The 115,606-nt window shown below is 39.2% G+C and overlaps 1 protein-coding gene across 2 annotated transcripts; it reads right to left on the bottom strand.

Moving 5' to 3' along the window:
- Positions 1-3,280: 3,280 nt before the first annotated feature.
- Positions 3,281-91,607, bottom strand: slc24a3 (solute carrier family 24 member 3). Of its 2 annotated transcripts, XM_038278552.1 has the most exons (18): positions 91,433-91,607; positions 91,101-91,310; positions 77,802-77,924; positions 37,966-38,042; positions 33,898-33,972; positions 31,643-31,727; positions 23,355-23,458; positions 15,820-15,894; positions 14,925-14,950; positions 14,793-14,846; positions 14,314-14,447; positions 12,174-12,334; positions 10,736-10,988; positions 7,688-7,854; positions 6,797-6,911; positions 6,607-6,719; positions 6,425-6,490; positions 3,281-5,083 (listed from the first exon to the last, which is right to left on the bottom strand). In XM_038278552.1, exons 2-18 carry the CDS (start codon positions 91,285-91,287, stop codon positions 4,931-4,933), a joined length of 1,968 nt encoding a protein of 655 aa, XP_038134480.1. In that variant the 5' UTR covers positions 91,288-91,310; positions 91,433-91,607; the 3' UTR covers positions 3,281-4,930. The 2 variants fall into 2 exon arrangements, with proteins under 2 accessions (XP_038134480.1, XP_038134479.1); XM_038278551.1 differs by lacking the exon at positions 91,433-91,607 and having other exon boundaries at positions 91,101-91,373.
- Positions 91,608-115,606: the final 23,999 nt, after the last annotated feature.

Here is a 115,606-nt window from a genome sequence, read left to right as displayed (position 1 = left end):
ATTAGCATTTCAAAATTGTAATCATTTTACATTTTCAATTACAATTTTTGACATTTCTGTTTTAAAATATAGTTTTTTGAATTGAATTTCCATTTTCTAAATCCCTTTCTGAGGTAAATTCTGATGTAAAACTCAATTTGGAAAAGAGACATCTAAGAAAATCTTACCAAACCTAAGAAAATAACTTTTTGACTAAGTTTTTACTTAGTAAAATGTTCTTTGCTTGCATCAATAATGGGATACATTTCACCCCATAGATTTCAAAATAAAGAAAAACCAGGAAGACAATAGTGACAAAAGAAGGGATCCTGATTCTTTAACCACTTAACAGAGCACTTTGCTGTCAATCTGCAGGTTTGCTAGTGCTTCCTAGAATTTTTAAAAGTAAAATGGGAGGCAGATTTAGTCCGTGAGGCAGACACCCTGTCTACTTTTAAGGCTAGGCTTAAAAATTTCCTTGTTGATAAAGCTTATAGTTAGAGTGGCTCAGGTTATCCTGAGCTATCACTATAGTTATGCTGCTATAGGCTTAGACTGCTGGAAGACATAGGGACCCCTATTTCATCATTCTGCTTCATTCTATTTATATATCTCTCCTATTCTGTAGAATCTGTTAGTTCAATCTCTAATGTTCTGCCCTCTCTGCTTTTTTTTCATAGTAGCTTCAACAGTTATGTTCCTGTTTGGCTGTGACTCCATCCTGGAGAGAAATATCAGCTGTGCTGCTTCCATCAACACCTTTGTTTTTAGATGCTGGAGATCGGCCTGTTTTTCAGTGTAGACCTGTTTCTCTGACTGACAGGCTGGAAGTGCTCTTTTCATCCTCTGACTTGGAGTTTGTCTGCCTGGCTGTGTGTTTCCTGGACGGGCTGCCTTTTACAGCTGCTTTTTGTGTCTCTGCTTCTGTCTCCTTGAATCCCAGTCGGCCTCAGCAGATGGCCGCTCACACTGAGCCTGGTTCTGCTGGAGGTTTCTTCCTGTTAAAAGGGAGTTTTTCCTCTCCACAGTCGTCACAAGCATGCTTAGTGTGAGGGATTCTATTTGAGTCAATGCAATCAACTGATTTTCCTTAAATAGAAAACTATGAATCAATCTGACTGGTTGATCTGGTGAACTGGAAAGTGCCTTGAGATGGCGTGTGTTTTGAATTGGCACAATATAAATAAACTGAATTGAACTGCTTGTAGTTCAAACTTCACATTTAGATTATATGTAATGATACAAACTCAAAGAGCATCAATCTTTATGTAGGGCGTCTAAGTCTGGTTTACAAAGACACAAACTGGACACTTTTTATTTATGCAAGTCAGTTTATTGTGAGAACATTTTTCATCTCCTTCTGGTTCTTCCCAGAGGTCCACTATCAACATAGATGGAGCTTCTTACAAACAATTCATAAGACATTGACAGCGACAATAAACTGAGAACTAACTGCTGTGGATCTACATCCTAAAGAATCTGTTAACAACTCATCATGAAATACTGCAGAGTTTAAAGTAGCATGGTCCCGCTGATATGTACAGCATAATCCAAGCAGCCAGAGCCTTCTTGGAGCTAAAAGTGCATTGAAATTACACAAAAACATTTTAATAGTTATACAGGCATGCAAACGAATCTGGATCTTTATCTTGTGTGAAAATAGACCCAATCTGCTGTTTCACTGAATGAGTAAAATTGCTAAATAGCACCCTCTGGTGGCTGCTAGGAGAACAACAGCGCATCCAACAGACATTCTCAGTTCTAATATTTTATTAAAAAAAGAAAATAAATAACATATAAATTCCATATTCAGTCTAAACACATGCCAAAACAGAAGTGATACTGTGAAGAAGGATGTTTATTTTCAGACCTTTTTATTTTACGATGACCAATTTAAACTGCTCGTCTTTCCAGGGTATAATATCTATACAAGAAAACTGTTTTGGAGACAGCATACAGAAATTCACAGGTTTTCTAATTCACTCAGGCTCAAATGTATACATACACTCCCCGAAAAAGCCAAAGGTTCTAGAAAGTAACTTGATTAGAACAAGGCTTGACTTCTGATGAGGGCTGACTGACTGCGGCTGGTACCTTCTCTTTGGCAGCATAAAAAAAAAACGTCTTCAGAACAATAATTAAAAACAAAAGTCAAAGTAGGTTAGTGAAGATTTTAGGGAAAGTTCGCACTGCACACTGAAAGGATCAAACTGTTTTGCAGAAATATAAAAGTTATCCTGCTTACTGGCTCATATAATGTTAGTATTAAAGGTATAGAGGACGATCATTAAATTCCAGGTGGATCATCTAAATAAATGGTCCTCCTAACTGTCAATCATCCTGGTGATATGTTTACATAAGGCCGTCCTATGTGCTCGCCCCATTAGCTATCCTTTTCTGAGCATGCGCACTTTCAGGCGTATATCTATGGTGAGCTACGGTTTCAGACAGTCATTGAAGCTCACCTTTCTCACCGCGGTTCTTTGAAAATGGCCACGGGTAGTAAGAGAACAAGTTCCTACGAAGTGTATGAGAAGAAGAGAAAGGCCTCAGAAGAGGCAGATATATCCCAGAATGCTTTGCGGGGAGAACTCTCCTCTCAAAACACTATGGGATTTGCTGTCACAGCGGCCTACTGTCTCCATAGGCTGTCGCTGTCCGACAGCGGCGGGCACCGCGTGGTAGAGGAGGAGTTACGTAACCAACTGGGAGCAAAAAGCAGTGATCATCTGTCCAAACGGTCAGTTAACAGAGTTTGCTATAAAGTCCACTATATATTCCCCGCTGTATGTGGACACATTAAGCTTGTATGAGCTATGAGAACAGCACATTTTAAACAGGGCGTGCACAAAGGAGAATGGGCTCGTGCACGCTCTTGCACAAGCATTTTTTTTTTTTAAGTGGAGAGGTCTTTTAAAAAATCCTGATACGTTTAAGTTCATTGTATATTTAATAAAAAAACATCAAAACTAGTCATTCTTGCCTCCTCGATTATTAAATACTGAATAAAAACAGTGAAACAGGCGAAAAACAAAAATATGAGGGTCAAAATATAAAACACCATCGCTGCAGCAGTCTGCTGGTTCCGTTTGCGTTATGCACTGGAAAAAAATCGAAGTCTAGATAATTTTTCCTTAAAAAAAGTGGATTTGTTCTCTGATTGAGGAGGTAAAAGAGACACTTTGCCAATGGAACAAGAAAATTTGCACTTAAAATGAGAAAACACAATTGCATTGTCTTATTTCAGGTGCATATTATCTAATTATCTTAATTTAATAGTAAAAATACAAACTATCTCATTTACTAAAATTAAGGGTAAATACACTTAACTTAAGACATTTTTACTTATTTCTAGATCATTTTTCCAGTGTAGCAGAAAGTTTCTGCAGAAGGTCTGAGGAATCTGACTACGTTCCAGAAGCAGAGCAATGGAACTGACTCCGATTATCTTCTCAGCTCCCCTCACTGATCACTGCAGGGCTTTCTTGTTTGAAGCAAAACCTTTGCAGCCAAACATCATTAGTGCTGTATTTATATATTTGAGATTTAATGGGGAAAAAAGGATATCTGTAGTTTAATGCTATCGTCATTCCACCCTGAAGAAACAGTTTAAATAATGAGTAAAATGAATATAACATTGATGCCAGAAAAGGTTTTTAACTTCTGTCTAAAACGACCCTGGAAGAAACATAACTCCTCTAGCATTAAAGCCTGAAATACAGGAGACGGCAGAGGAATAATACGTTGTAAAAGCTGGCATGCCATCACTTCCTGTTCTTCTTAAAATGAATCTTTTGCAGCCCTGATGCATCGCTAATTTAACGTCTCGTGTGTTTGAACTAAACTGTACAAAACTTATAAATTATAAACATCTATACAAACAACATCAACTCGGTCCTCAGTAGTTTGACTAAATAATGAGGTGCAGTGCAGCGTCGCTGCAGAGAGCGAGCCTTAGGTTTCACTGTACAGAGCACTGGCACTGCTGTTCAGACATGATCTTTGAATAAGTTAATTCATAAATAAATCACGATGATGTCTTCCCAGTAACAGCGGCATCCACACGCACGCATCCACAATCAGACGATCTCACTCTAATCCACCCTGCATCTAAAATCTAAAAATACTTTTTGGTTTTAAACGACTTCAGCTAAAAGCCTAACATGATGTCTACAGGGAGCTTTGCCTTCAGCAGGTACACATTTCTAGAAAACTGTACACGACTCTTTGATAGAATGACAAATATATATATCTCTACATTAAAGTGACAGTGCTGGAGAGGATCTCGTTCATTCGTCAGTTTGTTAAAACAGCATCTACTTAGTTAAGGAAGAAAACTGCCTATTTATTAATAGTTTTAAATATGTAGATTCTTTCTGTCAGTGCGAAGCGACATCTATGGCAAACAGCATGCAACGTTAGTGTGTACTGAGCATGGAGATGTTGTTTAAATATTTCAGGGGGTCCTTTGATTGTCCAGATAAAGCTCCATATCATCAGCTAAAAGAATTACCTATTTAATCCTCAAATCTATACAGAGAAATTTCTATTTTACTTAAAAATACCTTAATCTTGTGCTTATATCCAAACTTGTACAAAGAGTAACAAACAAAGTAGCTAAAAATTGCGATTCCCGTTTCTCCTCCCGGTAATAGTAGCTGTTAACCCACCAGCAGAAGTCTAACTGTCCGCGCTGATGTGGTCATATCAGCCAAAAGTGACTGGCAACAATCTCTGCCTCTAGGACGCCATCTTCGTGTCTCCAAACGGTTCCAGAAACACATCCCAAGCCTTCTGCGTTTGTACCCGAGAGAGCTGTGGTTCCCTAAACAAAGAAAAGGTCTGACTCGTTTCCGAGGTGCCGACAGCCCAGAAGCCGGGTGAGTTTCTCTGCCTCCGCAAGCCAAGAGTACGAGGATGAAGGAGAAGAGGCGGCAGAGGAGGTTGGAGGTCAGTGGATGTCTCTGCACATGGGGAGGTTGACAAAAATGAAGACGTTGAACTCGATGAGGACGGAGAAGCACAGGAAGATGGCGTACATGATGAGGCAGGCCAAGCCCAGTCGCCAGTCAAGAATCCATTTATTCAGATGGACTCCGAGGACCTGCGAGAGAAACAAAAAGGATTGTAGAAAAATCAGGAGATTTTCTCACAATCTATCCAGACCAAGAATCAGAATTCAAAATTGGAAAAAGGAGATCTTATAGGCAATGATAACAACTGGAAGCTAAAAACGTACAAACATTTGGGGAATTATCTGCCAGTGTTACACCTCTTGCAGCAACAGTTGGACGTTTTGTTCTTTTTTGCTTTATGGAAAGCAGTAGCTAATTTTTTCGGAGCTACTTACCTGGACAGCTATGTTTTCGTTACCATTGAGCCTGTGCGTTGTTATAAGAACTGCCCTGACATTAGCAATTTGCTTGTTGAGGGACATCAATTCACAAGGCTTGTGAAAGGCTCCTCCACATATTGACAGAGATGGCAAAAGTACTCACTTTCCGTACTTGAGTAAAAGTACAGATACTTGTGTTAAAAAATACTCTGGTAAAAGTGGAAGTACTGATTAAACTTCTTTACTCAAGTAAAAGTAACAAAGTACAGGCTTGTAAATCTACTTAAAGTATAAAAGTAAAAGTAGAAACCACTTTTTTCATGCCGTTGCCTACATTTTAACACTAGAACTACTACGGAGGGGTCAATTGTCCTTTTTACCTAAAAGCCCTACAAGAGGGTCATTTGACCTTTGGACCTCCTGCGGAACACTCCTTTTGTTGTGGAAATGTAGCTGTTAGCAGCTCATAGCTGTCACAGAGGCGCTTGAGCCTGTGTGGGGAAGGGAACCCTAAGGCAAGCTTTTAGTATAGTTTTTAGTGGATTTTTCCGGGTCAATTGACCCCTCTCTGGTAGTTCAAGGTAGGCAGAAAAATCCTGGTAGTTCTAGTGAATGTCTGCCAATAGGACTAGATCTCCGTTGTGTTCATTTTCAATCATCTCGTCGTCCATACTACTATGCTAACGCCACCGCCACCAAGCTGCAATGATTTGCCGCGAATGAATACCGCCGAATCTGTCGATTCATCTTGTAGTGGTGCGTCAAATGCAACGTAGATTCCCATCCAATTAGATTGAATTTGGTATTGATGACGTGAAAAATAATAACGGTAACTCCATTGAAATGATTCAAAACTAAAGAAACGAGTCAATTTTTAAAAATGTAAGGAGTAGAAGTAAAAAGTCGCCATAAAAATAAGTAGTACAGTAAAGTAAAAATATCAGAAAAATCTACTTGAGTACAGTAACGAAGTATTTGTACTTCGTTACTTCCCATCTCTGCATATTGAAGTCTGCTGGTTGCATGTCTTGTGAATTGGCACTATGTTAATAAACTAAAGTGGACTTTTTAGCCTAGTCAGTAAGAACGGAAAAAGAATTGCAAACTCACCGTGAAGAATACTGATGCGAGTAGAATTCCTACAGAAAATATGAGTCCTCTGCTGTTAAGATGGATCTGAGAAGACAGATGTTATACAAAATGGGTCCAAATGTCTAAGAAAACTCTCTCTGGTCTGATATTGCCCTTATAAAAATACATTTTGGTTTAATTCTGCGCTGATAAAGACTCACATTGGAGCCATAGTCGATGCAGAGGGTTTGGAGCGCCCATGGCAGACCCAGACCAACCAGGATGTCAAACACGTTGCTGCCAATGGAGTTGGAGATGGCCATGTCTCCCATACCTGAGACAAGTAGAGAAACACCATGAAGCTGTCTGATGAGCCACAGCTCCTGTTATCCTTACAGCAGGTGTCTGTACCTTGCCGGGCCACGATCACGCTGGCCATGCAGTCTGGGACGCTTGTGCCCGCCGCCAAGAAGGTGATTCCCATGATGACATCAGGAATGCCGAGGGTGAAGCCAATCACAGTCACCTAAAACCAGAATTAAGTGAGGAGGACTTTAAGCGAGCCAGCGTGGAATAGAGTAGAAAGAGCTGATTGGCTGATATACCAACAACACTATTATGAACAAGCGGCCAGTTTAAGTAAGCAAGTTGGCAAATTTCAGGAAACAAGATGCTTGATGCCACCTCCTTTATGGCTTTGTTCTCTGCACAAAGTGCTTCTTACTTTCCAGGATGGTGTGGAATCATAATTCCAGGACCAGTTTAGTTTTCAGCACCTCATTGCTTGCTGCCCACTCTACTGGCCATCTTGGTTCTTCACTTTTTTCTCCATTTATGTTGTGTTTTTGCCAAATCAAACCGCTTTATGCAATCAGTGAAACAAAGTAAGTCTACAGGTGAGTCCCAACAGCAATAATAAGCAGAGGAAGTAGTAAAATAACCAACATAACATGAGGAAAATCAAAAATAAGAGAAATGTATTTACGGTGCCCTCAAACATTTAGATGCTTGTTTGAATTACATTAATTATTTACTGTTGCTCAATTTCTGTTTCTTAATATAAGCCATATAAATGCTTCGTCTTCACCTGAAATCAAAGACTAGATGGTTGAAACTTGGACAAAACTGGATGTTTCATTGGACAATGAACTAAAACATGGGGGCGACACTAAATGGAAGTATGTGAGACCTGCAGCTGTGAGGAAACATCGTCCTCCATTATATATCTGAACCTGTGTTGTAATGATTAACCAGTGTGGAGTAAATAATGTTCATCTTTCAGTGTATTAAGACTGAACTCACCATCCAGACCATGATGTACGAGAGGCCAGCGATCCAGATGGTGGCAGTGAAGAAGGAAAACATGAACCACCGTTCCCAGCGCTGCTTGGCACAGTTGGGTATGGTGAAGAAGAAGAGCAGGGACAGTGGCCACATGATCAACCACTTCAGCTTGTTGCAGACCCCCGCTGGAGGAAAACGGAGTTACTCACTATTTTCAATATCTACCCTACGAAAGGGACAGTTTTCTGTTGCATAAAACCTACTGAATGTTTAACTTCAGGGACCTTAAAGAAAAGCTAAGACTATGTAAATCAGATTTATTTAAACTAGCAAATAAAGATAAAAAAAATGAAAATGTAGTATGCTGATTGATTGAAAAGCACTATATGTTTTGGCTCAAAAACAAGCATGTGTTTATTTGAGCATAGAAAAATTAACAAATCTTTCCTCATTTCTCATGTAGACATGAGAGATTTCATTTTTTACATTTTATGAACTGGATTCCCTTTTCTTCAGAGGATAGACACATTGGCTGAATATGTTTTAGAGCTGATTATTTGAAGCTTATATTTCATATATATAATTAAAACAACTTTGAACAAAGCAGGGCAATGGTTCATAATTTGATATACCAAAAGCCACCTTCAGCTGTGAACTAAAAGAGAAGAAATTTCAATGTTACTTTAATTCAAGCGTTATGTTGTTCAAATTGACAATTACACTCACCGGCCACTTTATTAGGTACCCCATGCTAGTAACGGGTTGGACCCCCTTTTGCCTTCAGAACTGCCTCAATTCTTGGTGGCATAGATTCAACAAGGTGCTGGAAGCATTCCTCAGGGAGTTTGGTCCATATTGACATGATGGCATCACACAGTTGCCGCAGATTTGTCGGCTGCACATCCATGATGCAAATCTCCTGTTCCACCACATCCCAAAGATGCTCTATTGGATTGAGATCTGGTGACTGTGGAGGCCATTTGAGTACAGTGAACTCATTGTCATGTTCAAGAAACCAGTCTGAGATGATTCCAGCTTTATGACATGGCGCATTATCCTGCTGAAAGTAGCCATCAGAAGTTGGGTACATTGTGGTCATAAAGGGATGGACATGGTCAGCAACAATACTCAAGTAGGCTGTGGCGTTGCAACGATGCTCAATTGGTACCAAGGGGCCCAAAGAGTGCCAAGAAAATATTCCCCACACCATGACACCACCACCACCAGCCTGAACCGTTGATACAAGGCAGGATGGATCCATGCTTTCATGTTGTTGATGCCAAATTCTGACCCTACCATCCGAATGTCGCAGCAGAAATCGAGACTCATCAGACCAGGCAACGTTTTTCCAATCTTCTATTGTCCAATATCGATGAGCTTGTGCAAATTGTAGCCTCAGTTTCCTGTTATTAGCTGAAAGGAGTGGCACCCGGTGTGGTCTTCTGCTGCTGTAGCCCATCTGCCTCAAAGTTCGATGTACTGTGCGTTCAGAGATGCTCTTCTGCCCACCTTGGTTGTAACGGGTGGTTATTTGAGTCACTGTTGCCCTTCTATCAGCTCCAACCAGTCTGGCCATTCTCCTCTGACCTCTGGCATCAACAAGGCATTTCCGCCCACAGAACTGCCGCTCACTGGATGTTTTTTCTTTTTCGGACCATTCTCCGTAAACGCTAGAGATGGTTGTGCGTGAAAATCCCAGTAGATCAGCAGTTTCTGAAATACTCAGACCAGCCCTTCTGGCACCAACAATCATGCCACGTTCAAAGTCACTCAAATCACCTTTCTTCCCCATACTGATGCTCGCTTTTAACTGCAGGAGATTGTCTTGACCATGTCTACATGCCTAAATGCACGGAGTTGCCGCCATGTGATTGGCTGCTTAGAAATTAAGTGTTAACGAGCAGTTGGACAGGTGTACCTAATAAAGTGGCTGGTGAGTGTATGTTTCCTGTTTGAAACTGTTACCGTAATTTTCGGACTATAAGCGGCAACTTTTTCCCCATTTTTCGACCTTGCGGTTTACATAACAGTGCGGCTTATCCATGGACCTTTACAGCTAACGGCCACTAGGGTAATACCTAAATCTATGGATTTTACCATGTTGACCTCACATTTGCTTCAACAAACAAGTACGGTAGCCGCACGCGCGGGAATGCGGAGGTCCTCCGGAAGCAGACTTCTCGACGGTGAGAAAGACGGACATTAAACATAAAAAACCTGCGGCTTATAGTCCGGTGCAGCTTGTATACAAATCATGCAATTTAGCTTCTGCGGCTTATATTCAGGTGCGGCTAATAGTTGGAAAATTATGGTAGTTTCATTTGACCTAAAATCTAAAAATATCTTATCATGAAAAAATAACTGTAAGAACAGTTTTTAAATAAATATCTAACTGAAGTCAAAGGTGATTGTGTTGGATGACATCAGGAGTGACTGGCTGATCATTTATTGGCTGATGAAATTATTTATTTTACAAAAAGCAACGTGGCCTACCAGCTTCAGAAGAAAATAAACAGCCAAAGCATTTAATGGGAATGTGGGGGGTGTACTTCCCCATTATAGTAAGGGCAAATATTGAGAGTATCATAATATGTAAGGATTTCACTTTAAGAGGAGTTCACATTAAGTTCGGTCTTTGAACCAAAGGTTCAGTGTAAAAAAGCAACAACAAAAAACTTAAAAGTTTTTAATTTCTTTCACAATTTACAAAACAAACCTTGACTTTCTTTTTTTGCCAGTCATGAGATTCTTCCTTCAGGATCTGAACCCAACTAGTAGCTTGACGGGTTAAATTGTCCTTAGGTGTTGGTATGGATGCATGGCTGTTTATCGTGTAATGTTTCCATTCTTGGCTGGGTTTAAAAATCATTGTTTGAGTTTGACAGTCAGCACCCAGAAGCCTTTGCTTCCCCCATTTTTTGACTGGATTTAATGTGTTGAGATTTATCAATGTCATTTATTTATTTATTTGTTTGTTTAAAGAGACAGCAGATGGGTCAAGAAAAGAACAAACAACTTAACTACTTGCCATAATTAGTATCTGTCCAGGATAGATGTGTGCGCTACCTGGGACTTTAAAAGGCACCAGAGGGCCTTCGCTGTCCTCTTCTTCTCCTTCCTCATCATTCTGGTTGTTCTGGTTGTCCTCATTTTCCATCTCGTCACAGGACTCCAGCCGGCAACGCCCAACGAATCCCTGCTCAGCTGCATTCATCCCGTTCTCTAAGCCCCGCCTCCCCAGTGCTCGGGCGGCGGAGTCTGAGTCCCCGTTGGTGATGCAGTTGACCCGGGTCTCTGTGGTATTAATAAGCCGCTGTCTCTAAATAAATCACAACAGGAAAAACAAAATGTTGCTGATGCTCAGAAATAACCAGTTTTTCATCCTGTAAATAAAATAAAAAACTCTGATAACATTAAGACGCTCAGCTCCGATTTGTTTAGACTAGCTGGAAATATGGAGTGAATTTTGTTTAATAATTTTTGAAAATAAAAATACATTATGTAAATGGTAATATGAAAAACTCCAATCCAAAAATCAAACTTTAAAAAACTTATTTTAAACTCAACTTTAAAGTCCTCTTCGATTTTTTCTTTATTGTTGTTGTTTTTTTTATTCAATTATTGTTTAACAGATTCTTTTCAGAGTGCATTTTACAGATAACATTCTATTCACTTCTGGAGGTGGGCTTTCCTATGGACTGAGGAGCAAAGACACATTTCTATTGGTCTGCAGGACTTTAGCAACAACATTTTATAATCTATAAAACACAATTTGTAAAGAACAAACTTCCTAAAACACAATCTGAAAAAGAGAGATAAAAATATACGATTTGAAAATCCTAAATCTAAAAATCATTGAAAAAATTAAAGCTTGATGAAATACAATTTTAAAACATAAAAGGAAAAAAAATGTGAAAAAATGTAATAATAGGAAGAAAATTGTTTTAAAAAACTAAAATTTGAGAAAACAGAAAAGTTCCTCTCAAAACCTTTATTTGATTAAACCGTTTTTTCTAAGTTTCTTTTCTGGATTGCATTTCTTTTGAATTTCCATTTGCAAAATAAGTTCTATGCTTGCAGCAATAATGGGACAAAATTCACACCATATTTTAGCTACAACATTTTGTGATCTATAAAATGGCAAATGCAGTTCATGAAGACCAAAGACAAAAAAAAAACAATGTCCAAAATTTAACATCTGTAAAAAAAAAAAAAAAAATCCAAAAAGATCTATTATATTTGAACAAAGAAAATATTAAAAATGAATAATACAAACGATAAAATCTAAGACAGCAGCAAAGAAAAAAGTAAACCTTATTTGGATTAGGATGTTTTTGAAGTTTGATTTCTGAGCTGAATTTTGTCATTCTTACATTTACAGAATATTTTCTTAGCTCACAATGATAATGTGTCAAAATTCACTCCATAAACTAGTAAACACACGGTGGAAGGATTTCTATATTTGAATAGATTCTGTTTGCATGATTAGTCAAAATGGCCGTACCTCATTGATAAGCATACGGGAGGCCATGGTGAGGCGAGTTCTGGGGGAGAAATGACTGGTGATCATGATCCTCATGCCGGCCTCAGAGAAAGACAGCTGGTGTGGGTATGCAGAGAGCAGCTCATCCACCATCAGCACCGACGGTGTACAGTGGAAGTTAGCTGGAGAGGAAAAGGTTTGTCAGAGCAATAATCAATAATCCCTGAAGTCCATTTTGTCTGTTTTCTATAACCTGGAGTCGTTTGTTTTTCTCACACATTTAATCTCTGATGCCTGTCAAATCTAAGAGGAATGTTTTTTTGGAATGTTTAGCCACTTAAATCTTATCTTTGAATCAGTCCATCACAATTATGCTTGTAAGGAATGGACGTGAAGTTTTTAATGCATAATGTACTATATTACAAAGTTGACCCAACCCATATCATGACCCCTCCTCCATCATGCTTCAAGTTAATGCGAGGTATTTCAGAAAAAGTAGTTTTTTCTTTGCATTGGATGCTTTGGGATAAAATTGTGGTTGTCCATTAGAGATTGACCGATCAGGTATCAATATCTGTCCTGATATCGAATAAAGGCTAGATGGAGTGTCCCCGATCAAAGGAGGCAAATTGTGTCCATTTCTATGAAAAATTAGGTTAGTTTAAAAATCTCTGAGACAGCAGGGACTGTATCCCTTTATAGGCACCCAGGTTTGATTAAAAGGTTATTATTAGCATTATATGCCTACACAGAAAGATCAAAATTCAGTCTATTATAATAAAATAAGTCTGTATGTTCCAAGTGTCTGTCCTCATTGTGTTTAGATGAACCTGTTTGAGCCTAAATAGAACCTCAGCATCAGGTGCAGAGCTGACATCAGACATGCAGCCATCTGCTGGCAGTACTGCTGAACTACCAGAAGCCAGGTTGGGGCTATAGATAGGGCTACTAAATAAGTCCAGACCGTGCTGGAACGCCTGGAACAACAGCTCTGAGGATAGGGTTTAAAGCATTGCTAACACCAGTAGCACTGTTAGCAAGGGCCGTTTCTCAATATGTGTACTTGTGCGCTCTCATGTGCTCGTAAAACGTCATCAGCCTCCCCTAGTACTGTTCTAATTCACTAGAAAAGTAGGCCGAGAATGGATGAAGTCCCAGGATTTTGTTCTCACCCCTCCCTCATGTTTGAGCCCTTGCCTCGCAACGCTGCCAGTTCTGTTAGCTCTACGCCTGCTGAAGACACAGACGTCCATCCCCGTGAACAACTGACAGATGACTGTTGATGTGATTGGCCGAATTTAGGTGTTCAGCCTGACGTATAACTAACTGGCCTGCATAAAATAATGAAATAAACCCTACAGATTAAGACAGGATTTTTTTTTTTTTAAAGAAATTTTCAAACTTTCGGGACAATATGGTCTGATAAAGAGTACATTTATATACATGTTTAAGCCAGAATGATTTGACATTTAAATATGACTTCCCTATGACTTTAAGCATCACTATATGGCCCATTTACTGATTTAATGCATATTTCAAAATGTTTTTCTGAAGTTGAGAGGATTGCGGCAACCAGCGGAGCTCTGAGGCTAACCTCAGCCAGGTCTAACGTTTGCTCGTCTGCAGCAGCCCTCTCTCTGCATAGATTATTTTCTGCGTCACCCAGAGGTCAACTATCCCCCCATTAAGCTCTGAATGGAACCAAATGATCTAGCAGACTTTTTCAGTGCTACTTCAGATTTGGTTTTTAAGAAAGAATGATTTTTATTCACGGCCGATGACATCATAATCCCAATAGTAGCATACAATAAGCTCATTCAACCTTGTCCTTCTCTTTTGTTAAACACTATAAAAAGAGAAATAAAATATTTATATTTAAAACATCCTCATTAAGAACAAGTGGAATCAAATTAACATTGTTTGCTTGTATACACAAACTTTGCAAATAGAGCAGCTTGTTTCTGATTCATAAATCTTTAAAATAAAGGTTAAATTATACTTATGCACTCAAATCAGATGTATTATTTGTCTTTTCAACAAGCTCCTCCCACATACTAGCAGGACACTACTAGTTAAAGCAGTACAAAACTGCATCCTTAGCCCCCAGCATTAGCATTATGATTCACTCCAACTTCAGCGAAGATTTAAGGACCTCTGGTACCTTTCTTGAGGAGAACTGCAGTCGCATCATATGAGACATTATCATCCAGATCCGTGCTTCCCGTCAGCCCGTTCGCCAGGTTCCCAGAGCCCTTCTTTCTTTGGCTGAAGTACCGATGAGCCTTTCCGTTGAACCTGAGAACAACATGATCAGTTAAAAACAGAAAACAACTTGGAGAGACTTTGTGTTGTTCTAATGTGACTTATGATGGTGAAGGTTCTTAGTCATCACGGACATAGTCTGGGTTAATCATTTGGGTCCACCCAATCCAAATAGGTGGACCCCTTCATCTGCTCCAATTTGCATGTTTTACGAAACAAAAACAAGGCTTTATTGGGCTACTGAATAAAACCTTGAACTGAACACTATTTCTGACATCTTGAACTGAAAAGCTTCCCTGATGGGAAGCAAAATGTCTTCAAACTTGGAAGCAAAGTCCAGTGGATTGTTTTTAATTTTATTTTTCTAATGTGACTCACTTCATGATGAGGATGTAGACAGCGTACATGAGGATCAGTACCAGCGATTCCCACCTGCAACCACAACAGTTATTTAGAGCTTTACAAACCCTCCTTATATGTACTTCTGGTTGCAGTGTAAATCATACGCACCAGCACACTTTCTCATCATAGATGAACTAAGCAGGGAAGACAAGGGGACAACAATGGGACATCTTAGCATCTGAATTATAGTCATGGTCATAGAAACCATATAGTATTGTTTAAAGGTATAATACTTATAAATACATTTCTGTAAGAGACAAAGGATCCAAGTTATATTTAAAATGATCTTATTTTAGTTTTTATCAGTTTGGAAAAGATGAATCCCTCTTTTATTGAATTATTTTCCAGTCAAAGGACTATGGAATGAATATTATTCCATTATTGGTAATAGCAAAAAGAGAGAAACAGGCTTGGAGAGAAACTTTCTTGTTTACTCAGTTTTAATTTTTTTTTATTTGTCAGATTTTAATATTTAATTAATCTTATATTTTATTGTTTGTTTTTTTTTTTTACAGATTATGTTTTTCAAAGTTTTCTATTTCAGATCGATTTTTACAAATTGTATTCTTTTACATACAGACCAATAGAAATTAGTCTTTACTACACACTCCAGAGGAAAGCAAACCCCTTCCCAGTAGCGAATAGAATGTGATATAAAACAAACCAGTTAAAAAAGGAAATTTGAAAAACTCAATCTGGATCTCAACTCAATCTCTTTGTTTAAATATATAATCTGCAAAAAAAAAGAAATACATTTAAAATAAAATCATGGGGAAAAAAATTGGAAAATGACTCAAAAACACACCAAAGTTACTCTAAAAATATTTTCAGAACAAGAAATTTGTCAACATTCCATTTTCAAATCGCTTTTTTAAAATTTTCATTCAAACAACTTGTTCTTTGCTTTCAACAATAATGGAATAAAACTCCCTCCGTACATAGGGGACAGACAGTAAAGAAACAGTTTCCTCCATGATGCTTCCATAATAATAAAACCTCTCACCACAATCAGCGCTATGATGGAAAAAGTGTAATAGATGGAATCTCTGAGCAGAGCCCAATGAGACAGTTTCACCGCCTGCAAAATAAAAAAAAAACATAAAGTAGCATTTAACACACAGAAAGGCTCTTTAAACCTTGTGTTATTCATCCTCTGGGTATTTCAATCACAGCTCATGGTTCAGGTTTGACACTTTTATTCTTAAATTAGAACTTTAAACCAACTTTTAAAGTCAACATAGAGATATTTACTGTATATTTTCAATAAACATATAAAAATGGATGATTTTTTTGTGCTGTGGGAAAAAAAAAAAAAAAAAAAACAGACAATAAATGCAATCTCTAAGTTTCTGGGAAACTAACCAGTACTTTTGTAGGAGAACCTGCATGATCTGGAAAAAAGAAGAAGGAAGGATCGATGCAGACGGATGAACTAAGGAACGAACGGATGGATCTTTGTTACCTAAAGCACTTTAATTTTGAAGGGGGGTTAAAATCAGTGCTGTTCTGTGATATCTTGATACCTATTGTAGACTCTGTGCATCTAGAGACGTTCTTTCATGTGGTTTTTACTGTCATTACTGCTGCAAGCAACAACAAAAAAATTAAAAATGATTTCTAGAAATAAAACTTTGAAAAACATTTTCATGAAAATAGGTTTTGGAAGAACTTTGCTGTTTTCTCTGATTCTTTTTTTTTTTTTCAAATTTCTCTGTTTTCGATTTGAGTTTTACAAATAGCAATCTTTTTTAAGCGGCTTATTACAGATGATGTAAATGTCATTGCAAACGTCCATGCAGACCAATAGAAATGCATCTTTACTGCTCACTACAGAGGAAAGCCCTCCCAAAGAAGTGAATACTGTAGATCTAGAAGTTATGGAAAATGTCATTTTAAAAGAACGCAATTCGTAAATCTTAAAAAGAGAAATCAGAAGGTTTAACATTTGAAAAGATATTTTTTAATAATTTGAAAAAAAAAAAGGAAAATTTTCTATCAAAACCATTTTGATTCAGAAGTTTTTCAAAGATTAATATCTTGGTTGTAGTTTTTTATTTCCATTTTAAAAACATGCTCTTTGCTTGCAGCACTAATGGAAGAACAGGTGTAGAAACATACTGGAACAGAGCGTGTTTAAGGATCGCCTCCTCACCTGATGGCTCTCTGCACACAGTTTGTAGTGAAAATAGGCTGGGTATGAAATCCCAGCAAGCAGGTGAGGCGTTCTTAGAAAGCCTCCTGCAAGCACAGCAGTGATGTTCTGGGTTTGTTTGGGGAGTTGTCTGTTTTCTGTTCAGGAACTGCTGTTTGAAGCTGAGCTGGGAATATTTCTCCTTTTTAAATGGTTTCCATGAAACAATAGAATAAAAAGGAACAAAATTATTGTTGGACTCAGACATAGATGTTTTTCTTATTATATATTGTCTGTTTGAAACTAATGTTTATGTGAAAAAAGTATTCTGTTTATGAATGTTTTAGAAATAAAACTTTTATTTAAATCAGAACCAGCTCAAAACCTGCAGGTTCTAAAGAACAACCAGTTTAAACTGCAGGCTCTGTGAACCCAACTGGAAAAACTTGCAACGAACTCGTAAATTCTGGTTTTGAACCCGTAAATTACAGGAAAAAAAGCAATATCTGTGAATAAAACTGGGGAAAGCAACCTGAAAGGTACATTAATTTGAATATAAGCCCCAATGTTCCATAACGAGCTCCTTCAGTTGGAGAAAAAAATGCAGCTTTTGACTATAACTTTATTTCTAAAGTAACATATTAGATCAGGAGTAACCAGTTAAAAATCAGCGGGGTCCGAGTAAAGAAAATCATCAACCACTAAAGGTCTGGAGACATTTTTAATTATAATCTGTTACTTTAAACATAATTTAAAACTGAAATAATTTGCAGGTGTTTATGCATCTTTTTAAATAAAAAAAAGTTTAAAAAAAAAATTTAAAATTTTTCAACTTTAAAATCTAAATTGTTTTTGAAGTAGAGAACAACAATTGTTCAGTTTGGTATATAGACAATTTCCTGACTCACTTTTTTATAAAAACACCTGAACTGACATTTTGTTATTTTATTTTTTTCTGTCTTAATGAGAGCAGTGGGCTTTAGGCTGCCCTGCAAGGCTTTAAACCTGGGTTTGAATGAAGACAAAGCCGTTCTGAAGCACATATCAAGGAGCTGATTTTGAGTCTGGATCCATATTTATTTTTGATTCTGTTCATGGTGGAGAATCCTGCTTCACAGCAGCAGGTTGATAGCCTGGGTGCCATTCCGAACTTAGTCCCGCCCACAACATTTGAGGTCAGGAAGTTCAGTCTGGCATTGCTCAACAGTAGCGCGAGTATGCTCGCACAATATCTGACGGGCCAATCAAATTTTTAGGGCGGGCTTTATACGATGATGGACAGATGATCAACAGTAACGTAATCAACCACGTCACCAAAGCGCGCTTGGGTGACAACAACAATGGCTGCCGCTGGAGAGTTGAGGTGTGTAGATTCTGCTATTAGGTCTGTTCTAGAAGATATCGACAGCAAATTAATTTTAAAAGAGGAACAGAGAAACGCGATCAAGGCTCATCTTCTTATTTTAGGCGTGCAACTGCACGCTTTGATTTTTGTTGACAACAACTATGCATCGTTTAACATACGTCACGCACTCCGTTGCTCTTATTGGTTGTAGGTCTATCCAATTGAGTGCAGAGGCATTTTTTTTCCTGGTTCTTTCGAAACACGCCCCATAATCACAGCTCTATGGAGCAGTATCAGACTCATTTTCTGACTAGAACTGAGTAGGACTACGTCAGGCTAGCAGGTTGAGCCAAACATCCTCTAAATGTTCAGGGTCATCTTTGAGCACCATTTCACTTTTCTTTAACCAGTTCACCACAGTTCTTCCAGCAGTCCACACTTTCTCTGCTCTCTTTTTCTCATCATGTTCCCCTTCTTTCCCATTGCCCGGCTTGCCACAGGTTTGTCTGCTGTGTCTAAAAGTAGCAGCAGCAGCAACCCAGACTGACAGCAGCTCATTGGATCATTTGGATCACGTGCAGCCCAGTGCCGGAGGCTCAGGAGGGCTTTACCGTATTAACAGGAGAAGCGGCGCAAGTCAAGTTACAACATGTGGTAATTTCTGAATGTTTTAAATCAGGTTGGGTCCGGATCCGGTCTGCTAATTTGTGACCTCTGCTCTAGACAATCTGTAAATTTAGATGGAAGGTGATCTGAATGCCATCTTAGGACAGTAAGTCATAACTTTAGAGTTCTGGTGGTTAATCATATCGCAAGAAATCATACATCAATTGATTATAAAGATTGATCTTTTTTAATAACGTTGGATGGATTTTTTTTTTTGCATACTGATTTATTGAGATGATTACAAGTAAATCTTCAGTATCCAAACATTTTTTTACACAAGAAATGAAAATAAAGAGCAGGTATAAAATGTGTTATGTTTTCTCTAAATGATAAGGTAACAGAGGGGACTTTGTTACTCTTGTTATATCTGCTGGGGTAATCCATACAACACACTATTAAAGCACTTTAACATGCAGGCACCAGCTTTGCACTTCAAGCATAGATTTGCACATTAGTAACCATTTGCAGAGAATATGTTTTAATTATTTATTGATTATCTATTGAGCGTCTTATTGGGCAGCATGTAGCCTTTTGTTTTACACTGCAAAAAACAATCCTAAAATGAGAAAAACATTCTTAAAATAAGTCTATTTACCCTTAATCTGAGGGGGTAAATGGTACGATCTGCAAATGGAATGAGTGTATTTAGCCTTAATCAGATATTATGCACTTGAAATAAGAGACTGCTGTTGTTTTTTCTTATTTTAAATGTCTAATTCCATTGGCAAAGTGTCTCACTTACTTGCTCAATTCAAGACAAATGCACTTAAATTAAGAGAGATTTACTTATTTAGATTAGCATTTTTTGTAGTGTAGCCACTGCACAGCTGCTCCTAAAAGTCAGGTGGCTGCTTGAGAAGAAAAATTGTAGTTAAAACGTTAAGGTCTACTGAAAATGGGATCACTTATCTGTGTCCTTTCCAGAGTGTTTGGTCTAAATATCCCCTGCACTGCAAAAGCTGATCTAAATGTGCATTTGGCCTCAATTTGGGCAGGAAGACAAGATAATCTGCGATTAGAATGAGCATTTCTGGCCTTAAAATAATATCAATTGATATTAAGCCCATGAAATATGATAATGGAGGTCTTTGTTTTGTTTTTTTGTTTTTTTCTGGAGTTTAAAATAGAGCTGCAACTAATTATTTTGTTAACTGATTAATCTATCAATTATGTTTTTGAAGAATCGATTAATAATCGGAGGCAAAGAAGATTTTTTTTTTTATGAAATGAAACCAGGTGAAACTAAAACTTTTCCACTTAAGAAGTTCTGGATAGAGCATATTGGCAGATAAAAAGGTTTTTTATCTTAAATGCAAAATATTTACATTTTTTTTTTACAATTTTGATATATTGCTGCTCAAAAAGGGACATTCTGTCAGCTAAAGGCATTATTTAGAGTCTCTATACTCCTGTTAACAATTAATCAATTAGTAAATCAGTTAACAATAGTTTTAATCATAGATTAATCCAATTAATTGTTTCAGCCCTAGTTTAAACATAAATGTTTAAACATAAACTCTCTTAAAATAAGTGTATTTACCCTTAATCTAAGCAGGAAAATAAGATTATCTCCCAATGGAATGAGCATTTTTACCCTTAGAATTAAAATAATTACATAGATATTGTGCACTGGAAATAAGAGACTGTAGTTGTTTTTCTGTTACTTCAAATGTAAATTGTCTTATTCCATATGCAACATGTCTCCCTTATCTGCTCAATTTAAGAATAAATTATAAAATGGATAAAAATTGACTTATTTAGAGTAAAATCTTTTGTTGAGGGTAACATCCACCTGCTACTGAATCACGGGTGTGTCGATGTATTTATTGACCCTATGCTCCACCAGAACACGGGAGCACACGATGAAGAGAATAAATCTCCCACATGCAGCTTCAGAGGATTGAACAGTAACATTTTGAACCCACCACTCCCAGGTGGGGAAATGGGAGGTTGAAGAAGAACATAATAATAAAGCCTGTTTGTGCTTCTTTAGCACTTTATTGCACAGTAGAGTCCCTGAAGAGGAACTAGAAACATTTATCCAAGGCCAGCAAACAGCAGGGAAGAACACGGCCTGGATCTGAAGTGGATTTTTCACACCCCATCATTCCCAGCTTCACTAGATGTTCATTATAACCTCAGCACAACTACAAATAAAGGGTTAAACCACCATTTGAAGTTCATCATACATACTTTTTAAAAGCAGGAACTTATCCTTTTTTCATAAATAGATCGCCCTTATTATGTCTTATGATTACATAAATAAAACCTTAGATGAGCAAAATCATGCAGATTTACAGGGTCTGTGTTGATATGATCAAAACTGTGCTGAAATGCAGAAACAGTTGAAAACAAAACTGGTTCTTTATAGAGATTTTCGGAACAAAAGACAACCTGCTGCTAATCAAATGACCAGCAGAGCGTTTGTACGTTTTAGGAGCTCAAAGGATGCAGTTTTCTGCTCTGGAATATTCTGGAAAATATTATTTTAATGAAATGGGAAGATGCGGGATGGATGGAGCGTGAGATTGACAGATGGATCGGTGCAGCGTCGGCAGTTATGCGGTCGATGTATAGGACCGTCGCAGTGAAGTGGGAGCTGAGTTGGGGGAAAAGCTCTCGATTTACCAATCGATCTACATTTCCACCCTCACCTTTGGTCATGAGATCTGTGTAATGACCGAAAGGACAAGATTTCGAATACACCCTTCAACATCGAATGAGGAGCTCAGTTATCCGGGAGGAGCTCGGAGTAGAGCCCTTGCTCCTTCATGTCGAAAGGACCAAGCTGAGGTGGCTTAGGTGTTTTTTCCAGAGGCCTCCGGATCGCCTCCCTCGGGATGTGTTCCAGGCATGTCCCTTTGGGAGGAGGCCTCATGGAAAAACACTCTGAAGGGCTGGCCTGTAACCTCTGGGTCCCCTCAGAGCAGCTGGAGGAAGTGTGCGTGGATCGGGAAGTCTGGCCATCTTTGCTTAGACTGCTGCCTCCCCGACCCAGCCCCAGATAAAGTGGTGTAAGATGGATGGATGGATGGATGGATTGGAAAATGGAAAGAAATCTGATGAAGAAACTGTTATATCTTTTTAATCTGCCAATAATAGTAGGGTGTTTTGTAAATATATTCAGATATCAAACAAGTCTCTCTTGAAAAGTTGTTGGATCTCAGTGAGATTCCCTGAATAAATAAAGGTTCAACAAAATCTTAAAAACATAAATTGACCTTTTCATTCAATATGGCAGCCTGTCTTCCCACAACTGCATATTTTATTACGTTCTCCACTGGGTGCTGAAAGCCGTAGCCTTATATGGAATAATTGGGGCGGTAATTATGCAGATATGCAATTCTCACAAATGCACGCTCACAAACCCACAGGTGGACTGTATCAGTTTTATTAGGATCATTTACTAAAGTTGAGCATGTTAATCTGATATGGCCAATTGTGGGAGAAAAAGTAAGAAAAGTTTACGCAAGAATACAAAAATGTTGTCGCATGAGGCCCAACGAACCCCAAAACAACTTTAGTCCAGTTAAAGTTCAGACCTCAGCCTGATTGAAACTTTCAAAGATTTTTCCAAGGACAAAAGTCTGTAAACATCAATAAAATGAAACCACAGTAAAAAGAAGATTGGTTTAAAATGTCCCCCCAGCTGATAAAAGTCATACAGAGAAAACCACCTGAGAGTTACTAGTGTCACAGTCTTGGTTTTCCATTTGTTGTCCTCTGCTGCCCTCTTGTGTCCTCTTTCCCTAGCTCTGTTTTCTGCTCTGTCCTCACCTGTTTTCAATCCTCTTGTTAGCCCTCTCTTTGTCTCTGTCCCCTTTAAAGGCCCTCCCTCTTCAGTTCCTGTTTGCTGGATCCTCGTCTAACGTCTGTCTGCTTACCTTGTCTCTCCCTGGCTCCTAGAGTTTGGTTTTCCCCTGATGTCTCCTTGGTTCTGGTTCGTTGTTATTTCTGTTGGATTTTTTGATTCCTGCCTCAGTTCCTGTGAACCTCATTAAACCCACCTAAATTCACCTCTGCCTACTTGCCTCTGCATTTGGGTCCTCAAACCAACACCAAATCCTGACAACCAGAGAAGAAAGTTACCCGATATACACAGAGAAAATAGAAACAGCAATTTGAAGAAAAAAAAAAAAGGGGTGATTCTATGTTTATTTTTTTTTTTATTGAAAATGATGAAACACTTTTTTCTGCATTGAAAATGCCTCTTTCAAACCATCCCATAAGAAACTCTGTTAACCTAACACTTCCTGCTTTAACATGTCTGACCACCTGCAGAGGCACATGGATGAAGACTGCAACATTTTGTGTTTGCATGGCTCAGTGTTTAAATGTGAGATCAGGCCAGCAGACACACTGTGTAAATGCCACCAGGTCATCTATGAGATCATACCTGGCCAGCGAAGAAGCCACACACACCGATGATGCAGAGAATGTTGAAGACGGCCGAGCCTACGATTGTCCCAACACCCACGTCACCTTTGGTGATGAACACGCCTGGGGAAGAAACAAACAAAAAATCATGGAAGGAGAAAAAAATCTTCACAGGCTGGAGTCCTCTATTTCATATTACCGACACAGCAAGTAAAGAAGTTCAACAAATTCTTGTTAATTTTTGTTATAGTGTCTAGAAATAGATATTGGTGGTTTCTTGCAAAAAGAAAGTTCTAACAAGAATTTAGGGTTATAGTGAGTAGAAATATTCAATAATAAGAACCAGTATGCTTACACAGAGGAAGCAGGAAATTAAGCATAGACAGAGGACCAGGGAAAGAAATGGGAATGAAAAGCAAGGAAATCAGTAATAAGGAAAATGACAACTATGAAACTTGCTTATCTGTGTGTTCAGCACTTTATCACTAAAATAAAAAAAAAGCAATTAATTCTGATTGTGCACCATGGGCACCATGGAAGATGAGGAACAGCAGAGACCAATGTCGACATCTCAAGTCTCCCTGAAGTTCTGGGAGTCTCCTCGATATAGATAATTGATAAATCATCCCGGATTTTATGTTAGGTGGTGTTTCTTTAATGCGATTGAGAGTGTGCAGGCAATACAATAATTCGTGCACCATGTGCGGATTAGAACTACTTCGATTGCGTAAGAGTAATATAGGGAGGGAACCTAACAGAAAATATTTTAAGATACAGAAAAAACTGAGAAGAAATTTGACAATGAGATGACCTAAAATACATAACATAAATAGGGAGAGAAAATGAAGACATTTGCAGAAACCCAAAAACTTAAACACCCAAAGCTGACAAGAATAACGATAAAGATGTTATAGTTAGAGGGACTTATATTTGGGTATTGCTTTTCTTCTGTGCTTCAATTGCCTTGTTTTTTGTTTCATATTTTTGTTTTTTGTGTATTTTAATATAAAGGAAATAATGGAGTGACAACATGTGCAGAGGATTCAGCGGATTCTGGACTACAGGTGCTGGTCATAAAATTAGAATATCATGAAAAAGTAGATTGATTTCAGTAATTCCATTTAAAAAGTGAAACTTGTATATTATATTCATACATTACATACAAACTCATATATTTCAGATGTTTATTTTGTTTAATTTTGATGATTACAAATGACAACAAATGAAAATCTCAAATTCATCATATCAGAAAATTAGAATATTACTGAAGACCAATAAAAACAAAGGATTTATAGAAATGTTGGCCAACTGAAAAGTATGAACATGAAAAGTATGAGCATGTACAGCACTCAGTATTTAGTTGGGCCTCCTTTGGCCTGTATTACTGCAGCAATGCGGCGTGGCATGGAGTCGATCAGTCTGTGGCACTGCTCAGGTGTTATGATAGCCCAGGTTGCTCTAATAGTGGCTTTTAGCTCTTCTGAATTGTTGGGTCTGGTGTATTGCATCTTCTTCTTCACAATACCCCATAGATTTTCTATGGGGTTAAGGTCAGGAGAGTTTGCTGGCCAATTAAGAACAGGGATACCATGGTCCTTCAACCAGGTACTGGTAGCTTTGGCACTGTGCAGGTGCCAAGTCCTGTTGGAAAATGAAATCTGCATCTCCAAAAAGTTGGTCAGCTGCAGGAAGCATGAAGTGCTCTAAAACTTCCTGGTATGTGGCTGCGTTGACCCTGGACCTCAGAAAACACAATGGACCAACACCAGCAGATGACATGGCACCCCAAACCATCACTGACTGTGGAAACTTTACACTGGACTTCAAGCAACGTGGATGAAGTGCCTCTCTTCTTTTCCTCCAGACTCTGGGACCTTGATTTCCAAAGGAAATGCAAAATTTACTTTCATCAGAGAACATGACTTTGGACCACTCACCAGCAGTCCAGTCCTGTTTCTCTTTAGCCCAGGCAAGACGCTTCTGACGCTGTCTGTGGTTCAAGAGTGGCTTGACACAAGGAATGCGACAGCAGAAACCCATGTCTTTCATACGTCTGTGTGTGGTGGTTCTTGAAGCACTCACTCCAGCTGCAGTCCACTCTTTGTGAATCTCCCCCACATTTTTGAATGGGTTTTGTTTCACAATCCTCTCCAGGGTGCGGTTATCTCTCTTGCTTGTACACTTTTTTCGACCACATCTTTTCCTTCCCTTCGCCTCTCTATTAATGTGCTTGGACACTGAGCTCTGTGAACAGCCAGCCTCTTTAGCGATGACCTTTTGTGTCTTGCCCTCCTTGTGCAAGGTGTCGATGGTCGTCTTTTGGACAACTGTCAAGTCAGCAGTCTTCCCCATGATTGTGTAGCCTATAGAACTAGACTGAAAGACCATTTAAAGGCTTTTGCAGGTGGTTTGAGTTAATTAGCTGATTAGAGTGTGGCACCAGGGGCCATCAATTTTGAACCTTTTCACAATATTCTAATTTTCTGATATGATGAATTTGAGATTTTCATTTGTTGTCATTTGTAATCATCAAAATTAAACAAAATAAACATCTGAAATATATGAGTTTGTATGTAATGTATGAATATAATATACAAGTTTCACTTTTTAAATGGAATTACTGAAATCAATCTACTTTTTCATGATATTCTAATTTTATGACCAGCACCTGTATATTACTATATTATAATTAAAAAACACAGAAGAACAGTTCTTCCTAATCCCTTAAACAGCTTATTTGTACACTTTTATATGTAGACAGCATTCTACCAAATGTCCACACAAGCAATAAATACTTCTACGAGCAGCTTTCCATCATAGACGTTCATAAACTGCTCCTCATACGCATGTTTCACATGTTACATCCGCAAACGGATTACAACGGGGCCCCTTTTGTCACTTTTAAGAAGTTACCCACTGGACAAAGCACGCCGCCTGTGATTGGCTACTTTCAGGATTCTTGAGGCTTCTCACATAGAGTTGGAAGTTGATAAGCAAAGTCATCATTTTATATAACATTGTCTGAATGAATACTAGATTAGCCACTCGTACTTCTCCACATTAAGGAAAATAAAACACCAACAGGGATGCGCCGTTAAATAATGTGCTGTCATGGCAAGGCATATAATAGGAAAACACCAGACTAAATTAAACAGACCTTAAGTCAGTCTGGGAAGACTCAGACTCTCTGGTCTTAAACAGACTGGACCAATCACATAGAAGGAGTTGGGAGTTCATGTTTGGACCAGATTTACACGTGGTGCAAAAACACTTCTCTTTAACCATAACAGTTAAGATCAAAGCTGCAAAAAAGGGTTTTAATGAGCTTATTTTTTGATGCGTCAAATGAGCTGGATATATCTTCAGAACTCAACTGCCTGCTTTAAGAGCTTTCCATTCTAAAGCCCAACATTTTTGCATCTGATCCATATTTATCTGATTGGTTCTAACATGTTTTCACTGACTGTTGATCCCGCCACTCCTTTCCAGACTGAGGCAGCATGTTTTCGTTCTATCAGTCTTGCTGGTCAGGCTCGTCTTAATGTGTCTCTGAAGATTCAGGTGTGAGTCCGACACTACGCCCAGATTTACAGCCTGACTGGTGATTCCTAAATGGATTAATGCTAACTTTTGAACAATATTCTTTGGTCCAAAACGTATTACTTTTGTTTTTATTCAGCTAAAGACAAATTTGTCCAATCCATGTGTGGATTTCTTTTATTTATTTATTTATTGTACATTGTAATATACACCTCTGTGTCATCTGCATAGGTATGGTAACATATCTTGTTGTTTATTACAGTCTCCGTTACGCGGTTAGATATTGGAGATGTAGATAGTGAATAGGAGGGGACCTAAGATTGACACTTGGGGTATGCCATATATGATTATTTTGGTCTCTGATTTAAAATTCCCTGACACAAAAAAGTCCCCGTCCCTCAAGTAGGATTTAAACCAGTCTAGTGCTGGAGCAGAAAGGCTGAGTTTTTGAGGTGCTTAAAGGAGAAGTTCGGTTTTTTACACTTTAAGCCCATTTTCTGTAGTGTCCAGGATGAAATCGAATGATCGACACCAAAATTTTGACAATTGCTCCTGTCTCTGCTTTTTGGCTCATTTAGAATCACCCCCTGGATGCTTTAGAATGGCTAGCATAGAGCATGTCCGATAATGTCCTTAAAACAACCTTAAACGTTCTTTTTTTAAAATATGCTACTCACCGGGTCGTCAGCGCTGTTCAATGACGTTCCAAAAAAAGTTTCGTAAAGAAAAAACGTTCCTGTAGTGTTTTATTTAGCATTTTGTAAATCCCATTGAGTTCTGTAGGAATAGTCAATATTCCGCTGCCACCGGAAACGGAAATGGGGCCTGTTTACACAGTTGTAGTCTTTTCGCTTCACTCTGTGTACTCCGACGTCGAGGTGCTAACGTCTCTGTTAAACACTTTAAAAAACTCTGAAAATGGAATACGAAAGGTGGATTCTTGATTCTCGACGTCAGAGTACACAGAGTGAAGCGAAAAGACTACAACTGTGTAAACAGGCCCCATTTCCGTTTCCGGTGGCAGCGGAATATTGACTATTCCTACAGAACTCAATGGGATTTACAAAATGCTAAATAAAACACTACAGGAACGTTTTTTCTTCACGAAACTTTTTTTGGAACGTCATTGAACAGCGCTGACGCCACGGTGAGTAGCATATTTTTAAAAAAGAACGTTTAAGGTTGTTTTAAGGACATTATCGGACATGCTCTATGCTAGCCATTCTAAAGCAGCCAGGGGTTGATTCTAAATGAGCCAAAAAGCAGAGACAGGAGCAATTGTCAAACTTTTGGTGTCGATCATTCGATTTCATCCTGGACACTACAGAAAATGGGCTTAAAGTGTAAAAAACCGAACTTCTCCTTTAAGGGTGGTTTCTGTACTGTGATAAACAGAAGTCTAAAATACATCTAAGTAGCTGATCATTAAGGAAAGCGTTTAACAGCTGAAACAGCTTGTTTTAATAATCTCACAGATAGAGGAGAGGTCTGAGCCGTAGTTCTGCGGTAGCAGCTCGTGCTAAATGCTTTTTTTAACAGCATTTTACTAATCGCCATTTTTCAGACATTCGGGAAAGAGGTATATTGAGTATTTGAGTTGAATTAGACGTTTATGACAGGCAGAACATTTGCTAAGGTAAGTTAGGGGTAAAACATCCAGAAGGCAGTGGCAAGAGGTGAGCTGATTTATGATTTTTTTTCTATGACTTTGACATTTATATGGTGAAACAGGAAAAACTTCTGAAAATCAGTTTGAGTTTAAAACAACATTAGAACTTGACTTGATATGAATGTTCAGACTGTCCCTGGTCCCTGCCTGACCCTAACCCTCCATCATTGTATCTGTGGAAATCCATCACTTCCTTCACTGATCACCACATTACGCTGTAACCACAGTCATCACAAAGATACACTGAGAGACAATCATTAATAACACAAATGTTATATTGATATATTTATAGCACTGCAGGTGATGAGTGGTGACAAAGGTTTTCCAGAGCAATCCAGCAGGTTCTGCTGTAATAACACTGTTTCTGAGTGTGACGCATCAGGCTTAGAAACTTCACACCATCAGTAACACTCCAGAGCTAATTATATAATTACGTCAATAAAGATTTCAAGTGTTGATGACACAATATTGACATTTTCTGGTATTTTATGTAGACCACGTTAATGCTGATGATCAATGTAATGACCATTCAAAGGATTCTAGCGTCAGGAATCAATGTTAGGGTCTCTGGGGTTTTATAAGGAGGAGAAAGATCGCCTATCTTCACTTGATTACCCCAATGATATTCCTGGGGTTCAGTTTGCAAAGCCTGCTGAGTCAAACCCCTACAGATCCATGCTAGCTTCCCTTCATCTCTCAAACCAACCAGAAAGTTCAACTGACTTTCTGCAGGGCTCTTCCTTGTTTCCAGATTCTTGTTGCTTTTGGAAATAAAACATTCAAATTCACTGGTTCTCCATATGGGTCAACACTAGGGGTGGAACGGTTCACAAAATCCACGGTTCGGTTCGGTTCAGTTCACGGTTTCGTGGTCACGGTTTTCGGTTCGGTATATGTTGATTGTTAGGAAAATCTATTATGTCTTGTATAGTCAGGACAAAACTGAAAGAAAAAAGCAGTCTGACATTTGATACATCACTGTGACAGTCTTAGGTTAAAAGTAGGTGAGATTTTGGCATTGCAAGAGAGGAGACAGTGCTGGTACAACATGTGCTTAATTTATTTGGCAAACAATTTGCCAACGGTCCCACTGGGATGATGTCTCCGCAGGTGAGCTGACATGTTGGTCATGTTGCTGTTAGCATAAACAAAACGTGTTGCACAATGCTTGCACACTGTTGCACTTTTATCCACAACTTTCTTTCCGCCGTCATCATAGGTCACTCTAAATGCAAAGCGCTCCCATACAGCAGACCTATAAAGTGCTGCTGGCGCGTCTTCCAACTCCTGTTCTTTCCTACTCGCCATACCCACACAATTCTCCACAACAACTGATTTTTTTCTGCTACACCTGGCTAAGCTGCGTCGCTTCTTCTTCTTCTTGTTTACTACTGGTGGTTGGCTTTGGTCGCAGTACCGCCACCTTCTGCTCTGGAGTGTACACGCTTCGCCTATGAGAAAATGGAGCAGCGCATGAACCGAACGCAACACACGCGAATCGTGTGTTTTAAACGTTTGTGGTTTAAAGTCGTAGGGAAACGGCTGTTCCAAACGTTGCATTTCCGAATTCTCCCACTATGAACAGCGGTAACATGCAAGATGAGGAGAGTTTTGTGTCGGAGGTCGTGGAAGTGTTTCCTCCGTCATACATTTTTTATTTAAAGGAGTAAAGCGGTGACGAAGATGTTGTGGAAGAGGACGCCAGGGCGGCAGAAGCTTGGTTTGGTGTAGAAGGCTTACAGCCGTACATGTTTGAGCCCTTGCCTCGCAACGCTGCCAGTTCTGTTAGCTCTACGCCTGCCAAAGACACAGACGTCCATCCCCGTGAACACTGGGAAAGGAAATTATTCTTATTTCAACCATTGCGTATATCAGCTGCGACATATGAATCAAGATCAATGACAAATTTGATTGACAGATGACCGTTGATATAATATTGGCCGAATTTCGGTGTTCAGGCTGACCTAAAACTAACTGGCCTGCATAAGAGAATAAAAAAAACAACACAGATTTTAAGACAGGATTTTTTTACTTTTTTAAATAGAAATTTTCAAAATTTTGGGACAATATGGTCTGATAAAGAGCACATTTATATACATGTTTAAGCAAGAATGATTTCAATATGATGGAGATATCCCTACGACTTTAAACAGAAGGTACAAAGGAGTTGATGCTGTTTTTTTTTGGGGGGGGGGGGGGGGGGTTTATCGAGTTTGGGGGGTTTCACATTGCTTTTAGACTACCTGAGCTTAAACTGGCTGATGGTTCAACCACACAAACCAATTCCAAACTAGATGTTCTGGTGCAAACATCAATGTTTACATCCATTTCTGTTACAGCATGTTGAGCTAGCACCAACAGTGTTCTCCCTCTGAAGTCAACAAACAGAGATGGGTTTTTACTAGCTATAAATGAGAGTGCTGCTATGGAGCTACTAAATATGTCATGGTTTTGGTTTTGTTCACGTTTTATTTTGAGTTTTCATTGGTGTTATTTTGATCTTTGTGTTCTAGGTATTTTGATTGTATTTGAGTTCTTGGATATTTCCTTTCTGCCCTCTTGTGTCATTCTCCTTTTCCCTAGCTCCCTTCTTGCCTCCACTGTTCACACCTGCTCCCATTCTGCTAATTAGCCTGGTCTATGTTTCTCTCTCCCATATATTCTCCTCTCTTTTTCACTCTTTGCTGGTTTGTCATCATGACTTTGTCCCCTTCTTGTTGTGAGTATTCATGGTTTTGAGCATTTTTGTGGATTTATATTTTTTTATTTTTGCTTCTATTACCCTTTTTATTATTAAACATTCAACTAACCACCTCAAGCTTGTGTCTGCATTTGAATCCTGTCAAACCTCCACCCCCACTGTGACAGTGCAAACCAGCCAGAAATGGACCCAGCAGACTTGGACTTAGTTTTCGTGACAAAATGTAGGATATTTGTCCCTGTTAAATTCACAATAATAACTCTGAATAACTTGTTATGTCCTGCTGCATAATTTTAATGCAAAATTGTATGAAATTAATATCACGTCATCAACACTATAAAGTAATGTGTATTGTGGAGTGTGTTTGCAGTCCATGAAGGTTTGGATCTGTCGTTACCGATAATGGAGGTGAAGAGCTCTGGAGCCGAGCTGCCAGCTGCCATGAAGGTAGCTCCTGCCACATCCTCACTCAGATCGAGCCGCTGAGGGAAAACAGAGCAAATAAGAGACTTTAGGAAGCAGTAGCTACAGCTGAGCACCTAACTCCAACTGAAACATAATCACATGTCATCAGTTTTCATTATGGGTTTTTTTTTCAATCACGCTGGAAGCTGAACAAAGCTAGGTGGTGGGACTTCAACTCTTCTGCATTTAAACCATCAAGAATTTGTTGATAAATTTCTCCTTATTAAACAGGTGTAAGGCAAATGTTCTGTCACCTCTATAATGGGTTTTTTCTAAATGAGTTGTGATATAATAGTAAGTTGTATCAGGTGCAGGTGAGAAACCAGCATCCACACTATTTAGCAGTACAGTGACTTAGACTACCCAAAAGGCAATGTGGGATTTACAGGGATTAAAGCAAAAGAAAGTCCTGAGTGTGAACTTTTTCGACACAGGCAAAGGCCATGTCAGGAGGGTGTGGGATCAGAGATTGCATGAATGATTGAAGACTAAATTTGACTTTTGAAAATCCAATACCAAAACAAAAAAGAGTACATTTGGTCCCACTTTGAATTAGTTGTGGGACCAAATGAACTCTCAAAGTGTTACTTTACCACTGCAACATTTACTGCACAAAAGATGGCAAAAGTGCATCTATATCTAGTATGAATGAGAGTTTGTGTTCGGCGAGGAAAGCACACACCCTAATTTTAACTTGCATACATTGTCAGTTATCGATGCTGGTATATCAGCTGTTGCCGTAGCTACCGGCAAATGTGTAGTGTGTGCGGCCACACGAACAGCAGCTTAATGGGTCTAATTCCTGTTTGCTTAGCACCTTTTTGGTGCTGGATGCGTAAATAAGCTTCCTTGAGCACAGCGTGCTGGACTTTATGAACTGCATTGTACCCACTCCATGCAATTTCGTCCTTCTGTCCAAACACAGAGTTTAATTTATCTATTTTTTTACTTTTAAAACGTCTCTCCGTTGAATGGAGCCATAAATGGCTCAAGGTGTAGAACTTCAGCAATGTACCACAAAATATCTGGTGACTCGAACAAGAAACGAGAAGATGAAGTACAAGCTTTCCTAAGACCCGCCCCCTTCTTCTTCTGATTAGTTAATACTGTTTGTTTCAGAGGTCTCCTTTGCTACCATTGGCTGACAAAGGCAAGAGGGTTTTCGATTGTCTTTTTAAAATTTATTCACCATCAATTTATTTTCGAGTGATTCACTACAAGACGGAAGTCCACCCTGGGGTCAGAATACTTTAATCCCTGGATTTAACTGAGCCTTCAGTTTCAAACGAAGAGCAGACGTACTTATCTCCAAGGCTCTACTTTATTTGTATAAAAAATTATGTAAAACTGAATTCATATGATGGGATTTAGAGGATATATATCAAGCCAATCATGATACACCATATACCCAACATGAGAAAATTGTTTGTGGGGTATTTTAGAGAGAGTTCCTTCAGTTATTTCTGTCATGAATAATGATGAATGTAATTGTGGTGAAACAATGTCATATGACGATATTGAAAATTAAGGAATGTTTAACTTTGGTTTTGCACCGTATTACTGCACCATTGCCGCCCCATCCATTGTCAGCTACTGATGTGCTGAGAAGTTTAGAGCCTTTTAAACAAATAAATATTTCATGTTCAATAATTTAACAGTGAACACACTCATAGATCCCAGCAGGAATATCAACTCTGAACACTTTGCACAAATATACAGTTGCCCTGGAAACAAAGTCCCACTGACTTCCGTTCAGATGTGTCATTCAACTGGTTATTAGATGATGTGTAATTACAAAAGTTGTGAAAATAATTTATGAAGGTTGAAAACATACTTAGTGTTAGTTTAAAAAACATAGATCATAGGTCTGAGCTTTAATGTTAAGCAAAAACAAAACTCAGATCATTGAGACGAGATCAGTAATTTCTTTTGAACACTAAGGTGCAATTTTCAAAAACATTCAAAAGATCTTTCACAGTTTTCCTTTAAGAAATTGTTTTTATGTTTTCATAGCTCTTAAAAAACAAAACATAAGAAAACAGTCTCTTAAGATCCCCCTTAAAAATTCTGGCAGCAATAAGATTTGGCCAAAATTCTAATTAGTTTTTCAGTTTCTCAGCATTTTAAACACATGATCACCTTGTTCAGCTTATTGCAGAGAAATGACAAGGTGTTGATGTTTCATACCTCACAGATCTTCTCCAGGGAAGGGACGAAGTAGTCATCACAGACCAGCGCCAGAGCGCAGAACATGTAGACAGTCTGTGAAAAGAGATAAATATTACAGGAAGAAGTGAGGCGTGAGGATCCAGTGAGATGGAAGGCATCCACGTGAAGCAGGGGTGATAACTCTCATCGAAGACATGCCTCAATTGCACTGATTACAATCCATCTGTGAAACCCTCTGATTCATTATGCACACCCTTTATAATTACCCACAACCTTTACTTCCCTGAATGCCATGTTAAAGTAGACCTCTCACTGTTACAGTGAGAACACGGTTAGTTAGAATTGTTGATCTGATCTCATATCGGTTAAAACAACTTAATAAAGCTTTCAAACTTAAGGAGATAAATAATACACAATGTTTATGTTTTCAATTGATATAGCGCCAAATTACAACACGTCATCGCAAGGCACTTTACAGTTCACCAGATCATCCAGTCAAACTGATTCAGAGTTTTCTGTCTAAGGAAAACCAGTGTTTGAAACGACTCATTGACTAGAAGGCAATCCCTCAAACTAAGCATGATTGTAGCGACAGTGGAGAGAAAAAAGAGGTTTAAGGATCCATCCATCCATCCATCCTTCCATCCATCCATCCATCCATCCATCCATCTATCCATCTATCCATCCATCCATCTATCCATCCATCTATTCATCCATCCATCCATCCATCCATCATCCATCCACCCATCCATCCATCCATACATCCATCATCCATCATCCATCCACCCATCATCCATCCATCCATCCATCCATCCATCCATCCATCATCCATTTAAGTGTCCTTCCATCCTGTGCCTCCGTCCGTAAATCCATCTAGGCATCCAGCTATCATCCAGTTATCCATCCTTCCATCCTCTCATTCATCCATCCGCCCGTCCGTCCATCCATCCATCCATCCATCCATCCATCCATCCATCCATCATCCATCCACCCATCCATCCATCCATCCATCCATCATCCATCCACCCATCATCCATCCATCCATCCATTCATGCATCCATCATCCATCCATCCATCCATCATCCATTTAAGTGTCCATCCATCCATCCATCCGTCCATCGATCCATCCATCCATCCATCCATCCATCCATCGATCCATCCATCCATCATCCATTTAAGTGTCCATCCATCCATCCATCCATCGATCCATCCATCCATCCATCCATCATCCATTTAAGGGTCCATCCATCCATCCATCCGTCCATCGATCCATCCATCCATCCATCCATCCATCATCCATTTAAGTGTCCATCCATCCATCCATCCATCGATCCATCCATCCATCCATCCATCCATCCATCCATCCATCATCCATTTAAGGGTCCATCCATCCTGTGCCTCCGTCCGTAAATCCATCTAGGCATCCAGCTATCATCCAGTTATCCATCCTTCCATCCTCTCATTCATCCATCCGCCCGTCCGTCCATCCATCCATCCATCCATCATCCATCCACCCATCCATCCATCCATCCATCCATCCATCATCCATCCACCCATCATCCATCCATCCATCCATTCATGCATCCATCATCCATCCACCCATCCATCCATCCATCCATCCATCCATCCATCCATCCATCCATCTGTCCATCCATCCATCCGTCCATCCAGCAAGAAATATGAACAACCAAGAAGTCTCAGTAAGTTTCCATAAACATTGAACTAATAAATGTTTTCAAAGTCTTGCTTGTTGAAAGCCTGAGAACAGAAGGGAACGTTTCTAATTGTGTTTAGTAATGAGTCACGACTCAGTGAGAAATGAAGAGTCATCTGTTTTTGAAAACACATCTGAATCTCTCACCAACTGGGGAAAAGCATATCTGAGCCAAACAGATGGAAAACAACTAAAGGAGTGTGCCACAACATCGAGGAAAAGGGGCCATTCAGGTGGAGATCTGTCAGTTTATGCAGCTAAATATGGAGTTTGTTACAAGCAAATAACACTGTTTCTTTAAATCAGCATATTATCAAAAATAGTTAGCCCTTCATCTGATGAAAAGATCCACTTGATACAAGAGAAAACTCAGGTTTTTAACCTGAGTTTTCTCCTTTTAAATTATTCACCAAATATAGAAAGCCCAACTGAGAAGCCTCTTTCTTTTTATCTTCAAACCCTATTATAAAAAACAAATTTTAACTGTAACAAGGACACTGGTGTCCTTCCAGAATACATCTCTCACTTCTAAGCGTTGTAGTTGTTACTTTAAGTTTAAATCCCTTTTTTTCCCAGTGTATATCATGCGGCGCAAGGTTGCATTTCTGGACTTAATAAAAATTTTGTCTGACAGGATCCCCTGCATGATGTGGCTCCCTCAAGGTGGATGTCCTGCGTTAAAAACAGACTGCAGGACACGTGTTAAAGCAGCATAACCAAAACCTAACCAATCTTGTACCAAACAAAAGAGTCTATTTGCCTCCTAAAACTCAGATAAAAAACTTCTAACCTCCCTGACGGACCAATCACTGCATAAATCACCCTCTATGTCTGCTATGGTTCCCACTGGACAAAATTTAAATGACGCCCTTAGATTACATTAGAAAAAATATTATGCTTTATATTTGATTCATGTCTTTTTCACAGCCAATGGTTTAAACATGTTACCTCAGTCTGTTATACATTCATACACAATTAAACATGCCTTTAATAAAGTTCTGTATGGTAACAGTGGGACTTTTAGATTAAGCTGCATTTTCTATTTTTAGGTATATGTAAAAACTATATGATGATCGGAGTATTTTAATACGCAAATAATAGCACAGGGCTTTTTTATCCACCAATGAAGGTTTAAAGAACAGCATTTTATTAAGTTTCTGTGTGACATTTTCGTGTGAGAGAGCTACTGGAGAAAGCTGAGAATCAGAAGTTTTTATTCCACACTTTGCCCACAAAATATGACAGAGAACCAGGTGGTTTAACCTCTTTACTGTCTTCAAAATACTTAATTATATAATTTTTAGTCTTAATTGACTAATAACAAATCGATAACCAGCTTTAGTGATGTACACGTGATTTTTCCCTACTAAGTTTGGAGTGAAAAAGCACATAGATAAAACTGCTTTAGCTCTGTATTTATATATAAATCTATTTATATATTTCTTAAAAACTGCTCCATTCTACTAGCCTGAGTGCCATTCCGAACTTAGTCCCGCCCACAACGTTTGAGGTCGGGAAGTTCGGACTGGCATTGCTCAGTAGTAGCACGAGTATGCTCGCACAATATCTGGCGGGCCAATCAAATTGTCAGGGCGGGCTTTATACAATGATGGACAGATGATCAACAGTAATGTAATCAACCACGTGACCTAAGCGCGCTTGGGTGACAACAACAATGGCTGCCGCTGGAGAGTTGAGGTGTGTAGATTCTGCTATTAGGTCTGTTCTAGAAGATATCGACAGCAAATTAATTTTAAAAGAGGAACAGAGAAACGCGATCAAGGCTCATCTTCTTATTCTAGGCGTGCAACTGCACGCTTTGATTTTTGTTGACAACAACTATGCGTCGCTTAACATACGTCACGCTCTCCGTTGCTCTTATTGGTTGTAGGTCTATCCAATTGAGTGCAGAGGCATTTTTTTTCCTGGTTCGTTCGAAACACGCCCCATAATCACAGCTCTATGGAGCAGTATCAGACTCATATTCTGACTAGAATTGAGTAGGACTACGTTAGGCTACCATTCTACATGATCTGTAACTAAAATTTTTAAGAGGATCTGTGATTGGCTCGATGAGCCAAATGCAGGTTTGGAGGTTGCTGATCCGTAAAAATACTTACATCATGCACACTTTACATTTTGCACTTAATGTCCCATACTCTGTTCATTGAGTAACTGAATGTTTGGTGAGAAGATGCTAGAAGAAATGTCATTCGTACGATCGTTCATCAGCTAACATAAAATAAAGCAACAATTATATATACATATATTACATAAATAGGGAGAGAGATACATTTGTTTCCTGCAGGTTTTGTGAAAACAATGACTTCTTCTATCATTCGGTCTTAAGTGGTTATCATTAGTGGACTTACACAGAGCACATGTAGGGCCACAGCTCCCTCAGTTCTCGCTTTGTTTGTGAACAAGTCGGTTGGAAACTCATGGAGAGCTGTAAGAGAGAGAAACCTGCCGTTAGAACAGATCAGCGTTCGCTAGCACAGAGGTAAGCCCTGGGAGGAGAAGAACCCACTGAACTCATGGGCAATGACAGAAAGCCCCGCCAGGATAAAAGCTCTGGGAGCGGTCATCTATGGAGCAAGCTCCCTAACAGGTTGGGTGGTGAGGAAGAAAGGAATGGTTGGAGAATACAGAATAATTGTGGTTATTTTGAGTGAGCATGATAGGAGAGGGAAAAACTAAAATACTGAGTGACATAAAGGAGGGTCTGTTGCAGGGCAGCCTCAGTCCTAAGGACAATTTAACACACCAATAACCCAACAGTTATTCTTAAAAACTCGATCTGATTCCAACTCTAAAAATTTATAATCAATTCTTTTCAATCTAGTAAGATCTAACATTTGATTGCTGGCATTAAAAACACTGTAGTTATGTAACATGTTGATGCTTTTATTATATTAAGATTCATCAGCAAATCAATGGTGGTTATTAGCGGCTGTAAAGACATTGGAACATTGCAGGTTTCTCACCAGGATTTGTTCTGAGTGGATTATGCAAAAATACCCTATTTGGATCAATCTTTAGGTATTTATACGACAAATCAAATAAGAATTGGAAAAGGTAAAAGACCCAGAGAGGACCTATATATGCACATGCAAACTGTATCCAAGGACCTCTTTGCTGCAAGGCAACAGCCTTTCTGTAACATATAAAAGGTAAGGCAGCACTTTGGGCATGAAAAAAAGTTTCTAACAGATTAATATTGCAGGAGAGAAAGTTGGAAGTACTTCTCCCTGCGAAAACCGTTTCACAAGGATCCAAACATTATCAAGGCATCTAGATCATGTATGTTCATGTATTCTGTTTCTTTTTTTCATACATATCCTCCACCTTCTCTGAGTGCCAATGAACATGTGGCTCTTTCTGAATCATTTAAGTTTATCTTTGGACACACCTTCTCTGTCAACAATGGGTGGTGAGGTTGCTCAAGGACCCAGATGCAGAGATGAGGGAAGCAGAGATGAGTTCTGAGAGGTTTAATTGCAGACAATAGGTAGCAGAGGCAGAAGTCCAACTTAAAATATTAAACAAACCAAAACCATGGAAACATCAGGAGAAAAAACGAGTCTGAGGAGCCAGGGAGAGACGAGCTGAGTAGACAATAAAGCAACAAGAAGGAACCAGCATTGAGTGTCTGCAAGGTGGAGTATTTAAGGAGAACCAAACAAAAGGTTGGACTAACGAGCTGAATGTAGAGCAGGTGTGGTTGGAACTGGCAAGAGGGAATCCAAGGGGAAAGAAAACACAAGGGGGCAACAGAGAGTAACTAAAGAATGCTAGAATATCATGGAAAATAAAAACAAAACAACTGATAACAGAAAACTGAAAACTCAGAGTCACAACAAATAAGAACCATAACATTCTCATTCAAAGAGTTTTGCCAATTTTTCGGACTGACTGACCTTCATTTCTTAAAGTAATGATGGCCACTCGTTTTTCTTTACTTAGCTGCTTTTTTCTTGCCATAAAACAAATGAACAGTCTATTCAGTAGGACTATCAGCTGTTTATCAACCTGACTTTTGCACATCATAACTCATGGTCCCAACCCCATTTATAAGGCAAGAAATCCCACTTATTAAACTTGACAGGGGGCACATGTGAAGTGAAAATCATTTCAGGTGACGACCTCTGGAAGCTCATCTAGAGAACGCCAAGAGTTTTCAAAGCAGTGATCAAAGCAAAAGGTTGCCACTTTGAAGAACCTAGAATATAAGACATATTTTCAATTGTTTCACACTTTTTGTTTGAGTATATAATTTTGCGTGTTAATTCATAGTTTTGATGCCTTCGGTGTGAATCTACAATTTTCATAGACGTGAAAATAAAGAAAACTCTCTGAATTCTTTGAAGGTGTGTCCAAACTTTTGTTCTATACTGTATATATTTACAGTGAGTTTTGTTCTATTATTATTTGCAAGCAAAGAACATGTTTTGTAAATGGAAATCTGAAAAATATGCAATGCAGAAATTAAACTTTGAGCTTTTTAATAAATAAAAAGGTTTGAGAGTAACCTTGCTGTTCCTTTCATATTTTGTTTTTTTATTTTTAAATGTATTTTCTTGTTTTATTGTTGACTTATTTTTCAGATATCTCTTTTTCAGATCGAGTTCCATGAACTGTAATCTTTTAAAACTGTGCTTTAAAGCTTCCATTCTCTTCACTTAAAGCCTGATAGAAATGTTGCTGCTAACGTCTGCAGACCAATAAAAAAGCATCACCTGAGGATATCCCTCTCCAGAAGGGAGGAAATGTGATCTGTAAAATGTGTAGAATGCAATTTGTAAAATTCGCTCTGGAAAAAAATAAGTTGAAAAAATAAAATCTGAAAATTAATTACATTTTTATAAAAGAAAAAATATAATTTCAAAAACAAAGTAAAGGAAAAATAAATAAAAAAAATCTGAGAAAACAGCTAAGTTTACTTTTAATAGTTTGTAAAACTCAATTTATAAAATATCAATTTAGAGATATACATTTAAACATTAACATTTGTTAAACAAATGTGAAAAAATAGAATTTGAACAAATTAAATATTTAAATCAAATAAACACATTTAAAAAAAAATATTTTTCCTGGAAAATGGAAAAACTGAACTTTGAAGAAGACAGTAAACCATATTTCAATTAGAATGTTTTTAAAATTTTATTTCTGAACAATTTTGAACATTTCCTTTTGTAAAACATATTCATGCTTGCAGCAAAAATACAACAAAATTCTCTCCATATAAGTGGATGTGAAGAAAATAAAGAAGCATTCTCCTTCATTTCACCTCCATTTTCATGTTTTTTTTTATTTCAACATAAACACAGAAAGAAATGCCAACAGCTTCCAAAATATATCGTCCCCGTCCTGCACCTTTATCTACTCTATTGACGTGTTTGTATCTCCACAATCTCTCTGCAGCATTCCTCTACTTTATTCTCTACTGCCATGACTAAACAACAGAGCAGCTTTTCAAAAAGCTGCACAGCAAACAGTTGTCTCAAGGTGACAGCTGCATGTGTTTAATATTTACTGCTAGGAGCCGGAGTGAGCTGGTTTAGTCTCCATCCGGCCAAGATACCAGGCTGGGAAACAAACAAACAACAAAGATTTAGGCTCAACCAGAAGCAAGGTTCAGCTTGAAAATCTGGGAAATTAACCTAAAACATTAATAAAAACACAGAAAAAACAGCTGATTAAGAGTTTAATCCCAAGGAGTTCATTATGTCTCCAAAAAGTGTGAAACCCAGAGTCCCAGCAGAGATTATAAACACTTTGAGGGAGAAGAGCCTCACAGGAAAACCAGCAAACCGTCACAAAAAGAAGGTTTCTTTATGCACTGACAGCTTCTACTTCCAGATACCTGCTGTCCTTACAGCTGAATCAGAGGCGCCGCCACTTTATATGCTCCTACATACACTCAATCAAACTGTAGCGCTTGGTCACAGCCTGGAGTTCTCTAAAACTGAGCTGACATGAGAGATTAGTGAGGTTAGATGGACTTATTTAGTTTCTCATTCAATTCTAAGAAGAATTTAAAAGCAAAAATTAAAAAAAAAATAAATAAAAGTTGGTGAAATCAGATTAGGGTGAAAAAATATCCACCCGCTGTTTTTGTTCTTTATTTCAGAGGCTCAGAATGTGGTGACGTATGCGCCATTAAACGGCCACCTCAAACATCCCGTTGCCTTAATTAGGTGATAAAAGTTTGCAGATTATGTTATCTAACAGCAACATGAAATCAGTGTTGCTTTTGAAAGCCATCTTAGATTTAGTCTTTAGGACGAAAACTATTATTAGTTTTAGTCGCATTGTAGTCATTACGATATGTGATACTCATTTTTAGTCAACTAAAACTTAAAATCCTTTAGTCTAGTTTTAGTCAGTTTTATGCTGCAAAAGAAAGTTAACCTTTACAATTTCGAATAACAGCCAGATCCTTTACCACACTCACAGCTCTAGCCTAGATGCTACAGTCGCTGGGTATAGAATGCTGCCGTGCAGTTCATCATTGCTGTTGACAGAAAACTTTCATTTTTATAATTCAAATCAACTTTTTTTAATGAATTAATGCCCTACTTTACAAAAAAGTGTCTCACAAAAGCTTTGAAAATAGTAGATCTAGTTCAAAACATCATATTGGTTAATATAGCAGAGAGACAAGCTAACAAAATGTACAATAAAGGAATGGTTTTAGACCTACAAGGTTTCCATCCCAAAGCAAACATTTCCTGATCTACTATGAATAATGCATTACACACAGATCAATAAAATCTTTATTGCTCCAAAAAGCAAAGAACTAAAACATTCTTCTTTCTACTTTGGCAATTTTGGATTTATTTCTGAGAATTTGCACCTTAGTTATCGATGCTAAGGGGTCAAATATTTAAATTCAAATGGGTCTGATATAAAAAAAAATGAAAACCTACATAATTGCCTTGTACTGCCATGGCAATCCAGACCTAAAATGTTGAAATATTCAAAGGAAACATATAAAATGTTTTAATGACAATACAAGGAAACAATTACATTATATTTAAATAAATAGAAACGAGAACAACTCTGTACGTCAGTTGGTCGGCAGGATCAATGAAGACGTAGCTGCATGGCTGATACTGCTTAGCTGATTAAAGCACAATGATGCAGTTTAAACGTCTGACCGAATATTTTTTAGTCTCGTGTTGTTGACTAAATCTTAAACCTATGACTAGTCATGTTTTATTCATTAAAGGTCCTGGTTTAGCTTGTCAGAGTTTGTTATCGTCAAAAATGAGGGGTAAAGGAAATTATTCTTCATTGTCATCGTTGACTAAAACAACACTGCATGAAATGCAAACATCCTTTGCAGTCCTAAGACACATGATTAAACATGAAAATAAGAGGAACAGGATAAAAAAAAATATTTTTATTTATCAGCAAAGCTACTCTAAATGTTTTCAAGGATTAACATTTAAAATAGGATCAAAGTTACATGTTGGTAACAGATCCAGGACAACGCAGGTATCCTCGTCTCCTCAGGGAAGGTCTCCAATTCCTAACCCTGAAGAATCAGAGGCGTTCCATAACCCAGAAAAGACATGTTGTGTGAAGTTCCTGGTCTATCCTGCGATCTCAGAATAATGAGATGTTCACAGAAGCCCCCCCTGACATCACATGTCTACCCTGCTTCAGCTCCTTTCTCAGCAAGAGAAGCAGCAGCTGAACTCACTGAACTAAATAACTGCAGTTTCTACCACAATCTACCTGCTCCGTTCAACCCTGATTGGTGACAAAGATCCAGACAACATGGCAAACCAGCATCTTCAGGAGGAGGTGAAGACTGTCTGAACTGTCAGAGAGCTGGGCGGTTCCTAAAAATGATTTATTGTGCAAAGAAACACTAAAAATGCAGGACAACTACTTAGCTGAGATAGCAGCATGCAGGTATGCCGTTACTTTAGCTTTTAATTCAGTTTTTTTGTTTTTAATTATGTGCATTAGCTGAGAGAATTGGGTTCTAATTTGAAAAAACTACCAGCCTCAAATTGTATCAACAAAGAGACCAGGAAAAAAGGTCCTGAAGCCTCCCTCACTGCTAGATGTTAAAAATAATGAAATAATAGTGTATTTCTTACTGAAGTATTTAATCCAGAAATTGTTAGAAAGTAAAATTATTTTACATTGTAGTTTACACATATTTGAAACGCTATCAAATTAACAGAACAAATTAATTGATTGCATAAATTTGGAAACGCATATTAAGGAAGGTCTTAAGTAAAAGATATTTAAGTAAAAATGGATTTTCTGTTTAATAATTTGTAGTTTGTCAGTAAAAAAATGTTTTACTTCCAGTTTCTAATTATGCATCTCTTTGTACTGTTTATAACCTTAAATCTGAATAAACAGACCAAAGTCAGCGGTCATAAGCCTAATAAAAAATCAAATAGTATAAATACATTTATCAAAAACGTTTATCAAGGGGGCGGGATTGTTGTGGCGGAAGGTTTGCAAGCAAGTTTGATTGTTGCCGTTTTCTCAGAGGCATCTTGCGAACCAGTTAGCAACTTAGTGCTAGTAGCGTCCCATTGGGAAATTCCATTGGGACCAGGTAGCACTAAATTGGTGACTTAGAAACGACACTGTCAAGGAACGCTATGGACAGCGGAAACATGGAAGAGGAGGAGAGTTTAGTGTGGGAGGTCGTGGATGAGTCTCCTCCGTCATCCATTTTTTATTTAGAGGAAGAAAGCGGGGATGAAGATGTTGTGGAAGAGGACTAACCTGACTCCGCCTGACGCCCGAAACCTTCGGTTGAAGTAATTTTCGGAAGGGGCGGAAATACTGGTTGGCTGATTGGCCTATGTTGGTGATAGACGGGCCAAATAAACCAATCAGATCAACGAAGCATATGACTTACTAACAGCCAGGCTACTCTTGCCGAAACCAGTCGGGAGAAGAGCAAAAACATCTTTTCCTCTGAGAAAAGCCTCCAGAGCAGTGTTTTGCTCTTCTTTCAGTGAAGAAATACTCTGTAATTCCGATAAAATTTGCTCGATAGCCATGCTAACGCTAGTTTCATTGGCTGAAGCCGCTATGTTCTTTAGACTGAACTGTCGCGCTTCTCGTTGCGTCACACCTCAACCCTCGTTCGTTTGGTGAACGGCTCCAAATTTTCTTCAACGGAGTCTCCAGACTGATTAGCGAGTGAAATTTTGAAAGCTCGCGAGATCAGGATGGTCTCACGAGGCTAGAAGAGGACGCCAGGGCGGCAGAAGCTTGGTTTGGTGTAGAAGGCTTACAGCCGTACATGTTTGAGCCCTTGCCTCGCAACGCTGCCAGTTCTGTTAGCTCTACGTCTGCTGAAGACACAGACGTCCATCCCCGTGAACACTGGGACGGAACTCAATGGTGCTTATTTCAACCGTTGCGTATATTAGCTGCGAAATATGAATCAAGAGGCTATGACCGAAAAAAACTGATTGACAGATGATCGTTGATAAATGATTGGCCGAATTTAGGTGTACAAGCTGACTATAACCAACTGGCCTGCATTAGATAACGCAAAAAAACACAGATTTTAAAATAGGATTTTTTTTTCTTTATTGAAATTTTCAAAATTTTGGGATAGTACATCTGATAAAGAGTACATGTACATGAATGATTTGACATTTATATATAGGGTTGGGAATTGAAAAGATTTTCACGATTCCGATTCCCTTTTCGATTCTATGAAACGATTCGATTCTTTATCGATTCTTTTTTCGATTCCAATTTGGGGAAAAAAGGAGAACAAACTGTTTGATTATCAGCATCAACTTTGTTTACTTAACTATTGCACAATCTTACAAAATCAACAAGATCAAGATGTCCACAGGAAATGTGAAACTGGAGTAACATCCGTGTTTAAATGAAAAATGAATACAAGAACAAACTTAATAACCAACAATGTCTAATAACAAATGATGGGATAATAACCTATTTTAAATAACAAAAAATACTAATTATAAAACAGTAGTAGGGAAAATTAACAGTTATTTTGCAGAAAGATGAGCATATCTGCTTTTTCTGGAAGGATACGGGATCTTTCAGGGCTTATGGTGTCTCCAGCTGTGGAGAACACCCTCTCAGATGGGGTGGAGGAAGCCTGCACACAGAGGTAGTTTTCAGCCAGTCCAGATAGCAAGGGCAGCGTATCTTGCTTGTTCCACCACCACAGTGTGGCGCTATCCCTGCAGGGGATGGAGGGCAAGCTTTTATAGAGCTGGATTTCCTGATCTACCCTCTGGGCTAAGGAAAGACGGGGCTTTGATTCACAAAGTGACCGCAGCTCGTTGTCTTCCTCCTCGAATAGTTCTTCCAACTTGCGTAACTTGCGTAACGTGCGTAACTTACATAACTTACGTAAAAAACGTGACGTAAGTCGTGCTCCCCAGAGCCGGCGCTCTAGGCTCTGGTGCTGCGGGAATCGAAAAAAGAATCGTTCAGCGAGCTGCCAAATGATGCCATGGAATCAGAAAATACGGAACCGGTTCTGAACAGGAACCGGTTTTCGATTCCCATCCCTATTTATATATGAATTCCCTACAATTTTAACAGGTTGATATCCAACTGAATTTTGAAGCCACAATGTGTTTCTTTGAGGCACTTAAGCCGCAGCTCCCAGGATTTACACTTACTGATGACTACTGGGGATAGTAGTAGGAGCAGAGCTCAAGCCACCATGTGGTACATTATGGATGATGTTAGGACGCCGGGGGAAATACATGATGTTTGTTGATTCCTTGTGGTAGTGAAGAGGAAGCAGGGGAGGGATGGAGGGAGCAGGATGCCATCTAAACTTATCGGTTTAGTGGATAGTATTCCTTCGGTCCTCATAGTGCTATCTCAGAACGTAAGGAGCATTATTCACACGGGAGAAGAAAACATGAAGACCCTGTAAGTGCTGGTTCTAATTAGTGCAGTTGCATGCAGGGTCACTGGGATGAAACTCCAGCTGCTGACAACGCTCCACTCCAAATTACTCCTGCTGGCTGTAGAAACAGAATAACACAGCTCACAGAAACGCACACAAATAAGGGCAGGGAGACTGTTTCCCTTTCTGTAATCAGGACGGCTTCCCCGGTCCTCCTCATGATGCCCAATCAAATGCAGTCAATGTATCAATCAGCAATCAGTCATCAGTTCACAATGGGAACACTTCCAGCCTCATTCTGGAGCTCACCGCTGCCAACATCATCCCATGCCATTTACCCCACGATTTAGAGCCACTGAAGACAAGCTCTGAATCAAGATGAACAGGAACTCCTCTGTGTTTCACTCACCCCTCTTTATGTTATGAATCAGGTGAAGCTCTGCTTCTACAAAAGAACGGTGGACGGGAACACTATACAAACAAAGTCCTTCTGATCACTCCACTAACCATGTCCCACGCTGGAGTGTACTGCATGTGAACTATGGGGAAGGCAAGGCCATCAGATCGTAGAAGTTGCTAAGCGGGATTTTTTTTTTTTTTAAGTTCACAAAGCTATAAAATACACAGATTTGTCCCCAGATGATGAGGCTTTTGGGAATCCTGGGCATGTTGTAGATGATTTGCATCTTGTGTGTTGCATGATGACCAGGACAACAGCTATAGCACGGGGTTGGTGGTCCAATGTTTTTAAAAGCTAGACATTGTGTTCCAGATATTAAGAAATCTCACTTCTCAGCCTCCCTAAGAGATTTTATAGCTTTAATTACTAAAAATTTATGAAAAATAAAGAGTAGCCTGTCTAGGAGTTCATGGATCAGGAAGCCTCTGCAGACTGCTGCCCAGTCCTCTTTGCATGAGCCCCTCGCTTTTCCCCTTGCAGGTGGTGGGACTATTGGAGGAAGGCGTTGCTTCACTACTCTGGGCCAGGCCCAGCGAAGAACATCAACCCAAGGCCATGCTCCAGGGTAAGGTCCCATCTCTGCCGCAATGGGTGATGTCCTATGTCTCAATTTTATAGTCTTCAAAAGGGCTTTTTGAAGCCCTGTTTGTCTGACCTATTACCCAGAGCCTGTTTGCCTTTGGAGACCTGACAAATGGCATTTAAAACCATGACAAAACAGCCTCTGGGATCACCCACGCACTGAAAACCCTACAGCATGTAAAGGCAGGGGTTTAGAATAAAAAAAATCCCTTTATTGTCCAACAATGGGGAAATTGTGGTATTACAGCAGGAAACGGTTATAGCATTCAGACTATGTGGACCTTAGAAAGTGTATAAAATAACTTAATAAGTGCAAGGTTTAAGAAAATAAATAAGTATTGTACTGTACAGTGTGTTTACAATATAAATGCTCTGTATCTAGAGAGTAAATAATCAATATACAGCCTTGGACTTTGTTACGGAAATGGTTATTTGTAAATAGCAGCAAACATCAAAGATGTGCAAAATGACAGCAGCATGTTATTTAACTGACTAAGACAGAAACTGTGCAAACATCAGCATGAATGGAACAACTTACTGAGGAGTTTCGGAACATTGATTTTCATAGATCCTTCCAGCTGCAGGGAGGAAGGATCTGTAATAACGCTCCCTGGTGCACTTGGATGCAGCAGTCTGTCACTGAAGGAGCTCTCCAGTGCTGCAACAGCTTCATGCAGTTGGAAGACATTACCTTACAAAGATGTTATTTTATTTAGGATCCATTTGTTTCCCACCTCCAGCACAGAGTCCAGGGTGCATCAAATCACAGAGCTGGCCTTTCTGAGGAGGGTTTTTTAGAGGATACCCACCAGAAATTATGCTTTTATATGAGGTTTTCTGAGTTTGAATCCAACCAAATGTAACACCTCCATAGCATTAAAGAAAGTGGCCAAGTATGGTAGGCGTCAAATGAAATGGCCTCCAAGTCCAAAGTCATTGTACTTGACCAAGTACAATTTGGAGGAGAGTGTCTTCCTCAAGTGAATGATTAGTATTATTGGGCTCCTGTTCAAAGGTAAGAAGAGATAGAGGTGGGGGATGGATAGACAGACCGGTGTAGCTGGTATAATGCGGACGCTGCACTGGTCTGTTGTGGTGGCGAGAGAGCTAAAAGGTAAAGCTCTCTATTTACCGCAGCATTGCGGTGCCACAGGGAGGGACTACAAGAAGAAAGAAGGCTGCAAGTTCAACCAGTTTATCTAGGCAAAAATAGTATTTAGTCAGAGACCATCTCAATCTACAAGATGTTTTCTTTGCTACAGCAGTTCAACACCACTTCTCAGTTGTCTTTCACAAATTTAAATTCTCATAAATTTAAATTACCACAAACCAATTAATGTGTCTCTGTTCATTCGGATGCTACTGAAAGAGTGAATCCAGCCTGAGTGATAAATCGTTCACTGTGTAAAATAAACACAAAAGACCACAGGTTAAAATATAATGCTACCTTTATTAGCTACAGTCACACAGTATTACACCCAGGGGCGGACTTACCATTAGGCAAAACTAGGGAGTTACCTAGGGCCCCAAGTTCCTGGGGGCCAAATAAACCTCCTTTTACATGTATGGTTAATACAGGTATTAACGTGGCACAGAGCCACAGCCAAAATAGGACGTTGAAGCGGGAAGCTGGCCCTTTTAAAACCTCCGCCGGAGGGGTGTGTCTTCAGAGGGGGATAGTTCCGATCAGCGACACTGGATCACAACAAGACCGTCATGGCTGCTTTGTGGCTTCATCTTGACCTTTTAGCAGGTGAAATGGTTCTTCCATGACCTTTTGCGTGCATTATAGAGGTTGCCAGCAGAAGCTTGAATAAGCTATAGAGAAGGAAGCCAGTGATTTTTACTCTGAACCTGTGGTCCTATAACAGAAGCGGTGGGAAGCAATCGATGGACGGAAGGATGTGTTGTCACCTCATTTCGTTTACCGTTATTTGTTACCTTTTGTAAAATGTTTAGATGTCAAATTTTCTTGATTTCTTACAATGTATTCCCATTTTGAGGTTTCATTTAGATTAATTTATTCTTAAATGTTCTTAGAAATGTTTAGTTTTCATTTATGTCTTGCCTTGGACGGGTTTGCAAGCAACTAACATTTCCCCGTGCTCAAATGGCATTTTTGCCAGCTAACATGTTTATTTTGCAGACGCGCCTTCATGAATATGTAAATAACATTTTAATGACCAAACCACCCAAATTTGTGAAGGATATGCAATGAAAATACCATCTGGCTGTACAGTAACTTATCAAACCTCAAAGTGATCATGAGCACATTTCCCACATCTAGTACATTTAAAAGTCAGGTGCTATTGACAGACAACTTTCCAACATTTATTTTATAAAACTCTCTTTTAAATGTTTTAATTTTGTTTGTAGTAATGTAAGATACTGATTTACAGAGCATTATAAAAAAAATATGAATTATCATTATTAGTGTTATTATTTTTTTTTACTTCCATCTCCATACCTTAATTTCTATCAAAGCCACTGTTAAACTGGTGGTACAACACACTATCTGCTAATTTAAATTGGTGGAACCAAACTTGTTTGCGCATCTCATCAGTTGCACCTATTAAGAGCTCCTAGTTGGATTCTTTGAAAGTCCTAACAGTCCTATGTAGTCTGTCCAATCATATTTGACAAGCAGGAACTGATAGATTACGCTGTACAGAAAATTATTCTGCCCATGTTTATAACTGCTGGCCAATCCATGGTCTCTGTGACTACTGATGATGTCAGCTCTTCTAAGTAAGCGGACAGGGCTGTTATGTAACGCTGAGCGAGGCTCTGTATGCTCTGTAAGAGCCTGGAGGGGGAGGGGAACGTTCGATGTGTGTGTCATGGATTGAGAGTGAAAAAATAATCTGAATCCTGCACAACTCCACTCTAAGTCATGACATAATGCTTTTCGATTGTTGCCATGGAGATGGACACGAATGAAGGATGGGGGTGTAGCTGTATCTGGCTGTGTGTGCGTGTGTAGGCGTTTGCTGCAGACTAACACTAACAACTGAAGCAAAGTTATAGATGTTTTTTTAACAAAAGATTTTAAAAAAGGAAGATTAAAAAAAATAAACAGACAGCACGAAAAAGTGCTTTTAAATATTACAAAATGACTTTGGCTTTAATCTGAATAAATAGAAAAGATGTTGTCTTGTAGCGTAATAAAGCTTTTTCTAATTATATAAATATTCATAAACCAATCACTTTCATAATCAACATGAAGGATAGAGCATCATCACAAATAAAAGAACCAAGAGTTTTCTGTTAATTTCTTAAGAAGATTTATTTATGATCAACATTGAATTAAATGCTTCTGTTAAATCTTATTCAAACAACTTAAGGAAACTTCTAATCAACATAATCAACAATTATCTTTATCATTAATCACATTCAAAATCTTAAGAGGAAAAAGACGCAAATCAAAATAACACTCTGCTTTAATCAGAACCATTTCATGAAAAGGGAATTTGATTATGAAACATGAATGATTTGTTGGTCTTACATTGGTAAAGGGATTTTGAAAACTGATCTGTGTTATAATAATGAATCAGAATTCTGCCAAAAGTACACACATGTAAGTACTACTGATACAGGCAGCTTTATTTATAATAACACACGCATGTAAACTACGCTTCAAACACATTTTATGCGTGTAGATTTAATACCACGAAACCCCGAATGTCACAACCATCGGTTCAAGCTCCTTCTCTTGCTTTTTATGCTCCTATAGATTCTCTCCTACTGTGGACCTGTTTATGTGGCTCATGTTAACTTTTGTCACTTTGAAGGAAGAACCAACCTGAGAAAGTAAACTGCTTGTGATTGGCTACTTTTCAGGAAGTCCTGCCTCTTGAGACAGTACTGTTTTCCTCTTTACCATGGCTAGTAACTAGTGATGGTGAGATTTAGCCTCATGAGGCATTGAACTGTTTGGCCAAATTGATTCAACGATCCCCACAGTTCATGAAACTTTACGTGAAGATGTCACCACCTACTGGTGGTTTGCAGAACTACAGTTAGCAATATAATCTGTAAATGTTTGCAATTGTTTTTCTCTTCCATTTCTTTAAAGTTCTTAAAAAATGTGTGTAAAATGCCTCAGAAGAGAACAACCTTATAAGAACCATTGTTTTTCTGCCATTTTAGTGAAATAAGCTCAAGCAGACAGTGAAAGTGTTTGTGCAAATTGGGAAATGATGAGCAAAATGAAAAGTGTGAGTCATTTTTATACAAACATTATAGTTTTTCTTTGGTTTTAATCGGGTTAGAGGTTATGCGTTCAACCAATCTTTTGGCTAAACCAACCAATTTCAATTGACCCAATCAATATTTGCAAACCAATACAAATTAGTCACAATAGCCAAAATAATTCTTAAGTATTATCGAAACTTTCTAAGTCTACAGTAAGGGGGGGTCTCAAACCATTCACCTCAGGATTGGAAGTCAATGTCTTACAGCTGGCGCCACTAGCAAAGGCTGCACACAACAATGCAATACTTCCTAAAACTAATGTTACAACTGTAACCAGTGGCTTGCTCAGATTTTGATCACTACATAGTTTTAACCAACTAGATTGGTTGTTTTTTTCATCCATCCATCCATTTTCTTCCACTTATCCAGGGCCGGGTTGCGGAGGCAGCAGTCTAAGCAGAGATGGCCAGACTTCCCGACCCACACACACTTCCTCCAGCTTTTCTAGGGGGACCCCGAGGCGACACCAGTCCAGCTCAGGACATAGTCCCTCCAGCGTGTTCTGGGCCTTTCACGAGGCCTCCTCCCAATGTGACATGCCTGGAACACCTCCCGAGGGAGGCGACAGGGAGACATCTGAAACATTCCCTAGCCACCTCAGCTGGCTCCTTACGACGTGGAGGAGCAACGACTCTACTCCGAGCTCCGCCCGGGTAACTGAGCTCCTCACCCAACCTCGAAGGGTGCGTCCAGCCACAATAGGAAAAAACCCCATTTCGGTTGCTTGTATTCGCAATCTTTTCCTTTCAGTCATTACCCAGATATCATGACCACAGGTGAGGGTGGGAACGTAGATCGTTTGGTAAATCAAAAGCTTTGCCCCCCGACTCAGCTCCCTCTTCACTACGACAGTCCTGTACAGCGACCGCATCACTGCCGATGCTGCACCGATCCGTCTGTCAATTTCCCTCTACCTCCATCCCTCACTCGTGAACAAGACCCCAGGATACTTGAACTACTCCAATTGAGACAAAGACTCTCCACCAACCTGAAGTGGGGAGTTCCCCTTCTCCGATGGAGAACCATGGCCTCAGATTTGGAGGTGCTGATCCCCATCCCGGCTGCTTCACACTTGGGTGCAAACCGCCACAGTATTTTTCCAACCAATCCATTCTTAGAATCTATCCACACCCTATCCAATTGACCGCAGCTATCCTACAAACTCCCACATCTTGACTGAATATTGAGGCTGTTTAAATGCCTGTCAAAGTTCTTGCAGGGTCTGAACGCTTCCCGAAGCGATCACGTGGTATCACGGTAGCGAGGCTTTCGACATAAATTTTGGCCCCTCCCCTAAATGAATCACACCTCGACACGCACTTCTAAGAAACCTCCACTCAATTACTCAACACACGCCTCAAAGCCTCGGCTCATCTCATAACATCACTACTAGTAACATTAGCAAAGAGATTCAGGATTAAGATTGTTCTTAGCCTTCAACTTGCTTGCTGCCAAGTTCGCCAGTGCTGTAATGAAGAAATCTTCATTACTGGGACTATTTTTATGAATATAGCTTTTTATGTAAATAGCTTGTAGCACTTTAAGGGGGCCTTTGCACTTTATTAAAAATCAGTTTGCTTAGCACTAGACACTTTATTTAGCATTTCACTTAAAGAACAGTTTGCACACAAGGTTTTTAAAATATTTATCAAATATTTATTGGGTATTTTAATAGTTAGCATGTAGTCTTTTGTTCCAGGCTCTCCACAGCTGCTCTCCATTAGTAATTGGGGTGGTTGTCTGTGGAAAAGAGAATCGATGTTTACAGCAAGCAAGGGTTACTGTTTAGAACCTTCAGCAAATGTTAGTGTAAAGTCTGTTAGGAGTAAGTGCAAAAGAAGTGTTGTGGTGCTGAGAAAGTGACTTACCTGTCTTTTCTGTTTCCTCTCCAGGGTGTTTGGACAAATGCTTCCCTGGGGGTCCAGACACCATTTAAAGGTTCTGGGAGAGACCATGGAAAATATAGGGGGAGTTGTGCACATAGTTTGTGGGATTTCTATAGTGTATGGGTGCAAGTTAAATCAGAAAATGTTTATAAAAAAAATAACCTTAAGTGTGTGTTTGTAGATATTTGATTTAAATGTTTGTAGATGAAAGTGAGGAGTTAGTTTTCATGTAAATGGTTTAGTCCATCAGCTGTGTCTATTTAAGCCAGAGATTGTGTGTTTGATGGAGACTGAATGCTGTGGAGCCAAATAGACCTGCTCATGCCTGAGAAGATCATTTTCTCACTGAAAATCCAGCCGAGAGGTCGCCTGCTAACAAGTGCATTAGCAAATATCTTGTACAGAAGGAAAGTGGCAACCACTGCATACCTTCTGGGCCTCTTTTGTGACTTAAGACACCCTCGCCCCAAAGCATGACTGGTGTTTTCCCCCGATTTTTGCCTCTTTCTGTTACATTTTTGAAATGTAACGCTAAGTTGATCATTTTGGCAGATTATAATGGAGCCACTGGGATCCAGCAGCCCTGAGCACTGTCCCACGTAACTTCACCCTACTATGGGTGCACAATCCCTTGGCGTTGACGTTGGCATCCTCCGTCACAAGAGGTAAAAATTTATGTATTTTGGATGTACTATTTTTGAAATATGAATTGTTTTGATGAGGAAGTCATAGCCAGGACCTTTAACAATGAAAAAAAACATAGGAAAAGTTTCACGTTAGCCCTTAGACGTATGGTAATAATTTATTAGTGGTATGAAACGGCATTGGGACGGAGAAACTGGGTTTGAATTGACCCTTTTTTTTTGTGCATGCATATTTTTTCCAGGTATTCCGGCTTCCTCCCACAGTCAGAAATCATTGCTGTTATGTTTTTGTTTGTTCCAAATTGTCCTAAGGTAGATGTGTGCTTGTGTGTCTGTTTGTTCTTCATATCTCTTGGTTAGCCTGTGATGGACTGGTGACCTTTCCATGTTGTACCCCACCTCTCACGCAATGATGGTGGGAGACAGACAACAGCACCTGCTGCCATGCAAGGACACACGGATTTAAATAAATCTAAACCATGGAAGAACGGCTGCATCACATCCAGCCCTCATCTGTTGTGTTTGAGAGCAATAAAAAAGCAAGAATCAGATTGTGACTCAGTACCTGCAAGCAATTTATCCTGAATTCCTCCAATTGGTACAAAGGACAAAACAAATCTTGATCTGGATATCTCTAATTCCATATTTATCTAGACCAGAGAAAAACACTTCAAGAACATTTAGTAAATTTTGTCTGTCAGTGAACCATCCAATGTAGTTGAAATCTACAGCAGTTGAAGGTAGATTAATGGTGTAAAAAAAACTATTGGTTCCTTTAAAAATGTATTCATTTCTTGTCTCGTTTATCACACATAAATGTTTTAGAACCTCAAGCCAATTTTAATATTAAAGGTACATGGTTATGTTACTGTATATTACATTTTTCTTTATGCACCATTAACTGTTTATTTTTATCTTTTAACAGTGTGTATTTACCATAGCAACATCATGTAACTGGGATTACATCACTGTAAATAATGCCAATGAGCTGCTGTCAGTCTGGGTTGCTGCTGCTGCTACTTTTAGACACAGCAGGCAAACCTGTGGCAAGCTGGGGGATGGGAAAGAAGGAGAAGATGATGAGAAAAAGAGCAGAGAAAGTGTGGACTGCTGGAAGAACTGCAGTGAACTGGTGAAAGAAAAGTGAAATGGTGCTCAAAGATGACCCTGCACATTTTGAGTATGTTTGGCTCAATCTGCTGCTGTGAAGCAGGATTCTCCACCATTACCTTAATCAAAAAATAAATATGAATCCAGGCTCATAATGAGCACCTTGATATATGCCTTAGAATGGCTTAGTCTCCATTCAAACCCAGGTTTAAAGCCTTGCAGGGCAGCTTAAAGCCCACTGCTCTCATTAAGACATAAAAAAATAAATAAACGGTCAGTTCAGGTGTTTTATAAAATATGTGAATCAGGAAATTGTCTATATAACAAACTGAACTACTGTTGTCTACTTAAAAAAACACTTTAGATTTGAAAATGTAAAAATGTTCTATTTTTTTTATTTTAAATTTTTTTAATTTTATTTACTAAGTCAATGTAAAACATGGATGCATAAACGCCTAACTTTATTTCAGTGTTAAATTCTGTTTAAAGTAACAGATTGTAATTCAAAAATGTCTCCGGACCTTTACTGGTTGATGATTTTCTGAATTCGGACCCCGCTGATTTTTAACTGGTTACCCCTAAACTAGGGGATGGTTGGTAAAGATGCCTTCTGTGTCCTCAAGGAGCGTGTCCCACTGGGAGAACGCCTTAATGTAGCCCCATTACTCAACGGATTAAACAGAGTTATGGTTTAAAAATAATTAATACAATCCCTTTCCATTTTAAGACTGGCATGTTTTATGTGTGTTTAATGTTCTTAAAAGCTACCTTAATCTTCTGAATTGTTTTTCTTTCTGGCTTCATCTTCTCTAAGTAGACTGGTGTGTGTTTTTGCTAAATGCCGATCATTATGTGAAAGATCAACATTCACAAACTTTATAGGTATGAAATGGAACCAAAGGTGCCATTTTGCTGCAAAATAGTACCTTTCATCATTATCGATAAATCTCTTGGTTAGAGGTAATTGTTCTCAGACATAAAGGTTTTTATGTGTTTTCCTTCCTTGGAAAAGCAACAGGGAAAAAAAAAAAACTCTGTAAGCCGCAAATACACCCTGAGGACGCTTTAAGTTGTTTCATACTGACCAAAACAAAGTAGAAAACAGATAGAAAGTCCAGTTCGGATCTGATGGGACCATGTTTCTGCATTCATATCATCACTGTGGGAGGGAAATGCATCCCTGCAAACGTGTTCAAAAGACTTCAAAACACACGTGTCTAAAGGATGCATGGAAATACGCCACAGCTGGCAGGAACACTTATTTTGTATCCATAGAGAACAAGTTCGCTGGAGCGTGGAGCACAGAAAAAAAAGAGAGAAGCGTAAGACTAATATTGACTTTACAACAGCTGCGTGCTGAACCGTCATGCAGCTGTTGGAAAAACAAATTTATCTCTAAACATCCAACAGTTTGGGTTGATCAAGACGACCAGTTATCTCCTCTTCTAATCTGTCAGTTTGGATGAAAATGACAACTTATGTAAGAATATTCCAGCAGCTGCTGAACGTTTTGTTCTTCATCCGTCAGCTAGAAGAACACGACACAGATGAGTTGGACATCAGAGACAAATAAGGACAATTAAAAGCTAAATTAAAACCCTCTAGGACGTCTGAACTCCTGCCTTCTGCCAGTGATGCTGCCGACCCTTCACACCATCCAGAGAAACAGCAGAGGCTGGTGTTAACACACTAAACAAGAAATGATTAAAGCTTCTTTTACCACTGCTGGGGGGTTCCGAGTTCACCCTCGTGCAAATCCTGTGCACATGGATGGCTGGGGGCCTGTTGTGCACATGCTCAGTGAGGTTGGGGGGTTGATGATGATCTGGACTGACACGTCGCATGTCGGCAGTGTAGTTACTATGCTGAGTAATGTGTGACATTTAAGGACTCCTGCTTTTTGATCCTTCCCTTGGCGGCTTACGGCATGCATGCACCATGGACAGGCACACATGCACGCACATGTTGGCGCGCTCTGATTAAATGCATGCAGATCCTTTTTACCCGCTCGGAAGGCGACAGATTCCTCTCTGTTGTTCACATCACGTGCACGGAGTCTTTATTTATGAATGCACAGCTGCAGCCCAAGTGAAATCAAGTGAGAGGATGGATTATGATGGATGATAAAAATGTACTAAGAACTTTTGCTTTATGTTCATTTGACTGAAAAGGGTGCATAGCCAAGTCCATTTCACTGCAAACACAATTTGGATCAAATTACAATGTCTTTTACCTTTTTCTTACACTGACCCTGGATGTAAAAAAAAAAAAAAAACCCAAACCAGTTAAAATAGTAAACTATGAAATTGGAAAATCATTTATGAATTCCTTACACCATCAAGCATTTGGAAAAAAATCCCAAAAAGTAATAGAATAGAATTGAATAGAATCATTAGCCTATTTCCCCTTGCAGGGACTTTTTAAGCTAGGCTTTTAAAACCCCCTTGCAGTTTTCAAAGCATTTTTCTAAAAAAAAAAAAATGTTTAAGGTCACACTGTCCGAAATATACCATCCTGGAGTCTCATTAGCTACATTTCCGATTTAAACCTGAGTGTTTCTGAAATTCAAAATCTCTGTTTACATAGAAACTAAATAAAATGATCCAATCATGACGTGTGTATACATTTACCAGGGGTTGACGTTAAGGGTTTTTACTTCTTGCCCTTTGGGCAAGTGACTTTCACATTTCATTTGCCAAGAAACAATTTTTACTTGCCCATTATAATGTTTGATAAATATAGTTCCTAATATTCTTTTTTGTATATCAATTAAACATGTTTGTTTTTACATTTTTTTTTTGTAATTCAGTAAGTTTCCAGGTTCCTGGTGTGTATATGCATGCGTCAGATAATGAACTCAAGCCTACATTACCGTGTTAACATGCTTTTCAATCCTTCCTGCACATTCTTTTCAAACTAAACTTTGCTTTAAACTGTTGTGTGCTTGGAAAAATATTAATTGCAATGTTAAAATCTAAAAAAAACTTGACAGGTTGAAAACTTACACTACTACTATTCACCGATTAACATGTTTAGTTCTATAACATTTAAATGCACCACTCCAATGTCTAAGAGAAAAAAATGTAATGAGCATTTTTTTATGTACAACCACTGTACAGAAGACTGGAATATGATAGAAATATTTACACTGTGCGCATACAATTATTATTATTATTTTCCTAATCCCTAACTGATCATTTTTAATCCAGCGTGTATTATAGTATAGATTAAATTCATCATCCAGCAGCTGCTCTGCAGAATTCTCTCCCCAAGGAGAGAAAAATCACGCCATCTAGCGGAAAATCACGTGGCTTTTTCAAATCAGGCGAGAATGTGTACAAAACAACAAAAATGGCGCCGGCTACGCTTCTGGGTCGTTTTCAGCGAATGTCGGTGATTTTAAAGTAATTTTGAGTGATAAATAATTTTTTTTTTGTGATTATTGCACTTGCCCGGTGGGCAAATGCACAAATGCAATGAAATTTGTACTCTCCCGACAATAAAAACTACTTGCCCCGGGCGATCAGGCAATGGTTAACATCAAGCACTGCATTTACCAAGCGTTCAATCAGATGAAATCATTTAAGCACGTGCATTATTGTTTAGTTTTACAGAAATGCTTTAGTAGTAGAAGAAGAAAGTGCCTCTTTTGCAATCAAAACCTTATTTGTCGGCTAATCCTTTGCAACTCTTTGTCCCTGCCCCCACATTTCTTTTTCATCAGTTCTTCATTGGCATCTATTTTGGTGGTCAAAACCTGGTTCGACACCCTCTGCAGACCATATTGGACTCTGTTGCTCCAGTGAAAACTGAATCCCAGGGCTAAATCTGAGCTCTGGTTTAATGAGGAAACTCACGCAGTTAGGCGGGAATGCCGCCGAGCTGAGCGGAGGTGGATGAAATGCAAGTTTCAGATTAACTTTCGATCCTTAAGGACTGCTGGCATACTTATCAGAACCCAGTTAATGTCGCAAAAAGAAAATCCTTGGCTGATCTCATTGAATTAAAACGTAACAACCATTGATGCTGTTCATAAAGCCCCAGTCTGCCACCTTGGAGCCATCTTCTGAGATTTGCAGTAGCTTTCTGCACTTTTTTATTAATAAGGTTGCTACTGCAAGGACTTATTTTTGCTCATGCATCTGACCCTTCTGCTCATATTCATTGTTTTGCAGCTCTGGAGGAGTTTCCGTCAATATCCATATCGTTTTAAGAAGATCGGATCATAGTAAGCCATCACGTTCTCCCCATGATGTCGTCTTTCATGATCCTTCCTGAACTCTTCAAAAGGAAAAGTTTTAGTTTTACCTGGTTTAATTTTAAAAAGTCTTCTTTAAGGAACCTTTTGCTATCTGATTATTAATTGATCAATCAAAAAAAAATAATCAACAGATTAATTAATTTGAAAAATAATCTTTGTTGCAGCCCTAGTTGGAATTGACAAAAAAAAAATGAATTTAGCCTGGAAATGTGCGGTCCCTCACACCAACTCTGACCCATCCACACAGACATGGCTGCAGATGGCACTGGGAAAGTAAATCTGGGGGACATGTCTCCCCTTGATTTAATAACGGTTTCAGCAGGAAATGCGTAAGAGAGAGTGAGGTGGTGTCTGTCTTCAGCATGGGAGCTTCAGTGAGGCAGATATCAGACCCGAGCCGTACAAACTGCAGTGGTTGTTTAATATTAAAGAAAAAACACGTGGAACCACAACAAAGCCTTTAATCCCAGCCCTCAGTGATAGTTAAGATGATCAGTGACCCTAGTGACCACTCTGGCTGTGGAGGTCCGGGTCACACGCAGGGGGGGCTTTACCATTAGGCAACACTAGGCAGTTGCTGGGGGCCCCATAAAAACTCTGTTTACATGTATGTTTAATACAACTATTCCTTATTTGTGCACAATAATAATGTTTTTGATAAAAATCCTTTCGCTAAAATGCCATCAGAACGGTTATAAAATAAAACCCCCCTTCAGTGTCCACCATATTGGATCAGTCCATTTGCTGCACATGTTCAGAAAGGTCCGAACACACAGGAGCGAACCATTTGAAAACAAACGATGCAAAGAGCACTATTGCCAACTTAGTGTTGCCAACTTAGCTCTCTAGCACTTTTATTTCAAAAAAGCACCTAGTGCCAAATCTATCAACTTTTTCTGCTTCTGGAGACTTTGGCGACAACATCTAAAAGCAGCGAACTCTGCTCTCCAGAGCAAGTAGATTGGTAACCCCGCCTCCTGCTCTCCTCTATCTTGTCTGCTGTCATGATCCATGCAGCTATTATTTCATCCAAATGAAAAATGGAGAACAGATAAGCAGATCATGGCTTGTCTACAATGAAAAGGAGGACTGGGTTTACTTTTGCCTTTTTGGAAACAGGAAGGAGCAACCAGCTAAGTGAGCTTAGTGCTTGGAAAAAATCTTTCATTCCTTTTGGACAGCATGAAAATTTAGCTAAGTACAAAATAGAGAGGAAAACAACAAGAACAGGGACAAGAAGAGAGGGACAAAACCTAGAACAAATAACAGATGTCTATTCTATTAAAATGTATCTGTATAATGGGTCTGTTTTATGTGTTGTCAATTTAGAGGGCCCCCTGCCTGCCTTTGCCTAGGGCCCCAAATTTCTTAAATCTGCCCCTGGTCATTAGCCTATAGTATAGTCATTTTCCCATCAAGACCAGAAACCAACAAACTGTGATAAAATAACTTTAACTATGTAATTTAAGCTGTTTTAAACAACTGACACCATCTTTATCGTATATGTTCATACTATAACTGACAGTTCCGAATCTACTTATAGATTTACATTCAGAGAGAGTCTGTATTTTTATGTAAAATTCATCAGTATTGAATCATATTTAAAGAAAAAACAAACAAAACAGATTAGATATAAGGGTGCTACAACCATTTCAGTGACAGATGGAGCCTATCCGCCTTTAGAACAGCATGATTTTGTTGATATAACTCACTGCATAGCAATGGCGCTCGGGTGTCCACGTCATTAGCTATAGCAGCCAATGGGGAATGTCCTATCAGGTGTCATAGATCAATGGGAGCAGTCGCTGTTTGGGACTCCACTACAGCTAGAATCATAACTATATCCCAGCTATATATAATTAAGACTAAACAGGATTGCAGCTGTTAGCCTCTGTGTCCGCCATCACCTTATTTCATAAGATTTATCTTCCCCTAATGCAGTATAGTGCAGTTTGTTAGCAGTTTTTATGAGATCATAATTCCCTTTGATGAAGACCATCAGTGGCTTCCTGCAGCAGCGTGTTGTAATAATGCCAGGAAACATCCAGATGTCGATAAACTCCACAGCGACTGCTAAACCAGAAAAATACAAGATGATGATTCATCCAAAAATAAATGAGTCCTCAGGGTTGAACTTGTAAAGTTATTTGTGTCTTCATTGATAACAGCAGAGCTCTGCACTGCGATGCTCCAGAGAGCACCGGAGCGTGTTTTGTTAGAAGCTGTTTCCATAGTTACTGCTTCCAGCATCTATACTGCATTTTTCAGCCAGATCAGTCAGTGAAGCAGAGCTCACGAGGCTGAGTTCGGGCACAACCCCGACCTCTCAGCATAACGGCGATGAGTCATTGTTCAACCATGGCAACGCACGCAGCGACGCCTCCTATGGAGCTGCTCAGCTTCGGCCTGATGAAGCTGTGAACAAAGCTCACCTCTTGTGACTCATCTCTGGATAAAGTGACTGCGACATTTAGATGAGGCGAAGGACAGAAGTGATTTAAACTCAGCTGAGGGATAAGATGCATCAATGAAAGCCCTGAGAGACTTTCAGCTGCAGTTTCTGAAACGTGATGAGTCATCAGGGAGTAGGTACACTGCCTCTCTGACTACAACTAAAAAAGCTTTGAGAGACTGCAGGTACCAGATTAGAATATGAGAAAAGACTGAAGTTCAGTATAACTCACTAAATTTGGGTTTAGATTTTATATTTGTGACTTGAAGTAAATATAACCCTTTTACAGTTTTTTATAGCCTCACTTTAAATCAACAATCTTTAGTCTATTTTCTTGGGGTTTCATTTGATATTTTCATATGTAGAATTACTGTGATGGGAATTATGTTCCATTATTGTTGCAAGCAAAGAACACGTCTTTTAAATGGGAAATTTAAACAATACAATCCGGAAATGAATAATAATCCAATTAGGTTTTTTTAGAGTAGCAATTTTATCACATTGTATTTTTAAGAAAAGAACACTAAATTTTTTTTTATTTATTTATTTAGATTTAGTTGTGTTCTTTTCAATTGTGTTTTACAGACCATAATTCCTTAACTTTATGACCAATACAAAGCCTCACTCCTGACTTCTCATTAACCAATAAAAATGTTATTGCAGTGACAGATGGACAATGTTAAATTAAAATTTAATATATTAAAATATATATTTTTAGAGGTTTTAGAAGTTGTTTAATCTTTAATGAATAGTAATGCGTCATTCCATTTTTTGTCGGATTGGTGATATTTGATGCCCATTGACTCTCGTTAAAAGTTTGACATGCGCATTCCTCTGCAATACAAAGGCAAAGGAGAGCTCAGGGCGCAGCTATACTGCAACGTGAGCTGACAGGAAGTGTATTTGCTCACCACCTCCAGCCACGTTTTGTGGGTGATTTCTCCAAAATAAAGTACAAAAAAATGTACTTAAATAAGGGTAATAGTTCATATTTTAACTTAAGTATAATAAAAGTAGGGATCCAAAAAACTACTTAAGTACGAGTAAAAATGTACTTGCTGTTCACACCTTCTCTATCAATTCTAACTTTTCATTAAGTTAAAGATTTTTCCTCTTTTTAACATTCAGATTATTGAACTAGCTACATTCCTTTCTGCTTGAAGGGATTATAGTCTAATTCAATGTGTTGCAATTAAAAGGTGGGGAAAGTGATATTTTGTTTTCAGGACTTAACTACTAGACCACATCTGGGAACAATAGTTAAATTTGTTCACAGAAGCAGTCCCTCATCTATTCAGGTTGGGACATTGGGTTGGGTCACTTCAATTTTTTTCATTACAATAGAATAGTATGTCAGTAGGGAAGAAATCTTTATTAGCAATGCAGCACAACACCAGCTTCGCTCCAAGTTTTAATAAGTAGATAAAGCAACCTGGACATGTCCAGGAGAGAGCAAAGCTACATAGTAATAGTGTATCACATTTGTATTATAAAGCTTATTTATATCACGGTGGGGTGGAGGTTTGACGGGACCCAAAGGCAGAGACTGAAGCTGAGGTGGTTTCTTGCTAAATTTAATTAACCTAAAAGGGTAACAGAAGCAAAAATCCCCAAATCATATTTCCAAAAAATCCAAAAATACTAAAAACCAGGAATACTCACAACAAGAAAGGGGTAAAGAAATGATGATAAACCAGCAAAGAGTGACTGAACAGGATGAGAATATATGCAAGAGAGAAACAAAGACCAGGCTAATTAGCAGATTGGGAGCAGAAGTGAACAGAGGAGTCTAGAAGGGAGCTAGGGAAAAGGAGACTGACAAAAGAGGACTAACTTACAATCAAAAATAACTAGAACACAAAAATGGAAATAAGACCAATGAAAACTCAGAGATAAAACCATGACAATTTACATGAAATACATAATCATCTGGTTTATGTATTTAGTACTAATTAGTATTAATGCATACAGGAAGCCTGATTATTGTGCAAATCAAATGCAAGAAGTATACTTTATTAGCTCAGTATATAAACTGAGCTAAATAATAATAAAGCCAAAGGATATAAAGTTTACACGCCACTAAAAGCCTGGTATATCAGCCCATTAATAATGAATGATGGTGGGCAGGAACAATGACGCGCTCCGCCTATTGGGCCATGGCTGTCAATCAATTAGTTCACACAGATAAAAAAAAAACTGAGAAAATAACAGAAAGACACTAAGAATGAAAAGGTGGCGCTGAAATATAGAACTTAATAAGAGGCCAACCACTGAGACAGATGCTGCCAGAAATGTAAAGACCGAGATTTTTGCTGATGATTATGGTAGAGTGTCCACTTCAGCTGCTGTAGGTATTGATGGGAGAGGGCCGGGCTGCTGCCTACCTTTGTGAAGCAGGAAAAAGAATAATATAAAGTGAATCCCGTAGAACTTCTTATTGCCTACCAGGAATGGGTGACAATAGTTGAATAAACTTTTGGCTCTCAAAGTGGTATTGCTGCCCTATTTGTCTATATGATCCATACCTAAAACCACTGCACTGCTGCGGTGTTCTCATATCCCACAACAACGATACCCTCTACAGAAGCAGTGGGCAATTCCAGTTCCTGGGGTCTAGTATAGATCCATCCTTGGTCAAACACACCTGAATCAAATGGCTGAGTTTTCTCCTCAGTATGCAGCCAGTTGCTGCAGAGTGCTCTCAATCATTGAATTACTGGATTTAGGTGTGTTGAACCAAAAGCATTTCTTAAAGTTGCAGGATACCGGCCCTCAGGATCTGGAAGTGCCCAGAAGAGGACTGATCTGACAGTCAGATAGAATGACCCTTGCTGCACTTTATGCATGTACATCATACACAAATGTGTATAGTTCTTCCTTTTAAGGCTGTTTCACATTTTGTGGGGGTTTTTTCCCCCTATTATGTGTCTCTGCAAAATATTATTTACTGTTTAATGATAATATTTTTGTAGAGCTTTCAGAACATTTCCATTCCATAAAGTGTAGCAGTGTTCAAATGAAAACATTGTACGAGAAAAAAAACAAAAACACATTGATATTGCAGTTGAGGGCATCAATATATATGCAGTATTTTGGATTCGGGTTATCAGTGTGATGATAAGTCTGTGACTTGAATTAGAGTTTTTTAAACAGTTCAGCTGTCTGATGGCGGTGTTGCAGAATCTCATCCTCCACAGGAAGTATATGCGCTGTTGTGCTCTTTTAACCAGTGAGATGGTGTTTACATTCCAGGTGAGGGTGTCTGTGATGTGCACCTCTAGGAATTTGGTGCTGCTGACCACCTGTACGGCTGAGCTTTTTATGAGCAAACTTCACAATGTAGTTGGTGGTGAACCTGGCAATGCAGTCCTGTTTCATCAGGGTGAAAAGCAGGGGGCTCAGGACACAGCCCTGAGGGGAGCCTGTGCTTAGGGTGATGACATCAGAGGTTTTCTGTCCGACCTGAACTAAATGAGGTCTATTTGCGAGGAAGCCTAGCAGCAAATTGCAGAGGGGTGTATTGAATCCCAGCTGTTCCAGTTGCCCATCAGATGCTGTGGGATGATGGTGTTGAAAGCTGAACTGAAGTCCAGGAACAGCATCCGCACCAACATGCGGATGCTGTTCCTGGACTTTTACACCTTGACCCTTACTGAAAACATACTGTAGTGATTCAAGGGTAAAATATATGTTATGAGTAAAGTTTTAGATTGGGAAGGTATTGTGTAATCCATTTAGTAGTTTAACCGTCCCAGAAACACTGTGTGGGAAGCCGCATGTCCTCTAAAACCCCTGGGACTGCAGCAGTGAAAGGGGGGCGTTTGGTGAACTAGGGAAACAATCTCAACATCGCTTGCTGTCACAGCAGCAGAATAAATCTTTAAAGGCACTTCGAGGCCCGTCTGCTCTGGGAAAACAATCAGAGCTCCATAATTTAACAGGGAAAGTGGTAGATAACACTCAATGTGTTTTGTAAACTTTGCTCCAGGTTTTGTGTGCAAAGATTATTCAATACATTATTTTAATGATAAATTATGTGATGGATGTTAGTAGATTATGAAGAGAATAATATCCTTGCAAAACATCAATGTGTTATTTTCACATCAGTGCAGTTGTATGGTTTTTTAAAATATAAAATGATAGACCTGATTATTAGGCTGATTGTCATAAGAGAATGAGAGATTTGGTTAAATTCATTCTTTTCTGTTGTTATAAATTTGTGATTGTTCTTGAAGGAACATATGAAGAAAAGACCACCTTGTATGAAATGAAAAATAAGCATTTTCCTGCTAATAAAAGACTTTCCAATGAATGGCTCGGCTGCAGTGATGAAGGCGACAATATGTTTAAAGGGCTCCAGCAAGCGCCAAGGGAGTCTCCCTACAAAATCCTGTTGCCACCAGTGCAGAGCTTGCATCACATTGCCAGCATTGTGGTGCGGAAACATAAGACAAAGTATAACCTGACTTTTTGGTGGGCTGGGTAATTAATTGACTCTACCTTCCTCATACACTGCAAAAAAATTGAAATCTAAATAAGTCATTTTTTTTCTTGCAATAAGTGCTTTTTTTCTTGAATTGAGGAGGTAATTGAGACACTTTGCCAATGGAACAAGACAATTTACAATTAAAATAAGAAAAAACAATTACATTGTCTTATTTCAGGTGCATATTATCTAATATCTTATTTTAAGACTAAAAATACTCCTTCAATTGGCAAATTATCTTATTTACCTACTCAAATTAATGGTAAATACACTTAATTTAAGACATTTTTTCACATTTTTAGATGATTTTTGCAGTGTACCTCCTCCAAAATCTCCCTCATTCTTAAGTATTTTCTGTATTTAAGCTGCTTTAGGCTTAGGCTGATAGAAGACATAGAGTCCACTTTTCATTATTCTGCTTTATTCTGTCTCTGTTCTCCCATTCTGCAGTATTAATTAGTTCAACCTCTAACGTTATGTTCTCTCTCCCTTTTTGCATCATACTAGCCTCATCTGGTCTGTTCACTGCAAAAAATATAAATCTCAATAAGTTATTTTTTCTTAAAATAAGTGTGTTTTTCCTTGATTTGAGGAGGTAAGTAAGACACTTTGCCAATGGAACAAGACAATTTCCTTTTAAAATAAGAAAAAACTATTTTATCGTCTTATTTCAAGTAAATATTATCTAACTATCTTATTTTAAGAGTGAAAATACTCATTCCATTGGCAAATCATCTTATTTACCTGCTCAAATTAAGGCTAAATATACTTAATTTAAGCCATTTTTTACTTATTTCTGGATTGTTTTTGCAGTGTTCCTATATGGCTGTTTCACAATCTTGGAGAAATATCAGCTGGGCCTCTGCCATCAACTCCTTAGAGTATAGATGACAGAGTTGGGCCTGTTTTTCAGTGTTTCTTCCTGTTTCTCAATTGGACACAGCTATGGACTCAGCTTTTACTTTGACTATCTGGATGCGCTCTGTTTCATTCCTTGACTTAAAATATAGTTCAGAACTCATCTGCTAAACAGTATCTTTCCTAGGCAGACCCAATTATGGATGTAATTAGGCTCTTTTTCCAACCTTTTCTGCCAGTTTTTATGTGGAGTTCTCTCTCCTCAACCCCCCCAAAAGATCACATGTGTTGTAAATGGGGGCTATATAAAAAACACTTAATGGAGTTGATTTAATTGCATTGGATTGCAATTAAAGAAAACAACAACACAATTTCCAAATTAATTACTACTGGAGTAAAGTTACTGGATATTTGGTCATAATAAAGTTGATTAACTAAAGTAAAAACATAACTTTTTTTATTTCAGCCCTTTAGGTGGCTGTAATATGCTTAAAATATTAACCACGCTCCTAGAGGATTAACAAATCATTGGTGCAAACTAAGGCCTGGGTTTGCTGTCACACAGAGAAAGAGAGAGCTGTAGCGAGCATACATACAGATCCATGCATTGGAGCTAGAAGGAAGCAGCTTCCCAAACAACAGTAAAGTTGTGACAATGGACTTTGGACAAGAGAAAGCAATGAAACGGTGGAGTCAAAAATGTGTGTGCTGTCAGAGTAAAAATGTAACTAAAACCACAAACTCAGTTTTGGTCAGCATGCATCCTAATTTAGATTTTTCAAAATGTCCCCACTTTCCTTGATAGACCCTTGGCTGGTCCTTGGCTGGTTCCCTGTAATTCCTTTTAAAACATCAACCTTAGTACTAAAATATTCTTTCTGTCATGATTTGCGGACATTAAGATTAAAAGTGAAGTGTGGTCAGACCCTGAAATTCAGTGAAAGGGTGGAGTCAGTGAAAAAATATGCATGCACATGAGAAGGAGGGGTCACCCCCGTGGCTGGAAGTTGGAGGGGGTACTTCTGGGAGTTGCAGAGAAGTAGGCTGCCATTCTGCTGGCGTCTGACTGGGAAGGGCTACATCTGTGTAGGCTCCATTTGTTAGTCAGTAGAAACGTCTGGGTGTTCCGCGCTGCGAGTTCTCATCCACATGGGTACTTTATGGAGTCTACCCTGCCATTAAAGCATTGGCGAGAGAATGCAGGCAAAAATCTGGATCACAAAGGACCCACCAAAACAGCACATTATACTCCACCACAGACTCCACTCAAGAACAAGCAAATTCAACTTATTTCTACTCGGATAAAAAGGGCAAAACTAAAGTCTAATCACTGATGAAGACGAGTAAATATTGGGGTAGTTTTTCACAAATTTAGGAAGCTTAGAACTGCCCTGAAAAAGGTCCTATTGTTGCTAAAAATGTAAGATTCTCTGTTAGAATAAGTTCAATATTCATAACTTCCTTACCTTAGAGGGCATTACCCAGTACTGTACAATCACAGCAGCAGACTGCAGTGCTTTTCCTCTTCTCTACTGGGCGTGCACAACACTGGTGTCATTTCAACCTGTCGCCAAAGGGGGGAAACGTCTGCAAAACTTGAGCTGTGCTCCTTAGACAACCAAGTTGCACTCAGATAAGTTTTGCTCCCTGATAGGGTTGTCCTGTTTGCAACTTTTTGGCCACCAGTCAGAGCGGGTCAAGCTGAAGATCATCTGATTTTAGTTACTATCTGATTTCCTTGTGCGTCTCTGCTGCAAATCTTTCCCACATATACCTGCATTTACCATTTAAAATATGTTCTTGTTCTTCAGTAAAGCTAAACTTATTAAAGACACATTTGTGTCACAGGGGAAACTTTTTTTCCACACCATCCGTTAAGCCAGACAGGGTGATGCTTATGGAAAAAGGTAAAAACAAACAAAATGTCATGCTGAATTAATGCTGAGGAGGGAAGAACAAGTGTAGAACCAGCAGGAGCTGATGTAGTGAAAGCCCTTTGGGAAACTCCTCCAACTCCCATTGTCATTGTGACACAGCGCACACAAGTGAACACTGCACACCATGAAATTGCATTTATGCCTCACCCATGCAAGGGGGCAGCCCTCAATGGCACCCCAAGGGAGCAGTGTGGCAGGACGGTACCATGCTCAGGGTACCTCAGTCATGGAGGAGGATGGGGGAGAGCGCTGGTTAATTACTCCCCCTACCAACCTGGCGGGTCGGGAGTCGAACCGGTAACCTTTGGGATCCAAGTCTGACACCCTAACCGCTCACCCACGACTGCCTCCTCCTGTAGAGCGATGTTTTCTGACGCTGCTCTGCTAATTGCTGTGATGGATTGGTCCAGTTCCCCTGAGTACAGAGCTCCTGATCCTGCAATAACAACACAAGATGACTTTGGCAATCTGCACATTAGGCAGTTATGAGAGAACTTTACCACAATCAGTCAACTTTGGAAAGCAGCAGCGGCGGCAGGATCCTCTCAGAGCTGCTGGTGTCACTGTGAAATGGATGCACTGATTTCTCATGGGAACTAGGTTTAGGTGCTCCGTGGGTTAATTTAATATTTGATTAGTGAAGGGCAGCTGGTGAGACCTCTTCTTTCTTTTAAGATCTGATTAATTTATCAACCACATACTCGTCTCAGACACGTGAGGAAAGGCCGGGAGGATCCTGATGTGAAGCGAAAGCGAGAGCACACCGAAGCACTCTGTGACTCGCCGCAGAAACCAAGCCCAGCAGCTCCCTCGCATTAATCAATACTGCTCTAAAACTTTCAGCCAAAAACAGCAGGCGCACCAACACACACCGCATTCCTTACAGGGAAGCCCCGATTAAGTCACTGCAGCCCACTCAGTTTAAATAACGGAGGAGGACAGCATGCAGGAAAATACCCCCGGAGAGCGCAGTCACATGTGCAGAGGTTGGAGGGGTACCGAAGCTGTCACTGTGCACAGCAGCCTGCTCAAGCATGGGTTGAATTAACACTAATCATTTAAATGAGATACAAACATCAGGGAAATGATGCTTCCAAATAAAACTCTGCAGTTTATTAACAACGACAGCTCTTCAGATTTACTGCAGAAGGGAAATCATGAATGATTCACTTTCCTCCACTTGAAGGAAACTCTGAGCTTCTGATCAAAATAAACAAGTTCTCTTTTTTAGTAGGATTAGGGCTGAAATGAATAATTTGATGAATCTTGGTTAATCAATTATAGAAATAATCATTATCTATTATGGTAATTGAATTGAAATGTTTGCTGCAGTAAAAAGACTCTCCTTTGCTGAAATAATAACCTTTTCAGAGCAGGAATTAACCAGAAACTGGACAGAAAATATATATATATTTCATGTAAGATAACAAAAAATGTATATATGCTCTGTCCAGAACTCATACATTTGCAAAATAATATTTCAGATGGACAGACAGATCGATAGCAATGTTAGCTATTGCTTTTTAAAATAAATCAAAGAAATAATGAATAGATTGATGACTACATTAATTGATAATTACTGCCCTAGTTATACCAATACCAGTAAAAAGCAACTTGCGCAACAAAATCAGAGATATTATTCCTTCCATCTTGACTGATAAATGAAACGTTGATGAAGAGGACAAGGCAATAAACAAGTATCAGAAATCAACAGAAGCAGCGGGGTTCTCACAATCAATCCCATGACGGTATAAGAGGAAGAAATTAGCAAACAAGCAGCTCTTCCTTCCCATCTCGTTTCCAGCTTTGGATCAGCTGGCTTCTAATTTCAGACAACAATCAAACCAAAGTATTTAAAAAATAAAAATAAAAAATCACATTGGGCTGCTTCCTCATCAGCCGGCAAGAAAGCCTACCTACAGGAAACCCATCACACCTGCTACATGGTGAAATGTATCGCTACTTAATCACTTTATAAGCAATAAATGAAGGAAAGCTAAGATCAAATCAGCCTGGAAAATAAGACAAGATAGTAATAGATATGTCTGAATTTGGTTGCATTCATTTGAAATATTTTTTTGTTTGGGAATAAAGGTTTATACTTGAGCAGAGCGCCAGTCCATCCCTTATCCTCCTTAGCCCCAAGAATTTGGTGATAGGCCTGGGATGGATGCATGTTCTTCGCACAGATAAGATTATGCTGCTGCAGATTCTCAGTCATCCAGGTCATAGATTTTCCAAAAATTTTAACAAAGTTGCATTTCAAAATGTCTGGATTAGCGTTGAGTTGCAGGCTTCATACAGTAGTTCAACAAAGCCTAACGACTCCCCGTGGCATAGACCAGTATCGGGTATTGCAGACTAACAAAGACCTTAACGACTCCCCATTATTAAGGGGTGGACCTGGTCTTTCAGTTCAATTTGCATGTTTAAGCCATAGCAAGGCTTTATTGGGCTACTGCCAAGGTTTGGTTGTGGTTTTTGAGGACCAAAATGCAGAGGTGAGTAGGCAGAGGTGAGTTTTTGTAGATTGAATGAGATATTCACAAACAACTGAGGCAGGAATCAAATAAAAAAATCCAACATGAAAAAAGTAAAACAAACCAGAACCATGGAGATGTCAAGGGGAAAACAATCACGAGGATCCAGGGTAAGCCGAGGTAAAATGAGGGACTCTGTTAAGTAGGCTGACAGGAAATGGGGCATCAGAGATATGCCACAAAGGACCACAGGCCAGATTTGAACCTGGGTCAGCTGCGGCGGGGACTAAGGCCTCTGTACAGGAGTCGTGCACACGAACCACTGCGCCACCTACACACCCATAAATAGAATTTAATTGAATACCCATGCGCATACTCACCCCTACTGAAATATGTACTATTCAAATCTGATGTCGGCACTAAAGCAAACATATTTTAATATATTCACTCTCTTCTGACAGAGATATCTTTAGAGTATTTGCACTACAACTTCAATAATATTCAGCATTACTCCAAACAGCCTGGAACTGAAAAGCCAGGGCATTTTGGAGTTTGGAAGCTGAGGCAGTAACACATTTCTGCAAAAATATAGATTTATTTAACGTCCTCAAACGGAGAGATAGAACTCTGACTGGGGCAAAGCTCAGTACATAAATTTATATGAAGACTCCCAATAAAGACACACTCTCCCTTGGAACTATCCCACCCCTGCATAAAGAACTTTCTCACATAAAAACATTTGGAGGAAAAACAACTTGAGTTCATCAAGGCCATTCACTGTTAGGTTAATATATCTTTCAATGGCCAGATGGATCTCCAGCAGTCCACCCCTTCATGCCATGAAAGAAGCTGTGTTACTCATTCTTATCTCTCATGACCTTCATTTGGAGCCTGTGTACTCCTGCTGCAGTGTGGCATTGAGCCTGTCTCCGGTATGTCGCAGATAATTTTGATTTATGCCCAATTTTGAAGCGTGGTCTACGCTATGTTATTCTACGCCACTACGCAAGAAGGACAATCACAAACTAGTTAGGATTGTGGGTGTGGTGGGTGGTGCGTTTCTCTTCCGGTTACGTAAGTCATTCAACAACAATGGCAACTGGACCAGAGCGCAATTTGACTGAGATGCAGCTGATCAACCTAGAAATAGATTCACTTCTTTCAGTATATTTCAGGAAATTCAGGAAATGCCCGTAGTGTAGAGTGGATGATGAATTGAACAATTAGAGGCCTCCTTTGTCTCCTCCCTGCAACGGTATCTGCGGTACTGTCTGCAGTCACCTACAATTTTGGGGAGGTCCACCATAGTGTCTGCGGGTGGGGGTGGGGGGGGGGCATATCTGCATTAACTGCGACACACAAGCCACATGCATTACCCTGGATTGCCACTAACCATGCTTTGTGAAATAGGGCCTTGTAATCTTGAACAGTTTAAGTAGCCTTGTGCACATTTAAAAAAAAAGTTGTAAATCAATTTCAAGAAATCTTTAGCATGCCATAGCCAACTTTAATTATATAAAACATTAAATTGTGGCTAGAGATAATATTAAGTAGTTGGTAACTTCAGAAAACTTCTAGGCACTGTGGCTGCTGAGCAAAAAAACTCATGTCAAGCTTTTGTCATAAAACCCTACAACAGAAAGCATTACAATTAATTTTTTTTAAAAACATTGGTATGGGCTGTTTTTATTTTACTCAACTTCAATAATCTATTAGTTTTTAATAACTTATTCCACTTAATTATCAGGCGAAGGATGACAATCACCCCAATACGGTTTTCAATGTCTCAAGAGGACAGGCCACCAAAGCAGGACATGACTTTTAGAAAATAGAGGTTACTGAGCAGGAACTACACCGTCCTCATGAGGGTAGCAGGGGTTAAAGCCATGGGTTGGGCTGCTGCTTTAAATTTAGCAACAAAAGGAAAAAAAGGAGCAGCTCCTGCGTCATCAGCAAGGGAGAAGAGACAAGGTGAACTTTGACCCCGTCCTCCGTTTATAGATAAAGCCAGGTAACCTTGGGAAAGTGATGACGTTCCATTTGTATAATGAACCTATGAGGGACCCCCCCCCCAATCCTTCCAAATGAAGTCCAACCATCTCAAATCAATGAGCTCATTCTTTGGAATATTCCTATAGTCATCCTTGGAGAAATTACTTTTTATTGGAAAAGTTTTCACACTGCCAGAACCGTTCCGGCATTTTGTCAACCACCTGTTTTTCTGTAATTTAGTGCAGTTTTTTTGTGATATGGCCAAACAAAGTAGTGCATCATTCAGATGTCTGCTGAATCAACTGCTTTCAGAGGTCATAAGCAAACAGAATCAAACTGTGCATAGTTTTATTTTTGCATAAATGTTGCAGTTCTTCTTCTGGGCTGAGAAGTTTGTCAGAAAACATTGAAGAAGAAAAAAACAGCATCAGTAAGACCCTGCAGAGCAATCAGGAGTGCAGATATGTAAAGTATGGTTAGGTCCTTAAATGATACCCTTAGCTTTAAACAACTCACAGCGCTGTTTAATCTGTTATCCGAAGATGCAAAAAAGGATGGAAGAGCTGAGGAACTATGGTACCAAGATATGATTATATATAGAAATTACCCTGTTCGAAATATCTTGTGACGTGTTGGGCCAAGCAGGCCAATGAGAATAATAGAATCATACACTGGAAACAGGATGCTGGTTTGCTTTCCAGACTGAGAACTTTCTGCAAGACAGTCCAACAAGAAAGGAATTTCAAAGGACATCCTGAGACCACCCGGTCGAACTTTCTGCAAAGCCTTGAGACCCCTTGAGATCCCTTGAGACCTTTTTCTTTTACTGCGGACCTAGAGAGGGCCACATTGGGGAAATCACCTGAACGTCTCGCCCTGCAGGCAGAGGGATGGACAACATTCTCCAAACTCTCTTCAAAGTTACGTTGGGCATGCAGCCTACTTTCCAAAACCAGAGAGCTGCAACAACGACTATCTGTACCTTTCTCTCTCTGAGTTTCACAAATGGCAATCATGGCAGCTCCCGTTCAAGGTCGCAAAGCAGAGAAGCAGCTAGGAATGGCTGCTGGGATTTTCTCCATTAGGGAGCTATCAAGTACCCAGGAGCCCAAAGTACAGATGTTAAAGGAGAAGTTCGGTTTTTTACACTTTAAGCCCATTTTCTGTAGTGTCCAGGATGAAATCGAATGATCGACACCAAAAGTTTGACAATTGCTCCTGTCTCTGCTTTTTGGCTCATTTAGAATCACCCCCTGGCTGCTTTAGAATGGCTAGCATAGAGCATGTCCGATAATGTCCTTAAAACAACCTTAAACGTTCTTTTTTTAAAATATGCTACTCACCGGGTCGTCAGCGCTGTTCAATGACGTTCCAAAAAAAGTTTCGTAAAGAAAAAACGTTCCTGTAGTGTTTTATTTAGCATTTTGTAAATCCCATTGAGTTCTGTAGGAATAGTCAATATTCCGCCGCCACCGGAAACGGAAATGGGGCCTGTTTACACAGTTGTAGTCTTTTCGCTTCACTCTGTGTACTCCGACGTCGAGGTGCTAACGTCTCTGTTAAACACATTAAAAAACTCAGAAAATGGAATATGAAAGGTGGATTCTTGATTCTCGACGTCGGAGTACACAGAGTGAAGCGAAAAGACTACAACTGTGTAAACAGGCCCCATTTCCGTTTCCGGTGGCAGCGGAATATTGACTATTCCTACAGAACTCAATGGGATTTACAAAATGCTAAATAAAACACTACAGGAACGTTTTTTCTTCACGAAACTTTTTTTGGAACGTCATTGAACAGCGCTGACGACACGGTGAGTAGCATATTTTAAAAAAAGAACGTTTAAGGTTGTTTTAAGGACATTATCGGACATGCTCTATGCTAGCCATTCTAAAGCAGCCAGGGGGTGATTCTAAATGAGCCAAAAAGCAGAGACAGGACCAATTGTCAAAATTTTGGTGTCGATCATTCGATTTCATCCTGGACACTACAGAAAATGGGCTTAAAGTGTAAAAAACCGAACTTCTCCTTTAATTGTGTTGCGCCGATACAATTTTTTGGCCCCGATACCGATACCTGATACCTGGCAGTGCGGTATTAGCCGATACCGATACCCGATACTTGGCAGTGCAGTATTAGCCGATACCGATACCATCTGTTGAAATTGATGTGTGTGTATATGTGAAGATCTGCATAATACTTGGATGTAAAATAATTGCCTTCATGGCTTTGTCAAGCTGCTGCCTACCTTTGTAAAGCAGGAAAAAGACTAATACAAAGTGAATCCAGTAGAACTTTTTATTGCCTACCTGGAATGGGTGAAAATAGTTGAATAAACTTTTGGCTCTCAAAATGGTATCAATGCCCTATTTGTTGGTACTGATACCGATACCACCATTTTAGTGCTGGATCGGGGCCCTGCCCTATACTGGTATCGGTATTGCAACACTAGATGTTAACCAATCATTATTCCTCAGAACAGAAATCAACAGAGGTACCAGGTCTGGCACTAATTTGGTAAGTTTTTGACAATTTCGAATAATTTCATGTGTTTTACAATGTTCTGAAAGCTACAACAAATGACTGTACAAATGTTGCATGATTAAATATGAAGCAACATAAAGTAACAACTCATAAACACATTAAGTTTCATACTCACAAGGTCTGGCCTGTACAGAAGAAAAACAAGAAAGTGACAGAAGAAGTCTAAAAAATTATAGTGCATTTTCATGAATTTTTGAAAAGATCCTCCCTCTCCATTTTAATAAAAAATGCACATGCACAACCCTGTAACTGCTCCTGAGAGAGAATGCCTATTAAGCGCGTGTGAGAGCGTGCACAAGCCCATTTCTCCTCATTTTACTAGCAGTGATGAAATTGATTTCTCCAAATAGCATGCCAAACTTGACCTCCCAAGAAGAAACTTTGCAACCGAGGCATCAGTGGGAAGCCCCACCTGGGCTTTCAGTGTACGCCATTGTGTGAAAATATCTGTTTTGTTTCTCTCTTCAGAGGCCTTTATCTTCTTCTTTCACTTCTCATACTGCCATGAAAATGATGTAGCGCATAAAGTAGAAGCTGTCCTGATCAGAGGAGACAGACTTTAAACTTTTTGTTCTATTCGCTAAACACTGTGTAAAGCATAAGTAACATTAAACATCATAACAAAAATACTATTTCTTCACTGAAACTTGTTGGTGGCAGCATTATATGATATTTTTCATAACCAGGGACAATGAAAAATGAAACTCCAACAGAGGTTTGGTAAAAAATATTGACATATTTAAACTCCAGACCTAAATATATGAGAAATACTTGAAACATTTCTAGAAAGTTTTCCTAAATTAATGCCCATGTGTTCTTTGCATTTAATGTCAAGCTTCATTTATTAAGCAAAGTATCAACTGGTTAAAAATGTCATCCTCCGTTTTCTGATTTTCTTAGGCAAGAAGATTAGTTGTTTTTTTTCCTTCTGTTTCAGAATTATAAACAACTTAAAGTAACTTGATCATCTAAGATCCCATTTAAACACATTGAGGTTACTATGTGAGAAAACATTGATCATTCTTTATGTATGTCATTGTTGAGGCAACATCAGAGTAGAAACATGTAATAAAGTGGAGGAAGGATGGTGTGAAGAAGATAACCCGTTCAATGGAGAGAAAAAAAGGTGAGAATAATCCTAAAAAGTGTCGAGGGCTGTGAAAACCACAGAGGCAGCTGGAGCGTCATCGACTGCTGCAGTCACGGGGAATCATATGACTGAACCAAATAGGTTACTCTACATTAGGGGGACCAAAGAATGGAAAAAGGGAGAGGACAATTCTTTCCCATTTTTGCTTTTCTTATTTTAGCCTCCTCTCTATTCTAGGGCAAAGAAAGGTTTGTCCTCTTTCCTTCATGCCGCCTTACCTGGGATGGTGCAGTTCTTTGGTCCCTCATCAATCTCCACTTCCTCCTGGCTGCTGTTGTACATCTCCTGTAGGAGCTTTCGTCCTACGCGTCTCTCCTGGCCCTCGATCGACAGGTCAAAATCTGGATGGTGGAGGAGATTTTAGTAGGTTTAACTTTTATACATCATTGTTTGAATTGATGCTGATAAGGGATAGTGACTAAAGCTCAACTCCTTGCTCTTAAACACAAACCAGGCCAAGAAAGCTGATTCTGTTTCAAAGTTTCAATATTATGCACCATCAAATGAGTACCGGTAGGAGTTTTATATGCAAGGTTGCCTTCAGGTGTTGAATTATGGTCCAACCCAGTCAGCTAACAGTGGTACATGAATTCAAGCATTTAGATGTTGCAAAAAACCAAATACTTTATTTTAAAATTCATATTGAGAAGACTTGGAAATGGAATGAACTGTAATCAAAACAACTTCTGCTATTTGAATGATAATTTGATGCATGAAGCAGCTAAGATATATGTTGATGCAATGATTTTGTCCCATAATGATGACAAGTTGGATATCTGCCTGCAAAGATTAATCAAATCCAGTTGAATTGATGGAAAACAAAAAGCAAGCACTAAAAATGTTGGACGGAAAACCAAAGACATATCATCACTGCTGTATCAAACATAAATATGATTTATTGAAATGGGAGAATTTCATTCAATTCTTCATGGACTGCAAAAATGTATAACGGCCAATCAAAGTAGGCCAACAAGTAAAGTTTGAGTGGTCTTAAAACCTGTAAAGAAAATATAATATCTTAAAATTTAAGTTTAAAAAAGTCAAAATTAAAAAAATATAAAATCTTGAAAAGAAAAAGTAAATAATTTGAAAACACAAATTCTGAAAAAAGAACAGTTCCTCTCAGACTCTAAATTGTTTTCCAAGTTTTATTTCTGGATAGATTTTTTTTTTCCATTAGCCAAAATTTTCTTTGCTTGCAAAAATGATAGAAAGAATAATTCACCCCATAAGAAGGCAGAATAATGTGCAAGTTTTGGCAAATGTCAAAGTGAGAACTTGCTATGGGGCATCATCTGTTGATTTTCAGTGATATTGTTGGGATCTTCAGGCTTGCCCACCAGAGGGCGCCGAGGATCCTCTTCTGCTTTTTTGTTGTTTTTCTCTTAGGGCTGGAGTTACTGTTGGGATCTGGAAATTACCCCCTGTCTCCAGCAGAGTGTGCCATGGGTCTCCTAGTGCTGGAATCTTCCAGCACACCTGAGAAGCATCTACTCATTAGGAGAACTTCCCTTTATAAACACCTGCCAGACCTTGCTTCCTCGCCGCAGTGTTGATCTTAGTTTGGAAACCTGTCGCTAGTCTGAAGCTCTGGGTGAGCTGCCTCACTGGAAACCTGTCTCTTTGGCCTGAAGCTCTGGGAGAGCTTAACCTGCTAATCAGCCCTGGTGAGCCAACCTGAAGATTCCTATGTGGAGTCAACCTGAAGATTTCCTATGTGGATATCCCCTGCTGTTCTCTGTGAAGAGCTGGAAGCTCAGATCAAGGTCAGCCATGTTAAGTCTGAAGCTAGACGCTTTAGCTCCTTCTGAACTCTGCTAACCAACAGTCTCTGGTCCCAGTCAAGACTTCAGTAACCAGCCCGAACCATTTCCAGACCCAGTTCATTATCGTGTGTTTTTGTGAAACCTCAATAAACTCTGTTAAACTTTTATCCAGTCTCCGTTGTGTTCTGCATATGGGCTAGCCTCTTTGACCCATCATGACAGATATACTATACTACTTTCACCTAAACAACTATTCTGCTATATATATTGGGGAGTGTTCACCTAGTGGTTAGAGCAGTGTGCTTGAGCTCTGAGAAGGTTGAAAAAACCTGGTTTGAATCCCACTGCCTCCACTCTGGGTTCCTGAGCAAAACCCTTAAACCGTGGCTCTGTTCGAATTTATGGGATGCATCACTCAAGGTCGATTACATCATAACGCAGCGCGAAGGTCTGGTTGGATTCCAAGACTCCTCGTCATGCGGCCTAAAAATGCATCCTTCTTTATGCCCGATCTGAAGGATGGGTCCGATGTATCCTCGCTATCCTTGGATATCCCAGGATTCATTGCGAGACCAAGCAAGCTGGCTGCTCCATGATCAGAAGAAAAAGCTACTTGGCTCCGAAAAGTGGTGAATATTGGAATTTCAGTTTAATATAAGTATGAATACTTCTGGGAATATTTCCATCTGAAATTAATGAAAATAGTAGTTTTAGTGTTTATTAAGTCAGACAGGAAGCAGGGAATGTTTGGTTTATCTAAAGGTTTTTATCTGTTACTGTGTAAATGGGCCTGGCTGTAATTTAAGAACACTTTACAATAAAAAAAATTAAAAAATAAAAATTTTGAAAAGTTTGGTATTCATTCTTTTCCTGCTTTGTGTTTCAACTGTCACAGTTGCTAGGCGACAGAGCGTAGGTCAGAGAAAACTGGACCTCTTCGGGTCTCCTTACTTCAAAGGATCCGATCCAGTTCCTTGAATGGCAGCCCATAAATTCGAACACAGCCCAAGATTTCTCCCCGGGCGCCGCATGATGGCAGCCAACTGCTTCCAATGTGAGATCAATTAAGGTAAATTATTATTCACAAATAATAAGGCTCGGGCACAGCGCGTTGCATTCTGGGTACGCCGCCATATTGGTAGCTAGTTGCTACGGTAAACAAAGACCTAAAACAGCATAGAGACAGAGCAGAAAGACGAGTAAACAGCGATGTTAAAAGCGAAGAAAGGATGCGGAATATACCGAGACACACTGCAGAGGGAAGCCAGGGACCGTTATCTGCAAAAGATGGGCTTCATAAACGGACTTGATCCCTACGAAGTAGAAAGCAAGGAGTGGTGCGTTGGGGAAGAATTTCTACCGCCGTTTGCGAGGTGTGAAGAGAGGATTCTAAGGAAAAGGAGGCCAACACAACAGGGGAAGAATTTCTACCGCCGTTTGCGAGGTGTGAAGAGAGGATTCTAAGGAAAAGGAGGCCAACACAACAGGGCAACAGAGGGAAACAAATACAAACCTAAGAACTGAAATATAACCAGAAAACGGAACAATAGGAATTAAACCAATAAAACTAGAAAACATGGAGCAAAGTAAAACTGAATACTCAAAAGAAAATAACAGAACCAAGACTGACAAATACATCCAGTCCTCATCTATTCACACACACACACACATTCATATACAGCAACCGCGGACCCCCTGACCACCACCAGGAGCCATGGCAGGTGAATTGTCATAACAACTTAGATGATTTGTGTTCAGCTCTTGACCCAACCCTCCAACCGCCTCATCATATTTTATTTCATCTCTTCCTTTTTGTCCCTATCTTACAAATCTTATCTCACTCTTCCTCCTTCACAACCACTTTCAATCCCACTAATTGTTCCAGTTCCCTGGCATCTGATCAGGGTGAACCCTGGGCGCCTCCCTCAGAGGCAGCACATCCCATTACGTGGAGACACCAGGTCAGTCCTTATACTAGCTGAATTGATATAACCAGATGTCTGGCCTTCTCTACACAGTGTGGGAACCAGAATTATCTTCCAGAATGACCTGGAAGATGTTGCAAAAAAAAGGGTTGCCCATCCAGTCTGATTTTAGATCAGTGATTAAACTTCTATAAATCTATTCTTAATGAATTTACTATGGAACGCCACAAAAAAAGACCTGTATATAACACTCACCCTCCTTCTAACCCAAAAAATATCAATATTTCACTATTTCCTATTATACAGTCACTCGCTGTTGGTTCTCCAGCACAGGGTGCTACTGCTGGAGAGAGGTATCGTGTTTACTTCCTGTTTTGATTGATGAGTTGCTGGTGAAGGTTCTCAGTCATTCATAGTCATTAAAAAAAAAAATAAAAAATTAAAAACAATCCAATGGACTTTGTTTCCAAGTTTAAAGATGTTTTGCTCCCCATCTAGGAAGCTCTTTCAGTTCAAAATCTCAGGAATAGCGTTGAGTTCGAGGTTTTATACAGTAGCCCAACAAAACCTTGTTTTTGTTTTTAAAACATGCTAATTTAAATGAACGAAGGGCTCCAACCCTTTGGAACAGGGGTCAATTGGCCTCTTTTATCAGCAACACTAATTTTAGTGACCTCCGATCGGCATTAGCCTGTAATGCCCCACTAACAATAGAAACCAAACGACCCCCCGTTCCACAGGGGTGGACCCCTTTGTGTTCAGCTATTGTTTTGGTGCAGCTTCAATAGACACACACAACTCACCAGAAAAGACTCCAGAAAAGAAGAGCAAGAAGAAAAGACCTCAACAAGCAAAAAGCAACCAACTAATTTACAGCAATTCAAGAACACATTAGACACAAAGACTGCAATGACACAGATTGAGTGATAATTATCAGCAAATGAAGAAAACAAAACCAACTAATCAAGAAGATCACCTAGAAGAACATCAAAAACACTGCAGCCCTTGCCGGCCTTGTGAAGAGGATTGATTATAAGATAAGATACATTATTAGGGAGACAAGTTATCGAGTAGTCAATTAATCTAAGATTGATTGATCTTATCGATCAACTACCGTCAATAAGTGGCAATTTTCTTAAAAACCTCCTTTTTTGTATCTAGAGCAGGGGTCTTCAACGTTTTTAATTCAGTTTATTTCTATAGCGCCAATTCACAACACAAGTCATCTCAAGGCACTTTACAGTTCAACCAGATCATCCAGTCAAATTGATTCAAGGTTTTCTATTTAAGCAAAACCAGTTGATTGCATCGACTCAAATACAATCCCTCACACTAAGCATGCTTGTAGTGACAGTGGAGAGGAAGAACTCCCTTTTAACAGGAAGAAACCTCCAGCGAAACCAGGCTCAGTGTGAGCGGCCATCTGCAGAGGCCGACTGGGATTCAAGGAGACAGAAGCAGAGATACAAAAAGCAGCTGTAAAAGGCGGCCCCGTCCAGGAAACACAGCCAGGCAGATGAACTCCGAGCCAATTCCCATGTCAGAGGATGAAGAGAGCACATCCAGCCAGTCACAGTCAGAGAAACAGGACTACACTGGAAAACAGGCCGACCTCCAGATTTTCCAGGCCAAGGACCCCAAAACTGATGGTGAGATGGAGCATGGACCGCCCAAATTATATATCCATCCACCGATACATTTTCTTTACACGCTTAATCCCAAGTGGGGTCATGAGGGGTGCTGGTGCCTATCTCCAGCTGTCTTAATTTTATATATATATATAGTATGAAATTGTGTTCTATCAAACGGTCCTAGAGTCGCTCTATTACAGATGGAGTCATGTAATGGAAGTAATTTCTCCCTGGGATTATTAAAGTATTTCTGATTCTGATTCCTGGTTGATGGGACAGTAGGGTTGTCAAAAGTATTGATACTCAAAAAAGTATTGATACTGAAACGTTGTATCCGGATACAATACTCATTTTCAAAAGTATGGATAGGGCTGGGCGATATAGAAAAAAAAGCTTATCGATAAAAAAAAATGCATATTGATCGATATGGATAATTATTGAAAAGATTTGAAACCATATTTTATGTGCAGCTCTGCCTGGACTTTTTATAATATTGCTAAATGATTTAATTTTAATAAAAAACACAAACACAGACTTCGAAATAAAACTTTATTTAACCAACTTTTTTAACCATAACAGAATTGTTTTAAAGAAAAATAACGTAAGAGACCTGGGTTATGTTATTAAATACTGACAAAGAATAAACTAAAGTGACCAGAAAAGTTACCAAAATAAATATAACAAATAAATAAATGCCCCCCCCCCGCCGCCGCCGTTTCCTGCTTTAACCTCAGTTATTACTTTGAAGTTTCTGGCCCCTCAGCATTTTTATCTCAATTGTTAGAACTACGTGGGAAACTGCCCAGAACTGAAAATATATATATATTTTCCGAAGATTCCTCGGAGGAGAACCGCGTCGGGGCCTACACAGCTCGTACTCCTGCGGGTGTGAGCGGCTGAGATGATAAAAAAAAAAAAAAAAAAGTTGGTTGTGTTATCAGACTTCGTTTTCACTGGTTCCAGACATTTTACAGATGACTGTGGTTTGTTTTTTGTCCGACTTGCCATGACCGAAATACTGCCAGATTGCCGAACTACAAAAACCCTTCTTTGGAACAATTTCCTCCGCCTCTCCTTGCTGCGACGTCTTCATGTGCTCTGTGTTGTGGTTTGAGAGGGCGGCGCTTGGTGACGGCATGCCTGGGTCCGCGATTGTGATTGGTTGGGAGGAAGCAGTGACTAGCATAAACCTACATGCTAGGCTACAATGAGAAGGAAGGAAAACTGTGTTTCTTTTTTATCGAACTTTTATCGACTCTCTTTTTTTCTATCGATCGATATATATCGTTATTGAATTATCGCCCAGCCCTAAGTATCGATACAGTGCTACCACCAGTGGCACCTAAACAGTCATTCATCTACAGTGCAGAATAGAGGAAAATGCACTTTCTGAACACTGTGTGATTGAATAATTCTGTGCACTTTCCAGTTTCAGAGTTTTTTTGGTAACAGGTGCAGCTGCTGAGAATTATTTTTGTTTCTTAACCGGTTTGGCTAGTGTCATTGCTATGTGTGCAAAGCATAGCCAAGTAAGGAAAACTTCATTTTAATTTTGTAAGGTTTTTACCAAGCTTGCTTAATATTGTGCACAGCAAACAACCTTAAAATATTCTTTTTATTGTTTATTGTATTTTTATTATTAATGAAAATTTCAGTTAAATTTTGGAGTCTTTGTTTTTATCCCTGTGGTATCGAAAATGGTATCGAGTATCGAATATTTTCCTTAGTATCGGTATCGAGTTGAAAAGTTTAGTATCGTGACAACCCTATGGGACTGGTGTTATGAATGAAACGGTGCCCAGCTTGAAAGAGCTCCTGTGTGTCGCTGAATGTGTGCATTGATGACTGAAAGACATCTACTGCCTCCATTTATCTGTTTACTACAGTGTGTTGAGTTCATGTTAATGTGAAAGACATTCCAATTAGTGGAAAAAAATTCAGGGGGGAATATATAAAAAAAAAAAAAAGTCTAATCGACCTAAGCGTTCGTGACCCCCATGCAGTACCTCCATGGACCCCTAGGGGTCGCGGACCCCCTGTTGAAGACCTCTGATCTAGATGATCTGTCTATAACATGAAGGGCTAAATATTTATTTTTTTTAATATCCCAAATGAACTATTTAGTTAACAATTTAATGTTCCAGCTGCATTAAATACTGACTCAATAAACTAAAAATATTTCCTTCCACATTAATAAATTTAGTTATAGGGATTATAGAAACAGAAAATAAATAAAAATAAAACTAGAAAATCACTCGGAGAATGCAGACCTCAGCCACATAGCTCATTTAACCCAACATATTGTGACTTCCAACTTAAGTCAATACCTGTATTCACAGAGTCTTTTTAAAAATTCCCTGATCCAGATAGTGATCTGGATCATCAACAAAATGTTATCATTTGTTACCAGTCACAATACACACCTCTGAAGATTTCAGCCAAATCCATCCGTAACTTTTTGGATTATTTTGAAAAGGGACAAACCAAATCTAACCTCCTCGGCAGAACAAAAATGTGAAACTTTTTGCTTTTTGCTTAATAACTGAAAGCAAACATGAGAGCAACTTTTGATATTTTCTCTTTTTATCTCAGAGATTAAATCACAATAAACAGAACTACACATTCTCTATGAGTTCCTCTTTTAAAGAGGTTCTAGTAGATCTACGGGCCTACTGGAACTTTTCTTTTTCTTCATCAAAACTCCTTTCACAGTCAGTCAGGTCGACAGACACCCCGATGTTCCACACAGGCTGTTACTGATACTCACACATGTGTCAATTGTGAGTTTATTTCGCCTGCTAATTCACACACTAAAAGCGGAATTTCGCATTTTTCCAAAACAAAATCCTCTTGGGAGAGAGTGGAGTAAGAGTACAGGCCACAAAGAGGGGCTCCCACTGTGGCTACATCTGCACATTCTTCCAGAAAGCAGCAGCTCCACAGAATTCATTTCATCCTTCATGGAGCCCGGCAGGAGCGTGCTGCCCTTTTCCACCCTGCCAACCAGAAGGCCGACCCAAAAGAGGGATCTGGATGGAATTAATAAGTTATTTAATAGACCTAAACGGATGTCTGAACCCCTCACCTTTCTTTACCTCCACAGAGCAAACAGGAGGTTGTGAAGGTTGCATGCCATAGATCAACAGCTCCTCTCTCTCTTCATTTTTCCTGAACTTTTGCATGAAAACGACGGAGGATTCAGGAATGATTAAACTAGCTCTGTGAGGAGCCCCCCCAGTGCTCTGCTCCCCCATAACTTTATTATGTGCATCATAAACACTGAACTCATATTCCTTTAAGCCAGTTAGCAAACACATTGAGTTTGTTGGGGATTTATCATCCCCGATGTTTGTCCCCTACTCCACCAACATGCAAAGCTAATACGTTTACAGTAACAGCCAGAAAACCTAGAAGTGACATTAATGTTTCACGTTGGGATGTTTCTCCTTCCCTGTTATATTGAACAACAATTTTAAACATTTATCACGTTTCTGTCGTATTTATTAGCGAATACTCAGAGTTTTAAAGTCATAAATCTCTACTGTCATTACGTAACCATAGCGAACTATGCATATGTGCATGCATGCTAGTTATGAAGGATTTAACAAAACAATGGCAGCGACTGTCCATTGACTCTACAATCATCCCAGAGGAGTGAACTCAGGTTCTAATCAGCTGAGTTTCCTTAGATAGAAAACTTTTAACCAATCTGTCTGGATGATTTAATTAACCTGACTCTGTGAAGTGTGTTGAGATCACTTGTTTTTTTCTGAAATGCCTTGTATAGATAAAATAATTGGATTTTATTTATTAGAAGAGTCCATGGACTCCTTTCCATTGCAGAGACTATCAGATATTTTCCAGGAATGTGATAAATACAATTTTATCCCAGTAATTTGAGATATAAAAGGTTTAGGTGGGCACACTTGGCTTAATAACAGGTCCTGGTGTGAAGGTGGGTTGTTGAGGGATTTTCAATTTCCAATGTTCTAAAAATGCCTATGTTAGGCTCTGCACTGGTGGCATGAGGCAGTGTTCCATTGGTAAAACTAGGTGGTTGACTATGGCCCCAAGTTCCTGAAGCCCCATAAAACTCCTTACTACTTATTTGCGCACATTAATCATGTTTTAGATTAAAACTAGTGTTGCGCCGATGCCATTTTTTGGCTCCAATACCGATACCCGATACCTGGCTGTGCAGTATCGGCCGATACCGATACCATAATAATGTAAAATAATTGCCATTATGGCTTTGTCAAGCTGCTGCCTACCTTTGTGAAGCAGGAAAAAATCTAATACAAAGTAAATCCAGTAGAACTTTTTATTGCCTACCAGGAGTGGGTGACAATAGTTGAATAAACTTATGGCTCTCAAAATGGTATCGGTGCCCTATTTGTTGGTACTCGCTGATACCAATACCACCATTTTAGGGCAGTATTGGGGCCCCGTCCGATACTGGTATCGGTGCAACACTAATTAAAACCCTTCCTATAAAATAGTAGAATATGCAGAAAGGATTCAGGAAGACGGCAGCAAAATGGAGGAGAGGAGAGGAGAGGGGAGGAGAGGGGAGGGGAGGGGAGGGGAGGGGAGGGGAGGGGAGGGGAGAGGAGAGGAGAGGAGAGGAGAGGAGAGGAGAGGAGAGGAGAGGAGAGGAGAGGAGAGGAGAGGAGAGGAGAGGAGAGGAGAGGAGAGGAGAGGAGAGGAGGAAATCAGCAAGCAGTTAGTTAGCAGCTAGCTTGGATCCTTGCAACCATTTACACATCATGCTAGCACGGTTCCTCGCCTCCTATCGGCAGTCCACAATACTACAGCTCTACAGGAATGTCAGGGTTCGGTTGATGCTCCCTCCACAGACGCTCCACTGAACCCCTCCCAAATTGAAGCTGACCGCAGACAGTGCTGCAGACAGGAGGTCGGCTTGTTTTTATGACCGTAATTGCAGAAAACGACTCGTGAAGTTTGACCCGCTAGAAAAGCGAGGTGCGCGAGAACGCTGGGACCCTATTGAATGCACTTGCTTAATGAATGCCATGTGCGTAACTTGCGTAAAAAATGTGAAACAAGTCATGCTTCCCAGAGCGGCTCTGGTACTGCCTGGAATCTAAGGGTGTGCAAAATAATCATCATGACGATGCATCGCGATTCTAATTTTTGTGATCTACTGCATCGATTCTTGAAGGCAAGAATCGATTAATAAAAAAAAAAAAATTTACAAATAAAATACATTAATGGTTGGCGCACATCAGCCAAACCAAGTGGAATACAACTTCCAGTCTAGCAGATGTCGCCGCGGATGTGTTGACGCCCGCTGCTTTGTGTCACAAGCATTTCCGGCCGCGGGATAGTGCGACGAGTCATATGAAATAAAACATGGAGGACACTATGAAAATTCGCCCCGCGGTTCCATCACATTTCAAGTCAGATGCTTGGATGCATTTTGGCTTTAAAAACAAAGAAGGTAAAAACAGTTTCTTACAGTGTTCAGTGAAAATATCGCAATGCATCGCAATATTTCAAGTATCATGATGCATCGTGATAGAATCGCATCGTGGCATGTGAATCGTGATTCGAATCGAATCGTGACTTCTTTGCCAATACCCACCCCTACTGGAATCGTTAAGAGAATCGTTACGCGAGCTGCCAAACGGTGACAGGGAATTGGAACACATGGAACCGGTTCTGAACAGGAACTGCTTTTCAATTCCCATCCCTACTAGCTGTGGGTCTAGATACGGCAGAGGCGGCGAGGAAGTGAGGCCAAGTTTGTGCGACAACGGAGGGAAATGAGGGTGAAAAAGAGCGGGGATCCAGGTGGAAAAAGGGTCTCAGCGTTCTCTTCTAGCTGGTCCAAATTCACGAGTCGTTTTCCACAATGGCTGTCATACAAACATAACAAGCCAGTAAGGTACCAAACAGGAAATACGCATAGAGCAGAGTGGATGTAGAATTGACCAATCAGAAGCCTCCTGTCTAAGGTCACCTACAATTTTTGAGAGGTGCACCAGAGTGTCTGCAGAAGGGGTGGAGGCGAATCTGCCTTCCCTGCGACACACATTGAGACGACCTATTTTCTGATTATAAATCGGCCTTAACTCTGCCCAGTTACCCATTACCACTGATCTTATCCACCTGCTGCTAATGCTTTATATTTGGCTCAGCCTAGCTTTTGGGGCCAGATCATTAATGCTGTTTCTGACTTTGTTTTGAATTTGACACTTATTTTAAAAAAGTGATAAAAACTAACCACTGGAGTTTGTTTCCAAGTTTGAAGACGTTTCGCTTCCCATCCTGGATGCTTTTTTTTTCAATTTAAAATGTCAGAAATAGCGTTGAGTTGACTTGTTTTTGTTTTAAAAACATGCAAACTGAACGAGATGAGCGGGTCCACGCCTTGGGAATGGGCAGTCTTTGGGTTCTTTGTTAGCCTGCAACACCCAATACCTGTCTTTGTCTCTGAAAGGGGGGTCCCCCCTGATGTCATTTACATTGAGTTGCAATAAATGCAAAACTCTCTGCTGTTCTTGTCTTTGTCGTCCGCTCTATTCAGCTGGCTTTGGAAACACACGGCGAGAAGGTGGGGGCTCGGTGGTGAGGTTTACGGGGGCGAGAAAAGCAAAAGTAACGCAATAGTTACTTTTACTAGTAACTAGTTACTTTTATTGTGGAGTAACTCAGTTAGTAACTCAGTTACTTTTTGGGAGAAGTAACTAGTAACTATAACTAATTAATTTTTCAAAGTAACATGCCCAACACTGCTGCTCAGTCACTGTTGCTGGTTTGTCCTAATTTCTTTGCCCCCTTATTGTGAGTATTCCTGGTTTTCACTAGTTTTGGGTACTTGCTTATGTTACACTTTTTGTTATTAAATCTTCAAGAAACCACTTAGGCTACGTTCACACCGCAGGCCTTGATGCTCAATTCCGATTTTTTTGCGTTGCCATTCACATTTGCAAATATATGTGACTTGTATGTGATCTCCTGTGTGAACTGCAGTCATACAATGCAAGTGTCCCGCATGCGCAGTAGAGGACGCAATGACATCACAGGCCAGCATGCCAGCGTGCATCTAGCGTTTTTTTCTAACCATAAAAACTCAATCTTTTCAATATGGTTAAACATAAATACTGCTCTCCTCATCATCATCTGCATCACTTGCTGCTTCTTCGTAGCAAGACGCAGAATAGTGACCTTTGTCGAGTATTAATGACATTTAGGTTGGATGAATGCGACCTGGCCGTTCACACACAGTTCGCATTTGAAAAGATCAGATTCGTATCGGATTCAGGACCACATAGCCAAGAGGCCTGGGTCGCATTGGAAAACATTTGGATCTGTGTTGTTCAGACTGGCATGAAAAGATCAGATTCAGGTCGCATTTGGGCCAAAAAAATCAGATTTGGGTCACTTCAGGCTGCAGTGTGAACGTAGCCTTAGTATCTGCATTTGGGTCCTCCTTCAAACCTCCACCTGACAGTCCAGGTCTTGATTAAGATGTGTTGAATTTGGGAAAAGTTTGACGGGTGCAGGTCCTGGAGGACTGGAGTTTAAAACTAATGTAGGCCATATTGGGTCACAAGATTTGGTGTGGAGCGGCCAAAAACATAAGTTTATTTATATATATATATATATATATATATATATATATATATATATATATATATATATATATATATATATAAATAAATAACTTTATTTAATACATGATTGAAATCAAATATATAATCTCTTTTAAAATATTAATTGATAATAGATTAACCGCTGCCACAGAAACTGAAAAAATGTATCAATAAAAAATGGAATATGTCTATTTTACTATGAATCAATACAGAGTGAAGTAATTATGTTGAATTATTAGGGAGTCGCCAGTCTGTTGCGTTATTTTGGGGGGTCTGATATATGAACCTCTGCACTTTCATGTAATATTTCATTTTCGCTCTTTCTGAGCTGTAATTAAAATAAAAGCAATGGGAGTTGAATGTAAACTTTACAACTATAGAATTGTTTTCCAAGTTTTTTTTTTTAATTTCACCACCTCTGCTTTAAATTTCCATTTTTATATGATTATTTTAATCGTATAACTGATGACAAGCTGTGTCTCATGATTTTTCTTCTCGTTCATTCAGAAAGAAACAGACATTGTGGTTTAAAGTAGAGGAAAATGATTCTTATTAGATTTAATCCTCAACTCTCACCTGGATCTTCCTTTAAGTATGTGAAGCCCTTCGCAGCGAGCAGGAATCCTCCGAACAAAAAGATCTGGATGAAAAGCAGCTCCTTTCGCCGTTTCCGCCTCGCTTTCACCCTCCGCTGGCGCATCGTGGCTCCATCCCGGTGTCGGATACCCAGCTGCGGCATCTCCTGTCCGCTTGCCTCATCCATAGGGATTCCCCTTCTTCCTGCCTCTAGGATGAACCACAAGCTGCTGTAATTCCAGGGAAACGGAGCGCACCCCCCCCCCCCCCCCCCCCCCCCTTAAAGTGAAGGGGGGTGGTTAGAAAAAAAAATAAAAGTTGAGGAATGATACCGGGGAGGTTCTTTAATGCAGAACGGACCGTAACGAACGGGGAGCCATTATCTCAGAGAGGCGGACTGAGTCCAAATTTCCTGTTAAAATCCTCTTTCCGAGGCGGTGAAGCTGCGGGAAGCTGCGGGAGCGCTCCATGGACGCGCGTGTGCCGATGCGCACCAGAAGAGGACAGGAGCGCGCGCACTCAGTCACACAATAATCTGGATGTACTGCCCTGCTGGCAAAATATGAGCAGTTAAGATAACAGGCCTGCTGCTGTCTGTTGCTTTCAACCTCCTGTACCCTTTATGTGCTTCATGTTGCTTTTTTGTTTTGTTTATTTTTTGGTTGTTTGTTTTTTTCATTCCCAGGATCTGGAAACACTGGGGCCCAACCCAGAAATACGGTCCCTGACAGAACCGCCGAAAGCATCAAAGCAAGAAGCACTGGAGGAATAAATAAAAATGTTAGGTGGGAATATATGTAGATTAATTTATTTTTCTAGTCTAGAGATATTATCAGAGGCTAAAACAGTTCAATTCAATTCAGTTTATATAGCGCCAATTCACAACACATGTCATCTCAAGGCAGTTTTCTATTGAAGGAAAATCAGTTGATCAACCAATTGACTAAAAAGCAATCCCTCGCACTAAGCATGCATGTAGAGACAGTGGAGAGGAAAAACTCCCCTTTAACAGGAAGGAACCTTCAGCAAAACCAGGCTCAGTGTGAGCGGCCATCTGCTGAGGCCGTCTGGGGATCAAGGATACAGAAGCAGAGATACAAAGCAACTGTAAAAGGCTGCCCCGTCCAGGAAACACAAAGCCAGGCAGACGAGCTCCGAGCCAGCTCCTATGCCAGAGGATGAATCAGAATCAGACATACTTTAATAATGCCAGAGGGAAATTACAGTTTCAGTACAAACCATCCGTCACAATACATCACAAAGATGGGGGGGGGGGAAGAAGGGGGCACATCCAGCCAGTCACAGTCAGAGAAACAGGACTACACTGGAAAAAACAGGCCGATATCCTACATCTATGAACTAAGGTGTTGATGGCAGCAGCACAGCTGATATTTCTCTCCAGGATGGCGTCACAGCCAAACAGGAACAGACGAGGCAAAGCGACTATGAGAAAAAGCAGAACAATAGAGATTGAACTAACAGATTCAGCAGAGTGGAAGAATAGAGATGGAATGAAAGAAAATTATGAAATGGGGATACCTATGTCCTCCAGAAGTCTAATCCGATAGCAGCATAACTATAGAGATAGCTCAGGATAACCTGAGTCACTCTAACTATAAGCTTTATCAAAAAGGAAAGTTTTAAGCCTGCCCTTAAAAGTAGACAGGGTGTCTGCCTCATGGACTAAAACTGGTAGTTGGTTCCACAGGAGAGGAGCCTGATAACTAAAAGATCTGCCTCCCATTCTACTTTTAGAAATTCTAGGAACCACTAGTAAACCTGCAGATTGAGAGTGAGGTGCTCTGTTAGGAACAATCATATCTCTGATATAAGATGGAGCTTGGTTATTTAAGGCTTTATATGTGAGAAGGAGGATTTTGTCATGATTGGTTTAAGCGATCTGACCCACATGCAGAGAACCACTCAGAGACCAAAGGAAAAAGTTTAACAGGTTTATTAAATGTAGATGAATAACAGGACCTGGAACTCAGTGGACTGGTGAACCGGAACAGGAAAGTGTGAAGGGGAGATCACAGTGATCAGTTCAGGGACCGTAGGAAATTTGACTGAGGCTTCAATTTTATGGAGAGGGACTCACGTTTGAGGGGGCTCTTGTCAATCCTTGAATCCAGTTTGTGGGGGTTAATCCAGAGAAGAGAGAACTCTTTGAAGGGCAGACAGATAGGCAAGCGTCGAACCCAGAGGAGTCAAGGAGCGGACTTTCACTGGGATTTCCGAAGAGGACTTGAACGGATCATGTGGAGGTTTTCCCCTGCTCAGTGTGTACCCAGTAAATCCTTCCAGGGGGAGAAGGTCCAGGTATCTAGTTACTCAGGAAGGCTTCCTGCTGAGGAGCAAAGACAAAAACTAGATAAGACTCAGAGAAACAAAGCTTAGGTTAGACTTAGACTTGGCTAGAGTACCCAAAACTGGCAAACACTCTGGCGTCGAGGTAGTGACAGCCCACTGCTCAAATACTCCTCCAGTAATGATCCAACGAGCCGCGTGTGTGCAGGGAGGCCCAACGAGGACGGGGCACCACCTGGTGGTGGAGAGAGAAAAACAAACAACACACACAAACTGGAATCCTAACAGATTTTAAAATTCTATTCTGGATTTAACAGGAAGCCAATTAAGAGAAGCCAGGATAGGAGTGATATGATCTCTCTTTTTAATTTTCATCAGAACTCTGGCTGCAGAATTTTGGATCAGCTGAAGACTTTTAACTACAGTTTTTGGACTTCCTGATAGTAAAGAATTACAATAGTCCAGCCTTGAATTAACAAAGGCATGGACTAGTTTCTCAGCATCCTCTCTGGACTGGATATTTCTAGTTTTTGCAATATTCTGCAGATGAAAGAAGGAAATTCTAGAAACCTCTTTGATATGGAATTTAAATGACAGATTCTGATCAAAAATAACACCAAGATTTTTTACTTTATTTTCTGAAATCAGCTTGTTTTTCAAAGACTCTGGTCCAAAGACTATAACTTCTGTTTTTTCTGCATTCAGAAGCAGAAAGTTAAGAGTCATCCAGATGTCTTCAAGACATGCCTGTAATCTATGTAATGGGTTAGCTTCATCTGGATTTATAGACAGATATAGCTGGGTATCATCAGCATAACTGGAAATTAATCCTATGCTGTCTAATAATTCTACTGATTGGGAGCATATATATATATAGTAGAGAGAATTGGTCCTAGCACTGATCCCTGTGGTACTTCACAGGTAACCTTTGAGCATGAGGAGGATGTATCATTAAAGTGAACAAACTGAAATCGATCAGATAGATTAGATTTAAACCAGTCTACTACAGTTCTTTTAATTCCAACAAAATATTCAAGTCTTGCTAAAATAATATTATGATCAACTGTATCAAGTTCAATGTAGTTCGTTTATAAAGCAGCTGAACAGAACAACAAATGGGCAGTTTGTGTTTTAAGCATAAGTTTTATTGATATGAATATATATGGGGTAAGATAACTGTCTATAGACATGCATAAATGTTTGAATTAGTACATTAAAGTAGACTATGTAAACACATTTTTCTTTGTTCCAAGGGCGTAGGTTTGATTTCAACTTTGGTAGGGACGCCATTGGTCTTCAGTTTCATTGGTCTGATGTCATTGGTCCTATGCACAAATATGCATGTTCTTTTTATGCTTAATGTGAGCATCAGGGCACATTTTGTTTAAGGAGAACAACAGCATTTATTGCTACATTAATTCAAATCTTATAAGCACTACACACACTAGATGCTGTTTATCAATGTTTGAAGCATCACTGGCTCTGTACAATGTGGAATGAGGACTTTTTTCCACTTTGAAAAGCATTTAAACATACCAGCAGTGTTGGGTAAGTTACTTTGAAAATGTAATTCGTTACAGTTACAAGTTACCTTGTTTAAAATGTAATTGTAGTGTAACTTTTTCGATTACTTTAAAAAAATAATGTAACTAATTACTTTTGATTAGGTTTTAATCAGTATTGACCCATGTTCAACATTTAATTTTTGAGAACTGAATGTGAACCTTAAAAAAGCACTAAGCTGAGAGGGAACTGCTGACAGGCAATCACAGGATGTCCACAAGAAGAGATGCCAGCACCAGGCATGTAAGATTTTCTCGGACTCCTCTCATCGGGCCATACTCTTTTCTGTTCCTCCCCCAGGCTCTACCATTTACGCAGTTTGCAGACTAACACAAGCAGCTTCAAAAACCACTTCTTTCCTACAGCGGTCACCTTATTGAACTCTTCCCAAAGACTAGTCTTTCCTTCCCCTCTATCCAAACCTTACTGTACCATCCCAACATTTGTACAGTGTTCCTCTTCAATTCGCACCTGTACAGCCTATCTACAATATCGAAGTTTCAATACTGCTCTCTAATTAGAGTATCTTAGTGGCACACATCAGATTGAACTATCTGGAAATTAAAGGTGCCAATAAAGTTAAAGCTGATATATTTTTCAAATTTTTATTTCAAAAAATATACTGTAGTTGACTGTTTTAATTAGTGTTAGGCTATGTAAAACAAATGGCTAATCTTGGCCACATGAGCTCTCTATGGCCAAGAACCTTGAAAATCACTCTTTTTTTTTTTAACACTTCTGCTTAGCCATTTGGCTAGTCCCTTTCCATCACACACTTCTTGTTGGTAGTTTGGTAGCTTTCGTTTTACTAATTTACATACAGCATTTGGCTAAAGTGAGTAGGAATTTACACTGACCTAGATATTTTTACTTGCATACTGTAGGAGGGAAATTAGTGATTCACCTGAATGTGAGTTCTCAGGTTGGTGTTGGATGTCCTGGACGTTGACAAGGTTTTTTTTATTTATTTTTTTTATTGCAAAGCAGACGTCTGTACACTTATTTTTTTATCTGAGGATTCAACAAGTTTCATACAGTGTTGCCAACTCCTCAGTAAGGAAAGTAACTATTGGATGTGCTAGAAGTCGCTGAATGACGTCATAGCCTAATTTGCATAATATATATATATTTTTTTTTTTTCAACTTTTTTTTATTTAACTTGCTAAAACATGAACATTTTGAACCATAACATTTTTTTTTACATTACATTAACAATCTAAATGGAGAAACAAAAGACTATAAAGAATCAACGACAATGTGAGCAAATGGTAATTACTCAGCAACTTTGTCGCTATATTTAGCGACTTTTCAGACCCCTCCAGCGACTCTTTTTCAAAAAAGCGACTGGTGACGAATCTAGCGACTTTTCTGGTGTCTGCCGTGGGGCGCCTCCCCCCCGTCCCAACCCCATTCTCCCTCTCAGCGCTACAGTCAGATACACAGCATGTTTACCCTCAGCGTCCAGACTGCAAATGAACCGCACGCATGCACCGGGTTTGACAGCGCAGGTTGATCACACTGGAGTCAGCTCCCTCAGTTGCTGAACCTGCCAGAGAGAGCCTTGACCAACATGACCATGATCCACTCTTTCTGTGAGCAGGCAAGCACAGCCTGTGTGTGTGCAGGGAATTCTTATTAGTTAAAAAAAAAACAAAAAAACAATTACCATTCGTTCACATTGTCATTGATTCTTTATAGTCTTTTTTTTCCATTTAGATTGTTAATGTAATGTAAAAAAAAAAATGTTATGGGTCAAAATGTTCATGTTTTAGCATGATTTTTAAGGTCATTAGTGGACCAAAAGGGAAAAAAGAAAAAGTTAAATAAAATAAAAAGTTGAAAAAAAAATATATATATATTATGCAAATTAGGCAATGACGTCATTCAGCGACTTCTAGCACAGCCAATAGCTACTTTCCTTTCTGAGGAGTTGGCAACACTAGGCAGAATAGAGGCTCATGCGTGAATGTCCAACGAATAACTCTGATTGTTATATGCTGATGAAGGTTCTCTGATTGTTGTTTCAAAATAGGAAACCTGGTTTAATTTCTTAGTTATGCTCTGGATTTTGTAGCGTTTGTGGATGCTACGTCGCTACTTGATCAAAGCAATAACGTCACTTCAGGAAAGTTACTTGATAAATAAAGCAGCGACGCTACGGTCAAGCTACTGGAACATGCAGTTAAACTAATAGCTTTGCTACATGTAGCGGCGCTACTGCCCATCATTGTTTGATACCCTGCTTGAGCTGAAATAGAACCGTCCGCTCACTTGCTGTTCCTCAAAGAGGCTCAACCAGCACAGGATGGATCATCAGAGTGACAAATATGATAGAGACAAGGAGCCGTAGCGGGAAACGGCGATACAGGGCGTGAAGCAATAAAAATATCATTACATATTTCGCAAAGGTTTTTCTTTATATTTTTTTAAAAATTTGACTAAATTTGTAATTCTTAATATTTTCAGAAGTAACTGTAACTGAATTACATATTTTCTCATTGTAACTGTGACGAATTACAGTTACTCTTTTTTTGTAATTAAATTACGTAACGTCGTTACATGTAATCCGTTACTCCCCAACACTGCTTACCAGCAACTAAGACAGTAGGGGAAATGTGTGCCAACTTAATCAAAAATAGTCAAAATATGTCTATATGTTGATTTTTTCGTGTATTTTCTTCTGAAGCTATAGAATTGTGCAGAAATAAACAGAGGTAAACCCCACTCTTATTTTTATTTTTTATCTAATATGCTCTATCTGTATCATGCAAAATAAAACATTTAAGGGATGGCAAATAAATGTATTGTACTTACATGAGCACTGAAACTATGAGAGGAATTGACACTGAGCATTTAAAATAATAACTTCACTATACAAGTTGTACATATGGGCTGTAATTATTCTGTGTAACCCATTTTAATGTATTTTATCAGGGCTGAAACAATTAAACATACACTATATTGCCAAAAGTATTTGCTCACCTGCCTTGACTCACATATGAGCTTAAGTGACATCCCGTTCCTAATCCATAGGGTTCAATATGACGTCGGTCCACCCTTTGCAGCTAGAACAGCTTCAACTCTTCTGGGAAGGCTGTCCACAAGGTTTAGGAGTGTGTTTATGGGAATTTTTGACCATTCTTCCAGAAGCGCATTTGTGAGGTCGCACACTGATGTTGGACGAGAAGGCCTGGCTCTCAGTCTCCGCTCTAATTCATCCCAAAGGTGTTCTATCGGGTTGAGGTCAGGACTCTGTGCAGGCCAGTCAAGTTCATCCACACCAGACTCTGTCATCCATGTCTTTATGGACCTTGCTTTGTGCACTGGTGCACAGTCATGTTGGAAGAGGAAGGGGCCAGCTCCAAACTGTTCCCACAAAGTTGGGAGCATGGAATTGTCCAAAATGTCTTGGTATGCTGAAGCATTCAGAGTTCCTTTCACTGGAACTAAGGGGCCAAGCCCAGCTCCTGAAAAACAACCCCACACCATAATCCCCCCTCCACCAAACTTTACACTTGGCACAATGCAGTCAGACAAGTACCGTTCTCCTGGCAACCGCCAAACCCAGACCCGTCCATCAGATTGCCAGATGGAGAAGCGCGATTCGTCACTCCAGAGAACGCGTCTCCACTGCTCTAGAGTCCAGTGGCGCCGTGCTTTACACCACCGCATCCGACGCTTTGCATTGCACTTGGTGATGTATGGCTTGGATGCAGCTGCTCGACCATGGAAACCCATTCCATGAAGCTCTCTGCGCACTGTTCTTGAGCTAATCTGAAGGCCACATGAAGTTTGGAGGTCTGTAGTGATTGACTCTGCAGAAAGTTGGCGACCTCTTCGCACTATGCGCTTCAGCATCCGCTGACCCCGCTCCGTCAGTTTACGTGGCCTACCACTTCGTGGCTGAGTTGCTGTCGTTCCCAAACACTTCCATTTTCTTATATATAATACAGCTGACAGTTGACTGTGGAATATTTAGGAGCGAGGAAATTTCACGACTGGATTTGTTGCACAGGTGGCATCCTATCACAGTTCCACGCTGGAATTCACTGAGCTCCTGAGAGCGACCCATTCTTTCACAAATGTTTGTAAAAACAGTCTGCATGCCTAGTTGCTTGAATTTATACACCTGTGGCCATGGAAGTGATTGGAACACCTGATTCCAATAATTTGGATGGGTGAGCAAATACTTTTGGCAATATAGTGTATTAATGGCTTATTTAAATAATCATCAACTAATTTAGTAATTGATTAATCATTGACTGCAGTATAGGAGCACTAAAATGTGCCTTTAGCCGACAGAGCGACCCACTTAGAGCACGGATTATACCAAGATTGTAAAAAAATATGTAAACATTTTCCATTTAATATATATAAAAAAAAATGTGTCTGTCAATATTCTCCATACAGAACTCTTCAAAAATAAACGTTACTGTTTAACCAGGTTGAATTTAGCAAAAAAAATCCTCTTTAAGGAACCTTTGGCTTTCTGATTATTAATCGATTCATCGAAAAAATTAATTGCAGGCCCACTTTTATGGTAACATTCCCACCACATTTCTTTCCTATTACACCGGAAGAGGAGATTACAGTCAACCAAACAAACATTTTAATCAAGCAAACTATACTAAAATTCATGTGGCATAATTTGTGAGCTCCAAAAGAAACCACAGAATCTAATTACTGAAAAACTAAACTCCCCTGAAGCCACTTCTCTCTCAACCTGTGCTGCAACATCACCACTCATTGTGTGATTTTCTTAAATTCAGGCATATCAAATACAAATTGATATTTCTATTGTATATAACTAAAAATGCTGCTCCTTAATCTGTAATTAAAATCATACAGACATCATCTGAAGCACTAAAGTGCCAGCTGCTTCACCTTTAAGCTACCCTGTTGTTCCATGTTTCCTATAATCATATAATGTTTCTATTATACAAGTGTATTTTTAATAGTAAAGAATTAAATATAACACAACCATTTATCATCATCCTATATTGCTTACTGTCAGACTGCTAAAATAGCTCTTTATGTCTATTTTCTTTTTTAGTGGCATCATCTGCAAAGCACAACACTAAGAATAAACCTAAGTTTACTCAAATATAAAATCACTTTTAGCAAATATAAAAGAAAATATAACACTATCTTATCTGTAATGGTGTAGTATCCAAAATAAACAGCTCGATTAAAATATTTTAACCAGACTCTAATGTTTGCACTAATTTACTTATGGGCTGTGTGGAAATCTTTGCAAAATAAAATCAATGTAAATAGCGTTCCTCTGTGTAATTGTCTTTATCCTATATTTAGTAGATATAGTCAAATAAATAGCATTAATGTTATTATGTGGAAAAACAAAAAATAGCAGATGCTATCCTTCTTGTGTTGTTATCTACTCTATAAAAGAAACAACACCTGCTGTTTATACCTGAACTGCTTCAAAGGGTCGTCAAAAAATTAAAACAGCAATAGTAAAGAAATGCTGCTTAAAGTGTCACCCTCGCCTTTTCTTTTTCCAGCAGATATCAGAACTCCTGTCTGACTCAGAATATGTAGTTAAAAAAAAAAAAGATTTTTATTGATAAACTGTATCATACTTGAGAATTAAATATCATTTTGAGATCCTACCTTTGGTTCCACAAATCAAAACTCCCCTGCTTCTTTACAGAACTGCAATAGAAGCTTTCACCTGTTTTATTTTAGATATTTGGAACTAGTTTCTTAGTCTAATATTGATTTTGGTATCCGCCTTATTCTAGCGTCATTTGCTTTTTATTTCACGCTCCAAACACGCACGCACACACATACAGACTAGAGAACAAGAAAGAGAGAAGGAGGAATTTAAGGCAGAAAAGTGGAGGTAAACAGTGCAGAGAAAGGGACAGGAAAGATTTTGGTAAATTTTGGTAGGGACATGTCCCTATGCTAACCCCGGCCCATGGTTTGTTCCTTGTTGTTGCCTCATTAAAGCCATAGGGAAATCATATTTAAATGTCAAATCATTGTGGCTTAAACATGGATATAAATGTACTCTTTATCAGATGATATTGTCCCAAAATTTAGAAAATTTCTATTTAAAAAAAATCCTGTCTTAAAATCTGTGTTTTTTTTGTTATTTTATGCTGGCCAGTTAGTTATAAGTCAGCCTGAACACCGAAATTCGGCCAATCATATATCAACGGTCATCTGTCTATCAAATTTTTTTGGTCATAGCGTCTTGATTCATATGTCGCAGCTAATATACGCAACGGTTGAAATAAGAAATATGAATCCATGACTTTTCGCGGGACAAATATTGAAAGCCCATTGCGGGTGCGGGGATGAGCTCACAGTGCGGGTTGCAGTCCTGCAAACTAAAAACGTGTTTAAAATGTAAAATAAAGTAATAAAGTATCAGTCTATGTTTATCATATATGTACATCACAATGTGCTAGGTGGGGCTCCATCATACGGTGTGTAAAATTAATAATAATGACTTATATTTTTATTTCATACTTGAACGTGATGATGAATGAAAATCATAATTCTTTGCGGGAGCGGGTGGGATCTGGACTGAACACTGCGGGTGCGGGGGTGCACGAGACTGGAAAATCTGTCCCGCGCAGGCCTCTAATGTACAGCTGTAAGCCTTCTACACCAAACCAAGCTTCTGCCGCCCTGGCGTCCTCTTCCACAACATCTTCATCCCCGCTTTCCTCCACTAAATAAAAAATGTATGACGGAGGAGACTCATCCACGACCTCCAATACAAAACTCCTCTCCTCTTGCATGTTTCCGCTGTTCATAGCGGTCCTTGACAGTGTCGTTTCTAAGTCACCAATTTAGTGCTACTTGGTCCCAATGGAATTTCCCAATGGGAACCTACTAGCACTAAGTTGCTAACTGGTTAGCAACATGCTTCTGACAAACCAGCCACAACCAAACTTGCTTGCGAACCTACCGCCAAAACAATCCCGCCCCCTTGATAAACGACCAATCACATTCACTTTATTCACTCCTGTAAAGTCGGGTACCACTCGGGACAATTAGGAACTGCACGGGTTGGAACACCCTGTGACTTTAATATTATAATCGTTATGATGGCATTTTAATAAAAGGATTTTTATCAAAAACATCATTGTACGTTACCCTAATAACGCCCTTTGTGAACCTTACCGCTCACAAAGTCAGATATCCCTTTTAATTTAAACTTGACTGGCTTTAGGTATCTCAGTATCAACATTACTAGAACGTTAAATTCTCTCTTTTCTGCTAATTTTTCACCTTTATTGTCTAAAGTTAAAATGGACCTACAAAGATTTAAAGATTTCTCTTTGAGAGGAAGAATTAACATAGTCAAAATGAATATTTAGCCCAAATTTGTTTTAATTTCACTGCCTCCCACTTTTGATGTAAGTTGATGTAAGTTGAATGGTGGAGTATCACTTCCAAATTTCCAATTCTATTATTGGGAAGCTCACATTCATAAAATCTCGTTCTGGTTTAAATCTATGAACCTGTCGTGGTGCAACTTGGACGCACAGTCAAGTTCATCCTCCTTATCTTCCCTACTTACATCCACTATCCTATCCAACCTCTCTGGTTTTACCAACAGTCAAGCAGTCCTTTCCACACTAAAAATTTGGTATTAATTTAGGAGGCCCCTTTAAATTTAAGTCAGTATATTCACTTTAACCCCTACACTAAAAAATCATTTATTACAGCCTTCATTTACAGATCCACCCTCCCTAACATGGAATATTAAAGGCCTGAAGTGTTTTAAGTTCTTAGAAAAAGATATTTTTCACAGCTTTGCAGATATCTCAGAAGAGTTTTACCAATACTTTCAATTTAGACATTGTGCTAAAATTTTGTTTCCTCTGTTCCGCTTCTCACAGCCAACTCAACAGTGGGAGGAGCTATTAAATCATGACCCACTTCAAAATTCACTCATTTTTTAAATTTGTAATGAACTTCTATCTTTTGACTGCTCGCCAATTACTAAAGTTAGAGATGCCTGGATCAAGGAATTGGACTTAAACTTGGAGGATGATTGGTGGGACACTGCTTTTAAGACAATTTATTTAGGTTCATTCTGTGCCCGTCTTACACTTGCTCAGTTTAAAATACGGTTTAGAGTCCATTTTTCTAAAACTCAACTATCCCAAATGTATACCAACATCACCGACATATGCAGCAAATGTCCTGCCTCACCCTGCAATTTATCCCATATATTGTATTCTTGTCAACTACTTTCTTGCTTTTGGTTGAATAACTTTGATACCATGTCAAAATTACTTTCTGTGGTTATTAAAGTCTCCCCCGCATTGCCATATTTGGGCTCCCAGAGGACCACAAAGCGGTTTACTTCTAACCAATTAGATATCTTAGCATTTACTTCATTACTGGCAAGACGCCACCTTCTTTTACACTGGGAGTCGACTATACCCCCCCCCAGTACCCAGTGGCTCAATGACGCCATGTCTTTTCAGAAGTTGGAAAAGATCTGATATTCAGCCAATAAATTTGATGACAAATGGCTTCCCTTTCTTACATTCTACCGCTCTCTTCAGTCCCTCCCCCTGTTTTTTTTATTTATTTATTTATTTTTACTTCTTCTCTTATTTATTTTTCTATTGATTTCTTGGGTGGCTTTATTTATGCTAATCATAGCTTAATTAGATCCTCAGGTATTTAGCTGTAACTATTATGATAAATATTATTTCGCTCTAAAATTATTTTTTATTTAAGTTACTTTTTTTATTTTTCAGTTGTGTGGTGTACTGTTCATAAGATTTAATTAACACCCTAGGAGGTCGAATCTATGCCTTGTTCTCAACTCTTCGAGTTGCACAATTTTTTTACAATGCCAATATGTACATATTATTAATTGCTGTTACCCAATGTGAAAAGGATGTGCACATGGACACACATCTCTACTCTAATATGCATTGCTTTCTTATAAAATTAAAAAAAAAGGCACACAGAGACACTCTTCCACACACATTTCAAACTGCCATGTGTGAGTTGTCCTGCAGCCCATGTTTAACAAATCCCTCTGCCCAAAATGCTTCAAACAAATAAAGAGGGTGTGATAGCCTCGACACAAATTATTACCCAGGCACTCCTGCATTCACCTGTGTATGATCTGTCAGTGACACTCTTTTTCCTTCTTGTTGGCTATTTTACTTGCAGGGGGTGGGGGGGGGGGGGGGGGGGGGGGGGTGTTAGGATCTCTGTTCCCATGCATAGAGATGTCTGTGGCATGCACTCACTTAAAGGTACACTATGCAACCGGTGTTGATTTTCCAGCGAGGCTCCCCCCAGAGGGCGAAAGTAAAAGTGCACTGTCGTAAATATGCACAGCTGTTCTCCTGGTTTCTCCGTCAAGCCAGGCGCGGTTGTTTTGAGCTTAGCAGGCAGGCGAACGCAACGAATGACTAAGCATCTGACGCGCGTGACGCGTTTTGCTGCTCGGCTCGCCGCGTCAACCAATCAGAGAAGCTGATCTGGGAGCTGGCAGGGAGAGAGACACAGCGCTGATGAACAGAGCGCTATGATCACTCCTCTTAAACAGTTTATTGACGCCTAAATTAACTTAAAATGCAGAAATCTGCCGGCAGAACATGTTCGCTTTTATTATCCTGCTGCCTGCAGTTTGGATTATTTAGAGAGAAATTCACCTACCAGCTGCCGCGGTGAACCGTGAGGAGGCGACCCGGCCAGAGGCTGCTGATGAAGGGATTCCTACTGTCGGCGCACCGCTGGTATGTGGGGGTCTGAGCGGCTCCGACAGAAAAAATATTGTAAGGCAGGATGATAATCTGAATGAACTGACTGCACTGATTACGTTTTCAGGTGTATTTTCTCACTTAAAAACATATTAAAACTACTTTATTTCCACTGATCACAGCAAATATAGCTGCAAGGCAGAGAAAGGATAGTGAAGCTCCGCCCAACGCGCGTCAGACACACTTTTGCACCGCGCAGCCAAAGCAGCAAAGCTGCTTCAGCCGCGCGTCAGAACTAACTGGTACAAGCAGCAAAAATGAAGCAGCAGACGCGATTTTGCTGCTTTTGCTGTGTCCGGTGTGAAAGCAGCACTGCACAAAGATCACCACTGTGCTAGCAACGAGCATGCTTTTAACTGGGGGGTGTAGCAGTTCTCACCGTAAAGCAAGACCTACTCTGGCGAGACTTCTGAGCCTGTGGGTGCGGGTCGGTGCTCCTGGAATTGCAAGTGCGGTATTTCCCCCACAGACCACCAGGGCGACCAAGAATACCTTTGTTCAACCTGAAATGACTCATTTAATCATCCAAAACGTTATGGTACACATTAATTAACTGAAAAATGTTGCATAGTGAGCCTTTAACATAGACCTACGTAATCCTACAATAACATGATATTTACAGTTGATTTATTAAAAATGCTTTTCAGTAAAAGTCAACAGCAATAACTCCAATAACACACGATAATTTCATTCAAAATGTATTTATTAAAGCTACAGTGTGTAATTTTCAGTGACATCTAACGTCCAGACTGCAGACTGCAGCAACATGAACGTCTCCCCCCCACCGCTTCTCCCCCCCAACAGTACGGCGAGCGTTACGGGACAAAATGTCTTCCACGACGTCGGAATCACCTACCTTCTCAAGTGATGAGGTTTTTTTACATAGATAATTTTACAGATAGTATTTCATTAGTCTGTGTAGGGTATAGATTTCATGTTGACTTTAGATAATAAATATACCCGCTATTTTTTCTACGTCGTTGTGACGTTTTGCTGAGCTGCTTTGCATGGTGATATAAACAGACGAAGTAATTGTAGTCATTAGTTTAACAGCGAGATTGTGTTCGCTGGAAGAATATATATTCCACGTTTACAGAGTCCAAGTCTTGTTTGTGGCGCGGGGGTTACAAGGCGAGGAAGAGGGAGAGGAAGAGGGCGAGGAAGAGGGCGAGGAAGAGGAAAAGGGCGAGGAAGAGGGAGAGGAAGAGGGCGAGGGCAGAGAGGCCGGGGTGGTCGTGCAGCTAGGGCCAGGCGAGGGAGGGGTGCCAGCGGGGTGACTAGAGCAGAGGAGATAAGGCTTGAAGATCTCCAAAGGAGCTGGAGAGAAGTAACCGAGGTATATATCCAGAAAATTATTTTACAGAAAATTACTGAATCATTACCTGTGAAACGTCAGGGACGTTGCTGAATAAGTATACTGGAGAGTAACAGCATCATCACGCAGCATGTTATTGTTTTAGACAGGTCTGAGCATCCTGTACTCCAAAAACTGCAGTGATATTAGACAATTGTGTGTGTAGGATTAATTACCTGTCCAAGAGAAAACTGGCAGCGTCACTTTGAAAACCTTTTTCCTCCATCAGTGACTTCCATCGTGTAAATGCCGTGCCAATGTTGATCCGTGTTTTTTGTCGTTTCTTGTCACGCTTGCGTTTATTCTCGTCGTGTTTCCGCTTCTTAGATGACGGGGGTTCGGTGTCCGCCGCTTTTCGTTGTGATACAGAGTAGGCATGATCCTCCATTCGTCTGATGTTTGACCACACAGTGCCAAACAGTTTGCAAAGTCACTCACGCCTTCCGCCTTGTTCACCTTTCTTGTTACTGAGGCGCAGTATACCTGCTTCTTCTTCTTCTTTGGTTTCAGGCAGACTAAACGCTTAAATTCAAAATGTACCAAAAACGAACAAACATATCAATAGACTATCCTTACTCCACACCTCCATTGGACACCGAGACATATGTGCACAAGGCCTCCCATTTGTCTCGACCCGGTCTGAAAGCAGGGAAACTCTTTTGTAAATCGTCGGTAAACATACATTTGCGCTTTTGCATGTTGTTGGCGTACTGACAGCCACGCAATCTATATTCTGATTAAGAACAGGGCTGCCTGCACTGACACGGCTCAGGGATTACGTCACACGCAGCGTCGTGCGCAGTGCCCTAGTGCCTGTAAATTTAACGATCCAATTAAGGTAATTTAAAAAATCAGGACATTTCCTCACTTTCTAAAAAAAAAAAAAACGGGACGCCCAGGACAGGACGTTAATACGGATATGTCCCGGGAAATACAGATGTTTGGTCACCCTAGTTAATGGTTAATACCTGAAAGAGTCAGGTTTGTACTTGCTCTGTCTGATGCGCAGGAGAGGGTGTGAACCTTCAGGTGTGTGCAGGTGCTGATCTGATTGTTAAACTTTGTTAAGATTGCTGAAGCAGAGAATGACGACATGTTACGGCTTGGAACTAAAAAAAGTTTAGAATGACCTGCTAACGCAACCCTTAAAATAACCACCATCTTGCCTGTAGGTAGATTTCCAATGTTTCAGTCTTTAACTCAAAGCCTTGGAGCATGACATGTTCATTTTGTCATGATGGACACAATGAGTCTCCTGCACTATCAAGCTTATTCTATTAGTTTATGTGGAAATAATTAAGTGGGCTCTATGTCATGGTTTATTGGGACCTGTATGTTGACTTCTTCTGAAAGGTGGTTAAAATCTGGGGGTTACCATTGAAAATCAAGGGTGGCTTATTGAGTTTGCCGACCAAACTTGCTTACTATGCATTTGATTGTTGCCTATACGTTAACATTTTTGTTGTTTTTCATTAAAAACTAGATGATTAAATAGAGTGTTGATGGTGGAATCTCATTTGGAGAGTTAAGATTTTCCTGAACCATCTCCCGCTCTAGACCAGATAATGTCACAATTTATAGATAAAGACGATTTATAGAAATAAATTGTCTTTTACACTTTTCATAGTTTTTATCACAATAATGATTCCCTATGTTAATAAGTCCATGATTTTGTGGTGGAAAAGCACAATATTATTCTCCCTCTTTTGCCATTTGAGGGATCATTGTTCATCACATAATAGAGCCTACGAGAATATTCACCAATTATTGATTCATAGAAATTGTGTATGATTTTTTTTTTTATTAAGACTCTAAAATCATTACTCTTGACTCTTTCACACAACAACATTAACGAAAACACAACAACATTAACGAAAACACAACGACATTAACGAAAACACAACATTAATGAAAACACAACAACATTAACGAAAACAAAACAACATTAATGAAAACACAACAACATTAATAAAAACACTACAACATTAATGAAAACACGACGACATTAACAAAAACACTACAACATTAATGAAAACACAACGACATTAACGAAAACACAACAACATTAATAAAAACACTACAACATTAATGAAAACACGACGACATTAACAAAAACACTACAACATTAATGAAAACACAACGACATTAACGAAAACACAACAACATTAATGAAAACACAACGACCTTAAAAAAAACACTACAACATTAATGAAAACACAACGACATTAATAAAAACACTACAACATTAATGAAAACACAACAACATTAATGAAAACACAACGACATTAATAAAAACACTACAACATTAATGAAAACACAACAACATTAACGAAAAAACAACAACATTAATAAAAACACTACAACATTAATGAAAACACGACGACATTAACAAAAACACTACAACATTAATGAAAACACGACATTAACGAAAACACTACAACATTAATGAAAACACAACGACATTAACGAAAACACAACAACATTAATGAAAACACAACGACCTTAAAAAAAACACTACAACATTAATGAAAACACAACGACATTAATAAAAACACTACAACATTAATGAAAACACAACAACATTAATGAAAACACAACGACATTAATGAAAACACAACGACATTAATAAAAACACTACAACATTAATGAAAACAAAAAGACATTAATAAAAACACTACAACATTAATGAAAACACAACGACATTAATTAAAACACTACAACATTAATGAAAACACGACATTAACAAAAACACTACAACATTAAGGAAGCACAAATACAAATTCAAAAACACAACAACATTAACGAAGCACAAATACAAATTCAAAAACACAACAACATTAACGCGAATGCACAACAAAATTAACGAAAACACAACGGAAAAGGTATGTCCCAGTGGGTGACCTTTGTTTTACTTTTGAACCGGAAGTTATTCTGGCTTTAACGTGTTTTTTAAAAACAGGAATGTTCTCCGTAATCCAAACCTTACTACTGCTATTCGAGAGTATTTTGACTCAGGATATACATATGAGGTGATACTGGACATGCTTGTAGTGTTTTTATTAATGTCGTTGTGTTTTCATTAATGTTGTTGTGTTTTCGTTAATGTTGTTGTGTTTTTGTTAATGTTGTGTTTTTGAATTTGTATTTGTGCTTCATTAATGTTGTAGTGTTTTCAATAATGTTGTTCTGTTTTTGTTAATGTAGTTGTGTTTTCGTTAATGTTGTGTTTTTGTTAATGTTGTTGTGTTTTTGAATTTGTATTTGTGCTTCATTAATGTTGTTGTGTTTTTGTTAATGTTGTTGTGTTTTTGAATTTGTATTTGTGCTTCATTAATGTTGTAGTGTTTTCAATAATGTTGTTGTGTTTTTGTTAATGTAGTTGTGTTTTCGTTAATGTTGTGTTTTTGTTAATGTTGTTGTGTTTTTGAATTTGTATTTGTGCTTTGTTAATGTTGTTGTGTTTTTCTTAATGTCGTTGTGTTTTCATTAATGTTGTTGTGTTTTTGTTAATGTTGTGTTTTTGAATTTGTATTTGTGCTTCGTTAATGTTGTAGTGTTTTTGTTAATGTCGTTGTTTTCATTAAATGTTGTAGTGTTTTTATTAATGTCGTTGTGCTTTCATTAATGTTGTTGTGCATTCGTTAATGTTGTAGTGTTTTGCAACTCAGGGCCACCATATATATCTAACACCACAAGCTTATTAAAATAAACAAGTAAACAGAATGATAATAGTGCATTCATTATAGGTGATTAAGAGTTGGAAATTAATGGCAAATCAAAATGCAAACCTGAGTAACTTGGCTGAGGTTTTTTTTTTTTTTCCTTTTTGTATTCTGCCATTTTGTGAAATTATTTTGAGTATGTAAGCATAAAAATAACTTCTCATTTATTAAAATAAGTCCTTTAAAATAAATAAATAAATAAATAAAGTATATGTTTTTTGAAAAAAAATAAAAAAATAAACATAGGTTATAGCTGTAATAACGATACATGTTTTATGGGGTCCCTAGGAACTTGGGGCCCTAGGCAACTGCCTAGTTTTGCTGAATGAGTAAATGTTACTACCCACCTCTGCCAGTGAAGGTATTGACACAACACAGTGACATGTTTCTGAAGGTCTAACAGGAGTTCCTGTTCCCTCCATACCTGCGTGGGGTCTTTGCAGGAACTCAATTTTCCTCGCAGAGCCCAAAAATATGTATAAAAGGTTAGCTGGTCTCTCTAAATTGCCCTTAGGAGTAAATATGGGCGTTCATGGTACAGTAGTAGCCATTCAAAATGTCCCCACTTTCCTTGATGGGCCCTTGCCTGGTCCCCTACAATTCCTTTTATAAAATCGTGGGGAAGTCATATTTAAATGTCAAATCATTCTGGCTTGAACTTGTATATAATTGTATTCTTTATCAGGCGATATTGTCCCAAAAGTTAGAACATCCATCCATCCATTATCTGACACGCTTGTCCCAAGTGGGGTCGCGAGGGGTGCTGGTGCCTATCTCCAGCTGCTCTCTAGCTTTTTTTTTTACTGTGGGAGGAAGCCGGAGTTCCCGGAGAGAACCCACGCATGCTCAGGGAGAACATGCAAACTCCATGCAGAAAGACCCCGGGCCGGGAATCGAACCCAGAACCTTCTTGCTGCACGGCAGTAGTTAGAACATTTCTGTTTGAAAAAAAAATTTTTTTCCTTATCTTATGCAGGCCAGTTAGTTATACGTCAGCTTGTACACCAAAATTCGGCCAATCATATATCAACGGTCATTTCTCAATCAAATTTTTCCAGTCATTGCATCTTGATTCATGTCGCAATGGTTGAAATAAGAATCATTGACGTAGTCCTGCACTTTGCGTTGGGTAGAGCCCACTTGTTGCTTTCGCTGTGTTTAGTATTTCACCTTAGATATTTCTCTGATGCGTGCTATTTCTTTGTTCTTGGGTTTTGGAGTTTGTGTATCAGAGTAGCTCGCTTCTTCAAAATGCTGTACATGTTATCTATTTACCTTCATACAATGGCTCTTTGCACTTTTAATCAAGTCTTCATGTTTCATTCTTACATTATTATTGGATGTCTTTTTGTTTCTATCCAGCTCTTTGTTTGTCTTATTAAGCTGACACTGCATGGTTTTCTGTTGTTTAAGTTCAAAGGTCTTTTCTTTGAGCTCCTTCTGCTTTTCAAAAATTTCAAGCTTAAGCTTCTCTTCAACACATTTATGTTGGTTTACCCTCTCTTCGTATGATAATATTGCGTCTTGAAACATCTGTTCTTCAAACAATTTGTGTTCGAGGTTATCCTCTAAAGTCTTTTTAAGCAATTTGAAACTTTCAGGTTTAGGGACAGCTTTACCTATATATGCCTTTAACTGCTTTCTTAAAACTTTTATCTGATCCTTCACCTCCCTATATTTTGCCTTCAGATCGTTTAATATTTGAATAGAGACTTCATTGTTTTTTTCATTCTCTTCCCTATTTTCCTCTAGGCTTTTAATCTCTGCACGTAAGGATTTAATTTTCTCTTTAATTTGTTTTTTAGTGGTGATTGAATTTTTTCCTGAATTGTACGATTGACTCCCTTCTGCTAATTTATTTTTTTCTTCTGCCACTTCCTTTGAACATTGGGCTATATTTTCATCTTTTTCACGCAGAGATTTTTGAAAGTCATTTTCTGTCTTAAACTGTTTTGTTAGATTTGGGATCAAATTGACATACGGACTTTCGTTGAAAAAAAATTGTGACATCATTTTGTTTGGAGGTAATTTTCTGTCCAGCTCTTCCATTGTTTTCTCAAGTTTATGGTTCTTGATTTTTTCTTCTGAAAGTTCAGCTTTCTTTTGGTTGAGCTCATTGGTCTTTTGAGAAAGGTTTGACTTAAGCTTCTCTTGGGCATCTCTAAGTTTTTCAATCTCCTCTTTGTATTTAAGTATTTCTTTGTCCATGCTTGTTTTTTCAAGCAATGCCTTCTGGACAGTATTCTTTAAAGTCTCTTCAAGCGCTTTGTTACAATTTTTAAGGTTCTGAACATTACTTAGTCTTAACTGAACTTGTAACATACAATTGCTTTCTCTACATTTCTTTAACTTTTTTTCTAATTTAGGTATTTTCTCGTTCTCCAAAGTTCTGTTCTTCACAGTGAGGTCTTGCACCTCAATTTCAAGTTGTTTGACTTGCTCCCTTGATTTCTGTAATTCGTAAGTAAATGCGTCAAGTTTGTTGTTTGCCATTAAAAGCATTGAAATCAATTCATCTCTAGAGCACTGTTCCATTGGCACCGTCGGTGATTCTGAATTTGTTTCCATTTCGGTCTTACCTGTGTCTTGGAAAAGTTACAAAGAAAATTTGACCTTAATTCCTTCACGTAACCTGAAAAAATGTCAGGAAAAGTGGCCTACAATCCTTCACGTAATCTGGAAAATACTTCAGGAAAAGTAGCCTACAATCCTTCACGTAATCTGGAAAATATGTCAGGAAAAGTAGCACACAACCTTCACTTAACCTGGAAAATAAGGATATGACAGTATGTGCAATTTACTCCTACTTATAGGATACCACCCAGCTGTGTTCAAATTTAGAATGTGACATCATACCTTTATGACATCATCAGCTCTGAAAAAGAATGTAGCCACACCCATCAGCCACAGCCACACCCATGATGGGTGTGGCTACATTATTACAGAGCTACAGCCACACCCATCATGGGTGTGGCTGTAGCTCTGTTGTTCAGGGGGACATAAAATCAAACCTTTTATTAAAACAAATCTATACGGTCAAATAAAAATAAAAAAATCAAAGAGGACCTTCACCTTTGGAATTAATTACCTTTTCTTTTTTCTTATACCTAACTTGTGATTTTTTTGTCACTGTTATGAAGATGCAGCAAACCATTGGAGTTTACATTTAAATGCACCAGTTTACTCCGCCTTCAAGCGCAGTGTTACACCTGCTGCCAATTTCCAGCGAGCCTGCACCCCATCCATCCCGGGAGAACATCCATCCTGCGTAGGTGCAAACAGAATAACTTACGGGTACGCAATTTTTTCTTCTTACTTTTTTATTCTTTTCTCTTTTTCCGGCGGGGATTCCTTTTGAATAGTTTTTGTATTTGCGTAAAAATTACATATTCTAAAAACGAAAAAAAGCAATACACTTAAATACAGAGGTGTCAAGTATTTGTACTTCGTACAGTACTTAAGTACAGTAATGAAGTATTTGTACTTTGTTACTGTACTTAAGTGCACTTTTCTGCTATCTATAGTTTACTCCATTACTTATTTTTCTTCCTACTTCTGACTTCTACTCATTACATTCACACAAGTATCTGTACTTTCTATTCCTTACATTTTTTAAACAAACGTTACTCATTACTCTTGGCTTCGGTTTAAAGCTACAGTGTGTAATTTTCAGCGACATCTAGCGTCCAGACTGCAGACCGCAGCAACATGAACATCCTGCCCCCCACCGCTTCTCCCCCCCAACAGTACGGCGAGTGTTACGGGACAAAATGTCTTCCACGACGTCCTCATCACCTACCTTCTCAAGTGATGAGGTTTGTTTACATAGATAATTTTACAGATAGTATTTCATTAGTCTGTGTGTTCAGTACCGTCTCAGTTCATCTCTCTCAACTTGCCTAGTTACTTTCGAGCATAATCGGCGATCTCGCAATCGCTAGTTTGTTCGCTCTGCGCTGCCGTAGCGCAAAGATGTCTGCCTCCATGGCTGCGAGACCTGCTCCTATGTAATTATAAATAACGAATTCTAAGGCAACGCAAATATTAAGGTTAAGAGGCTGAGCTCGTAGATGATGATAAATAACATAGTTATGTACAATATATTACATTTCTGACTGTATATCCCTGTAATTATTACACACTGTAGCTTTAATGCAGTGAGTTATTAACGGATTAGAGTACTGTGGTCCGGACCCAACCTGATTTAAAAAATGTATAAATTACCGCATGTTGTCCGATGGCAGTGTCTAAACGTTTACGTCATTTACCACATTAGCAATGTATAGTGTATTTCTTTAAAGTTAAGACTAGTTTAAAGTTATCTTCATTGAAAAGTACAGTGCTTTTCCTTCAAAAATAAGGAAATTTCAATGTGACCCCAAACTTTTGAACGGTAGTGTATATATATCCAGATGCACTATATATAGTTCATGCACCTTTTCCTCCTTTGTGCACCTTCTGTGTCCTATAGCCAATGTCACAAGTGCATGTCTCCATTGTGAGATCAATAAAGTTCTATTCTTCTATTCTAATTCCTGAGTATTTTTTATATATATGTCTCTATATTAGCAACTAACCGCATTAGGTCAATATGTGGGCTGCTTATAGAAGCTAATTTAATCAAGTCATTAAAATCCAATATTAAACGCACCAAAAAAGGTGAGAAATATAAAGTTGAGTGTATTCACCCATTGCAGAATATTAACTCCTGAAAACATCTGGATGAACAAAGATATCAAGTGAAGCAGTTATAGACGTTTTAAAATCCAGTTGTTTATGTCTGCCTTCTAGGTTTATTATTGTTTTTTATTGTGTGATGCTTCATGGAGCTCATCTGAGGTTTGCACTACAGCAGAGCAGAGTCTGTGTGAATTACCGGTATGGTATTCTAGCGACACCGTTGTTTTGAAGAAATGGGAGTTACTGACACCTGACACCTCAGTAACTCCTATGACATATATCAGAATAACAGACAGAAGTACAGCAGGACATCATCCCTGTGGAAGCCTAATGGGTAAAATTTTTAAAATCCATGAGTAGGTTTAAGATAAACCACAATTCACTCATTACTGGGGCATTAGCTGAGTATAATGACCTGGTATTATTTGATAAAAGTGTCAAGGCTTTAAAGAAGCCATTTGCTAACATAACATTTAGTGGACCGTTCCAGCTAACAGGAAGTATTTGCAGTTAACAATGAGTCATGTTTTTCTCCGTATTTGTTTAGAAAAAAGCCTGATAGATGGTTAAAGCTCAGTATTCATCTATAGTTTTCCAAGCTCTCTCGCAGGGGAGTTGGTCGCTATCTCCATCGCTCTGTGAAGTCCATCAGCAGTTCATCATGGGTCGTAGGACAGGGCAAACAGCCATGAACACATTAATGCCACATTAACACCTACAGGAAATTTAGCAACTGTTTCTCCTACTGCTCGTCCCCAGTGTACTGCAGCCCCAGCAGAGAGAAATGTGGCCTTTCTGAAGTGTTGGACAAAGAACAACCAAATTCATAGTATTTTTTTATTAGGGGGGCCACATGCCGAAGGCATGGCCCACCTATTACTATTGCACATATTTATTAGGGGGGCCACATGCCGAAGGCATGGCCCACCTACTACTATTGCACATATTTATTAGGGGGGCCACATGCCGAAGGCATGGCCCACCTACTACTATTGCACATATTTATTCCGCGTATTATTATAGCTTATTAGGGGGGCCACATGCCGAAGGCATGGCCCACCTACTACTATCTCACATATTTATTCCGCGTATTATTAGGGGGGCCAC

The sequence above is a fragment of the Cyprinodon tularosa genome, unplaced genomic scaffold (assembly GCF_016077235.1).
Source record: "Cyprinodon tularosa strain WSP-4 unplaced genomic scaffold, ASM1607723v1 ctg142, whole genome shotgun sequence".
NCBI classification, from domain to species: domain Eukaryota; kingdom Metazoa; phylum Chordata; class Actinopteri; order Cyprinodontiformes; family Cyprinodontidae; genus Cyprinodon; species Cyprinodon tularosa.
This window is presented reverse-complemented; position numbering and strand designations above follow the sequence as displayed.

What these genes read in the sequence shown, in the direction of transcription:
- slc24a3 (XM_038278552.1), bottom strand. Translation starts at nt 91,287, where the DNA reads ATGGATGAGGCAAGCGGACAGGAGATGCCGCAGCTGGGTATCCGACAC. An exon ending in TGGCCCTACATGTGCTCTGT is followed by an intron (nt 33,973 to 37,965) that starts GTAAGTCCACTA and finishes CTCTTTTCACAG; the next exon opens with ACTGTCTACATGTTCTGCGC. An exon ending in GCATCGACTATGGCTCCAAT is followed by an intron (nt 6,491 to 6,606) that starts GTGAGTCTTTAT and finishes CTGTCTTCTCAG; the next exon opens with ATCCATCTTAACAGCAGAGG.